General features: G+C 42.4%; 13 protein-coding genes and 1 pseudogene across 19 annotated transcripts; 9 read left to right on the top strand and 5 right to left on the bottom strand.

Moving 5' to 3' along the window:
• Window positions 1-2,844: 2,844 nt before the first annotated feature.
• LOC310810587 (uncharacterized protein) lies at window positions 2,845-5,740 on the bottom strand. Its single transcript, XM_083678407.1, has 4 exons — window positions 5,575-5,740; window positions 4,897-5,262; window positions 4,490-4,729; window positions 2,845-4,153 (listed from the first exon to the last, which is right to left on the bottom strand). The coding sequence occupies exons 1-4, from the start codon at window positions 5,651-5,653 to the stop codon at window positions 4,014-4,016; spliced, it is 825 nt and encodes a 274-aa protein (XP_083534533.1). The 5' UTR covers window positions 5,654-5,740; the 3' UTR covers window positions 2,845-4,013.
• A 956-nt stretch (window positions 5,741-6,696) lies between these two features.
• psmc4 (proteasome 26S subunit, ATPase 4) lies at window positions 6,697-13,032 on the top strand. Its single transcript, XM_083678228.1, has 11 exons — window positions 6,697-6,753; window positions 7,396-7,494; window positions 8,094-8,280; window positions 8,622-8,768; window positions 9,025-9,134; window positions 9,337-9,430; window positions 9,791-9,958; window positions 10,845-10,921; window positions 11,219-11,387; window positions 12,217-12,272; window positions 12,518-13,032. The coding sequence occupies exons 1-11, from the start codon at window positions 6,718-6,720 to the stop codon at window positions 12,629-12,631; spliced, it is 1,257 nt and encodes a 418-aa protein (XP_083534354.1). The 5' UTR covers window positions 6,697-6,717; the 3' UTR covers window positions 12,632-13,032.
• A 1,850-nt stretch (window positions 13,033-14,882) lies between these two features.
• Window positions 14,883-27,847, top strand: LOC310811481 (beta-1,4-galactosyltransferase 3). The gene is made up of 7 exons (XM_083679657.1): window positions 14,883-15,068; window positions 20,772-22,214; window positions 23,812-24,047; window positions 25,078-25,265; window positions 25,524-25,646; window positions 26,943-27,047; window positions 27,185-27,847. The coding sequence occupies exons 2-7, from the start codon at window positions 21,950-21,952 to the stop codon at window positions 27,459-27,461; spliced, it is 1,194 nt and encodes a 397-aa protein (XP_083535783.1). The 5' UTR covers window positions 14,883-15,068; window positions 20,772-21,949; the 3' UTR covers window positions 27,462-27,847.
• Window positions 27,848-30,318: 2,471 nt separating this feature from the next.
• Window positions 30,319-33,624, bottom strand: LOC310811421 (uncharacterized protein). Its single transcript, XM_083679569.1, has 5 exons — window positions 33,558-33,624; window positions 32,511-32,656; window positions 32,238-32,376; window positions 31,934-32,041; window positions 30,319-31,810 (listed from the first exon to the last, which is right to left on the bottom strand). Exons 2-5 carry the CDS (start codon window positions 32,654-32,656, stop codon window positions 31,025-31,027), a joined length of 1,179 nt encoding a protein of 392 aa, XP_083535695.1. The 5' UTR covers window positions 33,558-33,624; the 3' UTR covers window positions 30,319-31,024.
• Window positions 33,625-34,422: 798 nt separating this feature from the next.
• On the top strand, window positions 34,423-41,297 carry LOC310810658 (uncharacterized protein). 2 transcript variants are annotated; one of them, XM_083678502.1, is made up of 12 exons: window positions 34,423-34,535; window positions 36,291-36,321; window positions 36,493-36,664; window positions 36,953-37,202; window positions 37,423-37,464; window positions 37,766-37,795; window positions 38,606-38,857; window positions 39,692-39,757; window positions 40,085-40,138; window positions 40,313-40,376; window positions 40,516-40,546; window positions 40,691-41,297. In XM_083678502.1, the coding sequence occupies exons 1-12, from the start codon at window positions 34,496-34,498 to the stop codon at window positions 40,766-40,768; spliced, it is 1,110 nt and encodes a 369-aa protein (XP_083534628.1). In that variant the 5' UTR covers window positions 34,423-34,495; the 3' UTR covers window positions 40,769-41,297. The 2 variants fall into 2 exon arrangements, with proteins under 2 accessions (XP_083534628.1, XP_083534629.1); XM_083678503.1 differs by lacking the exon at window positions 36,291-36,321 and having other exon boundaries at window positions 34,438-34,535.
• Window positions 41,298-41,818: 521 nt separating this feature from the next.
• Window positions 41,819-50,565, top strand: lsr (lipolysis stimulated lipoprotein receptor). Of its 2 annotated transcripts, XM_083678126.1 has the most exons (11): window positions 41,819-42,031; window positions 43,084-43,413; window positions 43,578-43,697; window positions 44,434-44,490; window positions 46,448-46,594; window positions 46,791-46,985; window positions 47,529-47,585; window positions 47,811-47,939; window positions 48,100-48,421; window positions 48,798-49,275; window positions 49,659-50,565. In XM_083678126.1, exons 1-11 carry the CDS (start codon window positions 41,992-41,994, stop codon window positions 49,692-49,694), a joined length of 1,911 nt encoding a protein of 636 aa, XP_083534252.1. In that variant the 5' UTR covers window positions 41,819-41,991; the 3' UTR covers window positions 49,695-50,565. The 2 variants fall into 2 exon arrangements, with proteins under 2 accessions (XP_083534252.1, XP_083534253.1); XM_083678127.1 differs by lacking the exon at window positions 44,434-44,490.
• Window positions 50,566-61,472: 10,907 nt separating this feature from the next.
• mag (myelin associated glycoprotein) lies at window positions 61,473-67,477 on the top strand (the record flags this gene model as incomplete). The annotated part of the gene is made up of 10 exons (XM_083678699.1): window positions 61,473-61,518; window positions 62,922-63,290; window positions 63,451-63,747; window positions 64,100-64,357; window positions 64,542-64,802; window positions 64,909-65,217; window positions 65,652-65,751; window positions 66,395-66,497; window positions 66,923-66,976; window positions 67,319-67,477. The coding sequence occupies 10 exons, from the start codon at window positions 61,473-61,475 to the stop codon at window positions 67,475-67,477; spliced, it is 1,956 nt and encodes a 651-aa protein (XP_083534825.1).
• A 7,145-nt stretch (window positions 67,478-74,622) lies between these two features.
• LOC310810849 (myosin heavy chain, fast skeletal muscle-like) lies at window positions 74,623-87,317 on the top strand (annotated as a pseudogene). Its single transcript has 32 exons — window positions 74,623-74,829; window positions 75,124-75,267; window positions 75,470-75,626; window positions 75,873-75,900; window positions 76,113-76,221; window positions 76,788-76,880; window positions 76,957-77,020; window positions 77,118-77,216; window positions 78,038-78,141; window positions 78,529-78,667; window positions 78,966-79,084; window positions 79,272-79,421; window positions 79,525-79,695; window positions 79,995-80,298; window positions 80,505-80,569; window positions 80,688-80,775; window positions 80,884-81,001; window positions 81,394-81,517; window positions 81,921-82,057; window positions 82,166-82,421; window positions 82,661-82,903; window positions 83,168-83,344; window positions 83,615-83,760; window positions 83,981-84,071; window positions 84,220-84,609; window positions 84,742-84,868; window positions 85,092-85,210; window positions 85,455-85,651; window positions 85,971-86,154; window positions 86,338-86,503; window positions 86,757-86,881; window positions 87,125-87,317. The product of its transcript is annotated as a myosin heavy chain, fast skeletal muscle-like (transcript).
• Window positions 87,318-93,045: 5,728 nt separating this feature from the next.
• On the top strand, window positions 93,046-96,848 carry LOC310811589 (uncharacterized protein). Its single transcript, XM_083679793.1, has 6 exons — window positions 93,046-93,263; window positions 93,655-93,834; window positions 94,484-94,747; window positions 94,910-95,024; window positions 95,227-95,281; window positions 95,499-96,848. Exons 2-6 carry the CDS (start codon window positions 93,765-93,767, stop codon window positions 95,961-95,963), a joined length of 969 nt encoding a protein of 322 aa, XP_083535919.1. The 5' UTR covers window positions 93,046-93,263; window positions 93,655-93,764; the 3' UTR covers window positions 95,964-96,848.
• A 2,369-nt stretch (window positions 96,849-99,217) lies between these two features.
• On the top strand, window positions 99,218-100,357 carry irgq2 (immunity-related GTPase family, q2; the record flags this gene model as incomplete). Its single annotated transcript, XM_083679614.1, has 1 exon — window positions 99,218-100,357. One exon carries the CDS (start codon window positions 99,218-99,220, stop codon window positions 100,355-100,357), a length of 1,140 nt encoding a protein of 379 aa, XP_083535740.1.
• Window positions 100,358-102,172: 1,815 nt separating this feature from the next.
• On the top strand, window positions 102,173-110,886 carry LOC310811130 (B-cell receptor CD22). Its single transcript, XM_083679193.1, has 14 exons — window positions 102,173-102,422; window positions 102,686-102,946; window positions 103,168-103,434; window positions 103,572-103,853; window positions 104,227-104,520; window positions 104,731-105,000; window positions 105,182-105,448; window positions 106,034-106,115; window positions 106,577-106,649; window positions 106,905-107,044; window positions 107,301-107,352; window positions 107,588-107,682; window positions 107,876-107,954; window positions 109,456-110,886. The coding sequence occupies exons 1-14, from the start codon at window positions 102,179-102,181 to the stop codon at window positions 109,615-109,617; spliced, it is 2,568 nt and encodes an 855-aa protein (XP_083535319.1). The 5' UTR covers window positions 102,173-102,178; the 3' UTR covers window positions 109,618-110,886.
• A 12-nt stretch (window positions 110,887-110,898) lies between these two features.
• LOC310811131 (uncharacterized protein) lies at window positions 110,899-112,591 on the bottom strand. 4 transcript variants are annotated; one of them, XM_083679197.1, is made up of 3 exons: window positions 112,464-112,591; window positions 112,087-112,156; window positions 110,899-111,490 (listed from the first exon to the last, which is right to left on the bottom strand). In XM_083679197.1, the coding sequence occupies exons 1-3, from the start codon at window positions 112,499-112,501 to the stop codon at window positions 110,909-110,911; spliced, it is 690 nt and encodes a 229-aa protein (XP_083535323.1). In that variant the 5' UTR covers window positions 112,502-112,591; the 3' UTR covers window positions 110,899-110,908. The 4 variants fall into 4 exon arrangements, with proteins under 4 accessions (XP_083535323.1, XP_083535322.1, XP_083535321.1 ...); XM_083679196.1 differs by having other exon boundaries at window positions 112,081-112,156; XM_083679195.1 differs by lacking the exon at window positions 112,464-112,591 and having other exon boundaries at window positions 112,087-112,388.
• A 504-nt stretch (window positions 112,592-113,095) lies between these two features.
• Window positions 113,096-116,406, bottom strand: LOC310810743 (B-cell receptor CD22-like; the record flags this gene model as incomplete). Its single annotated transcript, XM_083678591.1, has 7 exons — window positions 113,096-113,406; window positions 113,559-113,765; window positions 114,476-114,748; window positions 114,846-115,109; window positions 115,265-115,567; window positions 116,030-116,092; window positions 116,361-116,406. 7 exons carry the CDS (start codon window positions 116,404-116,406, stop codon window positions 113,096-113,098), a joined length of 1,467 nt encoding a protein of 488 aa, XP_083534717.1.
• Window positions 116,407-134,144: 17,738 nt separating this feature from the next.
• LOC310810744 (sialoadhesin-like) lies at window positions 134,145-140,079 on the bottom strand (the record flags this gene model as incomplete). Its single annotated transcript, XM_083678592.1, has 10 exons — window positions 134,145-134,890; window positions 135,624-135,677; window positions 137,192-137,260; window positions 137,348-137,366; window positions 137,665-137,758; window positions 138,003-138,278; window positions 138,625-138,779; window positions 138,912-139,026; window positions 139,123-139,431; window positions 139,710-140,079. The coding sequence occupies 10 exons, from the start codon at window positions 140,077-140,079 to the stop codon at window positions 134,873-134,875; spliced, it is 1,479 nt and encodes a 492-aa protein (XP_083534718.1). The 3' UTR covers window positions 134,145-134,872.
• Window positions 140,080-141,862: the final 1,783 nt, after the last annotated feature.

Consider the following 141,862-nt stretch of genomic DNA (forward strand, 5'->3'; position numbering starts at 1 on the left):
GTCCAGGGGGTGTCCACATGGGGAGAGGGGCCAGCAGCCTGTGGAGGTCAGCTCTAGGCTGCGACCTTGTCAGGACCTCTTTCGAGCCTGAAACACGTAGCGCTCACTACCTCATTCACAGATCTAAATCAGACCGGAGTCCACCTGCCTGGCTGAGAGTTTAGCCTACGCCACAGCCCTATTCAGTTACTACGGGGAGACTCGGGTTTCAGTCTCTCGATGTTCAAAAGGCTCTTTGTTCAACTATTTATAATCTGGCCAAGTGCAAGGTGCGAGGGCAGCACACCCCCTGCATAGATTAACAATATGACTGTGTGTGCATGGAAAGTACCGATGATCGGTAGACAGCCAGTAAATATTATGTTCAGTTGAGACTGAGAAAGTCGATGACGACAATAAGGTGTCTGATGGAATTTGTGCCGGTCATGGAACACAGCAGAGGGTTGCGGAATGGATCTTATGTGACGTGCTGTTCCAAGTGTAGAACATCATACTGTATGTCAATTATATCAATACACAAATCATTCCATACCTGTTATAGTCATTCCCAAACACTTAAAACAGACATGAAGTGAGCAAAAGCTAAATAATCATAGATAGATCCAAAGTGTGAGTAAAAGTAACAATAAATGAAGGCATGTCTTTGGCATTAGCATCAATTACAATTATTACAGCACAATGCTTATTGCTGCCTCAGACCAATATGATTGCTTTTAATTAATACTTTTAATCTATAGGTTATAGAAAGTTAGATTAGATACATTAATGTCATAGGCTACATTCTACACTTTGAATTTTATGTAAATTATATCACAGACTTATTTTGAGCAAATTGACCATGTGTTTTGCTCCTGTGGACTATAGCCTAGTCTATAGTTGGTCATTCATTCAAGTAAAATGTCCTGCTATTTTAGGTCATGCCCGGGTGCACTTGAAGGTAAAGCCATATGGTCTTATGTTGTTGCTATTTGCAAATCAAAGGGTGCATGTATCTAACCCTATGATACAAGGTGCTCTACAGGTCAGGAACAGGTCACTTATCAATCCAAACACAACATATTTCGTGTAGGGAATGGGGCACAAGGCATGCACGAATAACTGTACAGAATTTATGAAACATAGTGTCAGACTTCTTAACCCCATTCGGTTTTCTACCAATACCTTGACATGACATACGAAACCCTATCTCGACGGTGAGGCGACTGTTTGGGTGTGACTATCCTACCAGTGAAATCCTGGACAAATACGATTAAGCGAATTAAATTTGAATTAGTATGCCATTGTCACATTTAAAATGAATATCCCTTTAAAGATTTAGAAGAGGATGGCAATGCGTGATCCTTTCCTACCTCAACCCAATGATTATGGTCCTTTCCCCACACTTTTCTCTTCAGATCATATCCTTCGTTCCCTGTCCTCTCCTCCAACGTTTTGTTTGACAGATGCTTTCCCGTAGGACAAACAAAAAAATAATTTCCTCTTAAGACCGTTCGGTGTTCTTGAAAGGGTGACGAACTAATGGATACTGATGCATCCACGATACAGATTACATATCAGAAATTTTGTAATTCATCTTTCTCAACCTTCACCCCCTCCCATGGTCAAGCCTCAACCCAGCATTAGTCAAGCGTCACCTCTCCTCCTTAACCCTCACCCCACCACTGGTCAAGCCTCAACCCTGAAACTCTCTATTTCCATCTCTGATGTCGGACCTCCGAATTCGGAGCATTCAAGCGATTTGACGTTGAACACTCCGAACAACATGAACGTCCGCAGGTGATGGCTACATTGGCCAGTTATAACTTCTTCAACTTTCAATTTTGCAAGTTTACAACTATCCAAAACGCATTTCATGCACGAAAACAAACTCCACGGTGTATTCAGCAGCTTAGTAAAACATTGCTGTTATATTTCCACTTCACTTAGCGTAAGCTAAGCCATGCTCGCGGTTACTTGTTGACATGAAGTCAGAGAACAACAGGTCGGAAACGCAGAGCTCGAGGATGATCGACTCTCACGTGCAATTCGGAGCTGGAGGGCCGTTCAAATAGATTTTTCCCACATGGGAGTTTTCGACTTGTCTTCCAAATGTCTGACTTGTCTTTAACTACCCATTAGTCAAGCCCCCAGCCTCGCTTGTTCAAGTGTCAACCCTGCACTAGTCAACCATGTTTTGAAGCTATACAGTGTTTACAATTAGGACAGTAAAACAAGCTTATATGTTTGGATGGGATAAGACATTGGAACTAAGCCAAGTTTTGGTCCACATCATTCAGAATGCACTGCATAATTTTAGAACTGTGACGCAATCACCATTACCATGACAATTGTGTGTCTCCATGCATGTATGTGTACATTCAAATGAATACAGTTTCCATGTTCTTATACAAGAGTCAAGACACAGCTGCAAATGCTGACTTCTCACTGGTGTTAAGGGTTACACAGCCCACTTTTCTGGACCTGAAATTCTCAAATATTTTCTTTCTCGATATGACTGACCATCAAAAGCAAATATTGTGTTGATCTTGGGCTGATCTCTCATTTTGAAATTCGAAAATTGACCGTAGTGTCCAGGATTATCATACTGTTTTGGTTTGGCAGGAAGACCAGGGCACAATTTAATTTTAACTGTTAAATAGGTTTTCAGGGTTTCCTACCCTGAAAATGCCATAAGTTCCTTGTTGTTTTAAAGCAGAACGGGTAATTAAGGATAATGAACATGCTCTCAATGTTGTTCTTTATGTATGTAAAATGTATTTTAAAAAAACCCTGTGGTGATTACTCTTGCACGTTCTACATGGCGTGGTGGTGTGTTGTAATGTTAACCATACAGTACATGACCACTAGAGGGGGTAGCTCTGATATTTATTACACGAGGAAGATGGAAGTTATAAGTAATCATCAATTAAGCATTTTTGTACGACACTTGAATGATTCTCATGATAAAAAAATATATAGATTTTCATATAGCACTTTAGATTTGCGGACATAACAGTCAAATTATGGAGACAAATTAAAAATATTGATTACAAAACAAAAGATACAACACATTTAAGCGGTACATTTAGATGGGTCATTCATTAGCCTTCAAAATATTGAGCAGTGATCAGGCAGACTGTTCTAGAGCTGGGATGCTATGGAACAGATGTACAGGCCTACAGATACACTGTTTTACATACAAGATTATAAATTAGAGTATTAATTTAAAAATACAATAAAATAAAGGAGAATTCAATTAACAGCTAAATGCAGTGATGCTGGGACATAATTACTGGCCATTGCATTACAGTTGACCCCCAGTATTAGAGGCAGCTCGGCTTACAGTTTAATTGAACTATCCTGCTGATGATGATATGTAATGTTGTCAAGAGGGAAACAGACCACTTTTCCATTGGTGTTTGATTTTGTGGAGATTGATTACCATTGTGATCTTGCCTGTGTACAATTCACAGGAATGATACAAGCAAAAGGTAACTTAAACATGCCTGAGCTGCAGTATTTAATCAGGGCCAAGATGACGACTGCTCTTCTGCATTGCACTTTCCTCCCACGCACGTTGCTGTGCAAGTGAAGCGTTGTGTTTTTTTTTGCTATTTTGTAAATTATTTTGCTATTTTGTAAATTTCTTGTCAATATTTGCCATTTGTTTTTTATGTCCATGCACCAACCTCACCAAGTCAATTTCCTGTATGTGCAAATATACTTGGCCAAATAAAAGAATTCTGATTCTGATTCTGATTCTGATTCTGGTTCTGATTCTGGTTATTTTGTGTGTTGATTGCTGCTTGTAGCTGCGATAAGTCGGTTGTGGTGGCTGGCTTTAATTTGACAAAAAAAATTACAAACGAAGAATGAAGCTCAAACATTAATCAATATAAAAAAAAGACACTCTTGTTTTTGTGTGCGTGATTCTTATAAAAACAAAAGAAAATGTTCAGTTCCCACTGTGTTGGCTGTCTCACTGTCTGCCATTCCTGAGGCCTGCTTCTCCATCTGAGCCCAGTGGAGGCGTCTCACCCTCTCCAGTTGCACTTGAATATGAGGACACAGGCTGTGAGCAGGACCAACAGCACCGTGATGGGAACCAGGAGGATGGCTGTCAACAGGAGCCATGGCTGGGGGAGCTCCTTCTCCACTTGGGTCTCCATGACCACTGGGGGAGCACAGCAACAACAACAACAACAACAACATCAACAACAACAACATCAACAACAACAACAACATCAATAACGGCAATGACAAAGACAAAAAAAAAAGAGTTGTCTTCGATCTCATTTACATTGTTTTGAAACAAACCCAATGCAAATGTGGCAAGGGAAGTGATTCCAAGCAAGCGAGATTCCGGCAGAGTTTCGTAGCAATAGAGACAGAGAGGGAGCTCAGTGGAATGACGGAACAGAGTAAGAGGACAGAACAAACTGGTTGATCTAGATCTGCACTGCAGAGAAGGGAAAGCAGTTAGGGAAAAGTGTGAATGAGAATACACTACCAGTCTGTGGACAGGTCCAGCTCTGTATCACAGTGGAGTTCAGGTTCAGTTGACATTCATAGTCCCCGGCACTCTTCGAGGACAGGACCACAGACAGAGTGTTACCCTGGAAAGAGTGGATGTTTTTGGTGGCGTTGTCACTCTGCGTCATGGTCAAGATGGACCCAGGGTCCCAGGAAACATTCACGGCACACCTGTGTGTTCCCTCAAACTCAGGAATGAGATCACAGGTCGCAGAACCTGGGACACATGCGCAAACACACATGCAGGCACACACACACACACACACACACACACACACACACACACACACACACACACAATGGATTATTAAGCCACAACAATACCAGACCCTGCAGGGAAAGCAAACCTACAATTTCGCAAAAAGATAAAAATTATATAATAACCATAGACCAACAGTAGAACCCAGCCATGTGTCCTATTAGGTTTTTGTTCTGTTTCCTCATAAGAAACTTTGCACTGGTATATTCCAACGTCTTCCCACTGTACATTCTTGAGGAGTATAGACTTATTTGATGAGTTCTGGTCACTGTCAAGAACTTCCACACGATCCTTGTACTGTGGATACTGTGGATCCTTAGGCCACAGTTTGGGTTTTTCGGTCTGATTCAGATACCTCCAGTAGAGAATGGGATCCTTTTTGACTGTATGTTCTGAGGAGTAGGTGAAGTTGCAGGGTAAAGTGACATTCTGAGCCAGTTTGGATACAAGCACAGAAGGGCTCAGGGTAACCAAGATCTTGGCCCTGGTTCCTGAGAGAGTCCAAAAGAGGAAATAGACAGTTAGGTCATCCGTGGTAGTGAACAACACCAACTGTGTGGTTAACCTAATTTCTACCTTATTTCCTGTCAATTCATCGTTGTCGTTATGTAACTTTATGGAGTGCTATGGTCCTAATCAAAGGATTGATTTTATCAGGTTACAATTCTATTAAATCAAGGAATCTACCATTTAACAAATTAACCAATTTAGATAAAATAAAACTGAGAGGAAGGGTATTTCAGTGTGAAATACAGAGCTTAGTCTCAAGGTTATGAAACCAACAGAAGCCTGAAAAATCTAACCTGAAAGAAGGAGGAGGAGGATCTTCAGAATGTTCCAAACATGTTCTTTCCAATTTGAAGACTTGGAGGTCTTTGTCATCTTTCCTTGTTCAGAAGTACAGAAATTATCAGTTTAATATAAACTATTGTGGATAACTGTGGCAGCAGGAAGGATTGCAGAGGCAATAACCGAGACAGCAGTTACTAAATGTGAAAGTATCAAACATCCTGTCGGTATGTGATCTTGAATTTCTACAGAAGTGACAAACCCACACCCACCAGAAACAGAAACCCACCAGGAACAGAAAGTTTTACTCAGACATTGTGGGTGTCAACTATTTATCAGTTCTTTGTGGTAGCTAAAATATTCCGTTAGAAAAGAATGAAGAATGTAGATCATATAAATAAATAATCAGCTATTTTAAAGAGCAGCAGAACAGTATGGGCCCAATTCAATCACTTTCTCAGTTTCAGTGTTGGTTTTGTATCAATATCCAATGGGAATGTGAGTTATTCACAATTTAATTGACCTTACACAGCTCAACCAACAATTTCCATCTCACAAAGGCCAACCTTGTCTTGTCCTACCTCATTGCACTACTGCGTATTTGTATTATTTGTATTTGTATGCTGCATTGTCAAGGAACCGAGCCCAAGAATTTTACTCCCTGCACTTGTGTATGAGATGTAACAAATAAACTTGAACTTGAACTTGAAGTGTCTAAAACGAGAGACAAGGTGAGTAACACAAAAATAAACAGGAAACAATAAATGAATAACATGAAACAAAGACAAACATAAACTAAGAAACAGGTTTTGTAATTTCTGAATGGTGAAACCAATATGTACACAAATACCATCAAATAAAGTAGAGAATCTCTCCCTTAACCTCATAGTAATTGTTTGTTTTCAAATCCACAACTTTTGGAGTGTAAAGTCAAAAGAAGAACAAAATGTATGTGACTGTCCACATGTCTGTCTGACTGTCCGTCTGTCTGTAACGCCATTACTTTTGAGGGTGCTTTCAGAAAACCCATAGAGAGAAGAACATCAGAACATTTTCTTATGAGAACTCTATGAGGTAACTTGGTTGATGATACAAAAAACTTCATTACCCAAGTCTTTCTGTACGTACTACGCCCATACGTCAGTTAGGAATCCAACATGGAGGACGTCGGAGTAACTGTGGAAAAAATTCAGGTCTGTATTTCAATGATTGTGTCAAATCAACCTTATTATCATTATATCTGGGTCTCGTACAAAAATTTAATTACACTTTACCCGTTCAGATTAGTTTGTTGCTGTCTGATGTGTTCTTTGAGGACATGGAAGTCCTTACCCGCAAATGTAAACGTGCCAATTCATTCGCTGCACTAACGTTAGCTACAAATGCTCCGTCATGCGAGCAGCTAAAGTGTTAGCCTAGCGAGCTAAGAAAGGCAACTGCGATGAACTGTTTGGAGAGTAGACATCCTTTTTTATTTTCGAAATTTAGATTTTGACTCGCTAACAAGTTCGCTAACTCCAAAACAATAATAAAGTCATTATGTTAACTCGACAAGTCAACAGCAGTCTTTGAACGCTAGCTAACGTTAGCTAGGTAGCTGGCTAGCTTTCAGAATGACACAGGAATTGACAGTTGTGTGGATATTATCATTTTGCAGAATTCTATTGTGTGTGTAACTCTTGATTATTTTAGGAAGAGGAAATGTGCCACCATAATTTTCATCGGCATGCATCAAATACAGTCGCTATATCTGCCATACCATTGTTGGCCATATAAGATGATGTTGTTGACGAATAGTGCCTGTGTGTTGATTGTGAATGTGACTTTCTTCCTAGGACGAGGTGCCTGCCATGATCAGTTCAAGACCCCAGACGGGTCTATCCTTCCTGGCACCAGAACCAGAGGATCTTGAAGACCTTTACAGCAGATACAAGGTTCGTATCTGCTTTCTATGGATAGATGATTCACTTACTTAAACAAATGTATTTGTTGTAAGTCGCTTTGGATAAAGGCGTCTGATGAATGCCATAAATGTAATGTATTTACATTACATTTATGGCATTCAGCAGACGCCTTTATCCAAAGCGACTTACAACAATACATATCTGAATATTGTTTTGTGTGGACTCAAGGAGACTTTGCATATCTTCAGAGTACATGCCAATGTTCATATTGACTAAGTGAAGATTGCACCATCCATTCAGCTGGATGATCTCCCACAGCATTTGGCTAATAAGCCCATTACTACATAAAAGCAGCTATTGTGCTTTCGTGCCAAACTCAGTCTTTCTGGTAGACCAGATCAATCACTAATAACAAACAAACAAATAAAACAGTGTTAACAGTAACACAATAAGTTGTACAGTGCATTTCTTCTTTAATCAAAGAACATTTATTTTTTATCACCACTTGAGGCTTTGTGTCAAAACAATTATCATTATCAGTTATCATATAATAATTATCTATTAATATATCATCATTTACACCAATGTTCTCCCATTCACCTCCCCTACCCTCTCCTTGTGTGTTGTAGAAGCTGCAGCAGGAGCTGGAGTTTCTGGAAGTGCAGGAAGAGTATATCAAAGATGAACAGAAGAACCTGAAGAAGGAGTTCCTCCACGCCCAGGAGGAGGTGAAGAGGATACAGAGTATCCCCCTGGTCATCGGCCAGTTCCTGGAGGCTGTAGACCAGAACACAGCCATCGTTGGCTCCACCACAGGTACTGTTTTGTTACGTTGTGTGCATATTTATAAAGGAAGTACAACCGTCCATAGTGTACATTTTCAAAAAGGTACGGTAAATGAATGCCTAAAACTCAAGAGCAGTTGACATGGCAAACTGTCACCTATATTTGTTCCCATCCAATTTGTTCCCATCCAATTTGTACCCATCAAAATATTCATATTTTACACTGAGGGACAGCAGCACTGTCAGTAAGTCAACAAAGGAGGGTGAGATCTCTGTCCAAAACATTCCTCATGATATCCCCCCTTTTTATTTTTCTCGCCTCTTCTACCTGTCTGTTTTCGCTTCCTGCCTGATTCCACCCCCCTCGACCAGGCTCCAACTATTACGTGCGTATTCTGAGCACCATAGACCGAGAGCTGCTGAAGCCCAATGCCTCTGTGGCCCTGCACAAGCACAGCAATGCCCTGGTGGACGTCCTTCCTCCGGAGGCCGACAGCAGCATCATGATGCTCACATCAGGTACTAACATGCACAACACGCAATCCTGCCGTCTTCACTTGGTCAGTTTTGAGAGGAGCAGGACACCTACTTACTTACTCTTATGATAACACTAAGATGTTTTTTTTTGGGGGGGGGGGGGGGGATATTGATGTTTACTAGAGTTCAAGATTATTCTCCCCAGGCCTCTAGTGGTATATCTTATATATTATGGATTGCTAGCTGCTAAACTCCTTTGTGTGGTGCTATTGCATTATTCCTTTATTTTTTCCTACAGATCAAAAGCCAGATGTGATGTATGCCGACATCGGAGGGATGGACATCCAAAAGCAGGAAGTGAGGGAAGCAGTGGAGCTGCCACTTACACACTTTGAGCTCTACAAACAGGTGAGTGGGTGTGTCAATATTTGAATGTGTGTATTAAACCCTTTTGATGACGCAATCATTCTTTTGCTCCATCAACACAAGTTGATTAAGCTGTATCCTTACTTGACACTTGTGGGCTGTGTGTGTTCACGTGTCTCTTTGTGAAACCAGTACAGGCTGTTGTTTAGCTCAACCCCTGGTCTGTGTCCCCCTCTGTCCTCAGATTGGCATTGACCCACCCAGGGGGGTTCTGATGTACGGGCCCCCAGGCTGTGGGAAGACCATGCTGGCCAAGGCCGTGGCTCACCACACGACAGGTATAGGATGCTCTCTGCTCACCATGCACACCAATTCAATTCGATCTTTATTGTCCCAGTAGGGAAATTCATTGTGCAGCCAAGTATTTACCGAAGGTACAACATGCATATTGATGAACTAGTGTTAACAGTCAGGCTGGGCGTTCAGTGGCGTAGCACACTAAGGCGCATACCATATAATCGCAAGGTCCCTGGTTTGATTCCGGCCATCGACATATCCTGCATGTCATCCCTCCTCTCTCTCACCCAGCCTTCCTGTCAATCTCTACTGTCTCTATCCCAATAAAGCAGAAATACTCTAAAAACATATATCTGTATCATCACCACCTCCCTTTCTTATTTTCTTTTTCTCTCTCTCAGCGGCGTTCATCCGCGTGGTGGGCTCTGAGTTTGTGCAGAAGTACCTGGGTGAGGGTCCTCGCATGGTGCGCGATGTCTTCAGGCTGGCAAAGGAGAACGCCCCCGCCATAATCTTCATAGACGAGATTGACGCCATCGCCACCAAGCGGTTTGACGCGCAGACTGGAGGTACAGTTCCTCACATTGAGCCTCTCCAAATACCGTGTCAACATATGTCATTCGCTTTCACAGCAAATTAGTTTGGTTACACAACGCTTAAATCAGCCCATCCCAATGAAGCTAGAACCAGGGGGACGCATAGCCTTGTAATGGCCTTCCAATCACCCTTGAGTGTACTGGCTGTGTTTTATTTGTGGCCTAGTTTCAAACACACAAGGACACTGCGGGCCCAATTTCCCTGGTCTGTCAGCTTATCTAGAGCGATGGACAACCCTCAGATTCTTGTGTGATTTGTTTTGACTACATTTCCCATGCTCAGTTGAGTAATGTTGCATTATGGAGTCTCAGGACACAGTAGTTATAGTTAGTTGCAAATTTAATCTAGTAATTTTAATCATTTTTCAGATGTGGCCAGGCTAATGTGTTTCGGTCACTGACATTCTGGGAATGTTTACCGTTGGTACATTAGTTTAAGGTTATGAGGATGCCTTATCAGATTTCAACATGAAAACAAGCACAGTTCACACTGGCACAACTCGATGTAAATTCTCAACTTTGAAAATAAGATAAGATATATTAACTTTCCACTCAATACAGATGTGGGACTGAAAAACAAGTGTAAATCATTAATAGCGCGTCTCAATAAAACCACCATTGAAGTGAGGTTCCGTATCAGATCGTCCAGGGAGTGTAGAATAGTTAGTGAACGAGTTTGATCTGACTCCAATTCACAAAAGATGATTGGTCACAAGTTCAGCCAACAGCTGTATTTCCCCACACTAATCATATTTTCAGACCAGTTTAATTTCAGCCTCTCTTCAAATCCATCTACACCATTTCAGAGTTGTAGACATCTATTATTGCTGACTTAACCCTCTGCTTCCTCACCAAACAGCGGACAGAGAAGTGCAGAGGATCCTGCTGGAGCTCCTCAACCAGATGGACGGCTTTGACCAGAATGTCAACGTCAAGGTGTGGTCACCTAGCATGAGACCTTGTGATATGCCCTTTTTCCTTTCAGCTGCCTGGTGTTGTAGTTACAGTACCATGAATAGAATTCATACAGGTGCTAACTTTCATGCTTAGAGCCCTACCTTAAGCTATCTTGAGAAATTTTAACAAACATTAACGTTTTTGATTGATCTGCTAGCCGTGTGTTGCTTTAATTGCCACGCCATGCCGTAATCTGATGCCACAGCAGTTTGCTGATGAAACCTGTATCGCATGACCTCCACCGGTTCACCTCTGACCTGTTTCCCCCCCCATCAGGTGATCATGGCCACCAACAGGGCAGACACCCTGGACCCTGCCCTGCTGCGTCCAGGCCGTCTGGACAGGAAGATTGAGTTCCCCCTGCCTGACCGCCGGCAGAAACGCCTGGTCTTCTCCACCATCACCAGCAAGATGAACCTCTCTGAGGAGGTGGACCTGGAGGACTGTATCCTTACACCCTCTCATTATGTCTGTGTGCATGTCGCGTTATACTCATATTCCGCTTCAAGATGAACTCCAGTGAAAGGAGTTTTTTTTTATTTTTTATAAATATGTTTTTAGGGGGCGCTTTGTGGCGTAGCACACTAATGCGCGTACCACGTAATCGCAGGGTTCCTGGTCTGATTCCGACCCTCAACAATAAATATGTTTTTTGGGCATTTCTGCTTTATTGGGATAGAGACAGTGGAGATTGACAGGAAGGATGGGAGAGAGAGGAGGGATGACATGCAAGATGTCTCGAGGGTCGGAATCGAACCCTAAGTGCCCCATGTTGTTTTTTGTTTTTTTTGTTTCTGACAAACAAACTAATTTTGATGAAAAAATTAAATATTTTCACTTAAACACAACATATTGAGAGACGGCAGCTGGTGTCTGTCTTTTAATACATTTCCTTGAGAAAAGCAAATAGGATCATGTAAACTCTTCCTGCTCAGAACAAAGAGCAGGAGCACAAAGGTCCTTTTGTTCTGTGTTCATTGCTGTGGGCTATTGGTTTTCATCAAATATTTATATCCTCTTCTCTGACAAAGTAGACACCCAAAAGACCTAACGAGGTGTGATGTTTGTCTTGGGTTTATGTACTTTCTCTCACTTTCCCCACACTCCTTTCTTTAGTCATTGGATAACACACAAGCATTGCTCACATTTGACCATTTTTCAGTGTGTACTAATAGATGGCCAGCTGACGTTGGAGCTGTTCACTTTATTGTTGTTGTTGGGTTTTTTTGTATCGTGAGAGTGGTCATCTGCAGTTGTCCTTAACCAGTGTGTAGATGTGGCCAGACCAGACAAGATCTCAGGAGCCGACATCAACTCCATCTGCCAGGAGGTGAGTGGGGCTGTGGGGAGGAATTTCTTCAGGCATAATCAAATAACCACCATAAAAGTGCCTTGTAATACTTTTTAAATGGTTTAACATGTCATAGTAGCCCACATTACACGAGCTAGGACCTACCTTATGTTCCAATGAGCGAGAAAAAATAGTATACACTTGAGGTCTTAGCTACGTCTACACTCCTGTTAAAACTGCTTCTACGGTACATACTCATGATTCTCTGTGTGTCTCTCTCTCAGGCTGGCATGCTTGCAGTGCGGGAGAACAGGTACATTGTCCTGGCCAAGGACTTTGAGAAGGCCTACAAGACTGTTATCAAGAAGGATGAGCAGGAGCATGAGTTCTACAAGTAGATAGAAAGTAAATGTCCCATCCCCCTCTGAAAAAAAAGATGTGGCAATCAGACACACACTTTGTTTGATTTATGTTAGTGTGTCTACAGTGTCCATATATGGCTTAAGAGACCCTGACTTGCATTGACCTTGGACGGAATATGACATCACTACACTAGGCCTTATGGCAAACCAGGGGCTATGATCCCAACCTTGAATTCCAACCACACATGCAGTGTAAACACACACACACACACACACCTGGTGAATTTAGTGTTTTTATGGACTCTCTGCAGGTTCTTGAGTATCTTTGCCTTGACTGTAGCTTGTATAGTGGCAGAGAGTTTGTACCTGTATGTGGAGTACTTACTGGATAAAACAGTAGTCTAAAATAACCATTAAAAAATGTTTTCCATACAAAACCAAGTCTCTATTTTATTGAACTGAAATATATTGGTTTAAATGCATCCATGTCGCATCATTTATTTTGAAACATTTGACACTACACCTCACTGACTTGTGGTCATAATACGGTGGTGAAGGGAGAATATGAGGTAATTGTTGTCTGTGGCTCTTATCAGTTCACAGTAAGTCTTAAGTAAGCATTGAGGAAGACTTATCATTTGAGATTCCATAGGCACATGAAATCAGACATGCGAATATATGCCTTTGGTCATCTGCTGTGGTGGAAGCCATACATTTGATAGAGAAACTGACTGGTCGACATAGAACTTCTACTTGTACTCTGTGCTCCATACCGAGACAGTCTAGACAGACAGGCACCACTGATGCGCTGTCCTCTGCGTCGTCTGTCCCGCTCTCTTTCCCTCTCCCTCTCTTTCTCAGGGTCTGCCCATGAGTCAAAGGTGCTCAGCCTGAGGTTGTAGTTCAGCCTTAAGACCATAAGGGGGAGGAAGACTACATTTACTGCACAGCAAGGGTATATCCAAAGAGATTTGTCTATCTTTGGAATCTCTATGTTCAGCAAAACTCCAGATGTGATGCGTTACTTTCCAATGATTTATATCTATGGATTAGATGGTGAGACTAATCTGAGTTAGTGGTCCAAATGTTTTGCCAAATTCCTGTAAATAGCTTTTAATCACCCCCTAGACATCTAATAATACCATGATTTTAGCTTTAGCTCAAGGGTCAGATTGTAGGGTGTCAGAGACAAAAAAACAAAACAAAAACTCATCCAGACTCAACCCACTTTTGTCCCAGTGGGAAACTGTTGGGCAGTCGATCAGTGACGGGGTCGAAGTAGTTGGCATAGAGAGGCAAGGTTGCTGATTCGGGGTGCTGCGACATCTTGGCAAAGATTGGACCCAACTCGTGGTTGGGACCCACCCGATGGCCAGGGCATAGACTACGCCACAATGCTGACACCACTGCATCCAGAGTGGGCTGGGGCTTCCAGGGATGGAGGGGAGGAAGGTGGGACAGCAGCTGAGACATTCTGGGGGAAACTATTAGATGCTATAAATCAGTTACTTGACCACCCTAGTACTATCAGTGTGTCTAATGTGGTGTGAGCCATACACCCTTACAACAACAAAAAATTGACCACGGGAGCGATTCACCTCTTACACAGTTAATAGCCTATTAAATACATGTATATTCAAAGAAAGCATTAAAACAATTCTGTGTAGAAATGTATTAGGTTTGGCCACAGTACAGTATAATTTAATCCTAATTTACCAGTAGAGGACAAGTAGAACACTGATTAATGTTGTTCCACGATGTATAGGAAGGCTACCTGTTACTTGAAGAGTTTTATACCATTTTGATAAGAGATACAAATGCATTGAGTTAAGAAATAGTTCCTTACCTTAAAGCAAAAAGCTATGTATGAAGAATGGTAATGCTTGACAACAATTTGTTTACACTTGAATTTAAACAGATGTGTGATGTCAATCCCATTCTAGAACATAACACTTAAGGACACTTTTTCTCAACAATTTCTCAACTTTTGTTGCGCTCCAATTGAAAGGTGTTATCTTTTCCTTCCTGCGTGTTTACCATGCCGACGATTTATAAATGAAACTCGAGTACACGATCTTCACACACAAAGGGGCTTATACTCATTGTCACGCCTTGGGCCAGAAATCTTGTGAAACCAAAAAAGTGGTGGTGAAATTACGACATCGTCCATGGAGGAGGTGAGATAAGGCTTCTCTCAGTGGCTGCGCAGACACTGTACAACTGATTGTACAACCACACCGACAGCGGCTGTCCGTTATTTCTATCATTGCTCCATCAGAAGTGGCTCGGTCGTTCACGGTGAATAGTTGGCTCCCTCCCCTCGTTTTGTGGAGCAGAACTCAATCGTCGAGCTCAAGATATGTTGCTGGCCAACATGGAATAAAAAGGAAACGGCGGAGAAACGAAGGGTACCATTCATACTTAAGAAAAACTGCAGAAGGACTGGAATGGTAACATCACATATGTTTATTAGGTGAGCTGGCATTGTTTTTTTTCGCTAACTAGCTAACGCGGACCAGACTTTTCGAGGAAAGGCTGTGAAGGGCTATGCTCATCCTCCTCTAGCAAAGTTTGTCGTGGCTACCACTGTGTCCTGTCCTGTTCGCTAGTTATCTCGTATAAATGTGTTACAAATATATGTATACGCACATATGTAATTATACTAAAATACAGTATTTGTATTTTATTTTTCGAAATCCATATTTTAGTTAGATGGCTAGTTATTTGTAAATTCGTCACTCGCTAGCAACATCATCACAGCTAGCAGAGTTAGCTCGTTAGCTATCAGCTAGCTACATACATCAGGAGTCGGGACTGCTGATAACATGATGTAGCGCGATTGTCACATGATTACTAACGGTGCCTCATATAAGGTACAATTAATGTTCAAGCGACGCCAACAACACCCTCGTCTAGTAGTGGGGAGTGAACAAGGAGGAAACCTGTCGCTCACATCATTTAGTTAGATACAATTATCTGCTGCACCTAGTGTGTGTGTGTGTGTGTGTGTGTGTGTGTGTGTGTGTGTGTGTGTCGTTGGCCCTTGTCATGTTGCTACATCAAACACTTTTTGAAGAGGGTTTACCTAAATGACCTGCAGCCAGAATGACTTGTATACACAAGGCGCATCCTGGAGAAAAGGATCAAGGTGCCAATCATCATTTATTTTCAAAGCAACCTTTCAGCAAACACAATGAAGGAGTGTAAGTGAATTGAACCCACAAAAGTTGAGTAAACAAGTTGAATAAATGGTTGCATTACTTTTATTTACATACTTCTGGCTGTGCTGTGAGAGAGAGAAGAAAAAAAAGTCCTCCCTGAACAAAAGGCCCTGGTGTTTTCTCCCCAAAGCTGTCAGATTGATTGAGTCGAGGCTTGCAGTGTGTGAGTAGACCAGTGCTGGGAACTGGGACTACTACACTGTGTTGGTGGGAGAGAATCTGATAGCCTTATCATCCGGCCTTGGTCCTATCTGTCCATGGATCTCAGAAAAGTTTTCTCCACAGACAAAGAATGTGACACTGACATCTGAAGGTATCGGATGTATCATGTGTCGGAAGGTATCATGTTGTGAAAGTGACTGTGATAACATGCTTCACAAAGCCTATATGACATGAGTCAAGACGTTTAATTATTTTAGTAATCCTGTCCAGAATGAGAGATTTTATTTAGCCTATTTGTTTTTCTTTTCTTTTTTTTTCTTTTCTTTTTTTTTTACAACAGATACTGGTAACTCAATCAGCTAGACTCACACACAAATGGTTTGTAAATTAAGTAGATCTACTCGCTGACCTTGCTTTTGTCCAATTGTTATTTATTTTCTATAATGGTTTGGAGTGGGACCCCAGGGCAGATATCAGTAGGAGCAGACACCTAACCAGTGTTCTCCCTCTTCACATAGGACTGACTGACTGTTGGAATCAAACCCATATTTCTTAAAACACCCAAACCCTACCTGTAAGCTGTAACACTACCAATTAATCTCAGGCTTCCGGCTTTAAACTGAACTGGGGCTGCCAGATGTATCACCAGGATACAGTAGCTTTGGGTTTGGTTAACTGCAGCTCTGTTTCCTGATATTTAATCATGCTGTGGTGTATTATATAAAACATCAAGATGCAATGAATGGCCCCTGGCCTGATCTTTGAGCATTGTGAGCATGAGTAGTAGGCTTATACCTGTTTCTGTCTCCTTTACCAATGAAGCCTTTCCTTGTTAGTGCTTATCTTGTAAGTTAAAGGGAACATTCCCCAAACACGTTTGTGTAAACTAGGCCTAACTGTTGTATTTGCTATGCTAATAAATGTGTGCGTGTGTGACTGTGTGTGTGTGTGACTGTTTCTTTGTGGCCATTTTGTTATGGATTGACAATGGTTATCGTTTTCTTTTGGTCCCCGTAGTTACCATTGCTTAGTCACGGAGCCATGCGAATTGTCATCATGGTTGCAACGAGGGCCTTCCCAGAGGAGTGTGCCCAAGCCAGAAAATAATTCACTGCACTATGGAAATAAGAGGGAGGGAGAGATGGAGAGAGGGAGAGAGGGAGAGGGAGAGAGAGATGTATGAGGAATGTTGTTTTTCTTCTTCAACAGCCTGTCCCAGTGGACACAGACCTGGGGGAGCAGCTGAAGAGACGTGCACCAGCTGCAGTGGCAATGAATGGGCAGGGTGCTGGAGAGGTTGCCATGACGAGGACGGTTGAACCCGTCTCTCTGCCGACGTTTCTGTTTCTTGGGGGGGGGGGGGCTGTGTTTGCTGAACATTTCATTGCCTGGTTCTAGTTCAGCTGGTTTAGCCTGTTTGGCTTGTTTGTTTGGTGGAGCTGTTGCATCTAGCTGCAGTGACTTTGTATTAGGTCAACATGTAAGCATTTAAAAAAAAAAAAGAAATTGTGAATCACTAATCATTTGGTGAAGGTCGGTGTGGTGACACTTCAGCTAAAAGGCCCTGATCTATGCAGATATGGCAGTTTGCCTCACAGAGGTCCACGTTGGTGCCTTTTTATTCAATTTCCATTTTTAGAAGTAGGCTCTCGCAGATAGTGTCACCGTTTCTCCCATAATTTGAGATGGAAAAATCTTTCTACAGTGGCCCCGGGAGAGTACACTCTCATCCCCAGCTGACCATATGTTGATCTGGATGTATGTGGATGGGCAGATACATAGATAGATGGATGGAAGGATTAATACATGGATGGAAGTATGACGCACCCTTAAGTGATGAGATGGGAGACCACCCTCATCCTCCCCCCGGTCTCTCTGGCGTCACGCTCCACCCACTCAATGGTATTGACCACAGCAGCACACTCTAGTATGGTGCGATACCTATCGCCTTCAACTTCCCCTCTCCTCTGCTTACTGCCTGCTCCCCGTTAGGACAGATGCACAACAGATGTGTTCAAATTCTGCATACGTCTACTCTTTCCCTTTCTCTGCCGGCCTTTGCCTTCGCGTGCCCTGCGTTCCTGGTTTTATAATCTGGAGATTACGAGTCCGTGCACGCGCTGCACAGACCGACCAGTGTCACCATTTTCTCCCTTTCCCTTTTACCTTTCATCCACACTCCAAACTTCCGACTTGACATTTACGTTTATGTTTGTGGCATTTAGCAGACGCCTTTTTACCCAAAAGCGACTTACAGCAAATTACATTTGTCTAAGTAAGTGAATCATCTATCCATCAGTCATCATAAGAATAAGTAATTTATGCTAGGACCAGGGGCTATTGACAGTCACAATGCTTTTTTTTTTTTTTTTTTTCTTCTCCCAACAGGAGAGAAACTTGCACAGGGAGGAGTCTTTAGGAAGGACAGTTAAGATGTAGCCTGAAGAGATGGGTCTTCAATCTACGGTGGAAGATAGGTAGTGACTCTGCAGTCATGACAGCAGTGGGAAGCTCATTCCACCAGCGGGGCGCCAGGATAGTGAAACTGTTACTTCCTCCCCTAGATGTCATTACAGTTAAGGGGCGGGTCGATGCACATATGTTTATTTTTATCTATCACAGTGTAGGGGGAGGGGAGTCAAAGTGCCAGAGTGTCTTCTGTGTGCAGCAAAGAAACGGATAAGATGGAAGGGAGGGGGGGGAGAGGAGATGAGAAAGACAAGAAAAGTGTCAGAAGTGGAGGTAAAAAGCGTTGGGTGCGAAGGTGGGTGCATCTGGCTCAACCTCGCTCCACATCTCGGTGTGTTTCTCTGTCTACCGCCCCCCCCTCCCCCAACCCCCCTAGTCTGCCTGACTAATGTACCTCCCAGCAGTGCTCCTGTGGCTGGCTGTAGGCAGCGCCCGCGCGCCAACTGAGCCCACCGTGGTGTCTGTGGGAGCCTGAATATCCATGCCTAACGAGAGCCCTAGATAATGATCTATATTTACATCTCGCATACTTCCCACTAACCGCCCCCAACCCCCCTTTTTCACACTCTCCCATCTCTCCACCTCTCTCTCTTGCTCCCCCTCTATAGCTGCTCTCGTATTCATTCAAGTGTGTGCGAGTATGCATGTGGACATTAATGCCCCAAGGCATAAGTGATTGTCCCATTTTGAGGCTGTTATCTGCCAGCACTCTGACTGGAAGCCCTACTGCACAGACCGAGGAGGAGGAGGAAGAGGAGGAGGGGGGGAAGGAAGGAAGAAGAAGACTGCAAGATGTTTGTTTTGGCAAACTCTAGGCCTGTGTTAGTCATGCCAATCCTGCCTCTCTTAAATTTCAAATGTCAAAAGACAGGGATGTATGAACAGCGTTGAGGCTATAGAGGAGGAAAGTACAAAACCATACTCTCTGCCCGCTCCCTACCCCCTACGACTTCACTTCATTCTCTGACCCCCCCCCCCCCCCCTCTCTGTTTTGGCTCACTCTCCATCTCCTCATCTCATGAGGCTCCATAAAGCCTCAGGAAAAAGACTGCCATCTAAATCTAGTCACTGAGTTTTTTGATATGCCCACTAAGTCAAGGCCTTCGTGCCTTTGTCTTTGTGCCTGCTGCCAACTTATCTCACTTCATACCCCAGGTTTAGGTCACAGTGTGGGCTAAGTCCGCCCTCAAGCACCAGGCTTGGGTGATATGCTCCCTTTGTAATAACCTCTTCCCATTACACCGGTGAAATTGTAGTTGACTGTAGAATAGAAGGGTGTCTTATAGAGATTTAGACTACATGGCCTGTGCTTTAAGTTGCCGGTCATGAAAGAGAGGAAATGGCAGAGGGTGGGCTGATATGGCTCAGTCCTTCATCTGCTCACATTTCCAACTGCACAAAAAAACATAAACATCAGGCTTCTCCTTCCTCTCCCCCCCCCCCCCCCCCCTCTCCCCTCTTTGTAGGAGTGAACTTTCTCTCTCCTTTCTTGCTTCTTCTACCCTCCCTTCTCTTCCTCGCCGTCTCCCTCGTTCCCTCTCGCTGTGTTAAGCAGCTGTGTGTGTTTAATGAACCTATTTCCAGTGAGTGAGAGCGGTTGACAAGGGATTAAGGAGCATGAGGCTGGAGAATGAAGAGGGGGGCGGCGGAGCGCTGTAGAACCTGATGTGCTCCCATTTGCAGATAAAGCACTTGTGGTCTTACACACACACACGTGTGCGTGTGCACCCTCTCAACAGGCTCATTGTTTTGTGTTGTTGTTTTTTCCCTCCTCCTCTCTCTCTCTCTCTCTCTCTCTCTCTCTCTCTCTCTCTGTCAATCCCATCTCTGTCCGTGGGATTAGGATTAGAACTCTGAAGATGGCCGTTTTAACAAGCACTAATTGATTTGTGAGTGTGGATGTGTCGGGATACTCCAGCAGACAGGGTGATTTACGTGAGCACCGGTTTTAACGATCCTGCCTTGGTCTGAGGTCGATGTCAGAGGAGGACTAGGAGGACTTTGTTTTGACTGCTGCTGCGTTTCACCTCCACTGTCTCAAACGCTTCAGTCTCACTCTCCTTTCCCCCCTTGGTTTCCAGAAGGCCCCTGTCTGGGAAAGCCTCCATGTTGGAGCCGACGTTGGGCCTGATTTGTGCAGGTTCTCCAACTGTTCTCTTTAGGCTCAGTGAAAACAAACACAGGCTGTTGTTCTCATCGATGTGGTCATGTGTGTGTAAACAGTCAGCCTAAATGGGAGACTTGCAAACGACAACAGTGGATTGTTGAAGGCTGATCACCAATCTAACAACCCCCACCCCCTTCCTCTTCTTTTTGTGTTTCAGATCTGTATTCTTGTGATTGGTCCAGATCCTGTCAGTCAGGCCCAGTGGACCCTCCCCCTAACCTCCCTTGGAAGCATCGCTCAGCCAGGAGCGCGTCAGGATAGGACAATAGCTGTGGGTGTCGGACCCCCCCCTCCCCCCTCCTCCCCCCTTCCTCTCTTCTCTCTCTGCCTGTCCCTCCTCCACAACCCTCCCCTCACACACACTCTTGCAGAGTTCCCTGACCACTCCTCCCACACTGACTACGGTCCACTCCCCCTGCCTCTCCAGCCAGCCAGCCTGCCTGCCTGCCTGCCAGTCCGGTGAGCTCGTGGGAAGCCATAATCCCCTGTAAAGGATAGGGCCTATACGGCTGCATATGCTCCATTGTTTTGGTGGCTGTTGTTGTGTGGAGCCCCCCCCCCCCCTCCCTCCCCCCTTCCCTCCCTCCCTCCCTCCCCAGGGGAGTGCAGCGAGAACAGAAGGCACCACGAAAACACAGAGAGAGAGAGAGAGAGCCTGACGCAGCAGTTTTTTGTACCAGAGGAAAATGAGCTGTGGTGGAACACTGATGGAATTCTGGCGCTAAGTTGGAAGTCGCATGATGTTTAGTCGGCATGGCCACCACACGCCAATGAACCAGAGGACCAGGAACAGTAGACATTGGAGATCGCAACATCTTGACTTGTGGTGGGAGAAGCGGTTGAAATAGAAATACAAAACTGCATTCCGCCCCCCCCATTATTATTTTTGGTTCTCCGGGTATCAGCGGAGCCAAAGTGCCTTTGGGTTAGGGTTAGTTTACTTAACGTCATATCACACTTTGATATCTAAAAACATTCCAACATATCATTTAAGGATGTCGCACTTAAGTACTTAACTTTCTATACATTCATGTAACCATATCCATTTCTATACACCCATTGCCTGTGTCACTTGCCATATGATATACAGTTGCATTGTACTAGCTGACTGCACGCATGTTTACAGTGGTCACAAAGCCACTAGAAGTATACCGTTGACAATCGCACCCCACTGTACGGCTCTCTTCAGAGTTCACCCAGTCTCAAGCTGACCTTTTCAACATACAAGTTCTTAAATACTACTAGGCAGCAAGGACCACCCAAATCCAAACAAACCACGGAAGCCACTTTCCCCAGCTCCTTCCTCCCTCGTTGCTGTGACACTGAGCCGTCGCCATGATCTCCCTGCAGTCCAAATGGCGCTACCTGTTCATGTTCCTGGGTGTCCAGCTGGTCGTCATGGCGCTGCTGTCCCGGGAGGGCTACCACAAGAGGGTGACGTACTTCATCGGGATCTTCCGCAAACCAGACAGCGTGTCACCCCATGGCCGCAACCAGACGGGCGCGGGCGGGGACGTGTACGCCAACCTCTCTCTCCTGGCCAAGGTCCACAGCAAAATTGAGGAGATGCCCTACTGCCCCAAGACGTCCCCCCTCATAGGTGAGTTCCCCAGCTGCCCGTCTAGTCTGGCGGTCCACTGTAACTGGGCCCTTCCCTTGTGGCCCACTCCCTTGGTCCCTCCAGTGTTTTACAGTAATTTCACAGGAGGCTTAATTTTGCAGGCTGACAACAGAGCTACAGGACTGAAACTGAAGATGGAGGCATTTGTACCGATACCAGGAAGAAAGGGTAGCATAGGTTACAGGAACTCTTCCAGGAAAGGGAACATACAAACAAGCCACATAATTGCTGTTCTGCGCAGCAACCCCTCCCTAAAGCTTCACTACATGTCAGTTCGATTTTAAATTTTGTATATCATTCCTAAGCGTCTGTTAAACCGCTGTGTGGTTCAGATGAAAAACTAGCGTCAATAACTGTTTTTAAGGATTTATTTTTTTCTTGGAAATACAGTCTACCGCTGCGGGTGTTTTTACAGTGCATAAGTCATTCATATTCATGCCCTGATTTATCACTGCCTCAGCCCTTCACGAGAACCAAAACGAAATCCACATGAAATGACTGTAGCCAGAGGGGCATGTTAGAAATGTCTTTCTATTATTCTAATATACCGCTCTGGTTGTAACTGGCAAACTCAGTGGCGCAGAGAGTCTGAACCTGAAGAGCTTGAATATGCAAAACCACTGCAACAGATAAATCCGTGCATGTGTTGTAAATGGTGGCTACTTTAAATAGTTGGCGAGCTTGCCGATTTCAAATCAGTTCATGTTCCGATAACCATTTTCACAGTGTATATTTAATATACCGCTGTGCAAAGAACTTTCAAAAGACAGGAACATTAGAATTAGACTGGAGGGGGCCTTTTAAGGACGGACATGCCTTGTGGGACAATAAAGTGGTCTTCACAATGTACAGTAGCCTATTATTGTCTACCTCCGATTTTCGTTGTGGTTGCCTTTTTTTTGTTTCAATAAACTTTCTGTGGTGTTATTAATAACATATGTACGGGTCATTGTTGTTCAACAGCTGCCAAATCAATAAAAGATGCTTGTCCTGCAAGCACAAAATGCTAGCTGGTGCTAAATGACGCGACAAAATGTCAAAATAGCTTTTAAACCACGTTGGCCTGCTGTATACCGACCAAAAATCACTAAGCGGAAAATAATCAAAACTATGCAACGGGAAAATCCTAAAGTATTAGTGAACTTTATTACATGCAGGCATTAGGGGCTCTGGTTAGGTTTTCCACCTCTCTAAATTACGTTGACACCGGTTGTCTGGGACAACAACATTTATAGTTGGGACCTTGCAGACAGGACCTTTCTTTGGTTCTTGTAGAGGCAAAATAAAAACCATTATGTAACGGGTTGATCAAGTCGAGCATTGTGACTGGCCGAGATGCATTCCAGCTGTTCTATCGGCATGTGGTTTTTGGGTGGACTTTGTTCACCTGCACTAAGCTAGAGGATCAACTTTAGCCTTCTGCTCATAGGCTATTATGCTAAAATCACCTCCAGAAATTGGATGGCATGCTAATGGACAGTGGAAATGGTAAGTGTTTCATGGTGGAGGTCTAGAAAGATGGCGAAATAATACTGTTGTAATTCCTGGCCTCTCACCCCCCCCTCTCTCTCTCCAGGTGGACCGATCCATGTCAGCTTTCCCTCGGGGCTCACCCTGGCGGAAGTGCAGCGGAAGAATCCACTGGTGGTCCGCGGGGGACGCTACAGGCCGCCTGACTGTGATGCACGGCATCGTACCGCCATTATCATTCCACACAGAAGCCGGGAGCACCACCTGAAGATCCTTCTCTACTACCTGCACCCGTTCCTGCAGCGCCAGCAGCTGAACTATGGCATCTATGTCATCCACCAGGTGAGAGACACACACACACACACACACACACACACGCAGCACTGTCCTCATCCTCATTAATTTAACACCACACACACAGTCCTCAGCATCTACATGTAAGGGCACTGTAGAATATCAAGAGGGTCCAAAAGATTGATTTAAGGAAAATATCAGATATTTATTTATACAGATCATTCAGTAATATTGTTGTTGTGATTTCCCTTTGAAAATGTTCTTTACAGATGACAGACATACACTCAAAATCATAGACATACAGTTGATGATTGACATTCATAGCAAAAACTTGTTGGCCTGACAAGCTGCAGAGAAGTAGGGATTCCGCCTAGATCAAGGGCGCCCTCTGGTGTCCGGGACCACGCCATACATCCATACCTGTGGTTGAAAGATGCTGAGTTGAGAGGCTTAACGAGTTTAATCTCCTTATCCACTTGTAGCAATTCATGTTTACTCTAACAATTTATCTCTCAATTTACCTCTTTCACGCTGAGAGGCAGATTTTAGCATTGGCTTGTTATTGCTACATGCAAGCCATGAATACCAGGTCAACCTCTACAAAGTAAGCATCTCAAAAGGGCTATGACTATCTAAAGCATTAATCATGAAAAGGAAATACTGCTTTATATAGTGTCAAAATGGATCAACAAATGCAATTGACATTTAAAATGGTGCTCGTCACTTGTGACCCTCTACAGAGGAGTGTACAGAAACCCCCCCTATTCGTGCCCCTGCATTTGGGAGAGTACATCACATACCCCAGTGTCAGACTGCACTCTGCACAAACAGTATAGTTCAGAAGTGTTCAGTGCCATTGTGACATGCACACACTTGTCGCGTGTCCCCTCAGGGTACTCCTATTATACAACGCAGCACTGTTGAGTACAAATCGTTGTGTTGACCTCAGGAACGCTCTCGAGCGTTACTCTCAAATCCCACACATCAGCTGATGAGTTAATGTGACACATCGGTATAAATAATGCCCAGGCTTGTCCCGTCTGACGGTGCCGTCTGTGTGTTTCCCGCTTCTCTCCAGGCGGGGAACTACACGTTCAACCGGGCCAAGCTGATGAACGTCGGCTTCCGAGAGGCGATGAGGGAGGAGGACTGGGACTGCCTCTTTTTCCACGACGTCGACCTCATTCCCGAAGACGACCGAAACACCTACATGTGTGACGCCCACCCCAAGCACGCCGCCATCGCCATGGACAAGTTTGGCTACAAGTCAGTCAACATTCTCCACGTTTTTGGGGGATTTAAAAAAAAAATTATTATTATTATTTATTATTTTTTTATAAAACCTCTTGTTCCCTCTATCACTATTTGTGTAGTTGGATTTTCTAATGATTATTGAAATGCAATCAAATATGATTTGTCCTATTTTCGGATATCTTAAATAAATAGGCGGTTGTTGACTTGATTTATTTGAAATGTAATCAGATTTCCCCCTGTTCACTATTTGTGTCTCTTCTGTTCCCCTAGGTTGCCGTACAAGATGTATTTTGGTGGGGTGTCAGCCTTGACACCGCTGCACTACCTGAAGATGAACGGTTTCCCCAACAACTACTGGGGCTGGGGAGGCGAGGACGATGACATCGGAATCCGGTGAGTGTTGATGTTTTGGGGTGGGAGAAAAAATCATGGCCTGAAGATTTGTGCTTTTTAAAATAGCCCCTCCAGTCAAAATCAAACAACTTAAGATGAAAATCCATGTTTTGAGTAATATACAACCAGTTTATGCTGAAATAAGCATTTTTAAAAAAGATTTAGACCCAAAGTTGATCTGAAACGTGAAACTGAAACGTGCTACGATAAACAGACAGGACCTGCCTCCCTTTGCACAAAAAAAAACCCCATGAAAACAACATTTGCATACAGTTTAAGCTTATTTGTATTTCTCTTCATTCATTCATGCAAATGTTTTTTCAAAACCTCGGACTGTCCCTTTGGACTGTGCTGCTGACAGGCCGCGCCCCAGAATTGAGTTCCTGCCTAGACATCCTTAACATTCCATTCTGCAGTCATTGTACATGTCATAATCAGAGTTATTGATTGGAATTCTCTGTTCGTCAAGTCAACTACATGTGAAGAAGGCATGAGAGAGAGAGAGGCAGGATAGCCAAGGAAGGAGTTTTTCATTCATTAAAGTCTGTGTCAACGCTGTAGTCGGGACAAGAATCTGCTCTTATTGTAGCTGTTCCACTCTGAGGACAAGGAGCTGCTCTGTTGCTGTTCACCGTTGTTCCGATGACCAGGGGACGGGTGGTTGCTGTTGGCGCAATGTGAACAAAAGCAGCACATGTTAGATCTCACGTCACGCCCCCTCTGTCTTGCACATTCATTAGTGTCGGGTCAAGTTACCTGTCAGACAACTCTCACCTGAAACGTTAAGGCTGCCACGTGACATAGCGGTTTTCACCCCTCTGGAGGGGGTCTTTAAAAGGTGTAGCATGTACTTTTCACCCCTCTGGAGGGGGTCTTTAAAAGGTGTAGCATGTACTTTTCACCCCTCTGGAGGGGGTCTTTAAAGGTGTAGCATGGACTTTTGCAAGTTGCTGCCCTCTTTGACGACACTGAAACTATGTACAACATGCCACGTTTTCTAATAACGTGGCAAATTTGTGCACATCCACAAAACGTACAAATTGGTACGTAAAGGCCAGTGTTCGGCCACGACACCAGCTTTTAGAAAGCGTCTTGTCCGGACGAAAGCAGCACTCTCCAATGAGCGTTCTTTCTCATGAGATCTCATTTCTGGATTGTTACCCGTTTATCATTGCTGTTTAGCACTAAAGCACTTTTAAATCTGAAATCTACACACTGGACCTTTTAAAGTCTCCAACAGGGAGGATATCACATGAATTTACTCCCCTCTCTTCTCTCCCTGTGTCCTGTTGTCAGAGTGTCCCTGGGAGGGATGTACATCACTCGTCCATCGCTGAGGGTGGGCCGCTACAAGATGATCAAACACAAGCTGGACAAGGGCAACGATGTGAATCCAAGGAGGTACAGTTTTGTGTGTGTGTGTGTGTGTGTGTGTGTGTATGTGCGCAGGTGGTAGCTTGCTTGGGATGCATTCATTAACATTAACATTAAAAACTACTTACTAAATGCCCCTCTCTCCCCCCCCCTCTCTGGATTAGGTTCAACATGCTGGCCAAGACGCGCCAGACGTGGAAGCAGGACGGCATGAACACGGTGCAGTATGAGGTGGTGTCGCGGGACCATCTCCCCCTCTACACCAACATCACCGTCTACATCGGCACAGAGGCCGGCCTGCATCCCACACCCTCACCCCACGCCAAATTCCCGGCAAAGCCCCCAGCAAAAGTCCCGGACAAGCCCCCAGCCAACGTCCCGGACAAGCCCCCAGCGGAACCCAAACAGGACCACGCACGGAACCAACCCATGGGCCACTAAGACCATCTCCCATCCACTCCAGGCCACCCTGGGGGGGTTCACTCTTCAACAGAACTTCATATCAATGCCTGCAATGGAGAGATACCCCCCCCCCCCCGGTGTCCAGGGGTCCCTCTCACATATACATATATTATATGCCTTTTCCTCCTGATCAGCCTAATTAAATGATATATATTATCAATAGCAGAGACCCTGTGAGACCAGTGCTCCCCACTGCCTAGAAAAAGAGGGGGAGTCCACCGTGGACCAATGTAAAGAGCGACCCAAACACTGAGGAGGAAGACTCTGGTCAGTGTATGAATGATTTAGATGTAGCGTTCTCCACTCACCTCACTCTCTGTGACTCTCCCGATATCTCTTCACTCCATTGACTTTTACTCTTACAAGACCTGTGGGAGAGGGGAGGAGAGGGGAGGAGAGGAGAGGGGAGGAGAAGGGAGGAGAGGGGAGGGGTAAAAAGACAGACTCTATGAGTTTATGTGTCTACTGTGCCTGGGTCGCTGCTTCAAACCTCCATTGCCTTAGAAACCCATGTTTGTTCTGTTTGTCCTTTTAGTTCTTACCTTATCTCATTTAGAATTTCAGGTTGATGGGTGTGGTTTTTTTGCAAAACTAGGAGGTGGATTTTTAAGAAATCTATAAGCCACTGAAAATGCAATAGCATGCGTAATTCTGTTGTTTTTTTTTAGTTTAGAGTAGAATACCGTATTAAGTAAAGCTGCTACCCTGAACACTGACTGAGGGACGATGCCGTGTTGAATCTGAGTTGTAGTATATCCTATTATCGATTATAAAATTGACGTCAGTTATTGCGATCGCTCTACTTATAAACACACAGTGGACATAGACACAGCTCTTTAATAAGGGTTTCATATTAATGGTTATCAATACAATCAAAATGGGGTTTTTTTCAAGGTGACATCTCCTTCCATATGTACAGCCTTTGATTTCTGTGTGGTTGTAGTTTGACCTTGGTCAAAGAGCATAGGTGCAATGGGTGAAATGATCAATGCACTGCTTTCAGGTGAGCTGGCTATCCACATCAAAATGGAGTTGGTCTTTTAATAATATAATGTAATGGTTTTTTATTTGCTATGATTACTAAGGGACTCATTTTTCCAATTCAAGTGTGCTGGTTTTCTCCCTTTGCTCTGCAGGGGGCGCTCTGCAGTCTCTCCTCAGGGCCTGTCCTAATTGGCCACCTTTCCTTGTCTCCTTTCCGTTATCAACACTGGTCTGTGAAAGAACTGGACAGGTGAAAGTAAGCCATCATAGACCAGGGGAGGTTGGAGGACGTAGAAATCGGAGGACGGGCTCATTGTAATGCATGGACCAGTGTTTGATACCATTCTTCATTCCATTCCATGCATTAGAATGAGCCTGTCCTTCGATTTCTGCCTCCACTAGCCTCCCCTGTCATAGGCTTATACTGATTGGCTTTCACCCATCCTGTCTTTTCAGATCTATAAAAATTCCAGGAAAGGAGATTACAAGACACTTATAGCTATGTGTTGTATTGTTGTGTTGATTTCTAGAAGAAATGAAAACCTGATGCTTTGTCCATCCCGGACCATAAGCCAGTACAACTCTTAAAGAAGGAATGAGGAAGTGATTTGTGGTGGGATAGTGTTGGTTAACTGTGAAACACTCCTTGCAGCCAGTAGTTGTGCTGGAACGCAGGTTAAGAGAGAGCCTACTGGACAGCATGGCCCCACAAGCATAAAATACCTAATATCTTTTATTTTTTCTCTTTTCAAAACGTTTGGAAGTGTCACAGAATCTTTCCCCTGTAGATGGAACACGTAATTGTTATTTCCTGCCCAGCTCACTCATATCCCGTCCCCGTCCCCCCCCTCTCGGACTTCCTCTCTGCCCACTGCACGCTGTCTGGAGCCCCTGACAAATATGGTTGTTTACCCAGCGTCCCTCCTGGGAAACCATCCTCTGCACCGCTGAGATCCAGGCATGTTGATTGAAACCAAAGATGGCTAAGAGAGAGAGAGAGCGATGTGCCCCTGGTAGCTGTGTTGATATAAAAGTCGATGAGCTTCCTTTTAATGATTCCAGAAACGTGTGTGTGTGTGTGTGTGTGTGTGTGTGTGTGCGTGCGCGCATTTATCCACTGTTACATTTAATGTTTTTGCTCCCAGTGTGTGATTGAAAGGTGATCTCTTATTTTCCAGAGGGAGTGTGTGACTGTTATTATCTGGTCCATAATCTGCCTAGAACAGCCAGTTCATTTCAAGTGTCAAAGGCACCAACTTTAGCCTCGTCATCAATTGACAGCCTTCAACATTCTTCAATAATTATACAATCTGGGTGTCATATCATTGATACAGTACAATTGAAACAATGTCATTTTATTGATAAAGTTGTGTGAATGAAACTAGCTGTGGCAAGAATAGACACTGGTGCTATTTTGGGTCGACATGATCCCGAGCCTTAAGTTGGCCTCACACATCCTGTTTGAGTAATTCACTATGGATGCCATATTAGCATTTCCCACTCTATATGAAGCCTGAATATGCATGACACACAACCTTTGTAAGGTGATTGGAATGTATTTACCATTATGACACAGAGAGCTCCTTAACAGAAATTCTCATTTGAGTTTGATGAAGCATGCTGTTTGTATGTCTGTGTTGTGAGTGAATTTGTTAGTTTCTATACATGCACCTGTAACACTTCATGCAGTGGTTGAACATGCAAACACAGGTAATAGGTGTGTGCTCTTCAGTTGAGTTGATTTAATGTACAATGTGACCTCACTGCATCGTGATGTGGATATGCTTGTTCGGGGTGCCAGCACCAAAAGAAATCTCATCACAGGGCAGTGTGTAAATGTAACCAAGGACAATGTGACTTAAGATTTTTATTTCTCCTTTCTCAATGAAGTCTGCTGAGTCCAGAGTGGCCTTATACAATGATTAATAAACATCATGATTACTCAAACACCTGTGTTGACTTTTCATCTGAATGGATAAATGAATGTCATTCCAGCATTTCAGTTTTTAAAAGGTAATTCAAGAGTCTGATCTAATAGAAAAGGATATAACATTGGCACTGTGCCTTTATGCTAACATATTACAACAGTAACTCCTAACCCTATCTTCATGATAGTGTACAATTAGAATAACAAATATTTTGTCTTGAGATGAGATGGATAACTACAGTAAAAGCAGCTCACAATGATAAGTGATTTGCAAGAGGGAGATCCCAAAGTAATTTCAACCAAATGTACCAAAAACACACAGATACAGTTATTTGACTTGGTGATTCCGTTGGCAGCGAAATTAATGATCGAACCAGAACCAGAACATTGCACAAATACCGTAACGTGACCCAACATGACCAGCACGGCCGGATCAGGATCTCTTTCTTTCCCTCTGATTATCTCCACCTTATATTATAACGGCAGCCATCTTGTAAACTCAGCCTGGCCTCAATCCACAGGTTAGCTTACCTGGTTACGTGACACTGTGCTAACACCATCAGCCTCAACTTTGATTAAACTCTACCAATCTCCTCACACTGTCCCCACCATTACTATGCCGGTGATTTTCTTATTGCTTGTTGTTAAACGTTACATCCTCAAACTTCACTATCCGGCCACCCTTAGTCTCCACCTCCTTCTGCTCCCAAGTCTCAACCTCTCCGTTCCTCTCCTCGTAGCGGCGAATTCGCATCTTGCCTGTCGTGGGGAGTGGGCAGGGGAAGCCCTGAGAGGCCTCCTGGTAGAGAAGCGTCTTCATGACATCCTGACTGGGTTGAACCGTGGCTAATGGAACCAATGCCTTGCCTTTGTCCACCCCTGCCCGTGGAGAAGGTGAGCGGCTTACTGCAGTATTTTGCGGGCGCAGTGCCGCCCTGACCTCCTGCATTGGGGTGGGCCTTCGCTCCCATCTTGACGGCGAAGGCGAGCGTTTTTTCATCTCTGTGTGAGTAAAAGGTGTCTGCTGACGTCCTCTGGGCAGCCCCTCCATGTTGCCACCGCCACCTCCCCCGGCCTTTTTTATGTCCAAGATGACCCCAGCCATGGAGGCTCGAAGTGAGGGGTTGCTCTCCACCATCCTACAGACAGCGCTACAGTATGGCTGGCCTCTGAGAATCTCCTGGACCTTGGCGGGACAGACACTGGGGGTATGCAGCCTGACCCTGGCGCAGAGCTCAGCGATTATCTTCCCCATGGCCCACACGTCGGACCGCTGGTCTCTCTGGCCTTGTCTCTGCAGAACCTCTGGGGCAGAATAGGCCTCGTTGCCCATGTCAGTTGCAGAGTTGAGGCCGTTGCGGTAGAATTTGGCCAATCCCAAATCAATGATCACAGCTCGGTTAGTGCCATGCTCCACCTAGAAGAGATCATTAGAGGACAGGAGAAATACTGTATGTATTCCATTCCTGTCGTACACACACAGATGCCAATCTGGGCTTTTCCCAATGCATTTCACACTGAAGGCTGTCTCCCCACTCACCATGATATTGTCAGGCTTGAGGTCCTGGTGGACGATGTCTTTGCCATGTAGGTGCATTAGCCCTTCACACATGCCTGTGATGATGGTGGCCTTGACAGATGGCGTCAACTGTGGAGATGCAAAGTGGAGATGGTGTAACTGGAGTGAAACTGTCTCTAACCTCTTCCACATTTGACATTGCTTATATTTCTATAGTATTTTGAAAGGCCTCCTAGAAGCAGAGCCATTTTTTCCCCCAACAGTTTGTTGATATAGAACCTTAACTGATAGTGATAGATATGAGTCTGTCCATAGGCCACTGTACCTGTATTTTTGATTTTTGTGTGTTGAAGATGGTCATCTCCATGTCTTCCCCAAAGATGAACTCTAAGGGGATGATCCATAGAGAATCCTTGAGTGTTATATTACCCAGGAGCTTCACTATGTTAGGATGACTTGCTTTCCTATAGTCCCAGGAAAGGAGTGAGAGAGAGAACAAAAAAATAAATAGGGTTCTTGGGCATCTGTCCATCATCTCTACAATTACCATCTTCACCATCCCTGAGATCATGCACTGTTAACACTGTGTCATACTCACTTGTACACTTCACACTCTCTCTCCAGGTCTGTCCTTTTAATCAGGTGTTGTGGCACCTTCTTCACTGCTGCCCAGCTGTCATTGTACTTCTGTCTGTACACCTTTCCAAAAGCGCCTGCCGCAAGAGTGCTGGTTGAATAGGCCATCTGGGGGGGTTGTTGGGGGGGGGGGGGGGGGTATAAGAGTAAAGGGGCATTTGAAATGTGAACATTTGAAATGTAGTCACATTAGGACAAAAGAAAACTCCCATATTCAGTATAACGTGTACAGCAGGGGAAGTTTGACACCATTCCTCATTCCATTCCATGCATTAAATGATCCCGTCCTCTGATTTCTACCTCCATCAGCCTCCACTGATGCCCAGTACGATTGTTAAGACAAACACTCTCTCCAGACTGCGTAGCCTCAGGTTAAAAAGGAAACGTTCAAATCAATTTAAAAGATGATAGCGACGGAATGGGTAGGAAAGGTGTGTCGAGTCTGTCGACTAGAATGAACAAGAAATTCTGTTTTAACACAGCATTCTGTGGAAGTTACCAGGCATTCGAATTAATTCTCCAAACAAACATGGCTGAGCTTCCCTCTTGCACAATCTTATGCCAGGAGAATGGTTGTCAAACAGGTATGTACTGTACGGGTTCGCACAGGAATAAGACATGTTGTCCCATTTTGTGCAGCCTGGCTATATCACTAAGCCGAACACACAAACACACACTCATCTACTAATAAAGTACTGGCTATGGTATACCAAGAATAAGAAAACGTAGAAACAAAACTATCTTGGGGCCAGACATAAACCTGTTGTGCATGATACAAGTTCTTTTTTATTGCCTTCTTAGAGTGGCAATAAGTTGTACAAACATCTCTATACAGCATGTTTGATACATTTGATACACACTGAAACAACAGGCAAATGAATCACCATTGATTATTTAATACACTGTTAACAACATACTTTAGGGTTAGGGTTACATATTAGAGGTACAGATACAGTACAGCAATTTTCCTGTATCTTATTGTATGATGTGATTAAAAAATGTTACTAACCTTTGTTGATGCAGTTGAGGAACAGCTGCAGTGTCAGGTTTAATCTCAAAACACTGTCAGTCTGCATTTTATACCTTTCCTTTGCCATACCCAAAAGCCACGCCTCCTATGAATATTCTTAGAACACGGCCTGTTCTGTATAGAGGTAGTGTTCCACCCAAAATACCTGAGGACAAGCGCAGTCATGGTCATGGTGAGCACTGATGTAACCCCGTCAGTGGAGCGCTCATGCAATGGTTTTGGAAATCGAAAATTATTAGGGGACTGTAAATTCAAATCTAGAGCATGGATTGTGCATTAGCCATTGTGATGGAAAGGCCATAGATTCAAATGGTTATTGGCCATATATTTTCAGGGATTCAAAACAAACAAAAAATACAATCTGAAACACTGCTTTTACAAAACATGCTAAGTTCTGTTCATCACCATATGGCGAATATTCTACAAGTAGACAGGGTTCTTCAAATAATATTTTTTTTCATTTTTGTATCATTCCATAACATGATTTGGTTATATTTGAGCCATGGTTAAGGCGAAGGTATTCATCTTGTCAACACGTTTTTGGCTTTAAAATAATAGTTTAAACATGTTTTATACAAATTGCTCAGTTGTTTAGTCGGTTAGTTAGGCTACATTGTAAATATTTGAAGCACATTTGTTACGACGACATAATCTTGTATCTCAGGAAAAGTAAGGGCAAGTATGCAAATTAAGTCCAATTACCCTATTTACCCTATATTTCCCATGTTCTTATCATGGAAGAATATATAAAACGTCTACATGGGTTTACACCAGGTGGGGATGTTGCTCAGTATAAAAACAAATGCCTTCATTTCCTCATTCCGTCTCGATTACATTAAAAAAAAAAATTGTAGAACAGGCAGTACCAGATAGTTAGCTGCTCTGGACACTGGTGCATTTCGAGCAATTTGGCAACAATGTTTCGCAGTAAAATCGTCGATCGATGTGCACTAGACGGTAAGTATTCAAAAACTATACATTAAAGTTGATATATTTGAACTTTGAATATTGAACATAATCGGTGGTGGTGGCGCTGCCGGCATCCTGCAGGCCAGACCCATACCGCGAATTGTGCTCGTATGGCTATAATGTAAATAAATACACTTATCTTCTTGATTAAAATGTTTTAGAAGCCTGGCTTTGACATTATAGTTCGGGAAGAGTTAATGCGTCGATGTTTTTGTTTGAAATTGGCCAGCAGCTTTATAAATGCAATATACTATGTATGTCTCCGAAGTATGCTCTAGCCTAATTTGTATGGAATAAGCAAAGGCTATATCTATAAGCCTTTTATCTTTATGTTTTGAAAACAAATGCCCAATCAGGGTTTGGGTTAGAATTGAACTGAATTGTCACCCTGTCAGTTCATATTCCATGTTAACACCGTTATTATAGCCTGTAATAATGAATAACGAACAGCGTTGCCTTCTTGCCAAGTCGCCCTAGCAAAAGAGGTTCCCAACCTCAATGGTTAATTAACGGTTATTGGCCTGATTTCACATAGGCCCGTTGCTATATTACAACATGGGTCTCACAGAATGTAAGATTATGGGCTCAAAGAGAAATGTTTTTTTAGGCTTGTTGTATATCCAACAGCCGTTCGATTTGGCAGTGATTTAGGACAATGCTTTTAAGCACCTTTAATAAGCATCATTAGCCATTGGTGTGAGATAAGACGGTTTACAGCCAATCGTTCACACATTCTTCTTCGATCCAAATTGAAAAAAAAAAAAAAAAATGTTAGCGTTCGAGCAGAATTGCCAACAATATTAGCTACAATTCTAGGAAAATATCCACTCGTTTTAGGGTTTTAGGCCTACTGATTGTTGACCCCCATTTTAACTCATGGCCTATTTTCGATTCCTCGAAAATCATTATATGATGTCGATGATGATTCTTCGTCTCATTATTATCAACCTAAGATATTATTATAATCAATTATTCTCGTCATTATAATATACAAATCAAGGGTTTATTGGAGCGCAAGGCGCAGAAGTTGAGTATCTCAACAGACAACTCCTGATGAAGTCTTATCTAAAAGTGAAAAAGTAAAATAACCTGACTCAAATGGCTAAAATTAAGGCCTCAATGGGTTCAGCTTGATGGTAAAAAAGCATGCGGTTTGTGTGTTGACAAGCCATAAAATAGGAAAATGGCATGAATTTTTTCGGGGTAGGCCTATGCAAGGATAACGACCTTTTGTAATTCAATCAACCGTAATTCAATGTATATCAAATATAACCACAATAACAACAATAATAATAATGATATATAATGAGATTAATTGTGTTCCGAACAAATAATTTAGACCTAGGTAAATCACAAACGATAAGGAATCAAAGTTCACTTGATAACGATATCCTTCGGCACATCACACGCAAATTCAAAAGGATAATCAAAGCAGGAGCCATAAGCCTATCGTTTTTCTTCAGAAGCATGAGCAGGTAGCCTATGTTAAAATGCGATTGTAATTAATTTGACCTATTCCTACGAATTCCTTCACATAGTTTTCTGCTGCTGGGAAGCATTTAGACCTACCATCGAACTAGTTTTTAGACAGTTGACCCCAAGTTAATGGCCATTCTATTACAGGCCGTAAATACACACTAAAATGTGTTATCTTACATCTGTTAACTAGGTTATTTCCTTCCCACATTGTCATTACGTTGTTTAGAGTCCTTGTTAATAGATAATTGTTAATTTATCCCACAGATGGACTATCCTATACCACTCAGGAAAGTGGGTATGTCTGCCAACATAATCTTATTTGAATTTGTTTTGCAGAGATCACACTTATCTCATAGAATTTTATTTTGATCAGAAATGGTATAACTGTTTCATGACAGCCCATAACTGTTTTGGGAATTCATTTGATTAAATGTAACGGTTTATTATGGTTTCTCCTTTACCTCAGGTGTGCTGGCTTCTCAACACATATTAGGTACACCTTTGCGGACGAATATTATCCTGAGAGAATGTCAGTTCAAGTGGAGACAGACAGCTCTGTCAGGCCTATCCCTTGTGGCAATCTGGATGTGGCTGTTTGCGCAAACCCCAAAATCGACTTCTATGGTCATGGCATAAAGGTCTGTCCTATAATTGCACCTGTCCTATAATTGCACTGTCTGCCTTACCTTTTTGCACCTCACCTAACTGCAAAGACTTTTACAACTGCACCTCGCCTGTTTACAATCCTGCTGATGTTGTATGTTGTATGTGTATGTTATGTGTGATACCTCTATGTCTGTATGCTACTTGGAACCTGAATTTCCCCCTGGGATAAATAAAGTTTCTATCTATCTATCTATCTATCTATCTATCTATCTATCTATCTATCTATCTATCTATCTATCTATCTATCTATCTATCTAAAGGATGTGGCTGATTTTTGCCCATGTGATGTCTCTGCACCGGAGGTGAAGATGCCCCTTCCAGTAGATGAGGCACACCACATGGGCAAGCCCCTATCAGTCTTTGAGCCTGAAAACCAAGAGCCTCCTCCGAAGGCACGCCCAGCTGACTTGGGTGTGACAGGGTACAACAGGCAGTGGGCCAAAGAAAAGTTTGCTTCTATCAGAAGACACAGAAGAAGGAACAGAGCTGGGATGAAACCACATTGGAAATGTACTTATGATGCCTTGAGGCACTTCTCTTTTTTGAGCTTGCTTTTTGATATGTGTTTGCAGTACCTGTTTTTCCAATTAATTGTCTATTTAAAGTATTTTCGTGGTGTCTTGACATCTTCGAATTAGAGACGCTGTAGTGACATGCTTGGTCACTTGCTGTGAACACAAATTCAATTACAATTGAATTGCATTTTCATCCTAATCCTTCTCGTTTCCAGGGACTCTTGGGTTCTTGGTGGCATTTATGGCAGTTACGAAGGGTGAGCTGCATACCTAAATAAGATGTATAGATCCATATGCAGATGCTGCGTCTTCTGGCTGGTTTAAACTACTCAAAAAGATCAATAATATATCATGAAATAAGATAAATGATTGACAACACATATAATGATTATAACATGATTATAAGAAATAAAGCTACATCAAGGTTGCATGAAGCTAAAATAGCAATATGTGTAAATATGATTTTAAAAAATATGTCTAAGTTACCATAAAATATTATTGTTCAGTGACACCTCTGTAATGTTTCTTCACTCCTGTGGTATGTTCTGATGATTTTAGGAGACCTAAATCAACCGCCGGACTCAAACCGTAAGTTTACATTCTATTTACATTTATCAGCCTGTATCCAAAGCGACTGTAAGTGAGTCATCAGTGAATCATAGATTAGATTAGACAAGATTAAACTTTATTGTCATTGTGCAGAGACTAACTGCAGAGATGGAATGCAGTTAGCGTCTAACCAGAAGTGCAAAGAAGCGGAAAAGTGCAGTGTGAACAGTATTTACAGGTAGGGCAGTATATGAGCAGTGTAGTAGTGCAGTGTAGTATAAGTCGTGCAGTGTAAGCAGTATATGAATTAGCAGTAGCATTATAAGCAGAATAAATAGAATGCAGTATGAACAGTGTAGCAGCATATGAGCTGTATAGGCAATGCAGTATAGCAGTATATATGTATTAACAGTAACATTAGAGTAAATAGCAGAATAAATATGGAATGCCGTATGAACAGTATAAACAGGTATGTACAGTATGTACAGATATGTGCAGTGTATTAACAGTAGTATTAAAAGAAAAATATAAGGATATGTGCATTATGAACAGTATAGACAGATTATGAACAGTATAGACAGATATGTACAGAAGAGCAGTGGTATGTAGTAAGAGCAGTGTGTATAAGTGAGGATACAGTATGTACAGTTTATAGGAATACTGTAAGAGTAGTGCAATCCATCGATCCATCAGTGGGGCCATAGGCAGTCACAATGCTAGAAGTGACTTAAAGTTAGTTAAATCAATCAATCTGATCAGGAATACTGTCTGGGAACTTTTCTGGGAACTTTTCCATATATGGCATTGTTGTTGCCTTTGTAATCCATGCTTCCCTCTCTGTGGACCCAGGAAGCTGTTTAGCCTGCAATGACAATGGATGCTCGAAACTGACGAGAATCTGGTCAGAGGATGAAATAATTTATCTGAGAGACAACCCCCTGGAGGAGTTCACACGTTGCTCCAACACCACGGCACCTGATCCTGTGATTGCGGAATGTGTTGTATGTCTCGCTTATAACAAGACGGTGGCCGTCTGCCCTGGGTCACCTAAGGGGCTTGAATTGGAGGGTGGAGGAGAAAGCTTTGACACAACCATAGTTGGTAAGGATTACTTAAAGCTTGTTGTTTACTGTTGTTTATGTTGTTGTTGTCTGATTTATCATTTATTCACAATTCCAATTCCACGTTCACTTTGGCAGTATATGATATGTCAAACTGAATTGCAGTGTACTCAAATACATGTAGACACTAAAAGGGTAAAAAAATAAAGAAATAAAAATACATACATAAATACATATATATATGTATTTTTATTTCTTTATTTTTTACCCTTTTTAGTGTCTACATGTATTTGAGTACACTGCAATAATATATATATACAGTGGGGGAAATAATAATTTGATCCCCTGCTGATTTTGTTAGTTTGCCGGATTACTTTTATTTTAACAAATAGAGACAGAATATCAACAAAGAAGTCCAGAGAAAACACATTATATAAAGTTATAAATTCATTTGCATTTGATCGAAGGAAATAAGTATTTGATCCCCTACAAACCAGCAAGAATTCTGGCTCATACAGACCGGTTATATGCCCATGAGGCACACAGATTAGTCCTGTCACTTTAGGAAAAGTACTCCTAATCTCTGCTTGTTATGGGTATAAAAGACACCTGTCAATAGAATCAATCTCTTCCATTCCAACCTTTGTAATCGGGCAAACTAACAAAATCAGCAGGGGATCAAATAATTATTTCCCCCACTGTATGTATATATGCTGGTGTACAATAATAAATACACCAATATACCTCCAATAACACAAAAAAACGATTGCAATACCTGTAATGCATACCATCTTCATGAGACTCCATTCTAGTTTCCAGCCCACGCCTCCCATCACAGATTGATAACAATGAACTGTATTTGTTCTATTGTCAGACTGCCCAGACATGAAGCCAGTCCCTGGTGTAAAACCAGTCCCTGGTGTAAAACCAGTCCCTGGTGGTAAGCATCTTCTTAAAGTATTAAGTAAGAATATTGTGAGAAAAATGCAATATTATTACAGATATTGTTTTATCTCAAAGCTTGATCAGTGCCATATTTCAAAATGAAAGAATAGTTAGTATCCTGATAAATAGCTTGAACATTTTCGTGTACCTTTTGAGTTCAGTTGGCATGTTCTTATATCGTTTTATTACAAACATTACCAATGGCCCCATGTTCATTGTGCAAAGAAAAATACATAAAGACTCCTACTCTAAAACATGTGATTGACAATTGATTGGCAAATAAAACCTGTTGTTGTTTGACCTCACTCTTGTCTCTTCTAAGGCCAGATTAATCACACCCTCAGCGCCGAAAGTATTGCTGCTATTGTTGTTTGCGGTATGTATCACTACATAATGTCATGAATTCACGTTCATCTGAATGTCTTGCTGCGGACAGAATGAACAGATGGATTTTCTTGTATTTAATGGAGACATGTTTGGAATGTTTACACCTATTTACACCTTTGTTAAGTGTGTGTGAAAATGCAGTATGTCGTTTCCCCTTCCATAGTGACTGTCTTCTGTGGGATTGTCCTCATTGTGGGATACCGTCTGAAGAAAAAAAGTACATCAAGGTAATGCCTCTCCAATGTTAATTTCTTTCTGTTTTCCTTACAGAAAGCATCTATAGATTCAATTAAACCAAGTTTTTATTTGTATAGTTAGAGGGTTTCTTCAATGGCTGCAAATTGATTTCTTCCTCTATCCTGACAGAGAGCAGATGGAGCTTGCGGAGAGGGGACAGGTGGGTTCGGTCAAATATTTTTGTGTTTTTTACCACTCAGGTGATGAGCAAGAAAATGATCAAAACTCTAAACTTGTGTAACTGTTTCCTCTAGCCTAAGAACAAATGCAACACGATGTGATACATGTGCACTTATTTCCACAGGCCTTAACAGCTCCTGATGCAATGCAAGAGGACAACAATGGCACATGTATCTTGCTTGCTCTTAATGAATTGAAATGAAATTTAATAAATTAAAGCAATGCAAGAGGACAACAATCGTTTATAAGAGCTTCCCTACTTTCTTTCAGGATGTGTGTTCGTGGAGGGGGGGGCATTGCATACTGCATTGTATCTTCTTTTTGGCACATGTATCTTGTGTATCATGTATCTCTTAACGAACATGTATCTTGTGTATCATGTATCTCTTAACGAACATGTATCGTGTGTATCATGTATCTCTTAACGAACATGTATCGTGTGTATCATGTATCTCTTAACGAACATGTATCGTGTGTATCATGTATCTCTTAATGAACATGTATCTTGTGTATCATGTATCTCTTAATGAATTGAAATGAAATTGAATAAATTGTGAAGAAAGTAGAGGGACACACATTAGTCATTTTAGATGTTAGGGTTTTCGCTTGACGTCATACATCACGTCCATGTGCCGCACAATGTCATTGCAGTGATATTAAAGTCTAATTCTGAAATCTCACAAAAGGCACTCACACATTTTTTCCATAATGAAAGTACAAATGTCTAGCATTCTTGAGATTAATAGGGGAACTGCTGGACCGAGAGAGGTTATTGCACGCACACATGTACACACGCACGCATACACGCGCGCGCGCGCGCACACACACACACACACACACACACACAGAAGTTTAAGGGGATATTGTGCATGCTGAGAAGAATATCTGAAGGCTTACTAGATCCATAAGGATTCTCCAAGGATTCATGAGTTAAGAAATTATCAACTAGTTTCGAGTTGGGCCATACCAACTTTCGCTCCCTTTGAGGTAGAATGGGTGTATCCCTGACATTTTCGTCGGTAAAAGCATTAGAAGCAGAGGGCGATAAACCGAAGCTGAGTCATATAAAGCATGCCGTATATTTTGTCCAAATAAAAAATGGTCTTTTAGAACATGTAATTTAAACATAAAACACACACATATGTATCCGTTTCTAATGTCCACCCCTATGATTCACAGCAAGGTAGTCCCCTACTGTGCCTGAGGCTTGGCAATCTCACCTGTCTGCTCTTAGTTTACCCGCATACCTACACCGACAAAATGGAGGAGTTACCTGGTTGAGGACAAAAAAGACAGAGTTGTGTTTACTCGGGTTACCAATGCCTTACTTCTGAACTTGAAGGAGTTGTTACATGTTTTTGGGCGATTTTACAGTTTTAACAAGTTTTGTTAAAAAAGATATATCTTCAAGAGACAATAAAGAAAATGTTCCTGCCTTTCGTCGTGACCGTCCTAATGGCAGCAGGTAATAGGAAATGCATTCTCATGTTTCTCTGAAGGGAGGGCCTTGAATGTCTGTTGGTAGCTCTTTGTTTTTGAAAATAACATGCTTTTGTGTATCAAATCGCTTCATATTTACATAAGTTGTTTGGGTTAGGTAAGTGAATTGATGTTGAACTCAAGAGTTGAATGTGTGTTTGATTTTATTCTTCACATTAAATGTTCTTTACATTATGGCAAAGCCGTGTTGTGTGGGATCTCGTTTTGTCAGACGTCCTCTTCACGTACTTAATCATGATCAATTCAATGTTTAAAAAAAATAATATATATGGTATTTGTTACAGGTAATTTCATGGATAATAAAAGGTCTTCATTTGTAACAGAACCGTAGCCATATCTGCGCCATTCTTTCATATCAGGAACCCAGGCTCTTCACTGTTCAAGGCAAATCATCAATGCATATTGAATGTCTGACTGTACTGTTATGCCATATTACCACTACCTACGGTAATTTACAAATCCTCTCCGGTCATACGAACCACAAGTAGAATAAGTGTGAAGTGAAACTGACTGTACACACATTTGAGCAGAGTCGCTTAGAGGCCTCATTACACCCACACACTGAGTGGTATGAGTCTGCAGTTACAAAATATCTAACTGGTACCTGAAGACTGGGTCAACTTCCTGCCACTCCCTAAGATCGTCAGTCTAGTAGTATTAGTGGACTGGCATGTGGAAAGTGAAACAAAAATAAAGATTGATGACCCACATTTGAAAGTAAGGAATGGGTAGCCCTCATGTAAAAATGTGTTCCCACTTACTCTGCAGGGGTGAAGAAGAATATCCATACTTGATAACCTGTTTTGATTAGACCAGTGGAGGTAGCAACGGGCTCATTGTAATGCATGGAACGGAATGAGGAATACCATTAGTGGAGGTAGAAATCGGAGGATGGGCTCATTGCAATGCATGGAACGGAATGAGGAATGGTATTCCTTCGTTCTGATTTCTACCTCCCCTGGATTAGACACACATTATCCCCATAAAAATGACCTCACCTCGTTTCTCCCCTCGCAGGCTCCACCATGGCTGTCTCAGTCCAGTGCCCCGTGAAGAGGTATGTGGTCATCCTGTTCCAGCCTGTCACCCTCACCTGCAACTTCCAGACGTCCGTTACACAGCCCCCTGTGATCACCTGGAAGTACAGGTCCTACTGCAGGGACCCCATCCAAGCAGCCCTTAACCCCAGCAGTGCAGACAACATCATATCCTCCAACAACCCCAACTTTGACGCCAACATCGAGTGTCCCGACAACCAGAGGACGGTGCGCATCGTGGCCTCCAAGCAGGGGAGTGCCGTCACCCTAAGTCAGGAGTATCAGGGACGCAAGATCAGCATTATAAACAGTGAGTTTGGGCCGTACCTTCAACTTTGCATGCATGTTGTTGATGGTGTTTGTGTGTTTGTGTGTGTGTGTGTGTGTGTGTGTGTGTGGGCAAGATCATACTATTTCCACACCCAGCCCCCTATATCACAGTCTTCTCAAACACCCCTCCTATGTTTCTCCTAGATGCAGACCTGAACATTGCCCAGACAGCGTGGGGGGACAGTGGCGTCTACTACTGCTCTGTGGTATCGTCTCAGGACCTAACGGGGAACAACGAGGATTTCACTGAGCTGATAGTACTCGGTGAGTGGCTTCCCTCAGACCTCCCCTAACCCCTGACCTCCCCAAACCTCTGACCTCACACTGTCACATCGCCACCTGTTTGTCTATCACTTACTCCACTGCTCCAAACCAAAATACTGTTCTCGTAGGGGGCAGTCACTCCTTTTCTCTGTACTACTTTCCATTAGGTATATTAAACAAACAAAAACATGTGTAGTTGTAGTAATTGTCAGGTCTAAAATTATCTTTAGAAGCCACAAGGTACCGACACAGCTATTCAACTCCCGTTTGTTGTTTTTTTTAGCAGTTTTCCCACTTCCTTAAACTCCAGGGTCTGGTCTCTGAAGGCTCATTGAGGTTTCTCTGTAATGAACCATGGTGTCACAGTGGTCACATCAGTCACATGAACCACTTAGCAGGAGCTCCCACAAGCGGGACAGATGTCTGAGGGAGACTCAAAGGGCAGAGGTGTGGTCATTCTTTTCTTTTTTTAAATTAATTAATTAATTTTTAAATATGTTTTTAGGCCATTTCTGCTTTAATGGGATAGAGACAGTAGAGATTGACAGGAAGGATGGGAGAGAGAGGAGGGATGACATGCAAGATAGGTCGAGGGTCGAAATCGAACCAGGAACCTTGCGATTACGTGGTAAGCGCATTAGTGTGCTACGCCACTGAGCGCCCCAGGTGTGGTCATTCTTGATACCAAGTACCAGGGGCTCTTTAAAGTAATTGTCGCTTTATCTTTCTTTCGCAGAGAGAAAGTCAAACACCACTGACCTCCTGCCTGAAATTGACTTACTGGTTATGGAAGGTACACAAGCCCTTTAATGAGTGCCCTGGTATTATTCAAGTTATCCAGTTTCAGGAATGACTATGAATAGAATGACCCAATAAAATGAGAATAGAATGGCTCAAACCCCTCTCAGCTGCATGAGACTGCACGGTACATCTGGCCACTGGTTGAATGAATAAAACAGTTGAAAGTATGCTACTGTCTAGGCGTCGGCTTGTGTGGTTTCAATATAGTGAATGAGTCTGTAAACCGCGTGCCTTTTGAACAACATAGAACAACGTATAGATCAGAACTCATCAGAGGATAGCTCATTCTAGATGAGTAACAAACCAAAAAAAAAGCTGTTAAGAACACTTTGCTCTCACTATGATTTTGAAGTGAGTCAAACCACAAAAAAAGAAGAAAAAAAAACTCTACACAAATCTTGTTTTGACCTGTTGTCAAATCATTTCAAATGTTATTTGTTTCAAGTTTATTTGTCATTTGTCATGTCAAGTAGCCAAGGCAACGGAATGGTTGAGGCAGAGCAGCTCTACGACATCAACAATACAAACAATAAGTAGAAAAAGTAAACAGAAATATAAGCACTAAAAGTAATGGTGGCAGGGGAATAGCTGCGGTCGGAATTGCTCCTGCTCAACTTCTCAACTTCGCTATTTACTATTTTGCTACTTACCAGCTGAGCTAGTCTAGGGGTGTAATCTGTGTCTGGGAAACCGACCCTTAAAGTTTGTCGGATTTTTGCCCCGCTATTTCATGGTTCTGAGATCCACCTTTAAATTGATCATTAGGTAGCGTTGTATCCCCTTGCTTGCAAAGGCACTAAACAACTTGAGGTGTGGTCCTCTGTGGCTCAGTTGGTCGAGTATGGCGTTAACAACGCTAAGGTTGTGGGTTTGATTCCCGCTGTCTGTTATTGTCAGTTTTTTTATGACTATTGTATTGCTGATTTGTTGATTGTTGTTGAGCCAGGAGCAAGATCGCAAAGCCTTTCACTGTCGATTACAGTATAACAGTAATACAATAATGTGAAAATATGTGGAAAATATACAGAATTTTTTGTAGCAGCGGTAGGTAGTAAGTAAAGTGTACTGAAGTGTGTAGTGCAAGATTGCAGTGTCAGTGGAGTGCAATGTCACAGAGCAGACGGGGGTTGTAGGTATAGTCCATGGGGGGGGGGGGGGAAACCTAGAGGGGGGGGGGTCAACGGTCAACAGAGCATGTTGTTGACGTAGGTTGGCTTACATTGTTGCAGTTAGTGGCCATTCAGCACAAGTTGCAACAGCAAAGCAGATAAGGAAGCATAAGCTAAACAAAGACTCACACTGTACGTGATACTGTCTGCAACTTTCGATCAGCCGTGGCCTATGACATTTTCCAGAGAGAGGTTTGAAGGGAATCAACTCTTTTTCTACTACTGTTCTTTGCTTGTCTGTTTGGCTCTCTGCTTATATTGCCTGCCCGAGTGAAACCATTTATCACACGGTAAAACCCCTTGAGAAAACCTGTCTATCTGGTTCCTCTGTTCTCTAAAATGCGCCTGTCTTGTAAACCAGTGTTTGTTTATAACTCGTGTTTGTATGAGTTTCCTAACTAAAGAGTACTTTTCCGCCGCCTCCTCAACAAATACAATATTCTATCAGCCAGTGATCAGTAGATTGAGGGTCTCAGCCAAGCTACCCATTCTAAACTCATGAGTCTCCTTTCATTCTGGGGTTCTGTTCTCGGGAGCTCTTGTCTTCAAGTTTGTCATTAGGTTTCAGCTCTGAAGAAATTAACTTTTTCCCTCATCCGTGTCATGCAGAATATTTTGTTGCATTTGTTGCATATTTTTTAAAAGTGGCTAGAAATAGAGCCTTGTGTTCACTACCTGTTTTCAACAGAGCCTAGCGTATGTTTAACCACAATGTGCATACATGGTGATTTCTCTCTTCCTCCTTCTCAATTTGCTTGATTTCTCTCTTCCCTCCCCCAGACTGGTTGTTGGTAGTGCTGGTGGTGTTTGGCTTCCTGCTACTGTTGATGCTCATAGGGATCTGCTGGTGCCAGTGCTGCCCCCACACCTGCTGCTGCTACATCAGCTGCCCCTGCTGCCCTGAGAGCTGCTGCTGCCCCCGGGCACGTAAGTACCAACACCCACCCACCTCTCCTCTGCACCTCCGACCCCCAACCCCCCACCCTCCCACCCAACAACACCACCTATCACTAGCCACAACTGAGTTCTATTGTTCCCCTTTTGTGCCAAACACATGCAGCATATGTCTACAACATTCGCTACAGTGTCGTAACCCTGTCAAATCTCCCTTCTCACTCCACAGTGTACGAGGCTGGCAAAGCGGTGAAATCGGGCATACCCAGTAACTATGCCCCAACCATGTATGCCCCCAGCATGTATGCCCAGCCACCCTACGTAGGGGGGAACGCCATGCCCCTTCTGCCCCTGCCTCACGGGGCGGGAGGCCCCCCACAACACCCCAACGGCTATGGCCGCGAGTATGACGGAACCAGCTCGGGTGAGAAGAAGAACAACTTCTGCAATTTGACATTTTGATGACGGGGATGAGATTGAAGAGACACAAACTATGACTCAACTTGAACTTGTTATTGTGATATCTTTTTTTATGTGGCTTTTTTTGTTTTTCATTTCTCTGTTGTAAGTTGAGGCTGTGAGTGACAGCTCCTAGGTGTTGGAATCTCCACATCAACTGTCTTTTTCCGGAAGATGGTTTCAGATGCAGTTGCACTGTGTATTTGTAATGCCGAGAAATATTGTGCCTTTTGCACACAGATGTTACTACCGATGTAGTCATTCAATCGATTGAACGTGGTGGTCTGTTAGCAGACATTTCCTCAGATCTGTATTCGACATGATAACACAACGTGAATGTGAATTTTCATACACATTTTCATATGTATATTTCACATATTTATTTCATGTTTTTTTTATTTTGTATTCCATGTAACTAATGGAAATATGCTGTCAATGAAAAGATATGACCAATGGTAGAACAAAAACCTTTCAGTCTGCTAAGCTCACCTTTGTTTTCTGCCTGCAGTTGGACAGGGCTCTCAGGTGCCACTGCTTCATGACCAGGACAATAGAGAAGACCATAGTGAGTGGCCAAACCCATTAAAACAACCCCAGTCTGTTTATTTGTAGTGTTTATGTGTAGTGTTTTTAATCCCTTCAAATAATCCCAACTCTGTATAATAATAATAATAATAATAAAGACACATCCACATTCATACTATGGATTCGGTGTTCGCAAATGTCACCACCTCTGGTGATGTCACACCTCAAAGTCTCACCATCTCTCCTCCTCGTCCCCTCCCCTCAGCTCGGAGCGGATACCGTATCCAGGTGGATCCAGACGGGAACGCCACGCGCGCCATCTACTACATGGAGCGGGAGCTGGCCAACCTGGACCCCACGCGGCCCGGCGACTCCGCTGGGAAATACAACCGCTGTGAGTCCTGAACCTCCACCCTCCCATGACCTTTTTTTTGGTAAGGTTTACTGGCTGCTAATCAATCTCTCTCTCTCTCTCTCTCTCTCTCTCCCTCTCTCTCTCTCTCTCTCTCTCTCTCCCTCTCCCATGTACATATCCTACACATCCTCTCTCTCAGTGGATGGGATGAGTGAGGTGAGCTCCCTGCATGATAACCTGGACCCCAGGGGCCGTGGCGGTGGGCGCCCTCAGCCCCCGGGCCTCCCCACCGTCTACGACCAGGACGAGGCCATGAGCACCATCAGCAGCGTGTCCCAGCATGTCCATCGCCGTGACGACTACCCGCGGCGTGGGGGCGGGGCCTCCAGTGACAACATGGGTGCCCGTGGGCGCGCCCGCTCCATGGACAACCTGGACGACATCAGCCGTCGCTACCCCCGGGACCTCCGCGAAGACTATCCTCCCAACCGCCGCGACGGAGGAGCCAGAGGCAGGAGAGGGTGAGGATGTTGTTATTTAACCTTTATCACAGTCACCACTCAATTTGCTTGGCTAGTTCACTCTATTTTACAACCGGTGCACCTCCAGTTTATGACACATTTGACTAATAAAGCCTCACCGCTCTGTTAAATAGGCAACAAAGCATTGATAGGCGAATACAGTATATAGACTGAATGAGGTTGCTGACAGTGACTTGGAGTACAGGCCATTGAAAATAGGACTGATAGTATTGCTAAACTATCGTATACTGTAGCTGTTGTTCCAAGGATCTTTAGGATGCTAGTATACTTACCTCAAATCTGAGTAAGTACTTCATCCAGCACTTATGATAATCAAATCATAATGATTTGACCCCTTGTTGTTTTCTCCTCTCAGCTCTGATGATGGTTTTAGCAACGATGCTCGTAGTGGTTATGACCGTGACTATGACGACCGCAGGCGACGTGACTACTCCCCCGACGACCGTCGCCGCGGGGGCAGCCCTGCCAGTGGGCTCCACGGGAAGCGCAGTCGTAGCCGTGACGACCTGATGGATCTGGAGCGTGACAGGGACCGCGGGCGTGGTGGTGGCGGCGGCGGCGGCGGCCGCTACGATGACAGCTTCCTGCGGGAGGCCATGGAGAAGAAGAAGCTTGGTGAGCAGCAGAGGGCGCGGAGCCGCGACCGTCTGGATAGCGAGAGCGACCGCTCGGACCGAGGCAGGGCCCCCCGCGGACCGCCACCCCTCCCCGTGTCTCCGCCCTCAGGCTACCCAGACCACCGTGGCTATAATGATGGTTTCCCGGCACCTCCGCCACCGCCCTACAGCGATCAGGAGAGCATATCGTCCTCCAAGAAGAGCAACCTGCGCAAGGTGAGTCACCGCAGCGATGGGAGGGCGGGGCTTGCTGTGGGTTATTCTGTAGGCCCTCTCGACGCCATTCAAACCAATTTTCTCCTGCTAAATCAAATGCCCTATTCATTTCATTTAGGAATTTACTTTCTGTTCACATTATCATGTTTGTTAGGTGAAACGAAACGAGTTTTGTTCAGGATGGATGAAATGCAAACACATTGGTTGCAATAATTGAACTATGTAATTTATATTCACAACACCTCACTTTTTTTCCCAGTAGATTGCTGTTAGATGTTGTTAGGGAGTGGTTGCTATGCTCATAGTGCAGTATTACGACTCCTCATTCTGTGTGTTTGGTTCAATGCTAACGGAGGGCAATTCTCGTATTTTCTTTTCCTCAGAATGGAGCAGTGAGTCGTGAGAGTCTGGTGGTGTGAGAGGTAAAACAACAAAAAACAGAGACACCCGCTGTGAGTGAGCCATTCGCTAACACCTGTCTGTAAGGGAAACTATGGATATGGATGTAAACTGTAAATAGTATTAATGTTAACATGCTATAATGATTTTTATATTGTATATGAAAACTCTTTATCAATAAATACACTGGATATGTATGTACAAATGAACCTCCTGGGGAAACAGATATTATGATTATTGTATTACAGTAGTTATATGCCTTGTGGCAGCCATAAGTGCCTTTAAATCATGTTCTTTATGTACAGAATTGTTTTGTCTGAAAAAGAGAGTGGAACTTTGACATGCAGTAACCAAGACTTAATTGAGGTCCCCTGTAAGGACAGTTTTTACATAAATACCTTCAGAGATTTCTTTAAATAATTTCTAACTCTTTTTAACCTCCGCTACATGCTATATCTCATGTGATCTTACCGTCATTGTGAGCATGAATTCAGCTTTTTATGGAGATGCTAAAGCAAGTATTAATAAATGTTGACTTACTTTTTTTGTTTGCTGTGAGGCGTCACTAATTGTTTTAAAGAAAATAATACTGTACATTTCAAATGTAATAGATGTTTTTTTTATCAGCTGTGATAGTAGCCACATTGTTACACTGTGTACATTGTGTTTAGAGTTTAAGTATGGTGTAATTGTATCTGTTATTTCGCTTTAATTTGCTACTAATTATGTCAAGACATTGTTTTCCTTTTCTTTTCTTTTTCTTTTTTTTTTTTACATCTCTTTAAATTTTACTATATTTTGTACAGTCTACTTGTAATAACCACTGTTATGGCTGTGTTTACTGAGATGTGTGCAACAAAGAACGTCTTACAATAAAGCTTTTGAAATATATTCATGACATTGTCTTCTCTATTATTAGACATGTAGTCCTCGGTCTTCCCACCAGATGTCACTGTCTTGTTTCTTTGTAATTGCAAAGCTATATCTCAGGGAATTATGTTGTGTGCTGTAGGTATCATGTAGAGAACGGGCGGGCGGGTGGGGGCGAGTAGAGGTAGTGTCTGTCTTGAGGTAGTTCCTGGGGAGAGGGGGGGGGGGGGGGGGGAATAATCCATAGACTATTCGATTATAGTCTATGGATTGGTCCTGTAGAGTCCATGTAAGACCACAGTAAAGAGACCTGTCCCCTGCTCAATACATCTACTCCAGAATATTCTGTTTTTGCTGTGTCACTCGACCTCTTACAGACCTAAATGATGAGAGCTAATATAAAACACATGTATGATTAGAGTGACATTAATTTGTTCCATCATCACTTACTGTGAAATCAATTCGTACCTTACTTGCCTTACTCAAATCATACCTCACTTATATTTTTACTTGCATGTCACACAAGAGTAGACTTTTAGGGATCGATATAGCCATCCCTTGCCCTTTTTATGCTGTTCATTCTGCCAGTGCCACTTGATGGTAGCCTACAGTGTAAATTCACCCCCCCCCCCCGAAAAACAACACTATTTTAGATCTGAGTGATATGTCCCATGGGTATGAAAAAGTATTCACATATTTAATTAAAAGATGTAGACTGATACTGCTCTGTCTCCATAGTTTCTTAGACTGCTTCACAAAAGGAGAGACCGAAGGAGAAATGGAGATGGAGGGAGGGAGGGAGGGAGGGAGGAAAGGAAGGAAGGAGGGAGCAGAAGAGTTGCCAGAGGAGATGAGGACTTGCTGGCTCCTCTCTGATGGGCATTGCAGCTAAGCTCTTCACTGGGTGCAGATCAGCTGACAAGGTAAGAGCTATGCCCTAGGGCTTGTGTCCTTATGATGATTGTTTTTTTTAGCTTTTGCAAATTAATCGTGATTACCCTGTGATGATGTTAATTGAATTGAATAGATGTTTGATTATTGTGTATTAGTGTCTCTAGTCTCTATTTTATTACTACGACAATCAGTTTCCTTTCCTATTGACAGGAATGTTAGTGCTCTGGCTTATTGATACCATGAAAAATCGTTGTGCAGTATCTTGTTTGACCTTGTCTGTTGTCTCACTTTAGTTAGGATCGCATTTCATTTGCCAATGATCCCAATCAAGGTACTATACTTTCCATAAAAAAAACAATAGCTCTTACAGTGCTTATCACAATGAACTTTAAGCGGGACCTTTCGACAGTTAAGCCTGACTATAGGTACAGAATAACTGTCCAGTTTCTTTCATATGTTTCAGGACATGGTTTTTCTCTGCTGTGGCTGTCACGTGCAGGCTTTAGTGACAGGGTGAGTTTGACAGAATGATGAGTGTTGTACAATTAGGCTTTGAGACATATCAGAGAGTTGTACAGAAAATATCCGTTTAGCCAAGTGTATTTGTTGTAAGTCGCTTTGGATCGGCATCAAATAGGCGTCAAATGCCTAAATGCCATAAATGTAAATGTAAAAAGCCATAGTTTGACCTTGTTTTCAGAGCCAGGTTCTGTAAAGGCTGTTGGGGCTTTGTACTACTATAACAGATTAGCAGCATTGTGTTGAAAAACAAACAAGAAAATTTTTACGTTGTCGTTATGACACACAGATGTTACTACCAATGTAGTAATTCAATGGATTGAACGTGGTGGTCTGTTAGCAGACTTTTCCTCAGATCTGTATTCGACGTGATAACACAACGTGAATGTGAATTAAGAACACATTTTCATATGCCACTTTATTGATTTCATGTTTTTTTTATTTTGTATTCCATGTAACTAATGAAAATATGCTGTCAATGAAATGATATGACCAATGGTAGAACAAAAATGTAGAACAAAAATTATATTAATTCTCAGTGGGGTGATTCCTTTACGTTATCTGAGGAAGGGGTCCTTTGGGACAATAGAAACCAGTTGTTCATCATTCAACATATCTTGGTAAGTAGTAAAGCGCATCGTTGACCTCATTTCAAAAGAACCGAGCCACTTGGGGACCCAGAATAGGGTAGAGGATGCCAAGTGGAACACAGATTGGGGGGCAAAATTCCCGTGGGGAGTGAAGTCCCATGTTACACAGGGACTGGGGCCAGTTGTGACAGTGTGCCACGTCTAAGTCGGGCCAATAATCCAGTGACCAGATTCTCTCTGACACAACAGCTACTAGACCAGATGGACATATTGTAAACATGTCCATGTCATCATAAAGTCAGACTGGGTCACTATGCGTACTGTATATAGGAAGAAATGGCTACAGCTTCGTCCTACTGGAAGACGCGCCATCATTGTCATACTGTATGTTACTCAATGGGCCTTGGCGATGAGGTTGCATGTATTGAGGACGTTTTCATTTACATTTTTCCAAGTAGTTTCAAGTCAAATACAGTAGATATGAAGAATGAGGTACAGAGAATGAGGTACAGAGAATGGGGTACAGAGAATGGGGTACAGAGAATGAGGCACAGAGAATGGGGTACAGAGAATGAGGCACAGAGAATGGGGTACAGAGAATGAGGTACAGAGAATGAGGTACAGTACAGACACCTGTTGTTGGAATGGTTCTACCCCGATGCTACAAGCATTCCAATAACTCTCTGTCCATTATCAAAGAGAGAGGCTTCCATCTGCCCTGTCCACTATAGACGACTGGGGGACAATGGCTTCTTTCTCTGTTTGTGTTCTCTCATCCCTCTCTCTGCTTGACCATCTCTGTCCAGCACAAGCCCCGAAACCCCCACACATGCCTACATCATACACCATACATCATACGCACTCATGAGCCAACACAGTGGGGAGGTGTGTGTGCGTGCGTGTGCGTGTGCGTGTGCGTGTGCGTGTGCGTGTGTGTGTGTGTGTGTGTGTGTGTATGTGTGTGATTTTGTGTTCATGGTGATGGTGGTTGGGGACTAGAACCAGAAACCTGATTCATTTGTCAATACTGCCACCACCAAACAATAACAGATGAATGCGAGAAAGAGATAGAAAGCCAGGCAATGGGGAGAATTAGCTAATGCCTCCAGAAGCGAGCAATCCAGAATGAGAGAAAGGGCGAGAGAAAGGGCGAGTGCGAGAGGGAGAGAGATATATAAGGGAAGAGAGAAAAGAGCGAGAGCAGAGAAAAGGGGATTGTTGTGATTAAAAGACAATTATCTGTGCACATGGACTTCCCAGTGTTGTGCGGTGTCAGGCTCGAGCTGGGCTGTTCTGTGCTGTTCTCTCGGCAGGACCTGGGAGACAATGGCCACTGTGTCAGGAGGGGGCGGATGGGCGGAGGCGTGGGTGGGTGGAGGAGTCTTGGGGGGTGGGGGGTTCAGTTCAGGGGCCCAGGGAAGCAGCCCCCTCGGCCATTGTGCTCTGTCAATACATCTCCATGGGCTTGGCAATGTATTGCGTATTTATTGTTATCGCAATATGGATGTGCGTGATAAACATATTGTTTGATTTCAGCGACATCCAATGATATTTACTCTTCAGGCCCCATTTTTTTTCACCTGTCACCCCACTTATCTGAAGGCCCAACCATGCGCTAGCCAATTACACATTGCAGGTGTTGCAGCTGCTGTAGCCTAATGTACCTGTGTCTGGGTCATGTTCATATGCTCCAAATTGGGGCAAACTTTTGCACCTGAACTTGCTGCCTTCAACTGCTGACAGGTTTGAAAATAGAGGGTTTTAGAGAAGGACAGGTTAGAGAAGGACAGGTTAGAGAAGGACAGGTTAGAGAAGGACAGGTTATATGGGACTTGAGTTTTTTTAGGGTTTATCGTCTGGTGAGGCAGGAGGTGATGCGAAGGAAGTGATGCGATTTGAGGAGTCACATGATTCTCACAGTGCCTGCTATCACTGGTCCAGTAAGGTCACAGGTCACAGGTCATGTTTGGCGACCTACTTACTTTTTAGTCTGTTGGTGTCATTGGTGAGGGTCGTACTGGTCATGACTGAGGCATTAACTGCTGTCATCATAAGACACAATATATAAGACACAATATATAAGACAGAATATATAAGACGTAATTATTGAAAGGAGTTTTAGTGCTGTATACCTAACTGTTGTTGGCCAAAGCTATTAAAATCCGGTCCTGTTTCATTGGTCAGGTTTGGTAGCAGCAACAAGTTATTCACAGTTTGGATGCTGTGCAGATTAGATATACTGTGTCACCTCTTGACTCCTGAGGGGTCAAGAGGGGTCTCGTAGTATCTGAAAAACGACAAGTGTTTCAATACAATGACATCGTCATATCGCTTCCCGTGTCTATTGTTGCCCGCTTGTCCATCTCCCACCCCCCGACCCCCGCCCCTCCTTGCCCTTTGGCGCACTGACCTCGAAATAAACAAGGACACAAGGACGCGCACTCCATCAATCCAAAATAAACGAATATGCTCGGTTCCATCCAGTGGAAACTAAATGGACGTGCTGGATGGAAAGGCCTTGGGGCTCAAAGCCTCACCCATATTTGTCGAGGCGAGTGGGAACAGTAGGGGTCATTGTGGACGGCGCAGTGCGGGGTGTGAATTTATGAATGGCTGGGCCTCGGGGCGAAGGCAAGGAACAATGCTGGTACACTGAGGGACTGATTTCCATATGGGGGGGTGCAGGGGGATGGAGGGGCGGGGGGGGAGCAGTTTATCCTCCCCTCATGGGGCATGGTACAGAGAGTGGCGAGAGATCTTGATTGCAGCGGGGTGACGTGACGCTTAGCGTGTAGTGTATGTGCGTTTTGGGGACTGGACAGGCTGTTGGCACTGCTGACATAGTGAAGTAAGTCAGCAGAGGGAGAGGAAGGCCCTGTACCACACTCACCTACACACAGAGGGAGAGGAAGGCCCTGTACCACACTCACCTACACACAGTACACAGGTGAGTAACAGCAGTTCAGCATCTCTGAGGATTGGGTTGCGGTTAGGATCTCAAAGCTTGAATTTGTTGCTGTTTTAAAAAAAAAGAAGACACGTTGGGAGGTGATTGCTCAGTGCTCTTCGGTCTCTTTGTGTGTGGTCTTTTGTAAGATGGTCTTAGTTTGGAGGAGTGACTGGTGACTGATAGCTGGTAAACTACATGTTGATCTACAATCAATGTTCTCAGTGAAGTTGAGGGTCTGTGGACCGGTATGTGTGTGTCTGTGCTCACTCGGTGGTTTGTTAAGAAAAACAATAATACAGCGTATCTTTTTTTTATAATCATTAGTTGTGTTGAATACTTCAGCATACTGGCATTGGGAAGGTGTGTGATGCAAGTGATGGAGTGAGTGAGCAAGCAAATCAGTAAGTGTGTGTGTGTGTGTGTGTGTGTGTGTGTGTGTGTGTGTGTGTGTGTGTGTGTGTGTGTGTGTGTGTTTGCGTGAGCAGGGGCTGCTGAGAGCTTAGCCATGCAATAATTACATGACAGATTTTCCTCCCTGTGCCATGCAGAGATGAGCAGTTCCTGTGTTACCCAACGTGTCTCACCACAAGTACCCAGAAATCTGAAAGATAGGATATAGATAGGGTAGAATATTGAACAGATTTGTACTTCCAACTTTGACTGATGATCAATGTCTTATTGTGCCATAATGTCCATACTGTATGTGCCCATTACATGCAGTGCTTTTTAGTGAAGCTGTATTTATAGGTAAGGGTAGGATATGGGGACAGGGTTAGGGTTAGGGTCAGGGTTAGATACAGATATATTGTTGTGAACTTCTCTAAGACCATTGTCCAATTGTTTTTAGCTGTTTTCCATCCCTTGTGTCCTCCCCTTCACAATCTGAAAGGACGTGATATGTGTTAGCAATTGGGTGGAAACCTATCCGGTCCTTAACACTATCAGTGGTCCTAAAGCAAAGGAGATAAGGGAATGATGGTTTTTGGGAGGATTGAGGCAAGGCTATACATGTTTTTGGACATGGTCAGGATCTTGGCCTCTTGTCCATTGGGCTGATCATGTGACTGCTCTGTTTGGCGCCCCCTACTGGGCAGGGCGGAAGAGAAAGTGGTCTAATGAGAGAGGGGGCCTGTGGCTCGCCATCTGCCCACTGTGCTGGGGAGCACTGAACTGGTCCAGTGACACAGGGTTGCCAGGTAGAGGATGCACACATAGATATGCATACAAACAAACAAACAAACAAATAAACAAATAAACACAGACACACACACACACACACACACAGATACACACACACACACACACACACACAAATGCTTATACATAAATACACGTGTGCATACAAACACACCGTCAGTGTCCTGGAAAAACCTTGTTTTTCATTCTTTTTGTATGTTTATATCTGAAAGCTTCCATTTTTCTCCATATGCTGTAAGTTTCATGTCTCTATTGACCAATGAAATTCATTCAAAATGCCTTGTGACATTTCAACAACAAATGGTAGATGATAGATCAACACCCAATTTTCCTATTTTCCTATTCCTGAAATGTTTTTCTAAGCTCTGCATGTCTCAAACACAAACACACTTCTTGTACATGGTGTGACTCATATTACCAAATTACCATTTGATGTGAAAATCAGGACTTGTTCCTAAAGACACCATTGGAGTGCGCCCCATAGTTAACAGTTCTTTAGCAGTGACATAGCAATCAGTCATTCTGAAAGGGAGAAACCATGATACAATTTTTCACTGGTGTCCTCAGCAGTATTTTTGGACAGACTGTGGTTAGGCTGTGTGGTGTGTGTGTGTGTGTGCGTGTGTGTGTGTGTGTGTGTGTGTGTGCGTGTGTGTGTGCGTGTGTGTGTGCGTGTGTGTGTGTGTGTGTGTGTGTGTGTCTGTGTGTGTGTGTGTGTGTGTGTGTGTGTCTGTGTGTGTGTCTGTGTGTGTGCGTGTGTGTGTGCGTGTGTGTCTGTGGGTGTGTGTGTGTGGTGTGTGGTGTGTGTGTGTGTGTGTGTGTGTGTGTGTGTGTGTGTGTCTGTGTGTGTCTGTGGGTGTGTGTGTGTGTGTAAAGTGGGGTGGGCCTGGCCCCTCGCAGCTCAGAGTGCCGTGTGTAGGAGGGAGAGCGTGTGTGTTTTAAGACCATCTGCTCCTCAGAGTATTTTAGTGGGAGACTGAGCTTGTGGACCAGCGCGCGTCAGAGGCAAACAGCAACGCAAGCTGTGAGCGGGCCTGTTCCGGAAAATTCCTCCAGTTTCTCCCTCACACAATGGGCAGTGTTCCGTGTACAGGCTTTCCTTTATTCCCTGAGGAGACCAGAGAGCATGCACATATACATACAGTGTACAATATCAACAATACTAATTAGCTTGGCTTGTTCTCCATAGCACGGTGTGTGTTTTGTATGGCCATTTGTTGTGATTTCGAAAAGGTGAAACTTGGCCTGTTTCTGCCTTTACTGATTCTCTAGAATCTCTCTGTTGCATGGATATTGTGATGGTTTCAGGGTGCGATTTGATAACATTTTGAAAGGATGTATGAGTCTATATCATTAGCTAATATAATTATTATCTAATAATATAACCATGTTAGTTGCTCTGAGAAAACACTGCCCCTTTTTTGTTGTCAGATAGAAATGTGAAGACAGGATGATACTTCGACCGACTACTAGCTAACAATAACAGTTCAGAAACAGTAAGATAGAGGATGAGCATGCATCTGCTGTTGTGTAAATGTTTGGCATGGCTGAGGAGACACATGCGTACCTACACACACACACACACACACACACACACACACACACACACACACACAATGACCATGGGAAGGGTTAGGAAACATTGCTTTGTCCCCATGGAACAGGAGTGAGAGTGGAGGAGGGGGGTGTGGGGGGAGGCGGGGGGGGGGGCAAGAGAGAAGAGGAGGAGGCGGAGAGGAAGGTCACATAGCTGCTATGTTGCCGTAAGGACTACAGTGTGGAGTGTGTTGGCACGTGGTGTGCTGAGTGTGTGTAGGGGGGGTATGGCATGCTGCGTATTCATTTGTACCGGCTCCAGACTGTGAATGCAGTATTCACTCCACCAACCTCCCCCCACCCTGCTCACCACTCAACCCACCCTCAAGGGTTAGTGTAGGGATTCCCTTGAAAACATCGCTTGGTGGTGCCATCACTTGGCCCCTGGCCTAATGGCTCTTGTAGATCAGTGAGTCATGGCATATATACAGTCACGGTAAAAAAAAACTGTTCCACACTGAAATAAAACTGTCCTTTGTAGCATTGATGTGTAAAGTAGGAGGTCTACTTCGCTGCCTGTCTACTTCGGACCCTATCGCCATCCCACACAGACATGCCTTAGCAGAGAAAACATTTGGTGTGTGTTGGTCGGTATATGCGTCTAATGGAATGCCCGAAACATGACTTTACAACCAACACTCGCAGACTTATTCTGTGACAACCAGCTAAGTTTTCCACATTCGTTTATTTGTTGGAGTCATTCGCCTTTTGGCGGGTTTTGCTTTTCACATTCAGCCAGCTCAGCTTTTCACACTTACTCACTGGACTACTGAACAGCATTAGTCACGGTGATGTAATGACTCAACGTTCCTTCACCCAGGGGTTGCTTGCTCTTTGTGGATAGATCAGAACAGGAATGTTTAATAATGTTAGCAATGATTCATTTGGCCTGGTCATGAGAGCCAAGAGCCTAGCCCATGGTCTGAGAAAGAGAGAGACACATCAGGGCAGAGCAGGAGGGGACAGAGGGGAGGAATGCGTGGAGTGGGCCATGAAACAGGGAGAGAAATGTCTGAATCCATATTCAAAACTGCCCACGACACACATTCACATAGCCTGCAGCTCACACAGTCTCCCTTTTCCCCACTCTCCCTCTATCTCTGTCTGTCTCTGTCCCTCTTTCTCTCCCTGTCCCCTGCCCTTGCCCTCCCCACAGAAACCAAGAATTCTCGCCCTGTGGAGACAAGGAACCAACTGCACGCTCAGGGAGAACGTAGAACCGGCAGAAGCGAGAGGGAACCGCGAGGGAACCGGAGCCTGGTGCTGAAGCTGGTGTGAGGCAAGTGGTCTGTGGCTGCAGTCTGCGCATTCCCTCTGTGCTGACCATTTGTCTGCCCATCAATAGTGCTCTTGTTGTTGTTGTTGGCAGTGGTATCAGTGCCCTGCTACCCCGGCTGCTCTATTCTGTTCCCGCTGCCATGGCTGATGCATTGCCTCTCAGCTCGGACACAGGCCCTCTCTTGGCTTTTGTGAAGTGCAGATGGTAGAGCTTGACGCAATGTTTAAGGAGTGTTTTAAAGGCATTCGTGTCACAAGCCACTCACAGTGCACAATGGGTTTGGTGTAACAGGGCCGAGCTAGTTATGAAATCAATGACGAGGGGCATGCTGCTCCTTTTTGATTTCATCTGGTGTGTGTGTGTGTGTGTGTGTGTGTGTGTGTGTGTGGGAGAGAGAAAGAGAGAGAGAGAGAGATTTGTGTGTACATAAATGTGCAAAACAGGATAGCATCGGCATCAGCCTATAATACCCTCTCCCTGTTGTGATGCTAAACTCTCTAAAACAAACAGAATTTGCCCCTATTTTCCATATAAACACAGCTTATCAGCCGGGGGCTGTCTGGGGATGTTCTGATGTGTTAATCATTGAGCTTTCAAATACAATCCACACTTAGGCCTACCATCTGCACCCACCGTCTGCTCTGATGGGGTGGGGTAAAGAGTCGTGTTTACCTCCTTAGCATGTATGACACAAAGGGGGAGACACAGACTGGTAGATACAGTCCAAACAACCAATTGACCAAATGACGAGTGTCAGGGTGATGCCATTGTTTGGTGGACAGCGGCCTGGGTTAATGTGTCATGATGCTGAATAGGGCCAACAGTGACTGTCTGTCAAAGGCCAGAGGCTTACGTATGACTACCATAATGAGTGACTTTACTAACACTCACACTGTGGCCCTGTGAGGGGGCTCTAACAGGTGCTGTCTGAGTGTGTGTGTGTGTGTGTGTGTGTGTGTGTGTGTGTGTGTGTGTGTGTGTGTGTGGGTGTGTGTGTGTGTCACACCATGTCACTGTGCCAGCGAGGGGCCTGTGCGTCGCAGGCAGGGCTTATGTCATCGCCTGATGCTGATGTCACTCTTGTTTTTTTTTTCTTCAGAGAAGTGGAGGGAGAGGGCTGTTGAACTGTCTGGGTGTGATTGGGCGCCCCCTGCTGAGCTGAAAGAATTACTATTGCCAAGCTAAGGAACCTGAGATTTTCTGTCTTAGCTACTTGCAAATCAAGGTGATCCAACTTTTTACACATTTTGATCGAGCCTATATCTTTGTACCCTACACTAGAGAACAAGAATTCCATTGCTTTAACCTTCCTGTAGTGTTCGGGTCAAATCTGAGCGATTTACAACTTTTCCTAAATCATAAATATTGTGTTTTTCATCTGACTGCCTCATGTTGACCTTATGTTTTCCTCCACACCAAGTATTTCAACATATAAAATTGCTGATCACCACTTTCATTGAATTTTGAGTGGTTTAGTCAACTTTGTCACACCTGTAGTGTTACGGGTCTAAAATGACTGCCAGATATTAATGGGTAATGAAATGTAAAAATACATACATACCATAGGAAATACATAGAAATGTAGAAATACATTTTCAGTGTCTGTTCTTTGTATATTCACTGCAGTTATTCATGTTAACCACTAGCTGAAGACATTGTTTCACAGCTTAAAAAGGTGTTGAATGATGATGATTTATGGTTTTTGTGTTTCATATAAGAGCAGTTAAAACAGACCGGGCAAATTTTCCCACGAACACCATAATAAGGGGGGGGGGACGATGAACACATGAGAAAGGTCAAACTAGGACTGTGATTTGTGATTTGTGAAGTTGCTGAAGCTGAAGTTAATTGTGGCCCATTGTCTCTGTTCCAGGGGTCTAAGGTCCAGGATTAAACAGAGACCATGTGGTGTTTGGAGCTGCTTTTGCCACTGTTGCTGATCATCAAAGGTAGCACGGTTGTTTTTCTCATTCACTCTCTTTGGTGTGCCAGCCAAGCATGTTGTGTTACATCACTTCATTGTCCAGGGCAGGAGGACGGACTCATTGTAATGCATGGAATGCAATGAGGAATAGTATCAAACACGTGTATCAAACGTGTGTTTGATACACCTACTTATTCCATTCCATGCAATACAATGAGTCTCCTCCTGGGGATCCCACTCTCAGTTTGATCCATGATAACTGGTCAGCTGTTAGGTCAATACTGATTCAAAATAGTGAGAAATCACAATCATGATGATGTGTGTGAGTCTCCCTCTATAAGCATGCCCAATAATCAATGCAAAGTGCCAAGGTCAAAAAGTAAAAGTTTGTCTTTTGATCATTTCTTCAAGTTCCTTTTACCAGGGGCTTTACTGAGGTGACACAATTGACTTTTAGAAGGTGTCCAACACACCCTCTGGAGTAAATACCCAGGGTGCAACTGGGCATAAAGTGGCTGCATGGCAGCGGGGGTCAGCCTGCTGTTCCAGTACCGTTGGATGGCTGGCTGTCCTCCATCTTGGCTCGACCAAACCCCTCTTACACATGCAGTGGTGCCAGTGGTGGGCTATGGAGCATATGCTTCCTCCACAGGCCCCTCTGCTTGTAAGACCCCCCCCCCCACGGGAGCCCCTATTGGACACTTCCTCTCTTCTCTCCTCTCTCATTGCTCATCTTTTCTTTCAGTGATTTCACAAGGTTTATTAAAGGTCCAGACTGTGTTTATACAAGGTTTATTACAGGTCCAGACTGTGTTTATACAAGGTTTATTAAAGGTCCAGACTGTGTTTACACAAGGTTTATTACAGGTCCAGACTGTGTTTATACAAGGTTTATTAAAGGTCCAGACTGTGTTTACACAAGGTTTATTAAAGGTCCAGACTGTGTTTATACAAGGTTTATTACAGGTCCAGACTGTGTTTATACAAGGTTTATTAAAGGTCCAGACTGTGTTTATACAAGGTTTATTAAAGGTCCAGACTGTGTTTACACAAGGTTTATTAAAGGTCCAGACTGTGTTTACACAAGGTTTATTAAAGGTCCAGACTGTGTTTACACAAGGTTTATTAAAGGTCCAGACTGTGTTTATACAAGGTTTATTAAAGGTCCAGACTGTGTTTATACAAGGTTTATTAAAGGTCCAGACTGTGTTTACACAAGGTTTATTAAAGGTCCAGACTGTGTTTACACAAGGTTTATTAAAGGTCCAAAAGGTTTGACTACTCCAAATGTTCTATCTCCGGAAAGCTAATAGTGGCTAATAATTGTATGCTGTGCTTTGCGGCTTGGATCTGTGTCTTCATCAATATCTGGATTTGATTCCTCTCCAAAGCCGTATTTCAGTTTCCATCCTTCTCTCTCTTCCTTAGATGTTAATACCCAGTGGAATGTATGGGTACCTCGGGACATCCAGGCCATGACTAACTCATGTGTGGTTATCCCATGCACATTTATGTACCCTTCTGCAATCCGCCCGTACCGTGGCATCCATGGTATCTGGTACTTTGGCCAGCCCTATCCTCAGCTATTCCCTCCTGTGGTGTTCAAGTCACGCACGGAGATCGTGCACGAGAGCTACAAGGGCCGCACCAAGCTGTTGGGCGACCTGCATCAGAGGAACTGCACCCTGCTCATCAACAACATCGGCACAGAGCATTCCGGGCGTTACTATTTCCGCGCTGACCTAGGGGGCGCCAACATCTACACCTTCCCAGACTTCTCTGAGCTCAAGGTGCTAGGTAAGCTTGCTGGGGGTGCTGGAGGGGCTATTAAGTGAACTGTCCTATTCAGGTGCACAATCAGTGAAGCTTCTGAGGTCAATCTTGTAAAATAGAGGATTTGATGTATTTTCTGAAGCCGCACTTCTGTATTGACTTGTCCTCTCTTTGTGTCCTCTAGAACAGCCCAATATCGACATCCCTGAGGAGATTGTCAGTGACGAGGGCCTGGAGTTGACATGCTACGCTCCGAACAACTGCCCAGACATGAGTCCCGAGATCCAGTGGATGTACACAGACTACCTGCCCGAACCCGAGTTCACCTCTGACTATGTGGAGGAGAGCAACACGGCCGTGCTTTCCAGCACACTCACCTTCACGCCCAGGCCCATGCACAATGGGCAGCTGCTGGGATGCAGGATCTACTACCCCAACACCACCCTTGTCTATGAGAGGCTCATCTCACTGGATGTGAAGTGTAAGTGATTCGATCTCAAAGCTGTAGCTGTTCAGTTCAACAGCTCAGTTCAATTATTATCACATGCTGCCTTAAATGTTGTTATCTTGTACATTTTGTTTAGTATATATTGTAGATTTTTTTAGTATTGTACATTTTACATTGGTTGGCATTCTGAGGACAGCAAAGCAAGAATTTCATTGTACAGGGAAACATGTTTTCTCCTGTGCATATGATAATAAACACTTAGAATCTTGATTCTTGAATCTTCAAGGGTCTTGTTTTGACACAATATACCTTGTTGCATGTGTTGCATGTGTTGCATGGTTGCTCATGTCATTGTAACCCTCTTAACCCTCTCCTTAATCCCTAGATGCCCCTCGCTCAGTGTGGGTGAATGTGTCCAAAGAGGTAATGGAGGGCAGCTCAGTGACACTGCACTGTGAGGTGGACAGTAACCCCCCTCCAAGGATTTCCTGGCTGTTTGGGGACCAGGAGCTGGTATGGGACACAGCCTTCAACGCCTCACTCTCCCTGGATGACGTGACACCTGCTCAGGAGGGCATATACACCTGCGTGGGGGACAATGGTTATGGCGTCATGAACACTTCCATGTACCTGGCTGTCAAGTGTGAGTCTCCTGAAGAGTAGATGTTCAAAATAGGGCAAATTTGTTTTTGTTTATTTCTCCTGTTTCATCTCTTATCCTCACTTTACTTTATCGGCCTTTCTCTCTCTGTCTGTCTCTCTCTCTCTCTCTCTCCGTACCTGTCTCTTTCTTAATACCTGTCCTACCTTGTCCGTCCTTCATGCAGACCCTCCCCGCGATCCCGTGGTGAACGGTTCTCTGACCGTGCTGGAGGGCTCCTCTGTGTCCCTGCACTGCAGCACCCAGGGCAGCCCCGCTCCCACCCTGACCTGGCTGAAGGACGGGGAGCTGGTGGGCACCATCACTGCAGAGGAGGTGTCCGTGCTGGAGCTGCTGGAGATCACACCCCAGGGAGACGGCCAGTACCGATGTCTGGCTGAGAATGAGCACGGCCGAGCCAGCAGCTCCCTCAACATCACTGTTGAGTGTGAGTGGGTCATCATGACATACTGTACCACAAGTGCCCTACCATACCACTCCACTACACACCAGTCACACCACTCCCTCCCTCCCTCCCTCCCTCCTTTCCCCAGATGCGCCTATCTTCCTGGAAGAATCAAAGTGTACGGTGGTGAGAGAGGGCGTCCAGTGTGTCTGCATGGCGACCGGCAACCCTGAGCCCACCATTGAGTTCTTCCTGCCTGACCTGAACATCACCATCAACGACACGGACGGCCGCTACAACTACTACACGCACACGGACGGCTACACGTCCACGGGCATGATCAAGCTGCGGGAGAAGGGCGAGCGGATCGGCAACGGAGGACCCGCCGTCAACGTACACTGTAGCATTACCAACATGTACGGAACAGAGAGCGTCCACCTGGAGCTGCAGCAGGAGAGTGAGTAGTACACAGACAGAGAGCCAAGTTCAGGCTCCGAATTAGGTTTATTACTATCGAGACCTCACTACACGAGCATAACATTAGAGTAGCAAGGACGCTACTGACCAGACATGAGTTATAATGTGCGGTGTCGGCAAAACTGTTGTTTGCGATTGCAAGCACCTGAATATATTTATATATTTATATATATATATGCTCATATATTGCACTACCTGTATATACTGTTCATTGCACTTTCTGCTATTTTGCACTTCTGGTTAGACGCTAACTGCATTTCGTTGTCTCTGTACTTGTACTCTGCACAATGACAATAAAGTTGAATCTAATCTAATCTAATCTGAATGGCACGATGACAGGCAATAGCGGGGGCATTATCAGCCATCATTGCAGTGCCATATCTTCTTCAATGTGTTGTTCCTATCTCGTTTCAGAGAAGTATATGATGGCAGTGATAGTGGGCACCATCGGAGGGGTGGCAGTGATTGCCTTCATCATCGCTGCAGTGAGATACGTTGGCCACAATAACAAAAAGTGAGTATCGCTCGCAAACTGAGGCAGGGGGCGGCGCGAGTCACACAGGTAGTACATTTTCCTCCCGTCACTGTTTTGAATTCACGATGAGGAAACACGTACTGTAAGCCTAGCCATCCATTCTAAAACGCCTCTATGTATATCCATGAGTGAATGATTGATCGATTGACAGAGGTGAGAATCACGGCCATAACCTCAGAGCCAGTTGAATTGATTTGCCAATCCCGAGTCCTTTTAAAAAAAAATCTTCAGAGATTGTTGGCTATTGTGGAGCGGGTTAGCAAGCCAGACTAACCGTATAGTTTGCAGGCTCAATTCCCTGCTTTGACACTGCTTTGTATCCTTGATCTGCTATGCTAAATACAGCCAAGGTAACGTACTTGCTGTAACCTAAGGTGCTTCACGTCATATTTGGGTTAGGGTTAAACCAAGCTTTATACAACAAGTCAGTCCAGGACAGCAAGTGACACTCAGCAACTAAACCCATGAAATAACAACCACGTCAACCACATGTAAAATCGGCCTCGAAATTAACCTCGTTGGGAAAAATGGCCCTTGTTTTAAAATGGATGCCCAGGCTTGGAGTGTCGCCCTGAGTTAGTGGCGGTGAGACCGAGTCTGATCATGTGACTCCGTCCCCCAGAGAGAATGGCAACCCTGGGCAGGACCTGGTCTCCAAACTGGAGAATCCAGCGTTGTACTACAGCGCAGTCAAGAAGGACAAACAAAGTCTGAGGAAGAAAGTGGTGAGACATGTTGATGATGATGATTATGATGATTATGACAATTCTTCGCTGATGAAGAATGAGTGGGATGACCATTCTTAGATCAGTCTTAGACTGGAGAGTGGTTGTACCTGCAGCTGATAGTGTGCCTTATCTGTGTTACGAAGAGGCCTTGTGAATTCAATGTCCCTTTTTGATATACAGCATTTGATAATAAAAGGTTAATTTCGTGCCGTGAAGATTTTCGTAAACTGTCAGACGCCAAGTTGACTACCTTAAGGTCAGGAAAGTTAAGCCTAGAACCAATCTCAAGTCCCGACAAACAATCTGTCCCACTACCAATTGAGTAGCTCCGACCATTGCCTATCCAAACCACTGTTTTCTCCTGCTTCATCGCTTCTCTGCGTTTTTTCTGTCTCTGTTTCTCTTCCTTAACTCTTGCACAGCTTAAGACAGAGCTGCTGGGCTCAAAGTTTAACTCCATTCTAGAGGAGAGCACGGTAAGGTTCCTAAACACACCAACCCCCTTTAAAAAAAAAAAAAAGCACAAGTCTTAGTGATGGACAGCATCCCCCATACATCGCAGCTTCTTTGTTCTGTATTACCTTTTGATTTCCATGACTACTGTTGCATGGCTGCAATTGATGCTAACAGGATATGCTAAACTGCCTGAATCACCCTTGTCTGAGCCTCTTCTGACCAATAATCACTCACACCTTCCACTCATAGTGCCGTATCATTCGTCAGTATTGTCCCTTACGCTTGTCCGTGATCCGAGGTGTCAATGACACCAGGGCGATGGCCTGTGGTTCTGAACAGTCCCTCTTTCTTTCTCTCTGCAGGGAGAAGAGGGGGATTATCAACCTGTGGGCTCTATGGCAGACCTGGAGAGGCAAGAGCTGAACTACGCTGCCCTGGAGTTCATCGGGGGCCGGTCCAGGGAGGGGGCCTCAGGGAGGGGGGATGACGGCAGCGACTACACCGAGATCAAGGCCAAATGAATCGCGATCCTTCCCTAACACCTCGGCCATGCGGGACACAGTGGCAGACACGTCCCCCTCACGTCCCCCCCCTCAACTCTCCCCCCATCCCCTCTGGACACCATCCTTCACACAAAGATCCAACCGTCTCCCCTTCTTCCTGATTCATCTCATCTGACGTCCCCTTCAGTCAAACTACCTTTCAGCAGGGGGCGCCCCCCAGTAAAATGTCGCCATCCGGGACTACTGGTACTTGCTGGGTCATAGCACCACCCGGGAGACAATGTAAAAAGCGCTTCACAGATGTCCCTCACAGGTGCAATGCGATAGCTATTGCATCGTCTTTGTTTCTTTCTCCAGTCCACACCATTCATTGTTTATGTTGGTATCAAACCGAGGGTACAGTCACATATTTTCAGGGGCTCCCCCTATGTTTTGTTTGTATGCACTCTCATCCTGCTTTTGTCATCGATCTGCCCATTGTAGTTGTGTCACGGTGTCCGCTGCTAGTCGAAGTGTCAGGGAACGGGGTGTGTTTTGTGCTTTTTGTTTTCTTATCACTATTTCTGTGTGGTCCTCTGTGGCTCAGTTGGTAGAGCATGGCGCTAACAACGCTTAGGTTGGGGGTTCAATTCCCGCTGGGACCATATATACTGAAAAATGTATGCACTCACTGCAATGTAAGCCGCTTTGGATAAGAGCGTCAGCCCAATGGCATATATTATATTATTATTATATTATTTCTGACCCTGGTTCAGGAGTAGAGGACTTTCCTCTCACACCCTATCCAGTGGTTGTCACATTCACATACCAAGACATCCTAAGACAAGTGTTCAAAGTCAGGTCTGGTATGTATCCAGTTGAAGGCATTCATCTTGGTACAGTATTCCATTCCCATGTATCCAGTGATTCAGTGATTTTGAGTGTGCTGTGACTCAGTAGCTTTTGATGATGTATGGACTTACTGTTTCTCTGTCATTTTGTTTTGGCTTCTATGAGATGAAGTTGGCCACTCATAAGTGGTTTGTAACACAGAAAAGGTAATGTCAATGAGTGACTGTTCATTCAAGAGGTGGCCTGATTTCTTTTGTACAATTAGAATGTTACTGCAATTTTTTCCTCCCCATCATTTAAAGCACTGATTGCATTGTGCTGAGGGATGACACAGAATGTTGTCCTATTTAAACCTTTGCGCATATTTTACTTTGTATTTCTGAACGATCTCTTCATTTTCAAGCGATATGTGTTCCGCGTATCCCTGCGCGGGATATATAGGATTAGAATCGATTCTTGCATCAATCTGGCATACGTTACTTCAGTGTCATACCCGCACAATAGGACAAAAGTGTATCTCGTTGAGACAATGTGTGTGTGTGTGTATTGAAATAGTGCTGAAAGATCAGAGACCACTGATCACTATGGGCTTAGGGGGTGTCAAAGTATCACTTTACCTGAGACTGCTTCTCACAGATTTGTTCTTACATGGTTATGAATTGTGAAGTTGATGCCTAATCTCAGAGGGTTGTATTCGATGTTTGAATGACACAAAGAGATGCTGATCTGCCAGTTGGCTGTGCTATTCAAAGACACTTGATCAACTCATGTGATGTAATCTCAAAGCTTACTAATGGCGTAACTAGATAACAATGTGACCTAATGTTAATAAAATATTAATAAACTGCACATAGATGGGTAAAGGGATACTAGTACACTCTATGTAAATACCCTGCATGACTATTTTGCTGTCGGCCATATCTGTAAACTCTCTACAGTATGCAAGCACGTAGTATTACAATAATGGTTCAGTCATTGGCAAGTCGAATACCCTTATAGTAACACTTTACTTGACCACTGTTGTCATAAGGCTCACACAGCGCTGTCATTAAAATAATGTAACAGATGTTGTTATCAGTCATTCCACCTCATGTCAAAATATGGCAACTGACTTTAAACTGTCATTGCACAAACACCATTATGTAAACTAGTTGGTTAACGTTCAGTCTTACCCTAGCTAGCAGCATGCCAACTAGCTGTTTTAAGCAAAGGGTTGTTTCACGACAACGTAAAGTCATTTTAAATAAGTTGATATTCACTGTTATGACTGTTAGTCATCTGTGTTATTGTTTTGACATTGTTATGTGCAGTAGGCCTTATGATGAATGGTTCAAGACGTGTTACATTCAGACAGGCCAGTATGGACATACATTTAGTAACACCTGTTGCTCGTTCTCCTGAATGGCACATGGTGGTTTATTTATTTGTAAACTTGGGAGCAAAATGGAGAAATGTTGTTCATGTTCCATCTAATTTTTTGTTGCCTTGTGTGTTGTAAAGCGGATTTGTACTTTCTTTACTTTGTAGTGATCATAATTATCATTGTGATGATTTTTTTTTCATCTCATTGACACAATAATTCAGATCAGAATTCTGCAATCTTTCTGCAAATTAGCAATGTTATTACTTAATGACAATAAGATCTCTATGATGTCGTTTGCTCGCTCTTTTTTTATTTTAAACAAGTATATCCTGCCTCAAGCAAAGCCATCTTTCTTTCCAAGCAAAGATAAATAAAGTAAACAGCATAAAATGGGAATAGCTCAGTTTGTGATCTGTACTCTCAACACCACACATCAAACCTTTAAAAAAGTAAGGAAAATATGCCCAAAATATGTGTCTTTCCATGCATTAACTTGACTTACTTTATTGATATGTAATAGTTAGTTGTTCTCCTACTTGCCTCTCCATGATTTGCATTAGCTGCATCACAGAAAGCTGAGGATACCATTGGCTCCCAACAGATGGTGTCATTACCATGCAATGCAGTCCTGAAATGCATTACAATGAGCCCGTCCTCCCATTTCTACCTCCACCAGCCTCCCCTAATTCAGTCATCACATTCCGACCTCCACCAGCCTCCCCTGGACTGAATATAGGGTTATTTTCAATGTCAACATCCCAACATAACACATACTAAGACTTACTGTGATGTACAATTATCTTATTTAGGCTCTTATGCCTTACCTTGTGTCAGGAGTAGTAGTCAGGTAGATGAGGAAACTGAGAACTACACAGAGACACAGGCCAGCTTCGACCCAGGTGAGGACTGAAACTCTCAAATCTTTCAGTCACGAAACCACAACCCAAGAAACAACATGCCAAGTTGTCTATGGTCCCTGACAAATAAACAAACAAATACTGTCTGCAGAGAAAGGTAATTTGTAAGCTTAGTATTCATTAAAGAAGATTCACTGCACACACTCATTTAGTATCAAAGCATTTTCTGTTGCACTGTGGACCGTGAACATGTTGTCATCGTGCCCTTTCAAGAATCACAATGTCAACAACAGTGGCGTGTGGCCATCACTTGGGAACGTTTTTTTTCTGAGAATTTCAGCTGCCCTTCTACCACTATTGAAAGAATGTAATACCCACATCTTGCCTCATTGCTTCAATCAAAGCACAGGGGTCTCACAGTTGTCCTCTAATGGTCCCCCTGTCCCTCTGTCCCTCTGTCCCCCTGTCCGTCCTCTGCCAGCTGAACCTCTCCTGGTCTGGAGCACAGAAAGATAACAACTAATGCAACACCGATGAACTGTTTGCATTTTAAATATGTTTGCATTTGTTTGCACTGTTTGCATTTTTTAAATAGCAATTTAAATTTTTAGGGCATTTCTGCTTTATTGGGATAGAGACAGTAGAGATTGACAGGAAGGCTGGGTGAGAGAGAGGAGGGATGACATGCAAGACGTGTCGAGGGTCGGAATCAAACCAGGAAACTTGTGATTACGTGGCATGCGCATTAGTGTGCTACGCCACTAAGCCCCTTATGTACATCTATATCACTCCTACTACTGCACCATGAAGGCATGTGCTGGCAAGCACTGACTGTTGCACCTGTCAATCAAAACACATATTCTTGTAAGCTGTTGTGAGGAATACGAGGTAGGGCTGTCTCTGACTCATTGTTGAAAAAGCACAAATATACATTACATGTTTTGGGCATCTCTACAAGCTGCAAGCAAATCAAATGCAAATGCATCATCACCTCTCACTTCATCTAGATTAAACAATATCTACAATTTTTTTTGGTCAGTCGATCTGTGGGCCTGGGGTGCCGGTGAGCAATGCGATCTGTGGGCCTCGCGCAGCCCTGCCCGCACCCCTACCCCCTTCTTAATAAATACCTGTACTTTCAGGCACTATTTGCAACACACCTTTAAACCTGTTTGGAACTATTCCTCTGTCTTTAAAGTAACCGGCGTCTTTCTGTTCACCACTGTTAAATCATAGGGCATTTCTGCTTTACTGGGAGAGAGACAGTAGAGACGGACAGGAAGGATGGGAGAGAGAGGAGGGATGACATTGGAAGTCATCTAATGCCTCTTTAGATATGTTTAATCTATTTATAATACAACAGTACGTTCTGTGTGGTTCATATATGGCCGTATCCAGCGGTGCACAGCTCAGCTGGCAGAAGATCTGATGTGATATTCATTCAGTGAACGGTAATAATGTAGCCACCCCTCACCCTAAATTGCTACTTGTATTTCTAACACCTCTTATATATGGCCAGATTCAAGAGAGTTTAAAATAACCTTTCACTACTTCTTGTAGTGCAACTCTGCCTTGGACTACAATTTTTTAAATATACTAATTATACTGCTTTTTTTTTTGTATTAAAAAAATAAATAAAATGGTGTGATTTTTAGTTTTTTGTTTCGTTTAACATCATACAGTTCACTAACTCCATAGCACATATGACCTTTTGGGAGGACTTATGACTCAATAAGCACAGTACTGTGCAGCACAGAACGATGCGGCACAATCATTTTTACCATATTAGTCGACCATGTCTACACATTGTTGACATTAGGTACTATAATAGATTTATGTGTCTTGGAAAATAAGATCATCTTCAAGGTCTTCTGAAGCAGCAGGCTGGGGGGTGGTTTTGTGGAGCCCCGCCACTGCATGTGACATTTAACATCCCAAATTAGACTTTTACAGTGGGGACATTTTTAATGGATTAAATCACGTTACAAAAAATTCTGATGGGAGCAAACCCATTGGCACCTCGCCACAAAGCAGCTGGTGGTGGTGTTAAAACTTCTTTTTTCTTTTGTTCCGGCTGTTCACAACACCGCAACATTTCTTTGTGATCCCCCACGGCTCCACAGCCAAAATATCTCATATAAACCCACTGCAAGGTTACTCTGTAACCCTCTATTGGCCATTAACAGTGACAGAAACACAGATTCTGTAAATGCACAAGGTGTGCAGGCTTGTGGACCACTTTGGCACCAGCCAAGTGCTCTAGACTTCTCCAAGTGCTCTAGACTTCTCCAAGTGTTCTAGACTTCTCCAAGTGTTCTAGACTTCTCCAAGTGCTCTAGACTTCTCCAAGTGTTCTAGACTTCTCCAAGTGCTGCTACAGCAAACATGAGACTCTAGCATCCGACTACATTACTACAACTATTACTACATTACTACAACTATACATTATTACAACTACATCATCATATAGGCTACATTACTCCACTAACACCAGGGCACAGTTGATTCAATCAACTAAGTGTTACATTTATAACTTAATTTGTCAAGTTGGGAGCTGGTGTTTTTTTTTTAATGCATATTAATCAATTCAAACTAATGACATGTAACTCAGTCTGGTAGTTCATTAAAACTATTCCCAGTGAATGATGTATCTTTTTAAAATTTGGACCCAGCTCAACAGTAAATCTTGGCTCTAGTATATCTTAAAACGATTTGGAGACAGGCTACATCATGATGCCAGCAACATTAGTAGATGCTTCGATTAAAGTTGGTGGTAGTCTTGTTATACTGTTAACAGATTTGTGTAGTTTAATTGGAATTATGGGGATTACCTGATATTCTGGGATTTATGAGAAAACAATCCTTTGATATTAACTGTAAACATCACTGTCATTGTAATACTAAACGTACTGTGTCATGTCATGTAAATCCAAAACTATATAATTTGACATAGAATTATGTTAATTTTACTTAATAAATATATGAAATAATGATATAATGACAGTCAAAACAAATATGCATAGATGTTTATACGTTTTTAGCAAATGTCATGTAATGCATATGTACGTATCATGAAAGCCTCATATATGCCTACTGTACTCAAATGTCATTGCTGTCATTATCATAACATCATTATAACCACACACCGTCATCATTACATTCATTTATTCAAACAGTGAAATTCAAACTGGAGACAAACATTGCTTCAAAAAAGGGCAATAGGAAAATCAAAAAAGGGCAATAGGAGTGAGCTCTCTCATCCAATCCATCCCTTGGCACAGTGTGGTCCATAATTAACTTCTGCTGGGTTGGCACTTCTGAACCAGATAAAAGGAGTCTGACACAACACAGCATCCAGAGACAGACAACTTCAACCTCTGTGGTAAGACAATCTAAACTCCTTACACTATTATACTTGTCTAACAATTATGCCCATGCACCACCTAATGCTGTAACTGCACTGTATGAGTTTAATTCTTTATGTTTTATTACATGCTACTCATACGATTTCACACTAAGCAGCATTATCTCCAATGCAAGTAATGCATATGTTTCAACCTGTGAAAGTAGCATTCATTTCACATTTTGTGACGGATGATTCAAAATGCGCTTTACTGTAAACAATTGAAATAAGGATGTGTTGACATTGCATTACAGTTGAAATTAAGCTGAGCTGGAGTTGAGTTTTTATTGATGGAGTTGAGTTTTTATTGATGGAGTTGAGTTTTGTAACCTTTCATGGCTAAACATTAAGGTGTAGGACTTGTGTTTAATCATAAATGGGTCCTCTGTGGCTCAGTTGGTAGAGCATGGCGCTAACAATGCTTAGGTTGTGCGTTCAATTCCTGCTGGGACCATATATACTGAAAAATGTATGCACACACTGCAATGTAAGTCGCTTTGGATAAAAGTGTCAGCTAAATGGCATATGTTATTATGTTATTATAATTCTGTATTCATACAGGGTCATCACAAAGACAATTTCATCAAGGAAAGGAAGAGAAGGTGAGACATGGTTTGAGTATTCACATTATTAGAATTCTCTGGGGAGGAATTAGTACAGACTCAAACATGCTTGTTTTTTAATCTTTCTTTCCTAGTGAGCCGCCACCATGAGTTCGGACGCGGAGATGGAGGTTTTCGGCAAGGCAGCCATGTACCTCCGTAAATCAGAGAGGGAGAGAATCGAAGCTCAAAGCAAGCCTTTTGATTCAAAGAATGCCTGTTATTGTACAGACCCCAAGGAGCTGTACCTTAAGGGTCTCATTGTTGCCAGGGATGGGGGAAAAGTCAGCGTGAAAGTTGAAGACACTCAGGAGGTAAGCCTATAACATATAACCAAACTGCAACTTTCATAAGCAGAATAAACATTTAAACACACATACTGTAATAATCAAGACTATTATTTAAAAAGCATGGGATCTTTGATCAAAAAGTGGAATTTAAGCTTTTGACTGAATTTACTCTTTAATGTTCAAGTAGATTGGAGGATAGCAAATTAGTCAATTTCATGGATTAAGCTTGCACCAACAAATCTTGAAAAACATTATATATTGTTTTTGTCAGTAAAAAGTTATCCATATAGTGCTGATTTGAGTCCCAATGTGTTTCAGACTAAATCATTCAAAGAAGATGAAGTCTTCCAAATGAATCCCCCAAAGTATGACAAGATTGAGGACATGGCCATGATGACCTACCTCAACGAAGCATCTGTGCTGTATAACCTTAAAGAGCGTTATGCAGCATGGATGATTTACGTAAGAAACTGCATATTCATAAACATAAGTAAACATACTGAATGGAACCTACACAGACTTACATTAAATGAACTCAAAAGCACACTTACAGAGAGTATTTACATGAAAGTATAACCAAAAACAAATTCAATATGAAATCACATCTCACATACAGCCAATCTGACTTGGTTGTCTAATCTCCATATAAATCCTCTTTTTCTAGACGTACTCTGGGCTCTTTTGTGCCACGGTGAACCCCTACAAGTGGCTTCCTGTGTACGACTCAGAGGTGGTGAACGCTTACAGAGGGAAGAAGCGCATAGAGGCTCCACCCCATATCTTCTCTGTCTCTGACAACGCCTATCAGTTCATGCTGACTGGTACAAGCTCTCATTGATTGATGGATGGATGGAGAGACAGATAGATGGATGGATGGATGGATGGATAGATGGTTGGCTAGATGGATGGATGGATGGATAGATGGTTGGCTGGATGGATGGATGGATGGATAGATAGATGGATGGATGGATGGATGGATGGATGGATGGATGAGCCACTTTATGATGAAGATGATAATGTACCAAAATCCATTGATGAGTATGAACAGTATGTTTCTTTGCTTGCAGATAGAGAGAACCAGTCTGTCCTGATTACGTACGTTGTTCAGTAACATCTTACATGAAAAAGTGTTCTCTTAGCAGTGTGTTGGATGCCATGACAACAATAATGAGTAACTGACAGGGATTATTTCTTAAATCTTTACTCAGATTATAAAACAAAGCAGTGCCTTTTTCAGTGATTTTTAATTTAATTTTGAATGCTGATAAAACATGTCTAAAACCCTCTTTCTCTGTCATATAAACCAGTGGAGAATCCGGTGCTGGAAAGACTGTCAACACCAAGCGTGTCATCCAGTACTTCGCCACCATTGCTGTGGCTAGTGGAAAAGAGAAGAAGGAATCAAGTACGGTAAAGGTAAATTGCTATTTTGCTTTTTCTTCTTTTTTTGCTCTGTACCAAGAGAGCACGTTTATGGACCAATCAGTTAATCAAATGATCAACCAATCAATCAATCTGTCTCTGTCTTATCTGTGAAAACAAATCAGAGTTTTGTTAAATGACAGTTAGGTGAGGGAACAATGATTGAAAGCATACCTAAACATTTTACTCTATGTTAGTTTCCTGTTTTCTATGGTCTAGTGTACCAGACTAGACTATGAGTCTAGTAAACATTTTGCTCCAAATGGCTATTGGACAACCTATTTTGTATGGGCATTTGATTTTGAAAACTAAGTCCATTGACAGTTTGTAGAACCAGTAGGCTCAGAGACAGCTGGGTGGAACCCCTTGTTTTAAGATGGAAGCCAATCACATTCTTGCATTTCTTTGGTCTGTGCCAAACATTATAGCCATTTTTGTTCAGCTAAGTGGGACGGATGTTATGTCAACAGCTGTGGAAAAAGATTTTCTATTACCAAATACTTTAGCTCTCAGAGAGAGGGTGTCACATGGCTTGAACAACTTATGTTTGTCTCATTCAGGGGTCTCTTGAGGATCAAATCATTGCAGCTAACCCCCTGCTGGAGGCTTACGGTAATGCAAAGACTGTGAGGAACGACAACTCGTCTCGCTTTGTAAGTATGAGGGAAAACACTTTGAGGGTTGTAGTTCTTTTGTTGACTCCTTTCTAAACGCCCCGCTCTACTGTAGGGTAAATTCATCAGGATTCACTTCGCCACTTCCGGCAAACTGGCTAGTGCTGACATTGAGACCTGTAAGTGGGTATTAATCATTTCCCCATACTTTCCTAAATCCACAAAGATGATGTTTTGGGCAATATACCAATTTTCCTCTCCTGTTCTCTCTGTCAGATCTACTGGAGAAGTCCAGGGTTGCCTTCCAGCTTCCTGATGAGAGGGGTTACCACATTTTCTACCAGATGATGACCAACCACAAACCTGAGCTGATTGGTATGCCAAAGCAGAGAGCAGGGAAAACTATCAGCTTGCTATTAAATGTTTGAAATACTCATACAGTAGCTGCTGCGCTAAGTAAGTTCAGAGATGGGGTAACAATCGGGCTTCGGTTGAGTTGATGAAATGTGGCTGATGGCCATGGCCAGGGGTAATAAAGAAAGTAATCCACTTGGAAGCCTCCTGTTTGGTAACAGCTGTGTACTGTATTATATCAGCTATTGAGTACATCTGTCTTAAAGTATACGGTATCTATTGAGTACCTTTATGTTTACATTTATGGCATTTAGCAGACGCCTTTATCCAAAGCGTCTTACAACAAATACATTTGTCTAAGTAAGTGAATCATCTATCCATCAGTCATTATAAGAAAAAGTAATCTATGCTAGGACCAGGGGCTATTGGCAGTCACAATGCTAGAAGAAAGAAAAAATACTTAAAAAAAAAAAAATGTATTTGCAGGAGAGAAACATGTACAGGGGGGTAGTGGGGATGAAGAGGTCTTTAGGAGGGGCAGTTAAGAGATGAAGAGGTCTTTAGGAGGGGCAGTTAAGAGATGGGTCTTCAATCTATGGGGGAAGATAGGTAGTGACTCTGCAGTCATGACAGCAGTGGGAAGCTCGTTCCACCAGCGGGGTGCCAGGACGGTGAAAAGCCATGACCGAGTAGCGCGGCTGCTGCATCCACGGGGTGCCAGGCTGCCAGCCGAGGTGGAAGAGTGGAGTGATCGGGCAGGGGTTTGGGGGCTGCAGTACAAGTGGTCCGTCTATTGAGACAAATTTGATTTCACAAACATCTTTGTTCTCTGTTCTTCACAGAAATGACACTCATCACCACCAACCCCTATGATTTCCCTATGATCAGCCAGGGGCAGATCACTGTGGCCAGCATCGACGACAAGGAAGAGCTGGACGCCACAGATGTGAGTCTTACCAAAAGGTTAACTGAATTTGCAATCTACGATTCCATACCAGTGGACTACCAGCTTTGGTGGCAACTGGGAATATTTATTTTGATCAATTCTTTGTTTTGGATTGCCCGGTGTTAATTAATCCTCTTTGTGCCTATAGAGGTCTACACTAAAGACATATTCAGGCATCCACAAGAGTGTCCTGTGTAACATTGTAAAAATGCTATTGCGCTGCCGTTCTACTATTCTTTGACTACCAGAGAGAGGAATATAGAAGTCTGACATTTCCCTCCATTCTATTAGATATGGAGTTTACAGAGCCATATTCTAACATAGTAAGTTTGTCTTCAATTCCTTACTGTTTTCTTTCCTCGCCTACATGAAATCCCTGTCTTTCAGGACGCCATTAACATCCTGGGCTTCATCACTGAGGAGAAGATGTACATCTACAAGCTGACCGGCGCTGTCATGCATCACGGCAACATGCATTTCAAGCAGAAGCAGCGCGAGGAGCAGGCCGAGCCGGACGGCACAGAGGGTGAGTTCCACCTACGGTTTCACTGATAAATACACAGAGAATCCTGGCTATGGCCTGGTCTGGACCACCTTTTACATGTAACACACACACATGTGCTAGTAACAAGGTGTCCTGCACTACACATGGCCAAACACTATATATAGTATACAGTATGTGATTCTCGTTTTCTGTTGATGTGTCATTGGCCTTACACACCAGGCTAAGTGAGAGCTGTTGAGAGACAGAGGTTTGTCATTAGACACAAACGATCTTGTATGGCTCTGTTCTTGAGTCCACTGTTGCTCTTTGTCCTTGTCAGTGGCTGATAAAATTGCCTACCTCCTGGGCCTGAACTCAGCCGACATGCTTAAAGCTCTGTGCTACCCCAGAGTGAAGGTTGGCAACGAATATGTGACCAAAGGACAGACAGTAGCACAGGTAGGGCATTGATTATTGTCCTTAATTGATTGCTTTTACACATAGGGATCCCATGCAATCTCTCCTTACTAAGTGGGATAATCATTTTATAACCCTGTGTTATTTCTTCTCTATGTGGAAAAGACTAAATATACTACACATGGTCAATATGTCATGTATTAACTAGAAGTATTCTTCTTTTTTACAGGTGAATAATTCTGTGATGGCTCTGGCCAAGTCCATCTATGAGAGGATGTTCTTGTGGATGGTCATCCGTATTAACCAGATGTTGGATACCAAGCAGGCAAGGCAGTACTTCATTGGTGTACTTGACATCGCCGGGTTCGAGATCTTTGATGTGAGTACTGTATGTTGTCAGTACAAGAAAATAAATTGTGATTATGAAAGATTAACCTACAGCCACGTATGACAAAGATATTTATTTATTCCTGAAATTCCAGTTCAACAGCATGGAGCAGCTTTGTATCAACTTCACCAATGAGAAACTGCAACAGTTCTTTAACCACCACATGTTCGTCCTGGAGCAAGAGGAGTACAAGAAGGAGGGCATCGTCTGGGCATTCATTGACTTCGGCATGGACTTGGCTGCCTGCATTGAGCTTATTGAGAAGGTAAGCAGCCTGTGAGGATTGTACTATTAGATGGTGGGTCTCAAAAGCAAAGTTATAGAGGTGGGTCTTTGAGACAAGTGTAAGATATCATCATGGTGGTACAATGCATCTTACTGTTAGTTACTTGTTAGTGCTATGTTAGTGCTTGCTTAATGTGCTTCCACCACATAAATACTATACATATACATATAATACATATAATACATGTATAATCATATGACAGTGACTGTTGAAGGAATAAACATGAAAATAGTGTAAATATCAACATACTCATCTCATACAAATCTATTTTTGCACAGCCAATGGGCATCTTCTCCATCCTTGAAGAGGAGTGCATGTTCCCCAAGGCTTCAGACACCACCTTCAAGAACAAGCTGAACGACCAGCACCTTGGCAAAACCAAGGCGTATGAGAAGCCCAAGCCTACCAAGGGCAAGGCTGAGGCCCACTTCTCCCTGGTGCACTACGCCGGCACTGTGGACTACAACATCAATGGATGGCTGGAGAAGAACAAGGATCCCCTGAACGACTCTGTGGTTCAGCTCTACCAGAAGTCCTCAGTCAAACTACTGAGTGTCCTGTATCCTCCTCCCCCACCTGAAGGTAACACAAGCATCATGTTAATAACTAAGCATAAATAATGATAATTAACATTAGAGTTAATTACTACAGAAGATACTTACTAGACCCGCAGAAACACTTAATTACTAGATACAATTCAGATACATTCAGGAAAGTATATTCACAATGTTCTACTCACTGTTATCAGAGGTTTGTTGTCACAGTCCTTTTATTTACTCTTCTAACAGAGGCTGGAAAGAAGGGAAGCAAGAAGAAGGGAGGTTCCATGCAGACTGTGTCCTCTCAGTTCAGAGTGAGCTTTTGATAGTCCTGCATGCCGGAGCGGCTGTTGAAAATGATTATCTTTTGAAATGGTTGTATTTAGTTTGAGTTATTCTTGAGGACACTATGGTTTGTAACCCCCATCACAGGAGAACTTAGGCAAGCTGATGACCAACTTGAGGAGCACCCACCCTCACTTTGTGCGCTGCCTGATCCCCAACGAGTCAAAGACTCCAGGTATAAGTAACATAGAGAGAAATATAACATACTAAGCCCATGATTAAACTACTAATCATTACAATCCTAAAGCCTTTTTAAAGTAAAAATACATTTTGTGTTTTTCAGGTCTGATGCAGAACTTCCTGGTTATCCACCAGCTGAGGTGTAACGGTGTACTGGAAGGTATCAGGATCTGCAGAAAGGGCTTCCCCAGCAGAATCCTCTACGCTGACTTCAAACAGAGGTAGAAAGTACAGACACACAGACACAGACACAGACACAGACACAGACACAGACACAAACACAGACACAGACACAGACACAGACACAGACACAGACAGCTGAGGAAAGCAGCCATAGTGACTTAGTGGGGCTTAAACTCACATAAACATAATTTTACAGATCTTTATGCTGAATTAGGATGAATTGCATAAGGGTTTATGTTGATGTGTCACTCATTATCTCTTGCGGTGTCTAATGTTTACCCAGCTTTTCCATCGCTACCTGTAGGCTACATATACTGGTGTGGGGGGATATGTGTATCTGGATCAATACAAATCCCCAATCAGAATGAGAATCCTTTTTAAACCTAACCGACAGCTTTCAAACATATTTTCAACAATTCTCATCCTATAGGTACAAAGTACTGAACGCCAGTGTCATCCCAGAGGGCCAGTTCATGGACAACAAGAAGGCTTCTGAGAAGCTGCTTGGGTCAATTGATGTGGATCATGAGCAGTACAAATTTGGACACACCAAGGTCAGGGATCAAATATAAAGTCGAGAACCACTTTGGAAATAAGTGCTTTTATTAATGCTCTCATATGCTATTCTCTGTGACTAGTAAACCTAATTTTTTACCCCAAAATAACCCGTACCCATGAAAATCCGTACCCATGAAATGCAAAACAAATAATAAAAATACATTGATTAAGGTAAATGTCCAATGTTGATCCCTAATAATTATTCGAACTTTGTAAAAAAGTGCAATCAAAGTCATAAAATCACAAGTTTCAAAGAAAGTCCTAAATTCCGTATTGTGCATTATAATGCATGGTTTATTTAAATACGGTAAGTATTGAAATGCAATCCACTTTTCAATTAGAATTCCCTACATGTTACCATTTGTAACTGTCATTGATTGACCATGTATCTGTGTTCAGGTGTTCTTCAAAGCCGGTCTGCTGGGTACCTTGGAGGAGATGCGAGATGAGAAGCTGGCCACTCTGGTAACCATGACGCAAGCTCTCTGTCGCGGGTTCCTCATGCGGGTGGAGTTTACAAAGATGATGGAGAGGAGGTGAGGGACAGAAGACAAGAATTCTTCGGCATGTTGTTGTGTAACATTGTTTGTATCTGGCCGTTCAAAAGCACAACACTAACTATGACATGTTCCTCTGTTGACCAGAGAGTCCATTTTCACCATCCAGTACAACGTCCGCTCATTCATGAATGTGAAACACTGGCCATGGATGAAGGTCTACTACAAGATCAAGCCCCTGCTGAAGAGCGCTGAGACGGAGAAGGAGCTGGCCAACATGAAGGAGGACTTTGAAAAGTGCAAAATTGCCCTGACCAAGGCAGAGGCCCGTAAGAAGGAGCTGGAGGAGAGGATGGTATCCCTCCTGCAGGAGAAGAATGACCTGTCGCTTCAAGTTGCATCTGTGAGTGAGCGACCAGCCTCACAAGGGCACACACACACACACACACACACACACACACACACACACACACACACACACACACACACACACACACACACACACACCCTTCATTACCCATGTTATTTTAATTTACATAGATTTGTATTGATTTTCTGAGGGCTTTTGGAATAAAATCTGTTTATATTTGCATACACATACAATGTTGAAGTGGTTGTCTATTTCTTCCCTTCTGAAACCAGGAATCAGAGAATCTGAATGATGCTGAGGAGAGGTGTGAGGGGCTCATCAAGAGCAAGATCCAACTCGAGGCCAAACTCAAAGAGACGACCGAGAGGCTGGAAGATGAGGAGGAGATCAATGCTGAGTTGACAGCCAAGAAGAGGAAGCTGGAAGATGAGTGTTCTGAGTTGAAGAAAGACATTGATGACCTGGAGCTCACTCTAGCCAAAGTGGAAAAGGAGAAACATGCCACTGAAAACAAGGTCTCATATTACACATACAAACTACAATCTGATCAAACTGTTGTCAAACAATCAATGAATCCAACCATAGCAAAACCAACAGTTAAATCCAACAGTTAAATCCAACAGTTTTTTGGATTCATGGTACAGTATACACTGCCATCTAGGGGATAACTTTTAGTATGTGCTTAAACATTTGCAAGCTACAGCGACATGCAATATAAACTGTATTTCCCATTGGGAGGTGAAGTGACAAAAGACTGACTCTGTTATGGCCGTGTTCAGGTTAAAAACCTTACAGAGGAGATGGCATCCCAGGATGAGGCTGTTGCCAAGCTGACCAAAGAGAAGAAAGCCCTCCAAGAGGCCCACCAGCAGACACTGGATGACCTGCAGGCAGAAGAGGACAAAGTTAACACTCTGACCAAGGCCAAGACTAAGCTTGAACAACAAGTTGATGATGTAAGTGAGGTTGAACTCAGCCCAAATTAGTTTTTTCATCATGCCTCAAATCACAAAAATGTGTGTATGGGGTTGGATAGTGGGGTGTTTGGTACAGTAACTCAAACAGAAACCATTGCAATGAACAGTTGAGGAGTTGCTCTGTCGATTGTAAACATAAAGCTGAAGATGATTGGATAGCTACGATAGTATAAAAGCCCAGACTGGGAATTTAGCTACCAGAACACAATTTGGATTACAGTTTGGCAAATGTGTGTGTCTATCTTCTAGCTTGAGGGTTCCCTGGAGCAAGAGAAGAAGCTCCGTATGGACCTAGAGAGATCCAAGAGAAAGCTGGAGGGAGATCTGAAACTGGCCCAGGAGTCCATAATGGACCTGGAAAATGACAAGCAGCAGTCTGATGAGAAGATCAAGAAGTAAACACAAACAAATTACAATAGTATTATTTATTTATTCGTAATAGTATTATATAAGTGATCAATTGCATTTATCTTGATATTCTTGCAATTGTCATACCTTTTAACTGAGATGAAAAATAGAACATTGTACGGACTAAATTCTTAAAAGCAAAATTCAAATCATTAATTTGCTGTATAAAACAAAAACAAACTGCAGCTGACACGTTTTTGCTTTTAGGAAGGATTTCGAGACCAGCCAGCTCCTCAGCAAGATTGAGGATGAACAGTCTCTGGGTGCTCAGCTGCAGAAGAAGATCAAGGAACTCCAGGTACAAAACAGGATCTTCAGATGGCTCAGATGCAATGATATGACTCATTGATTTAATGGTTGACAAACAGACAGACAGTGGGATATAAGGAAGTATTAGTACACTTGCTTAGATAACAGATGCTCAAAAATATTGCCCTCTGTTGTAGGCCCGTATTGAGGAGCTGGAGGAGGAGATCGAGGCTGAGCGCGCTGCCAGGGCTAAGGTGGAGAAGCAGAGGGCCGATCTCTCCAGGGAACTTGAGGAGATCAGTGAGAGGCTGGAGGAGGCCGGAGGTGCCACTGCTGTTCAGATTGAGATGAACAAGAAGCGTGAGGCCGAGTTCCAAAAACTCAGACGTGACCTAGAGGAGTCCACCCTGCAGCACGAGGCCACAGCCTCCGCTTTGAGGAAGAAGCAGGCAGACAGCGTGGCAGAGCTCGGGGAGCAGATCGACAACCTTCAGCGCGTCAAGCAGAAGCTGGAGAAGGAGAAGAGCGAGTACAAGATGGAGATTGATGACCTCTCCAGCAACATGGAAGCCGTCGCCAAGGCTAAGGTCGGTAGCAATGTTTGGATTGAGCAGAGATGGGGGGGGGGGGATCAATAGAGAAAAAGTGGAAAATACTAATGGAACGCTCGGCACGCAATCACCATGCGCATCATTTAACAAAAATGTTTTCACCGCCAGGGCAATCTGGAGAAGATGTGTCGTACTCTTGAGGACCAGCTGAGCGAGCTCAAGACTAAGAACGATGAGAATGTCCGCCAGGTCAATGACATCAGTGGACAGAGGGCCAGACTCCTGACTGAGAATGGTACTAACAGTAATAAACAGCAAACCGTGGTTCACCTTTGTATTGGTAGATCCTGCAAATCTGTTGTTTTACTGTCACCATAGCATTAAACCTAGAGACTGTAAACTCAGTTACATTATGTAGGAATCAAATGCACAACTGTTAGCAATTACCATGTTTCCATGAACTAAACCATTGGAGAACAGAGACCCCATTATCAACATCTCCTTCTATTCCCACGCAGGTGAGTTTGGCCGCCAGCTGGAGGAGAAGGAAGCCCTGGTGTCCCAGCTGACCAGAGGCAAACAGGCCTTCATCCAGCAGATTGAGGAGCTGAAGAGACATATTGAGGAGGAGGTCAAGGTAAAGGACTCAAAATGGACTCCACCGACCACATCGTTTTGAACAATACAACTCTCAGTGACTTCTACTGTGACTCGTTTTACTGTCCATTTTTACTGTCTCTCTTGCTTATACTTTCTCTCACTCTCTCTCGGTCCATCTTGTTTCTGATACTATGTTTCTGTCTCTCTTTTTCTCTATTTCTTCTTTCTTTCTTTCTCTGTTTCTCGCTGCCTATCCTTCTCTTTCTGGTTCTGTCTCTCAGGCTAAGAACGCACTGGCCCACGGTGTCCAGTCTGCCCGCCATGACTGTGACCTCCTGAGGGAGCAGTTTGAGGAGGAGCAGGAGGCCAAGACAGAGCTGCAACGCGGCATGTCCAAGGCCAACAGTGAGGTGGCTCAGTGGAGGTCCAAGTATGAGACTGATGCCATCCAGCGCACTGAGGAGCTGGAGGAGGCCAAGTGAGTCACACACAACTTGCTGTCTTGTATTATTTTACCATTATTCACCAAGGTTGGTGAATAACGTCTTGTAATCTGTTTTGATATAGGTTGACAATGAAAGGAAATGAGATGTATAAGTAGAAATGTAGAAACTCCCATGCAGGACTACTTCATTTCACCTTACCATCAGAACGTCATACTATATGAGTTACTGTATCTGTACCATTGTTCTCCCATCACCTGTAAGAGCCAGATGTGCAGACATTCCTTGACACAGTCCCTCAGAGGTGAAGCCTTTTATTTATTTTTTGTTTTTTATCCTTCTCCTGTCCAACAGGAAGAAACTGGCCCAGCGTCTGCAGGATGCAGAGGAGACAATCGAGGCGACCAACTCAAAGTGTGCCTCTCTGGAGAAGACCAAGCAGAGGCTGCAGGGAGAGGTGGAGGACCTCATGATTGACGTGGAGAGAGCCAATGCTCTTGCTGCCAACCTCGACAAGAAGCAGAGGAACTTTGACAAGGTGTGAAATAACAACAGCACACCACAATAGATTATTCATTCTAGCAACAACCTCTTTTAATTTAACTGATAAATTGGTTATATTGTTATATCATATTTCTTATTACCCCATCAATTAGTTCATGGACAGATAAAAGGAAAAGGAACAAAATAAAACAATTAAATCACAAGGATTGATTCCTAGGTCCTGGCAGAGTGGAAGCAGAAGTATGAGGAGGGTCAGGCAGAGCTGGAAGGAGCTCAGAAGGAGGCTCGTTCTCTGAGCACGGAGCTCTTCAAAATGAAGAACTCCTATGAGGAGGCTCTGGATCAGCTGGAGACTCTGAAGAGAGAGAACAAGAACCTTCAACGTGAGTAAACGGCAGCAGTTTAATTTAATTTTATGGTGAGCTGTCTTATTCGATCAAGCTATGTCCTGTATGAGTGACTCTATTCTTCAGAATTCAAGTATGGCCGAAACGCACATTGAATTGTCATTCAACTTTCAACACCTGTTGAGCTGTTTATTCTTATCATAATTCAATATGAACTCCAGTGTGTTAGCAATATCCAAAGAAAATCTCCCTACTCCAAATGACTGTACATTTCTGTTTGTGTGTGCAGAGGAGATTTCTGACCTGACTGAGCAGATTGGGGAAACTGGCAAGAGCATCCATGAGCTGGAGAAGGCCAAGAAGGCTGTGGAGACAGAGAAGTCTGAAATTCAGACTGCACTGGAGGAGGCTGAGGTAGAAACTAATGTTGTTTCATCCTGATCATTTGGAACATATACTTATCCTTTAATTCAACCTTAATTTGTCCAGGTTAGTTTTATTGAGATAAAATAAATGTTTCAAGCAATATGTATGTCAGAATTACATCACATACTGTACAGCAGCAGGCCTATCCAGAACAACCCGAAGTTCATTAGTGCCAGTACCCACAATCAACTTCCCCACAATCAGAGCGTGACTACCTCTGGTTTTGTTCAGGGTACACTGGAGCACGAGGAGTCTAAGATACTGCGTGTGCAGCTGGAACTAAACCAGATCAAGGGCGAGGTGGACAGGAAGCTGGCGGAGAAGGATGAGGAGATGGAGCAGATCAAGAGGAACAGCCAGAGGGTGATTGATTCCATGCAGAGCACCCTGGACTCAGAGGTGAGGAGCAGGAACGACGCCCTGAGGGTAAAGAAGAAGATGGAGGGAGACCTGAACGAGATGGAGGTCCAGCTGAGCCACGCCAACAGGCAGGCGGCCGAGGCCCAGAAACAGCTGAGGAACGTCCAGGGACAACTCAAGGTAAGGGGCTGGGAAATAAGTCAAGGTAAACATTGCCCCTAACCACAGATTTCAGATCAGATAATACCCCACAATGCAGGGTCTCGTGAGTTTAGTGAAAAAAAAGTGAAAAGGGAGAGAGGGATTTGTTTTGGTCAATAGAATAAAAACAAGAATAAAGTACACTTGTGTAGAAAATAAAAGTAGGGATATCAGGGTCAGGGAACACAATAAATGCATCTCTAACTGATCCTATCACCTTACAACCGCATGTCCTAATGCCCTATTTCTTGTGAATCCCAGGATGCCCAATTGCACCTTGATGATGCTGTTCGTGCAGCAGAAGATTTTAAGGAGCAGGCAGCCATGGTGGAGCGCAGGAATGGTCTGATGATGGCTGAGATTGAGGAGCTGAGGGTTGCTCTGGAGCAGACAGAAAGATGCCGCAAAGTGGCCGAGCAGGAGCTGTTGGACGCCAGCGAGCGTGTGGGACTGCTGCACTCCCAGGTACCCAGGTATCATAGGTCATTCCTAGGCAGTATTCCTCATCTTACCCAAAGTGTTACTTATGTATGTTTTCTTGAATGCAGTTCCAACTAATCATTGACTTTCCTCCTACAGAACACTAGCCTTCTGAACACTAAGAAGAAGCTGGAGGCTGATCTGGTTCAAGTGCAGGGAGAGGTGGAAGACATAGTGCAGGAGGCCAGAAACGCAGAGGAGAAGGCAAAGAAGGCCATCACTGATGTAAGTCCCCATATTCAAAGCAATTAAATCCAATAAACCACCCCCATTTGACAATTGTAGCTGGGCTGAACACATGATCTCTGCCACATTGTGGATGAATAAATGATTCCACAAACTTAATTTCTAGGCGGCCATGATGGCAGAGGAGCTGAAGAAGGAGCAGGACACCAGCTCTCACCTGGAGAGGATGAAGAAGAACCTTGAGGTCACAGTCAAGGACCTGCAGCACCGTCTGGATGAGGCCGAGAACCTGGCCATGAAGGGCGGCAAGAAACAGCTTCAGAAACTGGAGTCCAGGGTGAGTTGGCAGAACTTATGACATTAATACACTTTTGTTCACATAATCTCTCTACTTCGTCCCAATAATGAATGTCAGATTTCACCACCTTAAACACAAGGCTGTGTTCATGCCCCCACCCCCCCCCCCCCCCCATACAGGTGCGTGAGCTTGAGACTGAGGTGGAGGCAGAACAGAGAAGGGGTGGAGACGCAGTCAAGGGTGTCCGCAAGTACGAGCGCAGAGTCAAGGAGCTCACTTACCAGGTAAGAGTAAGAGAAACCGTCACACATTCTGGTACACTCAGGCACCTGAATGCAAGAGAAGTATGGGCAAGTATGATTCTCTTTCATCTTCTCCCAGACTGAAGAGGATAAGAAGAATATTGCCAGACTTCAGGACCTGGTAGACAAGCTGCAGCTTAAAGTGAAGGCCTACAAGAGACAGTCGGAGGAAGCGGTGAGTGACATACATACTTTCAAATACTATATGAGAGTATACATGTATTTCAAACATTGTTTTGTCCCCAGTAAACATTACAAAATGCAATACTCCAACGGTTGAGTTGAAGTGGTTGTCTATCCCAAATGACTCAGTTCAGATAACAACAGTTCCAGTATAGGTCCTACTGTTGCAGCAGTAAGATCAAATCAATTTCTGCACAGTAGATATATAGTAATTACACCTTGAGGGGCATATTTCAGAAATATTTTTCCTTGTACAGATTCTTGTAAAATGATTGTTGAGAAGCTTATAGTGCAATATAAGAACTGTGCTGCCACCCTGCAAAATTATTTGTCACATTTACCTTAAGCATTTGTAAACATTTATTTCAGTCCTATACTGTACTGAAGAAATGATACACATATAGCCTCCTATAATTGGTATAAATGATATAGCCTGTATAGCCTCATATTCTTGACTTTTACTGTAATCAAAGGAGACATGAAATCTTGAAATCATTCCCCCCTTTAATTTTCAATAAAAACTTAAAACTCAAGTGCTGATTTTAACCTCTCCCATTCTTTTCCCCTCCCAGGAGGAACAAAGCAACACCCACCTGTCTAAGTTCCGTAAGGTTCAACATGAGCTTGAGGAGGCTGAGGAGCGTGCTGACATCGCTGAGTCTCAGGTCAACAAGCTCAGGGCCAAGAGCCGTGATTCTGGAAAGGTACAAAGCAGCTGTTAAACCTACACATAACTCATGTCTAATATAACCCTCTATGGCTCAGTTGACATCATTGGTATACACAAAACTGACCTTAGTTCCTTGTCCAGTGGGCAACTACTCTGCTCTCATTAATGTCAACTATTAACCTCACCATACATTTACCTTACAAGTCTTTGTTGTCAATTAAATTGTGGTAAATGTTCATTTATATCAACCTTCTCTTTTATGTCTTTCCTCTCTCAGGTCAAAGAAGCTGAATAAACAGGAAGTTGGCCGATGCTTCAGTTTTCCTATGCGTCATAGAATATGATTTTCATGGTGAAATTCTGAATATTGATTAAAAAAGTGAACGTTCATTTCCTTGTTGACTTTTGTTAATTTCTGTGTGGACAGTAGACAACCGTAAAGGGTCTGAAAACGTCAGAAACACAAAAAATGTAACATTACATCCAAACTGATGCTGAAACTCTCCTGCAGCTTTTACATTTCCAATCAAATCAAATCAAATCAAATCAAATCAAACTGTATTTATATACACAGATGCAATACAATGCCTTTTAACAGTAAGGGACCATGTCATATATGCCAATCACCATACAGTAATTTTAAATGGCTTGACGGCTTGACAAAGCCGTAATTGCATATTAGAGGGAATTGGTGAAGAGGGAGAAAAGCAAGGGGGAAAGCATATTTAAAATGCAAAGAACAATATGATTTTTATGCTAGTTTCTGGTATCATATTTTAGTAAAGAAGACACATATTGTGTGTGTCCGCGCCTTGGTTCATGTAGAAGAAGTCCCTGTTTTGCCCCTATGCTAGATGAATAAAAGGAAGTCCACTAAGCTAACCACGCTAACCACAAAGACTACTGAGCTGTGCACACATCGCAAAGGCTCATGGGTACAGCAAGAGCAGTACAGCAAAAATAGTTAGGCTACTGTAACTCTCTGTAGTAGGAGGAAATACTCCATATCTCTTCCAAAAAACCTTAAATTCATCTCAATGCTTTATTAAGTTGTAATGTTACAAAGGGAAGGGCTTAGTTTGAGAGGGAGTTTGTCTACCTCTGCTGGCCGGAGGAGGGAACAGCACACACATGAAAGAGGAGAGACACACCTTCAGGGGGAGAAGCCCACCAGGGGCCCAGTGCAGCATCTGGTGCATCTCAGTTACTCTTTCTCCTCACTGAGTTATCCACAACCCACAGCCCACCTCCCCAAGCTTTAAGAAACACCACATTTGGTGGCCCAACACCAGGCACCACCAAAGTTCAAACATATTATGGCTGGACATTTTATCACTGAAAGCGGTTGAAACAAGTGCTGTTCAACCAGTCTGCATCTTAGTCTGGTATAAGGAAGTACAGCTCCACTGTGACACTTCCTTGGTTATGATGACAGAGGCATGGAGGCTAAACTACAGTATATGTTAATTAACCAATTTCATTAATGTCTGTACTTTCACCACTTTCTTGATGTAAACGTCGTGTTCAGAGCCTGAGAGTGGCGCATCGCCTTCGTGCTGCAGGTTTTGGATCGTAATGCCACATGGCAGCGAGGGTATGAAATCACCCAATGCCTTTTTAACACCCTAACCCTAACCTAACCCCAGTGAACAGTTCCCCTTTCTGAAACCAACTCATTGGTACATGGTCATCTCTCAGACCATAATGTTCTTTAATAAATGCAGAAAGAATATCAAAGTATCAGTGCACAGTCCATGTTATCCACATTGTATATGTTATAGACAGATAACCAGATGAGTATTGTATATGTTATAGACAGATAACCAGATGAGTATTGTACATGTTATAGATAAATAACCAGATGAGTATTGTATATGTTATAGACAGATAACCAGATGAGTATTGTACATGTTATAGATAAATAACCAGATGAGTATTGCTGTGTACAGTGTCTTTGTCTATCTGGTTCCTCTCTCATTTCATCTACTTTAGAGCTGGTCCTCTGTGGCCCAGTTGGTACAGCATGGCGCTAACAACTCTTAGGTTGCGGGTTTGACGGACCATATATACTGAAATGTATGCACTCACTGCAATGTAAGTTGCTTTGGATAAAAGCGTCAGCTAAATGGCATATATTATTGTATTAGAGCTTTGAGTTCTCTGTCAATTCTAAAAGGACAATTCTCTTATTATTATTAAGTATTCTGACAGAATTGATAGATTCATTAAATAAAAGGAATTGGAACGTTGCCATTCTATCATACAGTAGTATTTGCATGAGGGTTGGCTGTGGGAAACAGTATGTCTGGGCAGCTTGAAGACGGACTTCCAGGACTTCCAGAGGGAGGAGTAACAGGCAGAGGGCGTGAAGAGACGGTTTTCACTCATCAGACACTCACAGAACACACTGTCAAGAGGAGAGAGGTAATGTGCTGATTCAGTCATATTCTTTGGATGAAGGGAAAGGATAATTATTGTTTTAAGTGGTTTTGTAAGGGCAGATTTAAGGGCTGTTTAAACTTCAGTTAAGAACACCATACTGTATACTGTACCAGGGTTTTATCAATATATATGTTTAAAAGCTCTGTAACATAACAAACGTGTGACAAAAAGATGCTGGCAGCTCATCTTAATGTTGTTTACCTGCTTTGTTTTTGTGATTAATTCAACACCTTAAGGTGCATCGGTTAGGTGCCTATTGATGATTACACAATTACGACCGCCACAACATGATTCTGAAGTTGTATAAGACTGTAGAAGGGTACCGTTCTAGCTGGCATTCTGTCTTTATTGTGTGTCGAGGAGGAGATTTGTAAACTAAAAGGAAAAAAATGAATAATGGTTATGCTGCTAATCAAGACGAGACAGAAACAACCACCGTTTCGACCTACACGGTCTTCGTCAGGTTTAGTTTAGTCAGAGATTTTTAGAATACTGGTTTATATGCTCTATTCGTTTAGTTTATTAGGGTCCCCATTAGCTGTTGCTCATGCAGCAACTACTCTTCCTGGGGTCCACACATAACTTTACAGAGCACAGAACACTATAGACAAGTTATAGGCAATAAAAACACAGATGAACACGAAGACAATTACATTAAAGGGGCAATCTGAGATTCAAACAACAACTTTTTAGGGTAATCAGCCGAAGGATGTGGCAGGAGAAATGTGGCCACTTAGACGGAGCTATGAATGCAACGACTGACTGTCCATGAGATCAAAAAGCAGTCCACTGTTTGTTTCCAATAACATTGGAGGCATTTATACATTTGTTAATCAAGTTAAACAAGTTATATTCTTCAAGAATGAATGGCAGATTGCTCCTCTAAATATAAAAAAAAAAAAAAAAAAACAACACTGCCAGACACAAAGAAACAATAAAAGCCAGAGAAAGACTTACAGACTGTTTCTTGAGCAATTTTTCTTTTAAAACTAGCCTTGCTGTTTGCTTCCGTAAGCAGTGAGGACATGGCTTTGCACGATACTTTGCTCCACATTACATTTGTTGGTTTGGGTACAGTGAAGAAACCCGTAGTTGCACGTCTTGTGGGGTATGTACCGCATGTCGGTCTGAAGTGTATGCAAGTTGATTATACAAAAAATGAGGAGTTTTTAAACACACAAATATGTCTCGTAAAGACCCGAAGAAAAGCAGTTAATCTCCCCTCAACCCTGAACCAAGAAGGACAATGTAAATCGAAATGTTGTTTGTTTGTTTGTGTCACCGTCTTTATTAACCGACGAAGACCATATTATTATTATTATTATTATTATTATTATTATTATTATTATTATTATTATTATTATTATTATTAATAACACTTTATTTGTGAATCAATTTGTCGTCAATCAAGATTACTAGATATGTAGGTTGAAACATTGTGTGTTTCTGTCACCGTTTTTGTTTAAATCCCTGGAACACTTTGAGCAGACATTCCCTTTTTTTCTTTTACGTTATCTTTTTTGCCCTGCCCCTGTGATTAATTTTGCAATTTGTGTAAAACCTCTCTTTCAGAATTTTGTTAATTTTCATGGAATTGCAATACAGTGTTATGTCTTTCCACACCTTTCCTATGCTACAGCATAGACCAGGGATCATTGCAGAGGTCTGATAGAGGGAGAGGGTGACCATCAGAGAAGAGGAGAAAGAGAGAGCGGCCCCAGTGCTGTGCTTGAGATAGTAAGAAGCAGGATGTGGGTCCTCACCTCGGCAGCTCTACTGCTCTTTCTGACTGACAGAGCCGCATGCAATGGAGGAAAAGGTACAGTATGGCGCCATTAAAATAGAAATATGGTCTAACAACAGCAATAACTGTATTGATGATAACAGTGACAATAAAAAAAAATGGCTGCTAGCGTTTGATTACCCCCTCAGTTGAGCACCATGGCACTGAGGTCACATGAAGGTCAGGTGAAGTTCAAAGGCAACTTTACCACTGAGAAGATGGTGACTTGGAATGTGACACATATGTATTATCTGGTCTTTAATTTCACAACCCATTCTCACAGTACGCTTACTCCGTTCTAGTTAACACAATTGTCCTTTAGTAATACATTATTTTCTAGTGAAGGTGCCCCAAATATCTGGTAATTACACACTGAAAGAGGGTGATACCCTGAAAGTGGCCTGCGGTGTTGACAGTCACCCAGCATATTCATCGAACATCTCCTGGAGTAAGAATGGTACAATACTGGCATGTCAGAATGAATCGGGGAGAACAACTCTCACAGTTTCTAATATGACAAGAGGACAAGTACAATTGCCACTTTACAAACATGATTTAAAGGGTTTATATTCATAATTCAAGTATATAATTCATTTCATACAGTATGTCATGTGATACAGTACTGTAAGATGAATGACTCTGTCATGATAACTGTCAGTAATATCTGTCTGCTCTGTCTCACCAGACCGTCCTGAGATGCTCAATAGCTCTGAGTGTGTCCTCCAGGGAGAGGTCCTTACCTGTGTGTGTGTCAGTCAGGGACTTCCCTTGCCCCTCAGTGGCTGGCTAGACATTAAGAAGTACAATGTCGCCACATCAGCGTTGACTCTCTCAGTGAGCCCCATCACCCTGCTTGCCAGAAACCACACCAACACCACTGTTGAGTGTGTCAGCGGAAACCAAGTGGGTGAAGTGAGATATAAGCTGCAAAATTGGGAAGGGCAAAAAGGTGTGAAACATGTTTGTTTTGTTTTTTTCAAACACACCCAATCAGTATAGCAAGTACGTTTTGTGTGGACTAACAAACATGTTCTTCCCCAGAGAGGATAGGAAGTATCATTAGTATCATTCATTTTTAACCATGCATTTTTTCCTATCTTTCGACCTCTAGAGAAACTACCGACAGACTTCATGGCTATGATACCAGAGCTGAAAAGTATTATTGCATTTATTATTGGTGCAACCTTTTCTGCCACTCTCAGTTGTTTGACGTGGAAATGGCAAAGGTACAGTATTGGTACAATATTGCTACTGTGCTGTTAGTACCCACTCATCAAATTGGTATAAAATCGAAATATAATCCAGAGTAAATCAAGATTAGGTTCCCTCTAAGTGTTTTATTTTACTTCTCAATTCCTGCTTAAACCCCCAAGTAAAATATTATTGGATACTTTTTTGTGTTTCAGTTGCAAACCTTTGTCTCCACAGACGCAAAGAGAGCCAGGCTGTTACCCTGGAGATGGTAGCATGTGAAGAGAAACAGGTATCAGCTCCCAACTCTATTAAAGTTTTACAGATATCAATTTAAATACACTAATGTTTCCCATTCTGATGAGGAAAACTTTGCCTTCAAAAAAACGATTTGTCTTGCCATATCACTATCTTTTAATATTGTGGCCCCTTTTGACACGTTGGTCAACAATGAGAAAGCTACCACAGTTCATACCTTAACACAGCGCTCTCTGCCATGTACCCCATAGACGGATGCAGGACAGGCTGCGGGTGGCGAGCAGAGTCAGGCGCCCCTGCAAGAGGAACCAAGGGAGGAAGCTGAAAACGGAACGTTCCAGCCCAGAGCAGGCGAGGGAACCTCAGCCTCCAAGAGCGCGTCGAAAGACTACGCCAACATTGGCAATGTTGACTACGCCAACATTGACTACTCCCGACTGACGAAGCGGAGCTCTGAGGAGACTTGGAATAAGAAAGAGATCACAGATACAGACTATTCTGAAATCAAACGAGAGAAGAAGAAGGGGGGACGAGATGGTGGCGACGAGGGTGGGATGAAGGACGGGGCGGGGAGGGAGGAGTTGGAGGAGGAGGAGGAGGAGGCGATGATGGTGAAGGAGGCGGAAGAGACAGAGGATGATGGTAAGCCAGCTGAGGAGGCTGATGAGGATACAGCACTGTACTCAAATGTCGAGGCTATTATGGGTGGAAAGTAACACAGAGGTTGTGGGTCATGGAAAGTGTAGGACAGCATACTGTAGGCCTACAGTAGTGCAGCTTTGGTTATGTGTGCTTTCACATGTATTCTCAAGTCATCTACAGTGAGAATGTTTTCTGATGAGAGTGAAGTTGTGGTTCAGCTGAAACCACTGTGCACATATGTACAGTAGTTGTTTTTACTTGATTTAATCAGTTTAACATCGACAGACAAAATGTTGTCTGATGTCAATGACTGTTATTATTTATATATACAAAAATATTGTTTGTTGTTGTCTGCTTTACATTCAGTAGGTGCACATTGTTTTCTGTTAGTTGATTTTGTTCATGTAACATTATCTGTCGGTTAAAGGGTCTGTCTGAAATTGCTAAAGTAAACTTGAAGAAATAAACAGTTTAGGGAGGTAGAGAGTAGACAGGCAGCATTTCCCTTTTTTGGTTTCTGTCTGTTTAATCTTTGCATTTGGATCCGAAAGTCCATATTAGGGAAGGAACTATGCCCTGTTGCTATCATTTTGTCTATTAACATACTATGCTGTACAGCTGGTGATGTCATTTGGGGTCATGCCATTAATAATATACTATTATAATATGTACTGTATTTTCTAATCTATGAGTCTCCAGATTATTATTGACATTTTTAATGATATCTCTTTTCTCAGAAATCTGTTAAAAGTTGTTTATATATTATGTATTTCCACCTGGGTACTGTTTAGTTTAGATACAATATACTAGCTTTTTGCTAAATAAATGATATATTTCCAAAGAGCTGACCTGTCCCAGTTTGACTACCATTCATTTGTTGTTGGCATCAATTTACATTCATACTCAGCATCATATACTGCACCTCTATATTCAGTTATAAAGTTACCAACTGCTCCACTAGACACCGTTTGACATGATTACTGTACAACTACATTATTTGAAATCTAGAGAGATGACATAGATAAATGTAATTTATGTTAATGATAATCCCAGATGATTAGTTCTGATACTACTGTATGATATCTGAACTGTATTTGAATCCAAGCCTGCACTTGAACATGTGTTTTCTCAATTTGGTTGTTTGTCCTTTAGTTGGCTTTAGTAAAAAATCAGTCATCATTATCAGCCTATTTCTAAACTAAAGAGCTTGATCTTGAACTGTATATCCAATACTGCCTAAACCTAAAACTGATTTGAGGTGATCCTAACCCCCTGCCAGTGAAGAAAGAACAAAAAGAAAGAAAGTTATAACAAAATAATGTGATTGGAGGAGAGGTGTGGTAAAAATTAACCCTGAAACCTACGTTACTACCTACTGGTGCTTGCCTACCGGGCGGCAAAGGGAACAGCCCCTCCCTACTTGCAAGCAATGGTTAGCCCCCAAACCCCTGCAAGATCACTCCGCTCGTCCACCTCGGCTGCCCGCCTGGCACCGCCGCCTCTACGTGGATGCAGTGGCCGCGCTACTCGGTCACGGCTTTTCACTGTCCTGGCGCCCCGCTGGTGGAATGAGCTTCCCACAACGGTCAGGACTGCAGAGTGTCTTCCGATCTTCCGCCGTAGATTGAAAACCCATCTCTTCAAGCTACATTTTAACAGTCCCACCTAAAGACCGCTTCACCCTCACATCCCCCCCCCCCCCCCCTATACTAACCCTAACCCCGAGACCTCTTCTCCCCTGCTACCCCCCTGTACAAGTTCTCTCCTGCTAATAAAATAGATTTAAAATTGATGATTACTTTGTCTTATGATGACTGTTGGATAGATAATTCGCTTATTGTTGTACGTCGCTTTGGATAAAGGCGTCTGCTAAATTCCATAAATGTAAATGTAAACAGGCAGATTACGATCAGGCATTTAGTGTCTCTGGTCTTCGCCTCTGGAATAGCCTGCCAGAGGAGCTGAGGGCGACACAAACTGTAAACTAAATCTCATTTTAATCTACCCTCTTCTGCTGTGCTGCACTGGTCTCTCTGTTCTACCATGTCTCGTATTTCCTATACTACCATTTCCTTATATTACCGTTTATTTTCACTGTATTGTTGTATTTTCACTGTATTGTATGTATTTTCATTGTATTGTTAAGCACCTTGTATTGCAATTTTGCATGGAAGGCACTATATACATAAAGTCTTGATTTGATTTGAGGTTTCCTCTGAACAGGACTGTGTGGTGTGGGTTAGCACAAGATTGGCCGAGATTGGCCAATTCTGGTTGGAAACTCACCTCAGATTCAAGGTCAACAAAAGTATTTTCATGGGAGTGAAACAGAAGCCTAACCACACATTTCTGCTGTGCTTCTTTGTTTTGAAACTGAAGTCTGAGCATCGTGCAGGACTTTTGTTGAGTGCTGAACAGAAACAGAACAGAAACTAACCTGTGACAATCAATGAATGACAATCAATGAATTCTTACAGAGCTGCATGGACAAACCCATGTACGTAAAAAACCCGAATTTGATACAGTAATTACAACACACGGTGTGTGTGTGTGTGTGTGTGTGTGTGCGCGCGCGTCTGTGTGTTTGTGTGTCAATGTGTCTGTGTCGAGTCGACTGCACTTGTACGGTATGTTGAGAGTGTGTTCACACTCACTCACACTGGATTAAGGAGTTTACAGGATTAGAATGTTCCACTGGACTTTAAATAGGTCAACCAGACAGTGTCAGCACACTACACTTGGATTGACAAGGAATCTGCTATTGATCACTGGGAAATCTGCTATTGATCACTGGGAAATCTGCTATTGATCACTGGGAAATCTGCTATTGATCACTGGGAAATCTGCTATTGATCACTGGGAAATCTGCTATTGATCACTGGGAAATCTGCTATTGATCACTGGGAAATCGGGATTTCTATCCACATTAAGGTGTGCCCCCGGGGCAGCTTTAGTTCCAGGTCGGAGGTAAGGCATAGCTAGCACTGTAGCGCTAGACAGAGGGAGAGTCTGTTATATCTAAGCTGATCTCTTTTGTTTACCCCAGGCAGTCAGATTGCAATATTCACTTCATCCATTGAATCCAAGTGTATTCTGTTGGAATGTTTGATTGATCATTAGATATGTATAATTAGAGGTCAGGAAGAGTATTTTACACAGACAACACGTGCTGGAAAGCATGGTAATAATTAATCATTGATTAATTATCTTTTGGTTATGCACAATCAATCACATTTTCAGTGCCTAATTAGGTATGACAAACACAATATAGTGAGTATACCGTATGCTCTGTTTTATTCATATTAGCCTCTTCCCCTCTATCACAGCCATGGCAGACGTCCTAAAAAGCATGAACCTCCTGGAGGCCCTCAAAGAGTCAATGGAGAACAACAAGCTGTCGGAGGTCAAGGACGCTGTGGAGGACCTCCTGATCAGCCGGGTCAACCTAGCCGTGGTGGGGGACCGGGGGGCTGAGAAGGCAGCCTTCATCAACGCCCTCCGTGGGCTGGGCCCTGAGGATGAGGGGGCCTCCCTCTCCCCCACCCCCACTGCCCCAGAGGAGCTGGCCGTCTACCCCAGCCCCAAACACCCCGACTTCCGCCTGTGGGACCTGCCGCCAGTCCTTGGCACGTCACCCTTTGACCCCGAGGGGTACATGGAGCGGGTCAAGTTCCTGCGCTACAACGCTGTCATCATGGTGTTCACCGAGAGCCTGGAGCCCAACAGTGTGGCTGTGTTCCAGGAGGCCCGCTCGGTGCAGAGGGAGACGGTGTACTTCACCCTGCTGGCCTCTGGTAAGGACACAGAGCAGAGCCTGCAGGCTAAGAGGAAGGCCAGTCTGGAGGTGCTGAAGGCGGAGGGTGTGGCCCTGCCTAAGGTCTACCTGGTGCACCCCTCCACCCTGGAAAAGCTGGACTTCCCAGGCCTGCTGGAGGACATGGAGAGGGACCTCCCGGAGATCCGTTCCCATGCGCTCCTCTTGGCTCTGCCCACCCTCACCTCCGCCCTGGTCACCCAGAAGAGGGATGCCTTCAAGGCGTTGGTGTGGGCGGCCGCCTCACTCTCTGGCGGGGTGTCGGCCATCCCCGTGCCGCTGGTCGCCTCCATGGTGGACGCCAGCGTGGCTGTGCGGATCTTGACCAAGGCGCGGGCATCGCTGTGTCTGGACGACGAGTCTGTGGAGCGGCTGGCGCGGCAACGGGGCGTGGCGCCCGGGCAGCTCAAAGCCCTACGGACTTGCAACCTGTCGGCCGAGGTCACCAAGGGCGAGGTGAAGAAACGGCTGGCGGCGGCTGAAAAGGACTTGGGCACAACTTCCACGCGACTGGTGGAGATGGCCATGCCCAGGCACGCCCGGTCTGCCAGCCGCTCCTTCACCGCCATGCTGCAGGCTCTCAACGGTGCCATCGATGAGATGGGCACAGATGCAGAGAAGATAGTAGCTGCTGCCATTGGGGAGGGGAAATGAGGGAAGTTACAGTATGGGGGACAGTGATAGATAATGTACCTGCTCTTTTTATATTGCTTTACCCTTGGTGTCATCCTTATTTGCTTAAATTTGTCCAAATAAATGCTATTACATGTAAACAGCAAAACATGTAATCAATCGTAGTGCAAATGACTTGGAAGCTAGCTCTACACTTCTACATGAAATAAAGCATTTTCATGAACTTCAAACCAGAGCTATTTTAGCCCAGTTCTGTTTTTCACATGTGAAACCACACACTGCTAAGAAGCAAAACATCCGATAAAGGAAGTGAGATTGTCTTCACACTTACTGACTGTAAGAAACAGAATGGTCTTTAACCTCAAAATCATAAGAATAGATTCTCTAGTCTTTCTTGCTTGGTTGGGAATGCAAATTCTGCCAACAGTCAAGGCACTTACCTTGTGTTTCTGGTCCTCATTTTGAGAGGGATTTGATACATTGCCAGTATTTTGATATGATACATCCATCACAGTGGCTCACTTCTCAGGTAAAAGGAAACAACTTTGTAAATTGTACTTTTTATTTAAAGAAAAATATATAATCTGTCTTCGCAACATTTTCTGCTACTTGCTGTAAAGTGAGGAGTTTCTTTGGGATGTGTTTGTAGTCATACTGTACCAAGCCTGATTAGTTCAATATCAATGTGCATATTGATTTAGGGTTGTCTGATGATTGAAAATTGTCTTTGGGATCAATCTCTTTAGTTGGTCCAAAGAAAGTGCACGTAATAGAAGAACCAGCAAACAATTGAATTGATGTTGTAGGCCGATGCATCAAGGACATTCTGGGTGTGGTGCAGGGTGCACTGCTTAACTAGTGAACCAGAGAGCTATGAATTAATCACATCTGCTTTGTTTTGTGCACTGCTTTGCATACCCACATTGACACTCATGTACACGTACACACACACCACACACACACACACACACACACACACACACACACACACACACACACACACACACACACACTTAAACACATAGTAATATGTATTTTTCTTTCTGTCTCAGATATCTAGGTTTAATCATGGTACTCAAGAGAGAAGTCACAGCGTTATTTTTGTTGGCAGCTTTTGGTAGGCATTTTTCTGTTAATTATCTCCATCACTGGATTAAAAATATCACCAAAACTGACTGCAACGCTGAAATTAAAACATTTCATAATTTTCGAAATTGCTGCATCTCACTGTTTTCTGTGTTTCCACCATAGGTTACCATTGCAGTAATGCTGCCTTTTATGCACCCAATGAAATTACTGCAACGGAGGGTTCCTGTATTACAATTGACTGTACTCGCACTAGTTATGTGTCTGAAGAACAACTTAACTGGTTTTGGTTAAAAAATGCAGTTTGGGATGCAGAAAGGAAAGAATACACTGGCGATACCGTGAGCAGTTACACACAAAAGAATGTCGTGTCTGCAGAGAGAGTGAAGTACATTGGTTCTGTTGATCTCGGAAGGTCCACAAAGGGCAAACCCTCCTGCAGCCTGACTATCAGTGACCTGAAACAGTCTGATAGTGGGATATACAATTTTAGGGTTATTGGATCTACACTTAAATGGAGTACTAAAACAGATGTTAAGGTTGAAGGCAAGTTAACGTTACAGAGAAATCTGCACTGCTATCGAAGCATAAATTTCAATACTTTTTCTCCATAAACAATGTTGTCTGTTTGTATTTGTTATAACTTATAATACTACACATGATTGTTTTGTAATGTAATGAGTTGTAATTCATGTGTAGAATCAAGATCTTTCTGTTGGATGTTGTTTCATTATAGAGAACGCATGCCAGGTCAGTATGAAGGAACCACCAATGACCAAAGAGTCTGAACTTGTGAACCTTGAATGCCTCACACCAAGTTTATGTAAGTCTTCCCCAGAGATTATAGGCTTTGACTATCCCATAAACCATGACCATGACCACAAAAGCACTGTGGTCAGCTTCAATGCTACCTGGCAGGATGATGGAAAGGTGCTGTCTTGTCAACCACAAGGGAACATGGATAAGTGCTTGGTCAAGAGCATTAATCTGACTGTGGAATGTGAGTCTACTTCCTGAATTGTGTTGACCTGAACCGGTCAACTTATTTTGAGATATATATTCATAAACTGTATATTACATAATTGCAATAACTTTCCTGTATGTTGATGAATGTACTGTATGTTCATAAATTGGCAATACAAATACCCATTTGGGAATATGATACTCTAATCACTTACTCTTTAAACTTCTTATCTTCTTTTGACGTTCTCAGAAGTTGGCATTTTTCATGATCACTTGTCTTTTTTGTTTTTCTTTTGAAAGATGCTCCCAAGGAGACCAAGGCTTCCGTACACTCTACATACGTGAAGGAGAGAGATAATGTCATTCTCACTTGTTCCAGTAGGGGCCACCCAATTGCCACCTACTCCTGGTTTAAAGAGGGTCTACAACAACAGCCCAAAGTCTCTACGGCGGAGTATAAGATCCGTTCCATCGAACACACATCTAGCGGGAATTACTTCTGCCAAGCTAAAAACACACATGGGAAAGAAACCTCAAACATTGTTGCAATTGATGTAAAATGTAAGATTTGTTTTACATGCACTGAAGTGTCATTGTAATTCATGCAGTTGCATTTTCAGGGATATGTACAGGAGGAATTCCTGTATCCGTCTTGTACCGGTCTTTCCATCTTTCAATTATAGAGTTGATGGAATATTTTCTTAATTTAGGATGATCTTAATTCATAGAAAATGCATTGAATTGATGCACGTTTGGAACTCTCTAACCTCTATCTCTTTCAGATGCTCCAGTGGGAGTGAGCATTGTAATGCATCAACGGAAATCTGCCCTAAAAGAAGGAGATGATGTAACATTGACATGCGAGGTGGATAGAAGCAACCCAAAACCCAGCACTTACAACTGGTTTAAACAGCGCAGTCGGCTGACTGGGAGTAATAACCGTTTTTATCTTGAGAAAGTTAATTCTGAAAACAGTGGCTCTTACTACTGTGAGGTGACCAATGACGTGGGAACAACTCAATCAGAAACATATGACATACTCGTTCAATGTAAGTTTTTACTATGGTCTCTAAAACTCACACGCATAGAGGAGTTTAAAAGAGCCGATGCACTATGAAACATGCACTATGCAGTTAAGATGCAAACTATACCATTCTCATCGATTCAAAAACTTTTTTTATGACAGACGGTCCAAGAAACCCTCAGATTCAATGTTCCCATGGCAATGGTGTGAAGGTGGGCAAAAGTCTCCAACTCATTTGTGTGGTTGATGCCAATCCTTTACCTTCCGTCTACTCCTGGTACCACATACAAGCCAGTGGCGTATCGCCAGTAAAGCTTCAGTCCACAGATAAGGCCCTAAACGTGGCCAGTGCGCATGTGAAGGATGCAGGGGATTACATGTGCAGTGCGACCAATGACATCAGCACGGGAAAGAACAGCAGCCGTTTGTCCATCGATGTAGTCTGTGAGTATCATTACCGCAGTAAATCCTGCTGCTTATTGTGGAAATGCATCTAGATGATCCTGATCCTGATCCTGATTGTACACAGCCACTGTGAATGGAGAGTATGGCCCCTACTCTCCTCTCAAAAGGACAAGGAACTTTAACTGTAAACATAGTCAGTAGGAATTGTAATGCATGAACCCAGATCCAGAATGATGATGATGATGATGATGATTGATGATGATGACGATGAAGAATTTCTGTATACGGGATGCCTCCATACTCACCTCATTGTCTACAAGATCAATGACTGTACTGTAACTCCTCACTAATTGAAACTGGGATAGGATAGAGTCATCCTGAACTCGAGTGTATTCTTTCCCCATCCTTACAGATGGCCCGACCAAACCTGTGCTGTCTATAGTGGGTACGAAGAGGGAGGGTCACCAGATCACCATTAACTGCAGTGTGCAGAGCTATCCAGTTTCTCAGCTGGACCTGACATGGAGCCCTCACTCTGACACTCCCTCTGCCTCACAACAGTCTAAACTAGTTCCTGGGTTCCAGCAGTCTTCCAACTCTCTTCATGTGTTGCTTAACGTGACCTTTTCCGATGCAGGCCTTTTCACCTGCGAAGCCCATAACTCTGAAGGGAAAAACAGTACAAAGCAGGAGCTTGTCGTCACATGTACGTAGTTTATAATAAGAAGAGATGTAAGAAGTATGTAAGAAGTTTATTATGTTTTCATATTGGTCATGTCTCAAAAGAATCATGCGTAATATTACAATAATTATTATGATTTTGATAATAATACTAATGAAGGAACATTTTCAGTACAACATACCATATTAGTGGTTCTCAGGAAAGCATGTTTTCTGATGTTATTGGCACTTACAGACAGCCCAAAAAATGTGAAGGCGTCAGCAGACCCTGGCGTGGGCCAGACTGAAAACGAGCAGCTGGTTCTCACCTGTGTGGCTCTGTCCAACCCCCCTGTGACGACCTACACCTGGTTCAAGACCATCGCGGGGAAGACTCTGACAGAGGCACAGGCCCAGAACTTGACAGTGAAGTCCCTGACACCCTCCCATAGTGGATTCTACAGCTGCTCAGCCACGAACGAGATAGGAACTGGGAAATCACAAGAGGTTGAGATCAAAGTCAAATGTGAGTCTATATCATCTACTCTCTCCACTATGACTGTAACACTGGGATGGGGGAATCAAGCATACTGTCAAAAGACTATGAGACTGATTTGATAGAGGTTTCATAATTAGGGATGTTGGAGTTATTTGTCTAGAGTTAACGGGAAGACCTATCTTCAATCTTCCATCATTTTCTATTACAGATGCTCCAAAGCACACACAGATCATTCACAACATGACCAGCTGGTGGCAGAGTTGGGGAGAGAGCCCGGTGGCAATGACCTGCAGCAGTCACAGTGAACCCCCTGTCAATAGATTCAAGTGGTTCGTGTTGGAGGACGGGCGGAAAGGTTTTGTCACAGATCAGCAGAACCTCACTGTTCACCCCGACCAACCAGGGACCTACTACTGTGTCGCGACAAATGGCATGGCTGACAAAGAATCTGACAGAGTCAAGTTGTTTTTGAACCGTGAGTGTGCAATGGCAGTACACACAATAACTCCCCTGCTGTACTTTGAGAAATTAACAGAGTACCTGATTCCTGACAATCGCCTGACACTGTCGCCACTAGCTTGAATACATTTCTAAATTTATTTTTAAGAATTCTCCTCCAATCTGTGGTGAGACCCACGTATTTCATCCACTTCGTGAAAACATATGCCTAGAAATAATGATAACATGATATCAAGATATGAGAACATTTAAACTGATCTACAGAAAACCGATGTAGCCTCTTACTAGATGTCTCAATGATTGTAAATATTCTAAGTTTCTAAGTGTCTTGTCTCTTGGTGTCTTAACAGTGACTCTCTTTTATTTTACTTTCGTGTGGTATTGTCTTTGTGTTACTCTTGTCTATAACTTGATTTAACTGTGTATTCATCTTGTCTATAACTGTTCTGTATCGTGTGTTTTTTGTTATGTGTGGATCCAAGGAAGAGTAGCTGCTGCAATAGCAACAGCCAATAGGGATCTTAATAAACTAAACTAAACATACAGCAAGGCCTCAAAGGTCCCAATATTCATCCTCTTTCTCACTCTTCTCTCATAACAGGAGGCCAGGCGCAAATCCTCTCCATCACCCTTCCTCTCTCTGGTGTTTTACTCCTGGTTTTATTCATCTTTCTGGTCTACAGGTGAGAGCTCCATCCTCTGGCTCTCCTGACTATAGTCATATCAAACACAGGCTGATCACATCATTATATCAACATTCTGTCATTCCATACATTAAAGGTGAAGCATGTAGTTTTGTGTGTTTTCTGCCCTCTTTGGCAACACTGAAAATGTGAGAACATATAACATGTGCGTCTCCATGGAAATGTACAAATGTCCAGAGCTCGACGACAACACTAGATTTTAGAAAGCACTTTGTTTGGACCAAAACAATGCCCTCCACTGAACGGTCTTTACCTTGAGGTCTCATTCCTTGATTTATCGTGGACATTTAACACTATTTTAAGGCTTGAATTGAATTGACACACCTTTAATGTTGTTTAGTTCATCTGTTTAGTAGTCATTCAAACTTGTATAACTCTTAATATTGAGTATCGTCAGAAATCTAAATTGGTTACTGTATGTGATATTCCCTGTTTTTCAGGCACAGGAGAAACAGGTCAATCCAACAGGGAGAATCAGACAAACCTACATGTTGTGGTCGCATTGGTTTTCTGGTATTCCAGCATTCCACTATCAAAATAATGTTCTATACTCTGTCTTCTCCATTCCCCTTCTGGTACTTTGTGTAAAAAAAGAGCCTGAGTTTACGGTATGTGATTGTATGTTTGTATGCATACTGTGTGTGTGTGTGTGTGTATGTTTGTCTGTGTGTGTGTGTGTGTGTGTGTGTGTGTGTGTGTCTGTGTGTGTGTGTGTGTGTGTGTGTGTGTGTGTGTGTGTGTGTGTGTGTGTGTGTGTGTCACCTTCAGGGCTGGCGAAATGGCACCAGTGAGAACCTGGTGGGTGAGGGGTCGTTGTCAGACCCCTGGAGAAGCAGAGATGACCTGTACCGACAAGAGCCCCAGTCCCAGCCCCAAGCTCAGCCCAGCAGACCAAGTCCAGACAGCACGTAAGAGAGCAGGCACAGCGCCACACAGACAGGGAACACACTGTACAGTAAGCTAGAGGGCTGGATGGGCAAGCATAAGCTAGTCTCAATGAGTCCATTTTACCATCCTCAGACAACCAGCGACACAATGGGATTCCACTCTAATGGTCATATCAACACTTCTGTCTGTCCAAGAGTGAACGGCTATGGAAAATGAATAGTCGACTTGTTACTGTACTTAGCAGAGTGTTTCAATTCGTTTATTATTTCTTAACAGGTCCAACACCCGTATCGTGTACAGTGCCTTGAAATTGCCTGGTGCAAAGCAGGTGGGAGATGGCAGAATATCAATAAACTATTCTGAAAAATAGAAAACAAAGAGGGCTTTATGTACAGTATATTCCATAGGTTGACAGTGTATTCAATCAATGATGGTCTATAACCATTCAGTATTATGAAGACATGAATCACTCACAGCAGACTATTCACTATACTATTGTTTATTATGAAAGATTTCCTATTTCAGTTGTAACTGTACTGTATATTCCCCTCTCGTCTGTGCAGGGCCATTCACCAAACCAGCCAATCAGGAACAAAGATAGAGACACACAGGACGATGCAGTTAACTATACTTCCCTGCAATTCAAAGGCCAGGAAATGTGAGATTTTGTTTCTCCTTCGCACCAAACAGTAAAGGGATGTTGTATGCTGTCATCCAATATTATAGGCCTGTTGTTTACATTGTTCCAGAGATGCTATGTTACAGTGCAGTGATATTGCATGCATAGCTGATAAAACAAACAATAATACAAGCAATAGGAGTTCAACATTATGATGTATCTTGTGTTCTAGGCGTAGCTTGGGTCCAGGTGGCAAAGTGGGTGAGGATGTGGTCTATGCTAATGTGGCCAAGCCTAAACCAAAGGAAAAGGTCAGCCATTCCAGGATACACATCTCATTCCATAACAAAGATCCACTTTGTCATTTAAAGAAACATAAATCCCATAAACATCATTCCCATGAGTAAACTGAAACATTAGGCAGCAACACATAACATGAAGTTGTAGTCTTTGTAGTGCCTCACAATATACAGTACAGTACTGTGACTACGTTGGTCACAAGAATGTAATTACTCAGCTTCACACTGTAACAGCAGGGGACAGAAGACGATGATTGAATTCTTATGAGTGATTGTGTGACCTCCTGGGTTTACACAATCAAACCTGTGTTAGAGTGTGATCTATCTGTAACAGACGGTACCCTACACAAGGCAATAAGCCTACTTGTTGTTCACTACCCCTAAATGGCAATGGCTGTAGCAAGATGAACATTACTGGAACTGTATAATAAGTAACAGAGTTGTGTGTTGTCAGCAAAGGGGAACTTTCTCATATGAGGAAATGTACACACTGGTGGAGGTTATTACACAACGAATCAATTAATGTGAAGATGACAACTTTTGGTGTACTGGAAGTTGATTTGCAACTAAAATAGTCCTGCACATTTGAATCTTTTTTCAAACCTTTTGTCAGATCATTTGTTAAGACTTGTTAAGTGTTAGACTGTTAATGTTATAGACTGAAAGTATTTTGATAAGATCACCAAGGAAGGGTAGGACAACATAACTGTTTACTGAAGTACATGATAATTTCCCCAACAAAGGTTTTTCCCATTGCCAACTGACATAGAATGAGAAGAACATTATGTCTTGAATTAGATTGAACCACAATAGGAAATCTACAGTATCTGCTGATTCAACTACTAATAAACGTCAACAGACTGTTGAAAGGCTCCACATTCAGGTGACAGTTGCTCCTCCTTGTTGCTATGGATTCTATCAGAGGGGAATTAACTTGCTGTGTAGCTCAATTGGAAGAGCATGGTGGTAAAAATACCTAGGTCATGCTGGGGCCATTGAGGCTGTGGTTCCACTTGGCGTTAGTATGCATCTTTTGCTATCCGAACATGCTATCTGATGATCAGATCACTATTCAATGCCACCTTATAAACACAACAGTCCATCTCTTATCCCTCACCTGTGCCCACATTGTTCACATTTGTTTCTCCCCCACTTTATTTAATGGACTGTGTGTGCTTTCGGAAGCCAAAATTGTGGGCCACAAACAGAATGTGGGCACGATCCAGACACAGAATGCATGTTAATACCACGTGTAACCGCAGCCTTATGCACTAAATATACACCAAGTGACTCACTTTGGATTGCTAAATAGGACATCAATCATAAATTACTTGTCACATTGTCTTTCAGTTGATGGTGAAATTATAGAAATACTGTATAGTATATCTTGTTTGAACAAGGTTTGTCACTGGACAATATATCCTGCTTGATGTAACTTTTGTAAATGGCAAAGGACCCTCTTGACTACCTCCAGGTGTGACATGGTGTCACTGTAACCCCTTTCTGTTCACAGGCAGAGCAAGGGAGACTGGGGGACTATGAGAACGTTGAGGGAGCGTCTGCTCCTGGGAAAGCCATTGAGACTGACACGGACACAGAGACAGAGACCAGCGAAGATGAAGTGGAGCTGAGCTATTCAGTGGTGAACTTCAAGGCAAAGCCGGGTCACCAGTGAGGCCGGTCATCAGTGAGGCCGCCGTGCTCACCACCACCGCCACCGCCACCGCCACCGCCTCCACAGGACATTACATAGCAACTCAGACGAGGAAGACTACAGGATGGGACACTCTGACGTCAAAATCGAAGAGGAGAAGGATGGACGTTTAATTCAAGTCTATGGGACCATTTGGGTTTATTTAGCATTCATAGCCACATTGCTCTTAGCTAGTTGTTAGCACATAGGTTAGCAAATTCTAGTCGTTGCCTTTTTCCTGCAATTGAGAACAGCCACTCAATAAGTGAACTGAGAACAGCCAGTTGTGTCTCAACAGCCAGTGAGTGGAAGAAAACAAAGTTTATTGAGGTTATTTCAAGCAGCTTTTTACACCTTGACGTACATCGATGTATCTTTGTGTGTCAAAACAGGAAAGTAGAGGAATTTCACATATTACAGAACATCATGATGTAGATGTTATGCAACAGCTTGCTTCCCCAAAACTGCTTTGTAGGTCTACTACTGTATGTTGTTTTCAATATTGTATTGTGCATTATTAATGACTTATAATCTGAAAGAGATACGTTGTCTGTTCTAATGAAACTGACATTTACAATTTACAATTTCTTAATTTCTAAAAGCATTCACGTGGACAAAGAAAACAATTAAACAACAAGTTGCAAAATGTACTGTAGCATGCACTGCTTTCACTTTCAATGCTTTTGCAAGTTCATAAAAACACATTTTCTGCAAACGTTGCCAATAAGCAATAATAACTTTACAGAACAGTACAAGGAAAACTCTCAGTAAACTATCAGAAATATGATGGTATCTCCACAAACACTGTTGAGAAGTGAGTAAGACTGACCAATAAAGCCTTTTACAATCACACTGTTAAAAAGACAGAATAGAATTACAAATAGACAACCTCATTTGATGAAACATGAAAACAATGAAGTTAAAAACACACAAATCTCTCTTAAAAACACACACATGAAAACAAGTCACAAATCAGGGGCTCTGATGATTATTGTTGCCGTTCCCTTCATCTCATACCCATTAACCCCTCCCTTCCCTTTAACTGTGGTCCTCTGTGGCTCAGTTGGTAGAGCATGGTGTGAACAATGCTTAGGTTGGGGGTTCAATTCCCACTGGGACCATATATCCTGAAAAATGTATGCAGCTAAATGGCTTATATTATTAACTGGATATAACACATCTGTGTACAGGCTAAACTACCTCTCTGAGTCAGCTCTCTCTTTCTTCTCACCCACGTTCTCCAAATAAATTAAATACACTTTGATTTGATTCCTCAGGCTGTCTCCCCAGAACTGCCCTGGCCACACCATATGGTCCCATAAGTAGCCTCCTCCTCAACGTTAGATGGTTGCTCCTCGAACGGCTGTGTCATCTCATCAGCTGCAATCTGTGGTGCTCCGTCCCACTCAGATTGTTCCTGCTGTGATTCCATAGTAGACTGGACACTGAGATGAGAAGTAGGCACGTCCTGCGGCTCTGGGAGTCCAGAATCCTCTATCCTCCCATCACTATTGACTGCAGATGTGACTTCATCTTCGGTTTCACTTTCAGGGCCGTTGGTGTGATCCCCTTGCCCTACATCGGTGTCAGTCTCCACCCCCTCTTCCCCAGCCTCCTCCCCGATGCTGCCACTGGGGCGCATGCGAATCATGGCGTACTCAGATGTCTTGGAGGCCATTCCCCTGATCTCCCCTTCCCCCTGCTTGCCCCCCATTTTGGCCGGGAGTTTGGCAAAGTCCACATTGGCATAGTGGAGGGTGTCGGCGTCGCCTCCGTCGTCCTCCGTCCCGCCGGCCCACTGGGGTCCCTCCAGCATGGCTTTATTGGCGTAGACCGAGTCCTCCTGAGAGGGAATCTGGAGAGAAAAAAAAAAAACGTCACGAGAGAGGCATGAGTTTAATGTGAGCATGAGAGGATGTAAGAGGGCATACAAAACGTCGTGAGGAGGAGATTGATACGGAGAATAATGAGCTCAAACTGTCACGAGAAGAGATTTACTGGACATCAATAAAAGTTGCCCTGAGTGACTGAGTGACTATTAACATTGAATAAGGTTTTTCCCTTGAGTGGTATGTATTTCTGATGTTACAGTATGCTTCTGGTTTACTAGCTGGTTGCTGGTCAACCCAAACCTGTTTTTGCTCTACATAGCCAACCACAAATATTGTTGTCGGGCTACACAGCACAAACACATCTGGGGCAAACATCCTAGTGGTAGAGTTCCTCTTTATAGCCACTGCTGTTTTGGCACATTTATTTTAGATTAGATTTTATTTTAGATTACTTTGATACCTCTATCCTGTCGTTGTAACAAAAGTATCACGTCCTAAATGATCAGAAATGCATGTCATGCATATTCAAGCAAACTGTTTGAGTGTGTGTGTGTGTGTGTGTGTGTGTGTGTGTGTGTGTGTGTGTGTGTGTGTGTACGTGCGTACTACTTACACTCACCCCATCAGTCAATATGAGTTCCGCTGTGTCCTCCAATCTTTGGTTTGGTGACGGCGTGGTTCTCTTTTTCCTGAGAACAACATAACACTTCAAATGTTTTGATACTGTATGAACAGTCTGCATCCAAATAATGATAAAAAAAATGCTAAAGATTTTTGTGTGTTCGTTATTGTTTTTACCAATGGTACTGGTATTAGTACTGATCCCACCTGAGGATGAGTATCACCCACCTGAGGATGAGTGTCACCCACCTGAGGATGAGTATCACCCACCTGAGGATGAGTGTCACCCACCTGAGGATGAGTATCACCCACCTGAGGATGAGTATCACCCACCTGAGGATGAGTGTCACCCACCTGAGGATGAGTATCACCCACCTGAGGATGACTTTCAGTAGGAGGCAGAGGAGCATCATCCCTACTGCCCCTACAGCTACCCCAATCAGCAGAGACAGGATGTGGAAACCTGTACAGCACAGAGCAACACACAGTAAAGCATATAGCCCTGGAACAATAGATAATGTACTGTAATAACACCAGATAATGGAATAACTTGTCATTAAAATTAAAGTCTGCAAAACTTAAATGGAGAACTGCTGCACTGAAGTCTGTTGAGGAGATTGTGGATGTCAACACAAAGGACAGCCACTCAATCAGACATTTTCCATTTTGAGGAAAGCTTCCTCCTGACACTCACACTCCTAAAAGAACAACTGTCGGTACATAAAGCATTATCCTCCCATGGAAATCAAACAAACAAACCCTATTACTCACAATTGGGTACCAAGTTAATTAATGTTAATTAATGTTAATTAATTAACTTGGTAAAGTTATTTAATTAATTCTTTAAAGCAAGTACCAAAAATTATTCCGTAAAAACGGTGTAAATATCAACTGGGTATCAGGACTGTAGAATTAAGTGTTACCATTTATTATTTGTACAAAATCGTGGCACGCGGTTGGGCTCGGTAGGAATCATTCTGGTTTTGGGACTGGATGCAGAAGACGTCTTACAGTATACCTGGGACTTGTTGAATTTCCGTTGACGACATATTGAGACTGAAAGATCCCACAGAGTTGGTGCTGAGGCAGACCAAAATGGGCGTGTCCTCCTGCTGTGATTGGTGAATGGTGATGGAGCTCTTCAAGCCTGTGCTGCCCAGAGGCTCCTCCCTAATGATGGTGTCGGCAGAGTGACTGACAGACTGTCCAGCCAACTGCCACTCCAGTGTGGGAGGTGGGTTGCCATGACTTTCACAGGAGCATCTGATCTGAGCTGCAGTTCTGATGCAGTTTGAGGAGGACAGGATCTCAGGAGCAACTACAGAGAACACACTCACAGGTTACAGGATAATTAATATACAGTATGTGATTGTAATACATAAACAGTTCAATATTTGAATCATAGCCTACATTTTACATCAATGCTTATGGATTCTGAAATCGTCTCTCCATGGTCATTCTCAGCTTCACAGTGGTACTGTTCATTTGAAAGCTTTGTCGCATTGAAGGTGAAGTCCTGTTCAAACCCTACAACTACCCTCTTCCTTCCATCGACTTTGTACCAGGTGTAGTTCTCGACTGCTGGGTTGCCATTGCTGCTGCAGGTCAGAGTCACAGAGCTGCCCTCTACCACTGGACCAGAGGGACTGACTGACACTGATGTGTTCTTGGGGGGATCTGTACGGAAACAATTCAGTGCTATTAATATACATAAGTAATATACTGTACCTGTAGTTGTAAACTGTGTTACTCAGTGTAAATATCCATATACCCATGCCACATATCTCAAATGTTCTATGTACACAAATTATTATTTCATCAATATTTTCAGAAAAGGTTAATGACTCCAAAATCAAGGTTTGTCAGACATTATTCATGCCGCCTGCGCAAAAAGTCTGTCAAATTAGTTGTTAGTCTTCTGTGAGCTTTGAAAACCCTTCATTTGAGATAAAACATCCTCTGTTTGAGGGGAGAGTGTTGTTACTACAAATCTTGACCAGGAGACACCAATGGAAACAGGGAACAAAAACATCCATACATAGACAGATTCACACTGGCCCTCAAACTGTACAACAGGCTTCAGTGATAGATTGCCACTGACATGGTAAGGATTTGGGGTTGTCACGCAACAGGACAATAGCTCCCTGTCATTGGTCTAGACACTCACTGTGCACTGGTATGAACCCATGAACGAGCTGTTGGCCCCAAACCAAGTGTGGTTGGTCACAGCTGGACTTGTGTCACTATCGCTTCAAGACAGAGTTGAATTCACTGATTCATACATAGACTTTCTATCAGCATCCTGTTCATGTAAATACTACAGTAGGCCTACTAGTACTGTAGCTACACAGTGTCATACAAATGAACACATCTCATACAGAACTTACATTGGATGTCCAGTTGAACAACTGTTGATTTGGCCATTCCAACGTCATTCAGTGTTTCACAGTAGTACTTTCCACTGTCGCTTTGTTCAGCAATGTCTAAGGTGAAATTCTGTCCTGACTGAACAGGAGTAACTGTATTTTCCTTATTGACTTTGTACCAGGTGTAGTTCTTCACTGCTGGGTTGGCAATGCTGCTGCAGGTCAGAGTCACAGAGCTGCCCTCTACCACTGGACCAGAGGGACTGACTGACACTGAGGTGTTCCTGGGGGAGTCTGGAAAAATAGAAACACATGAGTGAATGTAGTGGATGTTACCATACCAGTTGAAGCTAAAATATTACTTAAAAAGTTGTTCTCATTTTGCACTTACATTGCACATCTACTTGAATGACAGCTGAGATCTGGGTTCCATGCTCATTTCTGGCCTCACAGTAAAACTGACTCTTGTCTTCTGACACCTGGGTGGTTACCCTCAACCAATATCTAAACGCCAGTACTTGACCTCTATCGACTCTGTACCAGGTGTAGTACTTCACTGCTGGGTTGCCATTGCTGGTGCAGGTCAGAGTCACAGAGCTGCCCTCTACCACTGGACCAGAGGGACTGACTGACACTGAGGTGTTCTTGGGAGGATCTGAGAGAGAGAGAGAGAGAGACAGAGAGAGAGAGAGACAGAGAGAGAGAGAGAGAGAGAGAGAGAGAGAGAGAGAGCATACACCAAGCTTGAAAAGCGTGTAAGAAGAAATACATGAGCAATGTATGTGACAAAAATAAATAAGAGGAACTTACAAAGAACATTGACTGTCAAACTTGTTTTAGATGATTTGTCACTGTCGCCACTTTGTTTTTTGTAGCGAGCGGTGCAGGTGATCTTCTGACCATGGTGGATGTGTGAAGCAATGAAGTTCAGAACAGAGGTCACAACTTGACCCTGATTCTCCTGCAGATTCTCCTCACTGTCACTCAGCGTGGGGGTCCATGTCAGAGTTGGGGGGAGAGAGGGACAAGGGGCTGCAGCAGAGCAGTTCAGACTCACTGAGCTCCCCTCCATCACCTCAACCTTGTCCGGTGTGAGTTTGGGTTTGAGGGAGTCTGAGGGATTTAAAGACACAAATGTTTCAAAACACAAGCAGTTCAAATGAAATATATGGATTGAGCTGATTCAAAACCACAATCTACAGTATACATGTGTAATGAATTACTAAATTAAATCAGCATAATACAAATATCAAATTCTTGGAAATTATCATATTGTACCTTTTATATCAATCCTGACGCTTTCACCAAAACCGTATTTCAGACGACTGTCACATTCTAGTCTGAAGTTGTAATAATCACCGAGGTAATACGGAAAGTTGTTCAGGATTGTGGTACAGTCTTTCTGAAGCAAGTCCCCAGTCAGATTTCCTTGAATGGTGTTGAAGCGTACATCTGTCCCAGTGAGACTGGAATCAAACACATTATTCCTGCCTCGCATCCATATGCCTTTACATGAGGAATCTAGATACGTTTCAAATCCATTTCTAAGCTGAAATCTGCAGGGAATGATCACACAGGATCCACTCAGAGCCTCTAGACGTTGAGGCAGGAAGACTTTAAACTCTTGACACAGAACACCTAAAGAACACACACAACGGATGTGTTATTGTTACAAGCAAGCAGACTTCTGAAATGTAAACTTTGTCGTCATTGTAGCTCATTTAAATTAGGTGCTGGAGGACAGAAGGACAGTAGTAAATATGTCTGATTGGTTGATCAAAACAATAACTTGTATGTATACATCTGAAGATAAAACTGCTACATACAGTAAAATTCACATGACAACAATGCTTCAGACCCAGGCTTTACCCCGAACCCAGTTAACACCGCCCCAACAGTGGCCCACCTTGCAGCAGACAGCCAATGAGGATAAGTCTTTCAGCCCCTGTCATGTCTCTGTGCCAGAAAAGAACAGATAAACCTGATGACAAACACTGGAAACAGACAGACAGACAGACAGACAGACAGACAGACAGACAGACAGACAAAAACACAGATAGACACACAGACGGACAGAAAAGTACACAGACACATAGATAGTATACATATTTTATCTTTGTTTCTTTAAAAAATCAGTTATACATAGATATAAGAGCTCCATTTTGATATACAGTAATCGTCAATTTTATTAATCATGAATTCAATGATTCACAGATTTCCTATTGATTAGTTGAGGTCACAGAGACCATTTGGAGGACGATATTCATCCATAGTGCAACATCATTATGTGGCCATAAGACAGGTGTGAAAATGTTTTCTCTGCTCCTCTATTTGACATGTACAATAATTAGAATGTACTTTAAGTTAAAATAATATGGCAATATGTCCAATTGTTGGAAATATTGTTATTACATTTTCTGTATTCTTTTGAACTCTCACCTTATAGCCAATGATGAAGTGCAGTGTGTTGATTCTGGATAAATGACATACATGGCATAATTATTTAAAAAAATCATACAACATCTATCTTTTTAACATGTATCCGTTCCCATTGTAAATACTTAAATTGTAGAAAACAATTCAATTTGAGGTGTACGCCTTCAAGAAGTCGTGATCGATATTTTTAAAACACAATCATATATTTGGACAAAAAGCTGAATTTCGTTGTTGACCATAGGACAATTAGACTTGTTTTCGAGCGTTATAATTGAGCATACAGTACAAACAAAGGGGGCTGTTATGAACACATGATCTCTAAACACTCCAAAAATGTGAAGATGTGAGTGCCTTGTATTCAAATACCGTATCAGGTGTAATTATTAATGCGTTAAAAGTTGTGGAAATCACATTCAATATACAGAAAAGGTGCAAGGGACCTCTTACCAGAATTGACGACTTGTCTTGTGTTAAAATTCGGAGTTGAGTTCGGGCTTTCCAAATGACGACGCAAGTGGTCTTCTGTTGGTTATGATATCCTGTCTGAACGGTTGCGCAAAACTCTGTGCCTTGTAATGGAGAAACGACAACCGATTGGTCAGCTAAAGGGAACCGCATTGACGGGTGGCCGCTACTCTAGTTGGAAAAAAACTGATAACCCGACAATACAGTTCTCGAGCTGACCAATCGGTTGTCTTTTCTCCGCGATATTATATTGTTGTGTTTGTACCAAACAAAGCCACTGACTGAGAAAGAAATTTAATAGCATACGGAAATATGTTGACACAAAGGCATGTATGACATATTAGAGTTTGATGAACATCTGCTCTCCAAAGCAACTACACAATATCACTCTTTAAAAATGTAAAATCAGGCAGACTTTAATGTGCACATAATACATCTACAGTTCAACTTCGGCTACATTAAAATAAAAACATCTATCCAACACATACATGTAGGCCTACATAGGAGAAACACCTTTTATAGACTACAATACATTCATCAATCCATCTGTATTAGCCTATCATGATAAAATCTGTGAGGTGAGAGATGACTTTATAGAATAGAATATAACTGTAATGTCCGTACTGCCTTTGGCATCACCATGCAAAAACGGTAAAAAAAAAAACAAGCATCATGTCATCCATCACATCCTACACATTAATACACAATACCATCACATCATGTACAGTATGATAACAACGAATAATCAAACCATAGGTTATGTGAAATTGATTAATATAGAAGAAGTTCATGATAAAACTACGTCTTAAAAATCTTTCATGACTTTTCAAAAGCCTAACTCATTTATTAGGATGGCTTTTTAAACCTACAAATACAAACATAAATGATAACTAAGCATACAAAAGTGTGAAAAATTCAATATTTTAAGACATGCTTTATGAACTGCACTGAGGCCAGCTTACATTATTCTTATCTACAGAACATGATAAAAAAATATACATTCAAACACATTTGAAGCTGCACATCATCTTTCTTCTTAAATTTTCAGTGTAGTTAGAATTAGAGGTCTTGCTTCAGTTCCTATGATGAACTACACACTTGTAATTCACAGACAACATAACAGTAAACTTGCATCCAGTATAACACATACCCTTACTGTACACTACTTACTCGAGCGAACTTGTAATACAATCACAACCCCAGTTTATGAAAAAGCATATTCCCCCTTGAGATATTTCAGGAAATATCCAGTCATTAGACCATCTTCAGGTCAATGGGAACTTTTCTTCAAGTTCTACAACTATTATTTCACAGTAAACCTGATTGATAAGTCACCAATCGTCACTCTGTACAAAGCTGTTTTTTAGAACAATTGGTTAAACTGTTTAATAACAGTTCTTCGTTTCATCAGGGTATGATAATTATACTGCTTATCTGACATTGTTGAGAGACCAGTCAGTAAATAGTCTCTCTGTCTCTCTGTCTCTCTATCACTCTGTCTCTCTATCACTCTGTCTCTCTATCACTCTGTCTCTCTATCACTCTGTCTCTCTGTCACTCTGTCTCTCTGTCACTCTGTCCCTCTCTCTCAGCAGACTGATTTGTTTCTCACCTAATGCACCTGCAGAGTGTCATACTCAGGACTCACGTTGGACAACTGCAGGGTGGCGTAGGTGTCCTCCTCCTTCCTCTCCTTTAAAGGGTTAACAGAAGAAGAAAAAAAACATGTGATGCAAACATACAGTAACATCTAAGTATATACACTATAGTATGGAGCCATAGTGGTAAAAACAGTGACAATAAACATAACATTTTGAGCACTGCAAAACTTACCAGCAGTCTCTTAGATAACCTGGAGACAACAAACACATTTTGAGTTAGAAAGGTGCTAGTTAATTGTTGTTGGTCTATTTTGCGATATCATGACTCATGCGATTCAGCGCAGTTCATAATCCTGTACTTACTGTTTGTTTTTGTACAAACAAACACCGGCAGTTATGATGTTCAGACAAACCATTGCCAGTATGCTGATGACGTACAAGGTCAAAGGTTTGTGACATTCTGTAAGAGAGGAGGAGGAGGATAATGCTGACAATAAAAAGTTATCAAATAAAAACCAACACTCATTTTCCAGATGTGGTTGTTTGTAATCCTAACTTGACAAGCATGCAGTACTCAAAGTTTCACGTAGATTAACATAGGTTTAGTTTGAGTGACACACCTGCCTCAAGCACGCATTCGGTCCTAATACAGTATGAACTTCATGTATGCAACATACTACAAATACCCTTTATTACTGAGTCACTGACACATAAACACTACCTTCTTGATTCACTATTGACACCTCATGGAGCTGGAGGCTGTCAGATCCCACAGAGTTGGCGCTGAGGCAGACCAAAATGGGCGTGTCCTCCTGCTGTGATTGGTGAATGGTGATGGAGCTCTTCAAGCCTGTGCTGCCCAGAGGCTCCTCCCTAATGATGGTGTCGGCAGAGTGACTGACAGACTGTCCAGCCAACTGCCACTCCAGTGTGGGAGGTGGGTTGCCATGACTTTCACAGGAGCATCTGATCTGAGCTGCAGTTCTGATGCAGTTTAAGGAAGACAGGATCTCAGGAGCAACTACAGAGAACACACTCACAAGTTACAGGATAATTAATATACAGTATGTGATTGTAATACATAAACAGTTCAATATTTGCATCATAGCCTACATTTTACATCGATGCTTATGGATTCTGAAATCGTCTCTCCATGGTCATTCTCAGCTTCACAGTGGTACTGTTCATTTGAAAGCTTTGTCGCATTGAAGGTGAAGTCCTGTTCAAACCCTACAACTACCCTCTTCCTTCCATCGACTTTGTACCAGGTGTAGTCCTTCACTGCTGGGTTGCCATTGCTGCTGCAGGTCAGAGTCACAGAGCTGCCCTCTAACACTGGACCAGAGGGACTGACTGACACTGAGGTGTTCTTGGGAGGATCTGAGAGAGAGAGAGAGAGAGAGAGACAGAGAGAGAGAGAGAGAGAGAGAGAGAGAGAGAGAGAGAGAGAGAGAGAGAGAGAGAGAGAGAGAGAGAGAGAGAGAGAGAGAGCATACACCAAGCTTGAAAAGCGTGTAAGAAGAAATACATGAGCAATGTATGTGACAAAAATAAATAAGAGGAACTTACAAAGAACATTGACTGTCAAACTTGTTTTAGATGATTTGTCACTGTCGCCAATTTGTTTTTTGTAGCGAGCGGTGCAGGTGATCTTCTGACCATGGTGGATGTGTGAAGCAATGAAGTTCAGAACAGAGGTCACAACTTGACCCTGATTCTCCTGCAGATTCTCCTCACTGTCACTCAGCGTGGGGGTCCATGTCAGAGTTGGGGGGAGAGAGGGACAAGGGGCTGCAGCAGAGCAGGTCAGACTCACTGAGGTCCCCTCCATCACCTCAACCACCTCCGGTGTGAGTTTGGGTTTGAGGGAGTCTGAGGGATTTAAAGACACAAATGTTTCAAAACACAAGCAGTTCAAATGAAATATATGGATTGAGCTGATTCAAAACCACAATCTACAGTATACATGTGTAATGAATTACTAAATTAAATCAGCATAATACAAATATCAAATTCTTGGAAATTATCATATTGTACCTTTTATATCAATCCTGACGCTTTCAACAAAACCGTATTTCAGACGACTGTCACATTCTAGTCTGAAGTTGTAATAATCACCGAGGTAATACGGAAAGTTGTTCAGGATTGTGGTACAGTCTTTCTGAAGCAAGTCCCCAGTCAGATTTCCTTGAATGGTGTTGAGGCGTACATCTGTCCCAGTGAGACTGGAATCAAACACATTATTCCTGCCTCGCATCCATATGCCTTTACATGAGGAATCTAGATACGTTTCAAATCCATTTCTAAGCTGAAATCTGCAGGGAATGATCACACAGGATCCACTCAGAGCCTCTAGACGTTGAGGCAGGAAGACTTTAAACTCTTGACACAGAACACCTAAAGAACACACACAACGGATGTGTTAATGTTACAAGCAAGCAGACTTCTGAAATGTAAACTTTGTCGTCATTGTAGCTCATTTAAATTAGGTGCTGGAGGACAGAAGGACAGTAGTAAATATGTCTGATTGGTTGATCAAAACAATAACCTGTATGTATACATCTGAAAATAAAGCTGCTACATACAGTAGAATTCACATGACAACAATGCTTCAGACCCAGGCTTTACCCCGAACCCAGTTAACACCGCCCCAACAGTGGCCCACCTTGCAGCAGACAGCCAATGAGGATAAGTCTTTCAGCCCCTGTCATGTCTCTGTGCCAGAAAAGAACAGATAAACCTGATGACAAACACTGGAAACAGACAGACAGACAGACAGACAGACAGACAGACAGACAGACAGACAAAAACACAGATAGACACACAGACGGACAGAAAAGTACACAGACACATAGATAGTATACATATTTTATCTTTGTTTCTTTAAAAAATCAGTTATACATAGATATAAGAGCTCCATTTTGATATACAGTAATCGTCAATTTTATTAATCATGAATTCAATGATTCACAGATTTCCTATTGATTAGTTGAGGTCACAGAGACCATTTGGAGGACGATATTCATCCATAGTGCAACATCATTATGTGGCCATAAGACAGGTGTGAAAATGTTTTCTCTGCTCCTCTATTTGACATGTACAATAATTAGAATGTACTTTAAGTTAAAATAATATGGCAATATGTCCAATTGTTGGAAATATTGTTATTACATTTTCTGTATTCTTTTGAACTCTCACCTTATAGCCAATGATGAAGTGCAGTGTGTTGATTCTGGATAAATGACATACATGGCATAATTATTTTAAAAAATCATACAACATCTATCTTTTTAACATGTATCCGTTCCCATTGTAAATACTTAAATTGTAGAAAACAATTCAATTTGAGGTGTACGCCTTCAAGAAGTCGTGATCGATATTTTTAAAACACAATCATATATTTGGACAAAAAGCTGAATTTCGTTGTTGACCATAGGACAATTAGACTTGTTTTCGAGCGTTATAATTGAGCCTACAGTACAAACAAAGGGGGCTGTTATGAACACATGATCTCTAAACACTCCAAAAATGTGAAGATGTGAGTGCCTTGTATTCAAATACCGTATCAGGTGTAATTATTAATGCGTTAAAAGTTGTGGAAATCACATTCAATATACAGAAAAGGTGCAAGGGACCTCTTACCAGAATTGACGACTTGTCTTGTGTTAAAATTCGGAGTTGAGTTCGGGCTTTCCAAATGACGACGCAAGTGGTCTTCTGTTGGTTATGATATCCTGTCTGAACGGTTGCGCAAAACTCTGTGCCTTGTAATGGAGAAACGACAACCGATTGGTCAGAAAAAAACTGATAACCCGACAATACAGTTCTCGAGCTGACCAATCGGTTGTCTTTTCTCCGCGATATTATATTGTTGTGTTTGTACCAAACAAAGCCACTGACTGAGAAAGAAATTTAATAGCATACGGAAATATGTTGACACAAAGGCATGTATGACATATTAGAGTTTGATGAACATCTGCTCTCCAAAGCAACTACACAATATCACTCTTTAAAAATGTAAAATCAGGCAGACTTTAATGTGCACATAATACATCTACAGTTCAACTTCGGCTACATTAAAATAAAAACATCTATCCAACACATACATGTAGGCCTACATAGGAGAAACACCTTTTATAGACTACAATACATTCATCAATCCATCTGTATTAGCCTATCATGATAAATTCTGTGAGGTGAGAGATGACTTTATAGAATAGAATATAACTGTAATGTCCGTACTGCCTTTGGCATCACCATGCAAAAACGGTAAAAAAAAAAACAAGCATCATGTCATCCATCACATCCTACACATTAATACACAATACCATCACATCATGTACAGTATGATAACAACGAATAATCAAACCATAGGTTATGTGAAATTGATTAATATAGAAGAAGTTCATGATAAAACTACGTCTTAAAAATCTTTCATGACTTTTCAAAAGCCTAACTCATTTATTAGGATGGCTTTTTAAACCTACAAATACAAACATAAATGATAACTAAGCATACAAAAGTGTGAAAAATTCAATATTTTAAGACATGCTTTATGAACTGCACTGAGGCCAGCTTACATTATTCTTATCTACAGAACATGATAAAAAAATATACATTCAAACACATTTGAAGCTGCACATCATCTTTCTTCTTAAATTTTCAGTGTAGTTAGAATTAGAGGTCTTGCTTCAGTTCCTATGATGAACTACACACTTGTAATTCACAGACAACATAACAGTAAACTTGCATCCAGTATAACACATACCCTTACTGTACACTACTTACTCGAGCGAACTTGTAATACAATCACAACCCCAGTTTATGAAAAAGCATATTCCCCCTTGAGATATTTCAGGAAATATCCAATCATTAGACCATCTTCAGGTCAATGGGAACTTTTCTTCAAGTTCTACAACTATTATTTCACAGTAAACCTGATTGATAAGTCACCAATCGTCACTCTGTACAAAGCTGTTTTTTAGAACAATTGGTTAAACTGTTTAATAACAGTTCTTCGTTTCATCAGGGTATGATAATTATACTGCTTATCTGACATTGTTGAGAGACCAGTCAGTAAATAGTCTCTCTGTCTCTCTGTCTCTCTATCACTCTGTCTCTCTATCACTCTGTCTCTCTATCACTCTGTCTCTCTATCACTCTGTCTCTCTGTCACTCTGTCTCTCTGTCACTCTGTCCCTCTCTCTCAGCAGACTGATTTGTTTCTCACCTAATGCACCTGCAGAGTGTCATACTCAGGACTCACGTTGGACAACTGCAGGGTGGCGTAGGTGTCCTCCTCCTTCCTCTCCTTTAAAGGGTTAACAGAAGAAGAAAAAAAACATGTGATGCAAACATACAGTAACATCTAAGTATATACACTATAGTATGGAGCCATAGTGGTAAAAACAGTGACAATAAACATAACATTTTGAGCACTGCAAAACTTACCAGCAGTCTCTTAGATAACCTGGAGACAACAAACACATTTTGAGTTAGAAAGGTGCTAGTTAATTGTTGTTGGTCTATTTTGCGATATCATGACTCATGCGATTCAGCGCAGTTCATAATCCTGTACTTACTGTTTGTTTTTGTACAAACAAACACCGGCAGTTATGATGTTCAGACAAACCATTGCCAGTATGCTGATGACGTACAAGGTCAAAGGTTTGTGACATTCTGTAAGAGAGGAGGAGGAGGATAATGCTGACAATAAAAAGTTATCAAATGAAAACCAACACTCATTTTCCAGATGTGGTTGTTTGTAATCCTAACTTGACAAGCATGCAGTACTCAAAGTTTCACGTAGATTAACATAGGTTTAGTTTGAGTGACACACCTGCCTCAAGCACGCATTCGGTCCTAATACAGTATGAACTTCATGTATGCAACATACTACAAATACCCTTTATTACTGAGTCACTGACACATAAACACTACCTTCTTGATTCACTATTGACACCTCATGGAGCTGGAGGCTGTCAGATCCCACAGAGTTGGCGCTGAGGCAGACCAAAATGGGCGTGTCCTCCTGCTGTGATTGGTGAATGGTGATGGAGCTCTTCAAGCCTGTGCTGCCCAGAGGCTCCTCCCTAATGATGGTGTCGGCAGAGTGACTGACAGACTGTCCAGCCAACTGCCACTCCAGTGTGGGAGGTGGGTTGCCATGACTTTCACAGGAGCATCTGATCTGAGCTGCAGTTCTGATGCAGTTTGAGGAGGACAGGATCTCAGGAGCAACTACAGAGAACACACTCACAGGTTACAGGATAATTCATATACAGTATGTGATTGTAATACATAAACAGTTCAATATTTGAATCATAGCCTACATTTTACATCAATGCTTATGGATTCTGAAATTGTCTCTCCATGGTCATTCTCAGCTTCACAGTGGTACTGTTCATTTGAAAGCTTTGTCGCATTGAAGGTGAAGTCCTGTTCAAACCCTACAACTACCCTCTTCCTTCCATCGACTTTGTACCAGGTGTAGTTCTCGACCGCTGGGTTGACCCTATGGTAGCTCCCTGTCATTGGTCTAGACACTCACTGTGCACTGGTATGAACCCATGAACGAGCTGTTGGCCCCAAACCAAGTGTGGTTGGTCACAGCTGGACTTGTGTCACTATTGCTTCAAGACAGAGTTGAATTCACTAATTCATACATAGACTTTCTATCAGCATCCTGTTCATGTAAATACTACAGTAGGCCTACTAGTACTGTAGCTACACAGTGTCATACAAATGAACACATCTCATACAGAACTTACATTGGATGTCCAGTTGAACAACTGTTGATTTGGCCATTCCAACGTCATTCAGTGTTTCACAGTAGTACTTTCCACTGTCGCTTTGTTCAGCAATGTCTAAGGTGAAATTCTGTCCTGACTGAACAGGAGTAACTGTATTTTCCTTATTGACTTTGTACCAGGTGTAGTTCTTCACTGCTGGGTTGGCAATGCTGCTGCAGGTCAGAGTCACAGAGCTGCCCTCTACCACTGGACCAGAGGGACTGACTGACACTGAGGTGTTCCTGGGGGAGTCTGGAAAAATAGAAACACATGAGTGAATGTAGTGGATGTTACCATACCAGTTGAAGCTAAAATATTACTTAAAAAGTTGTTCTCATTTTGCACTTACATTGCACATCTACTTGAATGACAGCTGAGATCTGGGTTCCATGCTCATTTCTGGCCTCACAGTAAAACTGACTCTTGTCTTCTGACACCTGGGTGGTTACCCTCAACCAATATCTAAACGCCAGTACTTGACCTCTATCGATTCTGTACCAGGTGTAGTCCTTCACTGCTGGGTTGCCATTGCTGGTGCAGGTCAGAGTCACAGAGCTGCCCTCTACCACTGGACCAGAGGGACTGACTGACACTGAGGTGTTCTTGGGGGGAACTGAGAGAGAGAGAGAGAGAGAGAGAGAGAGAGAGAGAGAGAGCATACACCAAGCTTGAAAAGCGTGTAAGAAGAAATACATGAGCAATGTATGTGACAAAAATAAATAAGAGGAACTTACAAAGAACATTGACTGTCAAACTTGTTTTAGATGATTTGTCACTGTCGCCACTTTGTTTTTTGTAGCGAGCGGTGCAGGAGATCTTCTGACCATGGTGGATGTGTGAAGCAATGAAGTTCAGAACAGAGGTCACAACTTGACCCTGATTCTCCTGCAGATTCTCCTCACTGTCACTCAGCGTGGGGGTCCATGTCAGAGTTGGGGGGAGAGAGGGACAAGGGGCTGCAGCAGAGCAGGTCAGACTCACTGAGGTCCCCTCCATCACCTCAACCACCTCCGGTGTGAGTTTGGGTTTGAGGGAGTCTGAGGGATTTAAAGACACAAATGTTTCAAAACACAAGCAGTTCAAATGAAATATATGGATTGAGCTGATTCAAAACCACAATCTACAGTATACATGTGTAATGAATTACTAAATTAAATCAGCATAATACAAATATCAAATTCTTGGAAATTATCATATTGTACCTTTTATATCAATCCTGACGCTTTCACCAAAACCGTATTTCAGACGACTGTCACATTCTAGTCTGAAGTTGTAATAATCACCGAGGTAATACGGAAAGTTGTTCAGGATTGTGGTACAGTCTTTCTGAAGCAAGTCCCCAGTCAGATTTCCTTGAATGGTGTTGAAGCGTACATCTGTCCCAGTGAGACTGGAATCAAACACATTATTCCTGCCTCGCATCCATATGCCTTTACATGAGGAATCTAGATACGTTTCAAATCCATTTCTAAGCTGAAATCTGCAGGGAATGATCACACAGGATCCACTCAGAGCCTCTAGACGTTGAGGCAGGAAGACTTTAAACTCTTGACACAGAACACCTAAAGAACACACACAACGGATGTGTTATTGTTACAAGCAAGCAGACTTCTGAAATGTAAACTTTGTCGTCATTGTAGCTCATTTAAATTAGGTGCTGGAGGACAGAAGGACAGTAGTAAATATGTCTGATTGGTTGATCAAAACAATAACTTGTATGTATACATCTGAAGATAAAACTGCTACATACAGTAAAATTCACATGACAACAATGCTTCAGACCCAGGCTTTACCCCGAACCCAGTTAACACCGCCCCAACAGTGGCCCACCTTGCAGCAGACAGCCAATGAGGATAAGTCTTTCAGCCCCTGTCATGTCTCTGTGCCAGAAAAGAACAGATAAACCTGATGACAAACACTGGAAACAGACAGACAGACAGACAGACAGACAGACAGACAGACAGACAGACAGACAGACAAAAACACAGATAGACACACAGACGGACAGAAAAGTACACAGACACATAGATAGTATACATATTTTATCTTTGTTTCTTTAAAAAATCAGTTATACATAGATATAAGAGCTCCATTTTGATATACAGTAATCGTCAATTTTATTAATCATGAATTCAATGATTCACAGATTTCCTATTGATTAGTTGAGGTCACAGAGACCATTTGGAGGACGATATTCATCCATAGTGCAACATCATTATGTGGCCATAAGACAGGTGTGAAAATGTTTTCTCTGCTCCTCTATTTGACATGTACAATAATTAGAATGTACTTTAAGTTAAAATAATATGGCAATATGTCCAATTGTTGGAAATATTGTTATTACATTTTCTGTATTCTTTTGAACTCTCACCTTATAGCCAATGATGAAGTGCAGTGTGTTGATTCTGGATAAATGACATACATGGCATAATTATTTTAAAAAATCATACAACATCTATCTTTTTAACATGTATCCGTTCCCATTGTAAATACTTAAATTGTAGAAAACAATTCAATTTGAGGTGTACGCCTTCAAGAAGTCGTGATCGATATTTTTAAAACACAATCATATATTTGGACAAAAAGCTGAATTTCGTTGTTGACCATAGGACAATTAGACTTGTTTTCGAGCGTTATAATTGAGCATACAGTACAAACAAAGGGGGCTGTTATGAACACATGATCTCTAAACACTCCAAAAATGTGAAGATGTGAGTGCCTTGTATTCAAATACCGTATCAGGTGTAATTATTAATGCGTTAAAAGTTGTGGAAATCACATTCAATATACAGAAAAGGTGCAAGGGACCTCTTACCAGAATTGACGACTTGTCTTGTGTTAAAATTCGGAGTTGAGTTCGGGCTTTCCAAATGACGACGCAAGTGGTCTTCTGTTGGTTATGATATCCTGTCTGAACGGTTGCGCAAAACTCTGTGCCTTGTAATGGAGAAACGACAACCGATTGGTCAGCTAAAGGGAACCGCATTGACGGGTGGCCGCTACTCTAGTTGGAAAAAAACTGATAACCCGACAATACAGTTCTCGAGCTGACCAATCGGTTGTCTTTTCTCCGCGATATTATATTGTTGTGTTTGTACCAAACAAAGCCACTGACTGAGAAAGAAATTTAATAGCATACGGAAATATGTTGACACAAAGGCATGTATGACATATTAGAGTTTGATGAACATCTGCTCTCCAAAGCAACTACACAATATCACTCTTTAAAAATGTAAAATCAGGCAGACTTTAATGTGCACATAATACATCTACAGTTCAACTTCGGCTACATTAAAATAAAAACATCTATCCAACACATACATGTAGGCCTACATAGGAGAAACACCTTTTATAGACTACAATACATTCATCAATCCATCTGTATTAGCCTATCATGATAAATTCTGTGAGGTGAGAGATGACTTTATAGAATAGAATATAACTGTAATGTCCGTACTGCCTTTGGCATCACCATGCAAAAACGGTAAAAAAAAAAACAAGCATCATGTCATCCATCACATCCTACACATTAATACACAATACCATCACATCATGTACAGTATGATAACAACGAATAATCAAACCATAGGTTATGTGAAATTGATTAATATAGAAGAAGTTCATGATAAAACTACGTCTTAAAAATCTTTCATGACTTTTCAAAAGCCTAACTCATTTATTAGGATGGCTTTTTAAACCTACAAATACAAACATAAATGATAACTAAGCATACAAAAGTGTGAAAAATTCAATATTTTAAGACATGCTTTATGAACTGCACTGAGGCCAGCTTACATTATTCTTATCTACAGAACATGATAAAAAAATATACATTCAAACACATTTGAAGCTGCACATCATCTTTCTTCTTAAATTTTCAGTGTAGTTAGAATTAGAGGTCTTGCTTCAGTTCCTATGATGAACTACACACTTGTAATTCACAGACAACATAACAGTAAACTTGCATCCAGTATAACACATACCCTTACTGTACACTACTTACTCGAGCGAACTTGTAATACAATCACAACCCCAGTTTATGAAAAAGCATATTCCCCCTTGAGATATTTCAGGAAATATCCAGTCATTAGACCATCTTCAGGTCAATGGGAACTTTTCTTCAAGTTCTACAACTATTATTTCACAGTAAACCTGATTGATAAGTCACCAATCGTCACTCTGTACAAAGCTGTTTTTTAGAACAATTGGTTAAACTGTTTAATAACAGTTCTTCGTTTCATCAGGGTATGATAATTATACTGCTTATCTGACATTGTTGAGAGACCAGTCAGTAAATAGTCTCTCTGTCTCTCTGTCTCTCTATCACTCTGTCTCTCTATCACTCTGTCTCTCTATCACTCTGTCTCTCTATCACTCTGTCTCTCTGTCACTCTGTCTCTCTGTCACTCTGTCCCTCTCTCTCAGCAGACTGATTTGTTTCTCACCTAATGCACCTGCAGAGTGTCATACTCAGGACTCACGTTGGACAACTGCAGGGTGGCGTAGGTGTCCTCCTCCTTCCTCTCCTTTAAAGGGTTAACAGAAGAAGAAAAAAAACATGTGATGCAAACATACAGTAACATCTAAGTATATACACTATAGTATGGAGCCATAGTGGTAAAAACAGTGACAATAAACATAACATTTTGAGCACTGCAAAACTTACCAGCAGTCTCTTAGATAACCTGGAGACAACAAACACATTTTGAGTTAGAAAGGTGCTAGTTAATTGTTGTTGGTCTATTTTGCGATATCATGACTCATGCGATTCAGCGCAGTTCATAATCCTGTACTTACTGTTTGTTTTTGTACAAACAAACACCGGCAGTTATGATGTTCAGACAAACCATTGCCAGTATGCTGATGACGTACAAGGTCAAAGGTTTGTGACATTCTGTAAGAGAGGAGGAGGAGGATAATGCTGACAATAAAAAGTTATCAAATAAAAACCAACACTCATTTTCCAGATGTGGTTGTTTGTAATCCTAACTTGACAAGCATGCAGTACTCAAAGTTTCACGTAGATTAACATAGGTTTAGTTTGAGTGACACACCTGCCTCAAGCACGCATTCGGTCCTAATACAGTATGAACTTCATGTATGCAACATACTACAAATACCCTTTATTACTGAGTCACTGACACATAAACACTACCTTCTTGATTCACTATTGACACCTCATGGAGCTGGAGGCTGTCAGATCCCACAGAGTTGGCGCTGAGGCAGACCAAAATGGGCGTGTCCTCCTGCTGTGATTGGTGAATGGTGATGGAGCTCTTCAAGCCTGTGCTGCCCAGAGGCTCCTCCCTAATGATGGTGTCGGCAGAGTGACTGACAGACTGTCCAGCCAACTGCCACTCCAGTGTGGGAGGTGGGTTGCCATGACTTTCACAGGAGCATCTGATCTGAGCTGCAGTTCTGATGCAGTTTAAGGAAGACAGGATCTCAGGAGCAACTACAGAGAACACACTCACAAGTTACAGGATAATTAATATACAGTATGTGATTGTAATACATAAACAGTTCAATATTTGCATCATAGCCTACATTTTACATCGATGCTTATGGATTCTGAAATCGTCTCTCCATGGTCATTCTCAGCTTCACAGTGGTACTGTTCATTTGAAAGCTTTGTCGCATTGAAGGTGAAGTCCTGTTCAAACCCTACAACTACCCTCTTCCTTCCATCGACTTTGTACCAGGTGTAGTCCTTCACTGCTGGGTTGCCATTGCTGCTGCAGGTCAGAGTCACAGAGCTGCCCTCTAACACTGGACCAGAGGGACTGACTGACACTGAGGTGTTCTTGGGAGGATCTGAGAGAGAGAGAGAGAGAGAGAGACAGAGAGAGAGAGAGAGAGAGAGAGAGAGAGAGAGAGAGAGAGAGACAGAGAGAGAGAGAGAGAGAGAGAGAGAGAGAGAGAGCATACACCAAGCTTGAAAAGCGTGTAAGAAGAAATACATGAGCAATATATGTGACAAAAATAAATAAGAAGAACTTACAAAGAACATTGACTGTCAAACTTGTTTTAGATGATTTGTCACTGTCGCCAATTTGTTTTTTGTAGCGAGCGGTGCAGGTGATCTTCTGACCATGGTGGATGTGTGAAGCAATGAAGTTCAGAACAGAGGTCACAACTTGACCCTGATTCTCCTGCAGATTCTCCTCACTGTCACTCAGCGTGGGGGTCCATGTCAGAGTTGGGGGGAGAGAGGGACAAGGGGCTGCAGCAGAGCAGTTCAGACTCACTGAGGTCCCCTCCATCACCTCAACCTTGTCCGGTGTGAGTTTGGGTTTGAGGGAGTCTGAGGGATTTAAAGACACAAATGTTTCAAAACACAAGCAGTTCAAATGAAATATATGGATTGAGCTGATTTAAAACCACAATCTACAGTATACATGTGTAATGAATTACTAAATTAAATCAGCATAATACAAATATCAAATTCTTGGAAATTATCATATTGTACCTTTTATATCAATCCTGACGCTTTCACCAAAACCGTATTTCAGACGACTGTCACATTCTAGTCTGAAGTTGTAATAATCACCGAGGTAATACGTAAGGTTGTTCAGGATTGTGGTACAGTCTTTCTGAAGCAAGTCCCCAGTCAGATTTCCTTGAATGGTGTTGAAGCGTACATCTGTCCCAGTGAGACTGCCTCGTATCCATATGCCTTTACATGAGGAATCTAGATACGTTTCAAATCCATTTCTAAGCTGAAATCTGCAGGGAATGATCACACAGGATCCACTCAGAGCCTCTAGACGTTGAGGCAGCAAGACTTTAAACTCTTGACACAGAACACCTAAAGAACACACACAACGGATGTGTTATTGTTACAAGCAAGCAGACTTCTGAAATGTAAACTTTGTCGTCATTGTAGCTCATTTAAATTAGGTGCTGGAGGACAGAAGGACAGTAGTAAATATGTCTGATTGGTTGATCAAAACAATAACTTGTATGTATACATCTGAAGATAAAACTGCTACATACAGTAAAATTCACATGACAACAATGCTTCAGACCCAGGCTTTACCCCGAACCCAGTTAACACCGCCCCAACAGTGGCCCACCTTGCAGCAGACAGCCAATGAGGATAAGTCTTTCAGCCCCTGTCATGTCTCTGTGCCAGAAAAGAACAGATAAACCTGATGACAAACACTGGAAACAGACAGACAGACAGACAGACAGACAGACAGACAGACAGACAGACAGACAGACAGACAAAAACACAGATAGACACACAGACGGACAGAAAAGTACACAGACACATAGATAGTATACATATTTTATCTTTGTTTCTTAAAAAAATCAGTTATACATAGATATAAGAGCTCCATTTTGATATACAGTAATCGTCAATTTTATTAATCATGAATTCAATGATTCACAGATTTCCTATTGATTAGTTGAGGTCACAGAGACCATTTGGAGGACGATATTCATCCATAGTGCAACATCATTATGTGGCCATAAGACAGGTGTGAAAATGTTTTCTCTGCTCCTCTATTTGACATGTACAATAATTAGAATGTACTTTAAGTTAAAATAATATGGCAATATGTCCAATTGTTGGAAATATTGTTATTACATTTTCTGTATTCTTTTGAACTCTCACCTTATAGCCAATGATGAAGTGCAGTGTGTTGATTCTGGATAAATGACATACATGGCATAATTATTTAAAAAAATCATACAACATCTATCTTTTTAACATGTATCCGTTCCCATTGTAAATACTTAAATTGTAGAAAACAATTCAATTTGAGGTGTACGCCTTCAAGAAGTCGTGATCGATATTTTTAAAACACAATCATATATTTGGACAAAAAGCTGAATTTCGTTGTTGACCATAGGACAATTAGACTTGTTTTCGAGCGTTATAATTGAGCATACAGTACAAACAAAGGGGGCTGTTATGAACACATGATCTCTAAACACTCCAAAAATGTGAAGATGTGAGTGCCTTGTATTCAAATACCGTATCAGGTGTAATTATTAATGCGTTAAAAGTTGTGGAAATCACATTCAATATACAGAAAAGGTGCAAGGGACCTCTTACCAGAATTGACGACTTGTCTTGTGTTAAAATTCGGAGTTGAGTTCGGGCTTTCCAAATGACGACGCAAGTGGTCTTCTGTTGCGTTATGATATCCTGTCTGAACGGTTGCGCAAAACTCTGTGCCTTGTAATGGAGAAACGACAACCGATTGGTCAGCTAAAGGGAACCGCATTGATGGGTGGCCGCTACTCTAAAACTGATAACCCGATAATATACAGTTCTCGAGCTGACCAATCGGTTGTCTTTTCTCCGCGATATTATATTGTTGTGTTTGTACCAAACAAAGCCACTGACTGAGAAAGAAATTTAATAGCATACGGAAATATGTTGACACAAAGGCATGTATGACATATTAGAGTTTGATGAACATCTGCTCTCCAAAGCAACTACACAATATCGCTCTTTAAAAATGTAAAATCAGGCAGACTTTAATGTGCACATAATACATCTACAGTTCAACTTCGGCTACATTAAAATAAAAACATCTATCCAACACATACATGTAGGCCTACATAGGAGAAACACCTTTTATAGACTACAATACATTCATCAATCCATCTGTATTAGCCTATCATGATAAAATCTGTGAGGTGAGAGATGACTTTATAGAATAGAATATAACTGTAATGTCCGTACTGCCTTTGGCATCACTATGCAAAAACGGTAAAAAACAAAACAAAACAAGCATCATGTCATCCATCACATCCTACACATTAATACACAATACCATCATATCATGTACGGTATCATAATAACAAATAATCAAGCTATAGGTTATGTGAATCGGTTAATAAAGAAGTACATGATCAACAAAATCTTAAAATCTTCCATGGCTTTCAAAAATACTTATGGCATTTTTAACATACACATACAAAGCAGAAATGTGACAGAAATGTGACACATTGTGCAAGTATAAAACGTTTTTTGTTTTTTTTAAAGACATGCTTATGAACTGCACTGTGGCTAACTTCTTTTGTACAGAACCTGTACATTCAAACAAGCTGCCTTTCTTCCTCAATTTTCAGTGTAGTTAGAATCAGAGGTCTTGCTTCTTCAGCTCCTATGATGGACTACGCACCTGTAATTACAGACAGTATGAAGACAAACCTGCACCCTGTATAATATCCCATACCCCGGGCCTTACTTACTGTAGCTTACTTATATGATACACCCACAACCCCAGTTTATAGAACAGCATATTGCCCCAGCAGATTTTTCCAGTCATTAGGCCATCTGTAGGTCAGTGGGTAGTTTACAACCAGTATTTTACAGTAAACCTTAGGCCTATTGGTAATTCACCATCGTCAGTCTGGACGATGACCTTTAACCTTTTCAAAATTGGAAAACTAATCAAACACAGCTCATTGTTTCTTCAGGGTATGATAATTATACTGTATATCTGACATTGTTGAGAGACCAGTCAGTAAATGGACTCTCCCTCAGCAGACTGTGGTGTTTCCCACCTATTCACTTGCAGAGTGTCAGGTAATGTATGGGTTATCTCTCTCTCTCTCTCTCTCTCTCTCTCTCTCTCTCTCTCTCTCTCTCTCTCTCTCTCTCTCTCTCTCTCTCTCTCTCTTTCTCTTTCTCTCTCTACAGGATAACACATGATTAAGTGCAAAAATGTAACTTGCTTTATATTCTTCTGCTCAAAGCTTAAAAAGTAAAAACCTATTTTCATGTTTGTCTGACAGATTATAAACCGAGTTCTACTGAGGTCTTCAAAATATCCTCACAGTCCCTGAGTGCATGTGCCTTTAGCTGAAAACTGGAATCCAGAACTACAATGGTCGTGTTGTGGTCACTCTCACCTGTCCTGCGTTCTCATAGTCACCGAGTCCAATCTGCCCTCCATTCTGTCTCGTCTGTCTCACACACACACACACACACACACACACACACACACACACACACACACACACACACACACACACACACAGTAGATAACACCAATCTGTTAAGTATAGTTATATAACTCTTCAATCTGTTATTTCTGTTTAGCGGAAGGCCTCTGTATATGACTCTGACCACAGCCTGTCTAAGGACAGCCGCTCCACTCCAAACTGCATCTTTCCCATTCAAGTGAGTAAAACATGGCAATGGCAGCAGAGTGAGCACCTCAGTAAGGAACAGACAGTTAAGACAGTTAACACTCACAGCTAAAAAGCTCAAAATCGATCTGGCTAACTTGTCTTAATTGAAGATTGTAACTGCTGCAGCAGAATGTATTCTGAAGTATACAGAAACATCTTGTCTGCTTGTGTGCAAGCAAATGCCTCCCAGTTCATTGGATGGTGATTCATCATTCAGTAAGATAATGACCCGAAAACATACTGCCATAGCTTATGACAAATTTTTCTGATTTTTCATCCTCAAAAAGTGGAAAGGTCTTGACTAGCCAAGTCAATATTCAGATTTAAATCCAATTGAACATGCATTTCATTTCCTGTTGATTAGTTTCTAGGCAAAAAGCTAAAAAAGACAAAAAAAACAATAAAAAACAACTGAAGATGGCTGCAGTACAGGCCGGGCAGAGCATCACCAGAGAAGATACCCAGCGTCTGGTGGGGTCAGTGGGTCGCAGACTTCAAACTGGTATTTCATGCAAAGGATTGTTGACCAAATACTACACGAGTGCTTAATTTGGACATTTGATAAATCTGTCCCATTACTTTTGGGTACCCTAAATAGGGGGATGATGCATAAAAAGTGTTTTCTGAATGGTGAAACCAATATGTACACGAATACCGTCAAATAAAAGCTAGGAATCTCTATGTTAACCTCATAGTAAATGTGACATTCTAATCTAAACAGTGTGTAACTGATTCCTATGCAAATCAGAGACCCTATAAAAACAAAGATATTAATTCCAAAATTACATGAACTATTATCCTTGCATTAAGATAGACTCAATTCAACTTATTGAGTGATTTGTTGATGACATTTTTGCATTTTAGCTAATTTTAAGAGTGTCATAGCAAAGGGTCTGAATATTTATGTACATGAGGTATTTCTGTATTTCAATTTTAATAAATGTACTGAAATTTAAAAAAACATGATTTCGCTTTGTCATTCTGGGGTATTGTGTGTGGATTGATGGCAAATTATTTTAATTTAATCCATTTTAAATTGAGTCTATAACACAACAAAATGTGGAAAAAGGAGTCTGAATACATTCCGAAGGCACTGTATATTTTCCTCCTTGAAAATATGTCAGATTGCCTTTTAATATTTTAAATAATTTTCAAAAGACGGTTCTTTTTAAAATCTCCATTGGAGCCAATGTATTTTCCCTTGTTGGTACAAAATATAATGTTTTGCAGAGGAGTGGGTGTTCTCCTGTATTCTCTGCTCTGACATAGCTCCCTTGTCAACTCACCTGTATGACATCATAATCAAATGCCACATTTGAGATCTGCAGGGTTGCATATGTTCGACCTGCTCCTGTCTGACATGGAGAAAGGTAATACAATTAGCGGCACAAAACTTTATTCAACACATACAGCACAATGGAACCGAGAACTTCAAGACATACCTCCACTTCCTTGGATAAGCTGTGTGTGAATAGAGGTTAAGACAGAGATTAAAGTTGGGTCAGTGCAAAGATATTTTTAGATGTTCATCAAAGGATACATACTGTGACAGATCTTAAAAGGCAAAGACAAATATGTCATATTGACATTTTGGAGTAAAACTAAATCAGTAGCTGCTACACCACCTAATTGAACAGTGAAAACATACATTGACTAAAACACGTAAGATTTCAAGTTGAAATATTTTGTCCAAAAGAAAGCAACTTTTTTACAATTTCTATTAACTAAGATCCTACTTGCTACATAATTCAAATCTTACCTGGTATATTTGTAAACGCCAAATACAATCGTTAGAATCCACAGGACGATAACTACCCCACAGAGGATGTATGGAGCTGACGGACATTGGTCTGCTGCAAGAGAGGTTTTTTTTATTATTATTATTATTATTTTTTACCAAATTCACAATCTTCATTTCATATATTTTTTTTTTTATATTTATCTGAAATTCTATGTATGGGTTTTAAAGGGAAGAGCATTATTAGCATATAAAAATACATCTATGCAATTTCATGCATGATGCAAAATAGTGTGCCTGTTGACAAGACAGTGTGCACAATTAGAGTAGGCCTATCTACTTTAATAGTTAAAAATTACCTTCAAAATATGAATCTTGCAGATTCAGAACAATATCAGACCTCTCTTTCCCATAACGATTCTGTGCCTCACAGCAGAACAGTCCGATACCACTGATGCTCTGTAGCATCAGTGATTGAGTTCTCCCAATAGGGATCATCTCACTCCCATTGACTCTGTACCAGGTGTAGCTCTCCACTTCTGGGTTGGCATTGCTGCTGCAGATCAGAGTGGTAGAGCTGCCATCTATCACTGAACCAGAGGAAACGACTGACACTGACGTGTTTCTCGGAGGATCTAGAAATAAAGAGGATAGATCATTCTATGCCAATTAACAATATAAGATTTTGTTGGACATACAGTACCAGTCAAAAGTTTGGACACACCTCTCATTCAATGGTTTTTCTTTATTTTTTATTATTTTCTACAATGTAGATTAATATTGAAGACATCAATACTATGAAGGAACACATATGGAATTATGTAGTAAACAAAAAAGTGTTTAAACAAACCAGAATATGTTTTATATTTTAGATTCTTCAAAGCAGCCACCTTTTGCTTTGATGACAGCTTTGCACACTCTTGGCAAGGTGTGTCCAAACTTTGACTGGTACAGTACTTGCGTATTAACAGTTGTCCTTACGTTGGATATCGAGTTTTATGAGGGTGGAGTTAAGGGCTCCGTACTCATTCAAAGCTTCACAGAGGAACCAGCAACTGATATAATCCTCAGACGCCCGGAGACTTAGCTTATATCCACCGGTCAGTAATGTCACCTGACCTCCATTGACCTTGTACCTTTTAATTTACAGTATGTTAAATTAGTATGTACAGTGTGTTAATTTACAAGGCCATAATGAGAAAGATGCCATTTTATCTCAATTAGACGAACCTGGGTAGATAAATGTGGAAGGAAGAAAATGTTTTTACCAGGTGTACCTCCTAGCTTCAGGGTTGGCATTGTTGTCGCAATACAGGGTCACAGAGCTGCCCTTTGCCAATGGACCAGAGGGGACGACTGACACTGAGGTGTCCTTAGGAGGATCTAAAAGCAATTAAAAACATGTTGCTTCATTATCTAAACTAATGTAGCCTAACCTATTTATATATATGACCACGAATGGAAAATAAATAAACTCACATAAAACAAAGATGTTTGAACTTGTTGTTGACAATTCACTGTTGCCGTCTTGGAGTTTGTAGAGAGCAGTGCAGGAGATAATCCGTTTATGGGTGAGGGCTGAAGCAGTGAAGATCATAACAGAGGTCATGACTTTAGTGTGATCCTGATTCTCCTGCAGATTCTCCTTACTGTCACTCAGCGTGGGGGTCCATGTCAGGGTTGGGGGGAGAGAGGGACAGGGGACTGCAGCAGAGCAGGTCAGACTCACTGAGACCCCCTCCATCACCTCCACTACAGATGGGAGTAGTATGGGTCTGGGTGGAGTGTCTGAAATCAATATAGGACAGTAGCACAATGAAACATATTACAGTAAGACCATTATTAAAGAAGCAGTTCAGCCTTTTATATTCATTATCTCCAGCACACATAGTAAGTGAGCGAGTCTTCAGCCAAAACGCGTGCACAATTTTAAACGTGTGCTACGACTTTAATATTCCTTGCAGACATGGCAATTTAATAAAGGCATTTTAATTTTCATGTTGTGCTTTGGATTTTTACATAGTTTCTTTGATTTAATATTCATGGGTATAATAATTTTGTTTTACCTGTGACTCTAATATAAACTGATTGTTCGAAGGTAACACTGGGTAAGCATTCTAGTCTGAAGAAGTAAACATTTGTATCATAGACTTGTAGACTCTTCATCTCAGTGGTACAGTTCTTCATTGACAAGTTTCCCAGAATTTCTGGTTTAATCTTTTTGCTGGTCTCTTTATCCAAAAAAATATTTTTTTGTTTGATCCATCTTCCACAGGTCTGGTCCACCATCTCTTCATCAAAGCTGAGTGGAAGCTCAAATCTGCAGGGAATGATCACGCAGGATCCTCTCAAAGCCTCTATACGATCTGGAACTATGGCTCTCCACTGGCACAGAACACCTCGAACACACACAGTGCTGTTGTTACTAGAGGGCATCTTATCTACAGTACCAGTCAAAAGTTTGGACACACCTTCTCATTCAATGGTTTTTCTTTATTTTTTATTATTTTCTACATTGTAGATTAATATTGAAGACATCACAACTATGAAGGAACACATATGGAATTATGTAGTAAACAAACAAGTCGTGTATACCAATACATTTCTGGCTTTTCTGAGCTTTATTATTCAATGATCCAAAGGTTTTTCTGAAGGTGTGTATGGTAAAAGAAAATAAGTTAAAATACTGTACATCCCCACATACCTGTCAACAGGCAGCCAAAGAAAATCAACAACCCATCACCATTCATGTCTTTCTGATGGTGATTAACGGGGGCACCTGGTGGAAAATCCTTGATGAACTGAAAAAAAGACAAATAGCGGAACTGTTCAACTGTTCAAGACATTTTTGAGACATGGGACCTATGGGTCTGATGAAAACCAAGTGATCCACACGCTAAGCCCCACTGTAGTGTGTGTATCTGTTTGAGTAAAGCAGAAATAGTAGCACAGGAGCTGCTGACAGTACTCCAGTATTGGTATAAATATATATATAAATGTATATATATCAATGCCATTTAGCTGATGCTTTTATCCAAAGCGACTTGTAATGAGTGCATACATTTTCAGTTTATATAATAATAGTATATATAAGTATATATATAATATGGATATGCTCCAGTCATAGAGATGCAAATAGTAGACACATGCCATCTTTCCCATTCATTGTATTTGTGACAGCATGAGGGGCGCCATGAGGGGCGCCATGTAATCAACTACAGTGGAGCCTCCGTCCTCCACTCGTGTCCTACTGAAAACGCTTTTTGGGAACGAAGCGAGTGGAGGACGCGAGGAGTCATGTTCCTTACAATTGAGAAAAAGCTGTGGACTTCCTATGAGTTGGAAGGCAATTGGATCAACGCATGGTCTTTTTCTTCAATAGGTTTATCTATACTGTAGATTGTAAATTGGCTTTCAGGTGTAAAACGCCATCTACTGGTGCCAATGAATGACTGACCTGAGACACTGTAGTTGATTTGTTCAATTTTTGTACTGGCCGCCGCCCTATCTGTTCAAGTGTGGGACTAAAATCGGAAAGGACTTCATGAATATTATGCAGTGAATTCATGCTACATGGAAAGTTGAAATATGGACATAGTGTGGCATCCTGGCATTTTATACATACTCAAATTCGGTACATTTCGTATACTGCAAAACTTTAGAGAGGACGGCCAGCAATCGTTAGGTCGCTGATTTGATCCCCACCCCAGGAAGGAGCCGGATATGAGCTGGTGACTAGAGGGTTGCTGGCATCATGTCTAACTCCATATCTAACTCCATATCTAACTCCATATCTAACTCCATATCTTGCTCCAGGGGTGCTCTGATCTCCCCGTGCGTGTGTTCGGAGGGTGCAATAAATAACATATTCCTAACAATCAGATTGTATGGCAAATAAAGCAGTTGAGTGAAGTGATAATCTTACATACAGAAAACTCCTACGAAATAGGTTGCAGTATGAGCATTCAGACACGTAAGGATTAGTCTTTGCGATCTTTTTCTCCCAAGCAAAGACATACAATGAGGATACCCAAGGTCTTCACATTACTGTATTACTTATTAATTTTAACAAGTCATACCTAAAGAAAAGTACTTAATTGTATAGGAGCAAATGCAACATTCACTTTTTGGGGTCATATTTTTGGGGCTTGCCAAATAGCACAGCAGTATATAGCTAAACGAGCTATTGAGCCCACTTTGGCGAAAAACCTAGAATATA

The sequence above is a fragment of the Argentina silus genome (genome assembly GCF_951799395.1).
Source record: "Argentina silus genome assembly, chromosome: 10".
NCBI lineage: Eukaryota > Metazoa > Chordata > Actinopteri > Argentiniformes > Argentinidae > Argentina > Argentina silus.

Excerpts from the sequence above, each read along its gene's own strand:
- LOC310810587 (XM_083678407.1), bottom strand. The coding sequence starts at position 5,653 with ATGACAAAGACCTCCAAGTCTTCAAATTGGAAAGAACATGTTTGGAAC. Across the intron at positions 5,263-5,574 it reads CCTCCTCCTCCTTCTTTCAG|GAACCAGGGCCAAGATCTTG; the intron begins GTTAGATTTTTC and ends GGACTCTCTCAG. Across the intron at positions 4,730-4,896 it reads GGTTCTACTGTTGGTCTATG|GTTCTGCGACCTGTGATCTC; the intron begins GTTATTATATAA and ends CATGTGTCCCAG.
- psmc4 (XM_083678228.1), top strand. The coding sequence starts at position 6,718 with ATGGAGGACGTCGGAGTAACTGTGGAAAAAATTCAG. Across the intron at positions 10,922-11,218 it reads ACCAGAATGTCAACGTCAAG|GTGATCATGGCCACCAACAG; the intron begins GTGTGGTCACCT and ends CCCCCCCATCAG. Across the intron at positions 12,273-12,517 it reads TCAACTCCATCTGCCAGGAG|GCTGGCATGCTTGCAGTGCG; the intron begins GTGAGTGGGGCT and ends TCTCTCTCTCAG.
- LOC310811481 (XM_083679657.1), top strand. The coding sequence starts at position 21,950 with ATGATCTCCCTGCAGTCCAAATGGCGCTACCTGTTCATGTTCCTGGGT. Across the intron at positions 25,266-25,523 it reads ATGGACAAGTTTGGCTACAA|GTTGCCGTACAAGATGTATT; the intron begins GTCAGTCAACAT and ends CTGTTCCCCTAG. Across the intron at positions 27,048-27,184 it reads AACGATGTGAATCCAAGGAG|GTTCAACATGCTGGCCAAGA; the intron begins GTACAGTTTTGT and ends TCTCTGGATTAG.
- LOC310811421 (XM_083679569.1), bottom strand. The coding sequence starts at position 32,656 with ATGGCCTATTCAACCAGCACTCTTGCGGCAGGCGCTTTTGGAAAGGTG. Across the intron at positions 32,377-32,510 it reads AGAGAGTGTGAAGTGTACAA|GAAAGCAAGTCATCCTAACA; the intron begins GTGAGTATGACA and ends CTGGGACTATAG. Across the intron at positions 31,811-31,933 it reads TCAAGCCTGACAATATCATG|GTGGAGCATGGCACTAACCG; the intron begins GTGAGTGGGGAG and ends GATCTCTTCTAG.
- LOC310810658 (XM_083678502.1), top strand. The coding sequence starts at position 34,496 with ATGTTTCGCAGTAAAATCGTCGATCGATGTGCACTAGACG. Across the intron at positions 36,322-36,492 it reads TATACCACTCAGGAAAGTGG|GTGTGCTGGCTTCTCAACAC; the intron begins GTATGTCTGCCA and ends CCTTTACCTCAG. Across the intron at positions 37,203-37,422 it reads GATGAAACCACATTGGAAAT|GGACTCTTGGGTTCTTGGTG; the intron begins GTACTTATGATG and ends TCTCGTTTCCAG.
- lsr (XM_083678126.1), top strand. The coding sequence starts at position 41,992 with ATGTTCCTGCCTTTCGTCGTGACCGTCCTAATGGCAGCAG. Across the intron at positions 46,986-47,528 it reads GTATGACGGAACCAGCTCGG|TTGGACAGGGCTCTCAGGTG; the intron begins GTGAGAAGAAGA and ends TTCTGCCTGCAG. Across the intron at positions 48,422-48,797 it reads GGAGCCAGAGGCAGGAGAGG|CTCTGATGATGGTTTTAGCA; the intron begins GTGAGGATGTTG and ends TTCTCCTCTCAG.
- LOC310811589 (XM_083679793.1), top strand. The coding sequence starts at position 93,765 with ATGTGGGTCCTCACCTCGGCAGCTCTACTGCTCTTTCTGACTGACAGA. Across the intron at positions 93,835-94,483 it reads CGCATGCAATGGAGGAAAAG|ACCGTCCTGAGATGCTCAAT; the intron begins GTACAGTATGGC and ends CTGTCTCACCAG. Across the intron at positions 95,025-95,226 it reads TTGACGTGGAAATGGCAAAG|ACGCAAAGAGAGCCAGGCTG; the intron begins GTACAGTATTGG and ends TTGTCTCCACAG.
- LOC310811130 (XM_083679193.1), top strand. The coding sequence starts at position 102,179 with ATGAAGGAACCACCAATGACCAAAGAGTCTGAACTTGTGAACCTTGAA. Across the intron at positions 105,449-106,033 it reads AGTCAAGTTGTTTTTGAACC|GAGGCCAGGCGCAAATCCTC; the intron begins GTGAGTGTGCAA and ends CTCTCATAACAG. Across the intron at positions 107,955-109,455 it reads AGCCTAAACCAAAGGAAAAG|GCAGAGCAAGGGAGACTGGG; the intron begins GTCAGCCATTCC and ends TTCTGTTCACAG.
- LOC310811131 (XM_083679194.1), bottom strand. The coding sequence starts at position 112,209 with ATGCAGACTGTTCATACAGTATCAAAACATTTGAAGTGTTATGTTGTT. Across the intron at positions 111,491-112,080 it reads TATTGACTGATGGGGTGAGT|ATTCCCTCTCAGGAGGACTC; the intron begins GTAAGTAGTACG and ends TTTTCTCTCCAG.